Below are 111469 nucleotides of genomic sequence, written 5' to 3'. Positions count from 1 at the left end.
CCTCCCCCTGTCTGTCTGTCTGTCTGTCTGTCTGTCTGTCTGTCTGTCTGTCTGTCTGTCTGTCTGTCTGTCTGTCTCTCTGACTGTCTGTCTGTCTCTCTCTCTTTTTGTGTGTCTGTCTGTCTGTCTGTCTATCTCTCTTTCTCTCTTTTTATGTGTGTGTTTGTGTGTGTGTGTGTGTGTGTGTGTGTGTGTGTGTGTGTGTGTGTGTGTGTGTGTGTGTGTGTGTGTGTGTGTGTGTGTGTGTGTGTGTGTTTTGTTTCTGTCTGTCTGTCTGTCTGTCTGTCTGTCTGTCTGTCTGTCTGTTTGACTCCCTCCTCACACACACACACTCTCAAAATGTTTTCTCAGTTATTCAACTATTCCATTTTAAGCGGTGTAGCCACTTATATGTGTGATATGTCCATCTGTTTTGCTTATTTTCTACCATCTTTCCTTCTACCCAGGTGGATATCATGTTGCTTCCACAGTCATCATGACAAAATTCCAGTAATCAAGATTTTGAAACTTCCAAGTCAAAGACCATGCATTTGAGAACCAACTCTGCAACTTCAGTGATATCCATGGCCAGCCCTACTTTTAGTAGAACAGGTAAGGTTAGACACTTACAGAACAAGTAGACTACATAAAAATAGTTTATTTCTATAGCGCCTTTCTCCAAAGCGCTTTACAATGTTTATTGAATTCACCCATTTTCACACACCGACGGTGGAGGCAACCATGCAAGGCACCAACCTGCACGTCGGGAGCAGTTATGGGTTCAGTGGCTCAAGGACACTTCATCACAGCCAGGCAGAGCGGGGGATCGAAATAGTCATTAGTTTCCAAATAGTCATTAGTTATATTTCCTGATTAGCATTCCACATATTGATCTTGAGCTCTGTCCTGCCAGTAGTAGATTTTTTCAATGGTATAAGAAAACATGCAGAGTTGTGCAAAATTGTTTTGTCAAATTCTAACGCATGTTCCTTGTATACAGAGCACAGATGAAGCCATGCACAGAAAGGCGGTGGCACTATGAGACCTGCAGACCTGCTCTGAAGACTTGTCAGGTAAATAAACATTTCAGGCGTCAGGGAAAACACTTGTCTCTCATTGCCATTCATGGATATTTCTTAATGTTTATTTGTTAATGTGCTTCAATCTAGAGAGATGATCTGGAGACTCACACCAGTGGAGTCCATGTGGGTATGCCAGAGATAGGCCCAGATTCAGCACTGCAAAGTACAGTCATGTTGGAGGATTAAGTAGCTGTTGATGGCCTTCCAGACATCCCAACTGCATTTACAGGTTACTTTAGCCTGCTTTATGCACTATTATGCATGTTAAAATAGTTCTGCTTGAATTCAGACTCTAAGAACCAGACTGTCCATGTTCCTCATGGATGTACTGTTCTGAACTTCAAAGTGCACACCATTTCTGCCTGTATTATATAGTTTTATTTTATTTGTAAGTAAATAGGTAGGAGTGACTTAATATTGAGTCTGATTTTATTTGTATTCCTATATATTCTGTATGTTTAAAAAAAAAAATTGCACTAAGAGAAAAAATGTACATAGAAATACAAGACCTAGACAATAAAATCAATGACAGTCTGTGACTGTGACAGATGTGTAGAACTGTTTTAGCGTTTGCGATCCAACACTGACTAATGAACGGCTCAACAGGCTCGATGCTTCAGTGTTGTGTTTCAGCACTGAAAGAATTGTACACATGCTGCATGTTTGTTTTGTTGTTTTATAAAGTTTACAGCATTTCAAATGTTTTTCTTTTTTTTTAATATATTTGCACTAAGAGTTGCACTGTGTTGCACTGAACATGTTGCACTCTCAAGCATTGAAACCCCCATTTGGTGCAGAAAATAAAAGTTATTGAATCTTGATTGTTTTTGTTTCTGGATCCATATTTTCATTGTGACATAAGGTACACTGTTGCCACTAGGGTACATTAATGTTCTTTTAAAGGTACAACCAAGAAGGTACAATAATGTACCAATGTTAAAGGTACAATTCTGTACTCTGCTAGGGTACACAAATGTTCTTAAGGGGTACAACCAAGAAGGTACAATAATGTACCAATGTTAAAGGTACAATTCTGTACCTTACTAGGTACATAAATGTTCTTAAGGGGTACAACCAAGAAGGTACAATAATGTACCAATGTTAAAGGTACAATTCTGTACCCTGCTAGGGTACATAAATGTTCTTAAGGGGTACAACCAAGAAGATACAATAATGTACCAATGTTAAAGGTACAATTCTGTACCCTGCTAGGGTACCGCTGGTGCGACGAAGCCTTTGTACCTTTTAAGGTACAAAACTGCCCTTTGATTTCTCTGTGTGTGGGTACGACTCCCGCATGGGACAATATTTTTCAAACACAGCGGACTACTTTTTTTCGCCGATAAAGTATAGTTTTAGACCATGACTGAGGCGCGCCGACTCAGCAGACCTTGAGGCCGAGGAGTCGCGCCCGAGCGCCTCCAGGCGCGAGTGCCCGCGACGACCGGCCGATGGTCTGCTAGTCGACTAAGCGCCGTCCGAGTTATGTACCGATAGGCACAGAATAGTAAATGATGTTGTGGGGACTGCGTTTGCCCCAACTCGTTTCACTCAACTCGCCGGTCTCTCCCCGCACCCGCCCCGCCCCCCGCTACTGAGACCGGGGGTAAAAAGGCAGGTCGCATATCAGAGTCCTGCAACGGGCCGGATACCCGCGTTTGACGGGTGAAAACGGGTGAAAATTTTACTTTGATAAGATAACGGGGACGGGCGGTACTGAACTAATCGCGGGCGGGTATTTATTGTGAAAATGAGAGAGCACTGTTTCCGCCCAAACAACGTAACTTGTGTAACATAACACAGCACAACTGCTGGTCAGTTATCTTAACTATATCTTAACAAAAACACATTGAACATCCTGTTAAACCTTCAAATTAAAACTATGTGATGACGTAAACAACGACACATGTGTGCTGCGTAGATGCGCGTTCGCGCGTGGCTTAAGCTCGCTCCTCCGTCTTCACTTGATTTCTGTACAAGCTGACCACTGAATGTAGCGCTGTTGTTGAAGGCTGCTATCTTTTTCAACACACTTTTCAATAGGATTTACATTTTACACGGATAAACGGGCGGACAACGGGTCGTTTATTTGACGGGCGGGGCGGGTCTGGTTCGTATTTTGAAATAATCACGGGTGATGGGTCCGCCTACGGATCTGAGTATATATATATATACATACATACATATATATATATATATATACATACATACATACATACATGTATATATATATATATATATATACACACATATACATATATACATATACACATATATATATATATATATATATATATGTAAGCTAAGTACTTGAAAATAATGTAACTCAAACAGCTTATGCTTACTTTTTATATGTCTGTGTTGTGTGGGTAGACTATATATATATTCAATCTAACAATTTCTGTAATACTAAAGCCAAGAAATAATTAATTATCAGGCACACACACAAAAGCAAACCCCCAGTTTAATAATAATGGACTGGCCCTGCTCCGACTCCTGTCGACCCCCGGCCCCGGGGTACCTCCACAAAAAATAATTTAAAACATATTTAAAAAAAAAAAAATTATATATATATATATATATATTTATTTATTTTTATCGCGGTAATGAACCTGACGTGCGGTGCGGTATACCGTACCGCGGTATGGCGGTATTGCGGTTACCGCACCCAGCCCTACACACACACACACACACACACACACACACACACACACACACACACACACACACACACACACACACACACACACACGGAAACTGGTGACGCGAGGTTACACACACACACACACACAATCAAAGTCAAGCGTTCACAGCTGGTGTTAATTATTTTGCCCTGCAGGCTATAGACGCTATATGTTTTAGCTGAACTAAACAATAAAAGCCTGGAGATCGAGGCTACAAGGTCTATGAAAAGAAGGCCAAACGAAGCGCCTTCACACATATACCTTGCCTCTTGGAAAACAGCCGATCTACAAGCTCACAACGCGTCCCCACACCCACCTGCACTTTCACAACCAACGCCAAAACACACTACCACCAATATGGCCCCTAAACCGCTTACAATAGACCACCGAAGTCTGACGTCATTTACACATCCTTTGTTTGTCTACCTGGTTCGCAGTTTTCCACCCCTGTTCTGAATCCCATAGATGTATTTAATATCGCGTCCAATAAGAACTGTGTTCCAAAAATAAACAAATGACCCCGGCGGTTTGACTCTTATGGATATGAAGCATCATCTGACGGTGAGAAAACGCTAATGTTACTTCCGCCGAATTAGTTACATTTTCGCCAGAAACAGACTGTATCAAATATAAGTGACTGACTATCATAAACGATACAGAACCTCCTCCCTGACAATGGCGCCGGGACAGTTTGTTTATTTTTGGACCACAATTCTTATATGAGACGATTCTAAGATGACCCAATGTTATTCTCCATAGAGAAATTACTTCCGCAAACCTGGGGATGAACGAATGACGTCAGGACTTCGGTGGTCAATAGGCCAACATGGCAACACCAAAGCCTCCTTCCACACCATAGACCCCGCCCACTCTTGCCAGGGAGCCACATTTCATTCTGCATAGTGCAGACTTGTCAAACTCGCGGCCCGCGGCCGTTTTGCGGCCCGCGGAAAGGTCCATAGCGGCCTGCGAAATACTTATAAAAATAGTAAATTGATACTACATCTAACAGACATAGAGTCGCAGTTTGCATTGCTGTGCTTCCAAGCAGCTCGCCCCTCCCCCACTCACTGCTACTCGGCTGAGTACCTCTGATGGCCCAGGCATTGTCTCCCCAGCTGTGGAATGTTCTGGCTGATTGGCTCGTTAACAGTCTATTCAACTAGTCGAGTAGTAATGGCTATACTCTCTGATCCTCACACAGGAGTCAGCCCAGCACGGACATTCTCTCTCTCTCTCTCTCTCTCTCTCTCTCTCTCTCTCTCTCTGTCTCTCTGTCTGTCTGTCTGTCTGTCTGTCTGTCTGTCTGTCTGTCTGTCTGTCTGTCTGTCTGTCTGTCTGTCTGTCTGTCTGTCTGTCTGTCTGTCTGTCTGTCTCACACACACACACACACACACACACACACACACACACACACACACACACACACACACACACACACACACACACACACACACACACACACACACACACACACACACACACACACACACACACACACACACACACACACACACACACACACACACACACAAACGTAGTGCAGTGTTATGAAAATAACTGCTCCCTGACATTGGCAAGTTTGTTAAAGCAAATAGATGTCAGGTGTCTGGGAACAGCAAGTGATTTAGATGAAATTTCATGCTGGCTACACCATGTAAATTTGCCATTTTTGAAAATATAATAATGGTAATAGGTAGTTAGAAGCATTAATAATATATGTGTTAAAAACGTATAAATGTATCAAAGCTGCTTCTTTTATTTCTCAGGAGCTTGCCCAGTGAAATCCTCAGTATTAATTGAACTCAGAGCGTATTTAACATTCAATCTGGGAAAGCATCTGTGTCATTTTAAGATTTATTTGGCTATTCAAAAATAGCAGATATACAAGCTCATAGTGCGGCACTGAGTGCCACACTATGAGCTTGTAGATCTGCTATTTTTGTAAATGTAAATAATTAAAGTAGCTAATCTTCATAAAACATTTTTTAAAGTGATATACTTATAGCAGTGACTGAGTACTTGAGTAAATGTAATTAGTTACTTTACACCACTGTTCTATAAATGTAATTATTTAACCACCCACACACATTACCAGGTATTGTTTAACTTCAAATTATTCTACTTAAAATGGTTTATAATAATAATAATAATAATAATAATAATAATAATAATTATTATTATTATTATTGTTACAAATTGCATTGTTTGTTTTCTGAGACAAGACAACAGATTGAAAAACAATGCTGTATAACTGAATGCGTGTGAGCGCATGTGCGTCCGCAACTGGTTCCTTCCCACCTCAAGTCACCATTTGACCAATCTTGACCGGACACCAAAATGAGTGCCACTCATAGAGTTAAAAATAATAGAGAGGGCACCAGAAATCTCCTCCCATCCACTTGCATTGAGTTGCTCATAGATATATATATAAAGGCTAGATGACTCACCCGCGCTGCTGGCCAATGGAGTACGACGTTGCCGCATGGCGGCCATCTTGAAACAGTCATTCATAACATTATGTCTATGGTGCATATACTTTAAAATAACCATAGCGTGCTCAATTTTCATCTGATTTTCAAACGGTTTGGTGTTTTGTAAACACCAAAGATGTAATAAAATTATAAAATTATAAAATAAAATAAAAAATAAAAAAACATGATTATAATTATAAGTATGCAGTATCATAACTACATCTTTGGTGTTTACAACACACCAAACCGTTTGAAAATCGGATGAAAATTGAGCACGCTATGGTTATTTCAAAGTACATGCACCATAGACATAATGTTATGAATGACTGTTTCAAGATGGCCGCGGTTGAGCTACGCTTGCGCCGTCCCCTTGAGCCATCTAGCCTTTACATATATCTATGGAGTTGCTCACCCAGCGCATGGGCTCAATTGAACCCTTCTTCCGGGTTGGAAATTTGGTGGGCGCGGCCTATTTGGGGCTCCGAACGCGTCACTTCTGTGACGCGTTTTGCGTCACAGAAGCGCGCAGCCCCGTGCGCAAGCTCGTGCGCATGCTCGTGAGTCGAGCCCATTGGTCGAAACCGTTTTTGCGTTCATGTGTTGAAGCCCCAGGCCTGCACGCGCCTGCACTACCATGAATGGCCACCATGTCCATTTGGCTTCAATGAAACCACTGGGTTCTGGGGGCTTGGTGCCACTATGCCATAGTGGCTCCGTGGTGTGTGTGTGTGTGTGTGTGTGTGTTTGTTTGTGCGCGCTCGCGACGGCTCGCGCGTGTGTGTGTTGGCGACGGCCTACGGGGAACGGCTCCGCCTGTTAGATCTTTATATGCGCGGGTGTTTGTGTGTGTTCTGTTCCTCCACGACGGGATGTGCGTGTGTGTGTACACACTACACCTTTGGTTCTCAAAGTGGGGTCCGGGGACCCCCAGGGGTCCTTGAGGGAGTTCCAGGGGGTCCTTGAGGGAGTTCCAGGGGGTCCCCAGCAAAATGATAGATTAGGCACCAAATGGACCCTTATGGGTCTGTAACTCTGAGAGTGTACAAATGGAACCAAATGGACTCTAACGGGTCCATTTGGTTCCATTTGTACACTCTCAGAGTTAAATTAACATACATTTTACGATATAAACTGGGGTCCAAGGGATAGAAATGGCATTAAATGGGGGTCCGTACGTAGCCCTAATGCATGTCAAACTGGGGGTCCTTGAAATTAAAATGGTTGAGATTCACTGCTAGAGCCGTAAAAAAATCTTATCTTATGGGGGTCCCTGGCATATCTTTTCAAATGGGGGTCCACGGGCTAACAAGTGTCAATTTGGGGGTCCTTGCCATGAAAAAGTTTGAGAACCACTGCACCACACAGTACAAACTCACTTTCGATCCCTGATAAACTGTCTGTTCTCAGCGCATAAGCAAAACTGCACACTTTGGGTGCTCATATCCCCTTACGGGTATGGTCTAGTGTGAATAATTATTCTTCCTCAGCATTTCCCAGAAGGACAGACAACCAGCTATCAGGCTTACAAGCGATTCAGAATCGGAATCAATCTACTGGTAAAGAACGTTTGTCAATATGCTCACACAGTAGTCCAGTGGTGGACAAAGTTCTTCAAGCCTTCTACTCCTTTTCAAATATTAGCATCTACAAGTGAAGGTTGATCATGCTCAGTCAAATGTGTGCTTGAGAGTTACTGTAGCCTACTGGAGCACTTGCTCTTAAAATTTGTATTCAAAAGTAGGCTACATGCTTTAAAAGATACTCAAGTATTCAGCTACAAATTAAAAAGCACATTTGCTTTTTAATATCAATGCAATGCTGTAAGATTCTATCAATAATGGTGAAAAGGGCAGATCCAAGCTCACATGTTGTACTACAACGCTATTTTTCAGTATATTTGAAATAGAGCTTAAGTAAATCAATTCATAATTCATTCACCCCTCCGCCCTTCCTAGAAATTGAGTCAAAAGTACAATACAAAAATACTAAGTGCAGAAAACAGATAGGCTACTCAGACATTTTACTGATACCCTACTCAAGTAAATGTAGACTTAGGCGTATACTTCATTACTGTCCACCTGTATGTCTCGTAATGTCGCTGTGTCATTGAAATGTACAGTAGATACATTTCTGCTTCTTCTAGAAGTGGAACACGGTAAAACAGCAGCAACACAGTGACCTCTACTGGAAACACAATGTATAGGTCAAACTGTGAAGTCTGTGGAAACTGTCATACTATGACAGTCATGGACCCACTTGTTCCTGTTTTTTTTTTCATTTACAACTCTCACATGTACATAAACGTTCAGATTTCAAATATAAAGTGCTTACCCCCAAGCCACGGATGTAAAAAGTTGAGCCGGACCACCATAAGTACCCGTATCTCCCGTATTGTTCAATAAGAAGCATTTGAATCTAATCGGCAGCCATTTTCTATTAGTTTCTACTTATTTTTTTGTGATGTATCAGAGTGCAATACACCTCCCAACCGGTAGTGTCGCATAATTGAAAGCATCTGAGAAAATTCGGAGAAAATGGCCGGCTATCGGATTAAAAAGCTTTTTATTGAACAATACAGAATATACAGGTAATTAGACCTTTGCCGGCTCAACTTGTTACATCTGTGGCATGGAAGTCAGCACTTTATAGTGTAGATGTAGCACTTGTAAATGTAAAAAACTCAAAAAACAGGAACAAGTGGTTCCATGACGCTTGTGACAGACGAGCGTCATGTGAACCATGGCTAGTGGAAACTGGAAACCGAAAGTAAAATGACAAGATCTTTATTTGAAGGAGAGATCATGTCGGCTCCAAATTTTCAAGTCAGTGTTTTTACTGTGAAGTCGCCGATCTGGATTTATTTCCATATCTTCCTGGTAATATGGACCAGCTGCTACATCACATCTGTGACAGGTAACATTAACGTTACATTAATAACTTAAACGTCATTTACTGCGGAGTTACCGACGGGGAAGGGTGGGGCTGCAAAAGTTGAGTAGGCCGGAGTGGTAATAAGTTAATGATAATGATGTTTTCTTAAACGACTCATTTTCATATATTGTTTCGGTCTGCAATTGAATTAGGCTGTGTTCTGATGCTGAAAACGTGAACAATAAACTAAATTAAACGTATGTCGTCCTCATCACAGGAAAGGAAACAGCCTATACTAACTCCGACGTAGCCCTGGTTCAGAGCGTTAGTGAGTTCCCTCTAACGCAGGAATTCCACTGCCCTGCGAGTGCTCAAGAGTAGTGAAAATAAACAAAACCATTTCGCTACTTACCGAAGCAAAGGCTGTTTTGTGTTGTTGAAAGTCTATTCTCGGAGGTGGGAAGCCTCTCAGCACCCCACCTACTCTGTAAAAAACACTTTTTGGGCAGAAAATAAAATATGTCAGCGAGACGGAAATTATTTTTATTTACTCCACAGTGCCCTCTACAGATTTTGGTTAATGGCAAGTTCAAATCCTCCAGATCTGTAGAGGGCACTGTGGAGTAAATAAAAATAATTTCCGTCTCGCTAATTTAGAACTGGAATAGACCATATTCACACGGCGGCCATATTGGAATTTAACATTGAAAGTGCCGCCACCCGGGGTAGCTACTTTCATTGACTTCATAGAAACATGGCCGCCGTGTGAATATGGTCTATAGGGCAGGCCTACTATAAAATTGAAGCTGATGAATGCTGCTGCTGCATACTGCATGTGCAGGTTTTCCTGACCTGTACTAATGGGTTTTGTCTCCATATGAATTTTTCTACTTGGGGTTGAACCCAGGGCTGGTGCTAGGCAATTTGGCGCCCTAGGCAATATTTTTCCTGGCGCCCCCCCACCACCGTGCCACCGTTTTTCTGCCACAGCGCCACCTAGAGACTGCAAAAAAAAAAAAAAAAACACCCTAGTGGCGCCCTAGGCAACTGCCTACTCTGCCTAATGGGCGCGCCGGCCCTGGTTGAACCGGTGAGGTGGGAGTGGCTAGCTTTGGGAGAGCTCTTGTCTTGTTTGTCTGCATGAATGTACTTGTTGTATTGTATGCCCTGTTCACTTGTGCTGCTTAAAGGGTTAGTTCAGATTTTCAGTATTTTCTGTAGGAAATACTTACCATTAATGTAGTGGTTGCAAAGGTATTAATTGATTGGTCAGAGTTATGGTCCGGTTCTGATAAATATGAAGTAGTTCCGGTAGATTAGTAGATTTGGTGGGGGCCGCTCATTAAAAATAAATACATTTTAAAAAATAGCGTCATTTGTATTGTTGACCTATTTCTACCATATAGAGCAGGTTTCGTTCAATTTCGACCCCTCTGTCACATGGTACTATTTTCGTCATGTATTTTGAGCGTGAGTAGGCTGCCGCGGCGCAGTGATTCTGGACACAAACACAATACAAATGACGCTATTTTTTTAAATAAATTTATTTTTAATGAGCGACCCCCACCAAATCTACTAATCTACCGGAACTACTTCATATTCATCAGAACCGGACCATAACTCTGACCACGGGACTCGGGGGCAATCAATTAATACCTTTGCAACCACTACATTAATGGTAAGTATTTCCTACAGAAAATACTCAAAAAATCTGAACTAACCCTTTAAGGACCCCCTCGGAAATGAGATGGCGCATCTCAAGGGGTTTATCCCATAATAATGGGTACTCTCCCGATTGGCTGAAATTGGCAACACACCTGAAAATGTATTTCTGTTTATTCAAGAGATGGATTGACGGGGGGGGGGGCCTTGTTATTGAACAAAAACTCTATAATGATTATTATCAGAATATAGAGATTGAACTTTTTTTAATGAAAAAGTTTGTTAAAAAAAAATCACTTACACTACCTTTAAAGATTAATATTATTATACACTATACTATTATTATACACTATACTATTTAGTGTATAACTACATTATACACTAAAACTATTTTGTTTTGTTTTAAGGACAATCTCAGGTGATTGGGTCTTCTCAGGCCGTGCTGGCTAAAGTGGGGGATGATGTGGTCCTTCCTTGTCACATTGAGCCATCTGTCAACGCGGCCAGGATGACAGTGGAGTGGTCGAGAACCGACTTGAAGTTGGATTTCGTGCATCTCCGCCAAGATGGACATGAGAGGCCTGAGGATCTGAACCATTTTTACAAACGGAGGACGTCCCTGTTTCCTGATGAGCTGCCTCGTGGCAATATCTCAATGAAACTGTCCAGGGTGCAGCTCTCAGACAAGGGGACGTTCAAGTGTAATGTACCGACCCTGCGTAGCAGCAGTTTGATTCAGCTCAATGTTGGTAAGTCGTAGGAAGAAGTAAATTATTAAACCGTTTTTAAGAAGCCAATACACCTTTTAAAATGCTAAATCCCTTACACATCATTGTCATCTCTGTATGACAGGGCAGGTCTGACTTCACTATCCCATCGTAGAAGGCCTCATTGGCACATTTTCCTTTATAAACCATTATTGGGCTACTCCCTTGCTATCTAAACTGCCTTTTTAATTTAAAAGTAAAAAATCTTACAATCTCCGCTTGCTGAACCTGCCACTTCTTACCATCCCTAATCCATCAAACGGAATTTTGGAGGATGGCTTTTAGTTAATGTTCCATCGCTCTTTAATGCCTTCAGAAACCTCTGTAAACATATCATACGGTAAGACTGTATTCAGTCTAAGACTAATAGTATGGTGCATTAAAGTAGAAATATTTCCTTTTGTCAGACTAGTATCTATTATTATTAGGGGCCGTTCGTTAATTATCAAAGGGGAGGTATGGTGCTAAACAGAATTTTGTATTTAAAAAATATTTTGTTTTTCATACGTTTTAATACTCACTTATGTTGTATATCAAGTGTACCCTGGCCTGTATGGGGACTCGACTTGGTATCTCCCCCACTTCTGTTTATGTCCCACCAAACCGTTCATTCATTGGACGCAGTGAACCACAGTTAACTTCTGTACCGGACTCATATTCTTCACAGTCTGTACAGTAAAGACACCTGCCTTTCATTGCGATTTCAAGCGCACCTTGATGGGAACCAGCGGCTGCTTTCATGTTCTTTCACCCCTGGTTAAAGGCAATGGTTCAATCCAGAGTGATTTGATAGGTCGTAACCCATATAACAGTATGTCGTAGCCACAGTGGGTCGGACCAAAATCACAACAAGATAGGGGGAGAGAGAGAGAGAAAAGTTTCGGGAACCAGCAGCAACAAGGGAAAGGCAACGCTCATTGCAGAGGCATATGAACTGATTTTGCTGCCCATAAAAGATATAGCAGGAATTATGTTGAACAGTAAATAGCGGATGGCCCTTAAAAGAGCCGTTTTGGGTGTTTTTGTAACCCAGAGAGGACACAAAATGGACCCTCATGGCTGTCACTGGTACATTTGGTTACACTCCATACCGGTAAATTAACACTGAAGGGGTCCTCCATCGGCCCGATGATTTTATATCTGTTATATGTGCTTGCAAACAAAACTATTCCGTCAACACTGTGTTCATTTACACCCGAGTCCCAAGTGGAGGTGACATCTTGCCCGGGTGGTCCTGCTCAATCTCCCCAGGCAGTAAACTCAAGCTGCTGGCTGCATGGGAATGAGTTAGGAGAGAGACAGAGAGAGAGCGAGAGAGAGAGAAAAAAGCTCACGCCCGACTCAGGGTTTTTGACAGCTTGGTTGTAAACGATAATTACATTTCATGAAAAGTAGAACATAGCTCAATCTTTCTTTTGTTTGGGATGTTTTTGTAACCCAAAGAGGGCACATAATGATGGAACAAGATGGACCCCCAACGTCAAATAGGGTGCTAATTCACCCATAATCAATGTGGAAAAGAAGTTGGTGTGAATATAAAATAAATATTTTATGGAGGTCGGGGGGGGGGGGGGGGGGGTCAAGAAAAAAAAGGAAATGAAATCACATCTGCACCATAGCCCCCCCCCCTTTAAATAAATAAACAAATGGTCCCTTGCTGGTGAGTTTCTCAATGGTGAATACACAGCAACACTGTCTGACAACAGGAAGTATGTCTACTTTAATACAGCGCAATGTTACTCTTATTAGCCTCTATAACATTGTTTGAAGTTTTTGGTAGTTATTTCATGATGCAGGTTTGTGATAAGCAATGTGTCAATACTGTAGCAATACTTACATGCAACCATTTTGTTGCAGAATCAGATTCAACCTTATTTTTACATCACAGGTTTACAAGTGTAAAGAAGTGGGTGAAATTATTTTTTCTGCAAGCTCCATTGTTTGCTTGTTTTGTTTTGGGTTTTTTTTTTTCAAAAAGAGTAAAAGAATGGGAGGGGGGGGGGGGTGCAGGAAGAGCAAGGAGGAAAACAATCAAACAGTAGATAATGTCAAGGAGAGGCAAAAATCTAAGCACATTTTGCCTGCTATATTTGCACATCTGTTTTGTATTTAACATTTTACAGGTTCAGTTAGCCATATAGCATCTGTCACTGTCATCCCTTGTGGTTACTATAGTTGTACTGCAGTTATGTACCTTATCACATTTGTTCTGCACCATTTTGTCATGCCCAAAATGGAAATAATGTTTGGTCAATATACTGTAACTGTACCCATGATTTGCCAACCAGTAAACCATTTGCCAAAACTATGTGCTTTGAACCTTGGCTAAGTAGCCATCTTGTCAACACGTAAATAACATACAACTTACTAGGGCTAGGCGATGACTTCAAATCCATAATTACAATTATTTCAAATTTTGTCTTGGATTAACATTGATGAATGATTATTTTATTTACGGTTTTTCTTTTACACTGCACTCTGACAAGGTATGTACTGTAAATAGTATAAGTGCAACAGTTAATAACACTGTATTGATTTAATCGATTTTAATAAATAAACAGCAAAACTAGCAGATCTACAAGCTCACAACACATCACGATGGGACGTGTTGTTAGTTATTTTTGCTATTTTTGCACGACATCGTTGTAAAACTAAGTCCAATATAGGGCTAAAGTGGTTAATCAGACTAATTGATTTAGTCTATCATAAAAATAAAAATAAATGTTGATTCGTTGATATACAAGAAAAAAACAAACACTGCTCCTCGATTATTTGATTAACTGACATGAGCAAGAGTGAGAGGTTCTAAATGTCGGTTTCTATACATTATTGGTTAATTGCCCAGCCCTACAACTTACACAATGTCAACAACTATATCAGGTTGTCATTTCATCACATTTCACTACTCTGGACTCAGAATAAAGGAGAAGGTCTTTCTCAGGGCTCCTTCATAGGCAAAGGAAAGGTACATTTATCCAGAGTGAGTTACTGTACTGTACCATGCAGGACACATGACTGTTAATGGAGATCAGGCAGGACACAAACCTGTGGGCCACAGGACAGAGCCTAGAACCATTTTAACACCACTGTTGATTTGCTTGATTTCATTTTACTATGTTGACAACAGCTTTGTCATGTTTCACTGTCTTTCAGAGGATATCACTAAAACTGACAAGTATGACCTTAAGACAGAGGGTGGACTCACTGGAGGAGCGGGTGCAGGGATTGCGATTATAGTGACTGTCATATTGGTGGCAGCAATACTGGGAGGTTTGTATCGGAAAGGCTGTCTCTCTTGGAAAAAGCAGAATAAACCAGGTAAGTCTTGGACAGATTTCTGGACTAATACATTTTTCAAATGTATATTTGTGATATCCATCCATGTGGCTATAATGACAACAATGTGAAGATCAAAAATAAGATTAGTGTCTCCACACTGATGAATCACGTGTGTGTGTGTGTGTGTGTGTGTGTGTGTGTGTGTGTGTGTGTGTGTGTGTGTGTGTGTGTGTGTGTGTGTGTGTGTGTGTGTGTGTGTGTGTGTGTGTGTGTGCGCGCGTCTGCATGTAACTGTTGACTGTGTGTGTAATTGCATGAGTTATACACAAGCATGGTATTATAATTCAATATTCCATATTGTTTCAGGTCAAGAAGGGGAAAACCTGGGTGAGAGAGTTCGTGAGTTACTTCAATATATTGATTATATTGATCCAAAATGTGTTTATGCAGAAAAGGGTAGATTAAGAGAGTTAACATTATGTGTAATATACCTGTAACTTTCCCCCTACAGCCCTGAATGATCAGAGTGAAGGTAAGTAGAACATTCATGATCTGTGTATGTGTACTGTACACACACACACACACACACACACACACACACACACGATCAAACGCTTATCCGGGTCGGGTCACAGGGGCAACAGACTAGTATCAGCAGAGAGTTCCAGACGACCCTTTCCAAAGCAACATTAGCCACTTCCTCAGGCTGAGCCTACCCTCACTCATGAACAAGACCCCGAGATACTTAAACTCCTTCACCTGGGGCAAGTCTCGTTCCCTACTTGGAGTGCACACTCCATTGGTTTCCATCGGTGTGTGACTGTGTGTATATATGTCACAGTACGTTTGGAGAACCAGTACGATTGAAGACAGAGCGCTCGTTTTTAGGCACGGGGCTCCTTCGGGGCGAGGCGGGGCTTTTCGAGACAGGGTTTATTAGCGAGGCTCGCGAGGAGGAGAAGGAGGACGGCGCTGCGAGGCGGGGGTTTATTACGCGAGGCTCGCGAGGAAGAGGAGCCTCCTCCTCCTCCTCCTCGCGTAATAAACCGTCCCGTCCTCTCCTTCTCTCCTTCTCCTCCTCCTCCGAGGAGGAGAAGGAGAGCGCGGAGAGGCGGGGCTTTGATGCGCCGACGGAGACCTGTCTTTTGTTGTTCCCCCCCACATAGCAACCAGGAAGCTACGCTAGGGGAACCATAATATCTATGAGGGGAACGCTGAACACGCGTTCACACGCACGGCGCGCCGACTTAGTGGAGCTTGAGGCCGAGGAAGCGCGCCCTCGCGCCTCCAGGCGCGAGTGCCCGCGCTGACCGGCCGATGCTCCACTAGTCGACTCAGCGCCGTTTGATTTGTAAACCGATAGGGACAGAATAGTTCTTTTCATGGATCACTGTGTGTGTGTGTGTGTGTGTGTGTGTGTGTGTGTGTGTGTGTGTGTGTGTGTGTGTGTGTGTGTGTGTGTGTGTGTGTGTGTGTGTGTGTGTGTGTGTCAGGGAGAAAGTAAAACAAAAGCCAGAACACAATAAAAGTATCTAAACAGTCCTGCTTTCAATAAACCAAAAAAAGCATGAGCGCGTGCGTGTGTGTGTGTGTGTGTGTGTGTGTGTGTGTGTGTGTGTGTGTGTGTGTGACTGTGTGTGTGACTGTGTGTGTGTGTGTGTGTGTGTGTGTGTGTGTGGCCATATATGTTTGTGCACAAGCCTGGCTTGTGGCTCCCTCTAGTGCTGGGTGGGTGGTAAAAACGAGCGCGCTTTCTTCAATCGTACTGGTTCTCCAATCATACTGTAACATATATATATATATTGTGGGGTATCGATCAAAGCCAAGAGTCAGACAGTGGTGGTGCAAGGGTATTTATTCAGAGAATGGCACAGAGTTACTACATAACGTTCAAATCATAAGAGGTGAGTATCTAAGCATCATGAATAATTGTTTAACAGAGGTTCTTCCCAGGTTTGGGGCTCAGTCCAGGCATCAATTATTCAGGCATTGTATGATACCGTTTCAAAGAGGGGGGGGGGGGGGGGCAGCGAGGCTCCGGCTCACTCCTCTGGATTGTTTACACAGTTAGGTTATTTGTTAGGGGAGAAACCTTTCCCCAGGTCGGAGGCCCAGTCCTGTCATCACAATTGGGTCTTTTTTATACGTTCCAAACGGTTGCCTATAACATAAAAAGACACAAGTTTTAGCGGTCATTTCACTTAACAACACAGGGTTTTGGAAGGGAAATAGTGGAGTGTTTCGCTTACCGCCTGTCTGTTCACCATGGAGAGTCAGTGCTACTGAGAGAGAGAGCAGAGAGTGTTTGTAGCCAACGCCCGGTCGGTCACGCAGGTGCGCCTCGATGACGCGGCCTAGGCTGCAGCGCTGTCTCTTGGTCCTCTCTCTGCCTCTCATCCACTGTCTCCCCATGGTGCGGCGCTTACCTGACAGGCGGTCTCCTAGCGAGACTACACAATATATATATATATATATATATATATATATATATATATATAGGCTGTCAAACGATAAAAACATTTAATCAGATTAATCACAGCTTAAAAATGAATTAATCATGATTAATCACCATTCAAACTATGTCCAAAATATGCCATTTCTTTCTGTATATTGTTGTGGGAATGGAAGGTTAAGGCGGATTTATTAATTTAACATACTGTATCTATGTATGTATGTTTCAACTTCATAAAACCATCTTTGTTTTGATGAGTTGCAAAAGTCTATTTTTTATTTTATACTAAAGACGAGAGGCTGCGCAGCCTGCGCTACCGAGGGTGTGCGTGCAACGGCTGGAAAGTAACATAGCTTAAAGGAGAACTCCTTCTAGGCCGTTTCAGAAGGGGAGCAAGTGACGTGGACTAGCGGGGATGTATTGTATGTAGTGCCCGAGTCCTATACTTGAGGTACTACTGGTTGCCGAGGAAGTTCAGACGTGTGCTCAAATAACTGATGTCCAAAAGTGTCTGTTGAGTTCATAAACAAACAATATTTATTCTTTAGCCGATCTGTCACTTCAGCATTCAATAAATACATAAACAAATAAACAGTCAAAACGCACAGGATACATACCACCAGCTCTCTCAAACACAGTCAAAAACTGTTTGCCTCTACCACTGGCAACACCTGCGCCTGATTAGGGACAGGGTTAAATACCTAGGCAACCTTGGCCTTGACCAAGTCCTGCACTGACGTCATCAAATAAGAAACAACAATCATATATATAGCTCATATAGGACACCAGCCCCTAATATGCTACTGGCAGAAAACAGTGCAATTCTTAAAACATAACAAAGAGCCATGAAAACGAAACAAAATTGAAATACAAGCTATTTTCAGCTATTAGATAACTCCGACAATATATTATATTCAAAATTGCAAGACCAAATTCAAATTGAATCTGTACCTTGACAAAAGGCAGATTTTAGTTAAACGTCTTTCTTCAACCCACTTTTAATATTTGTTCTCCCTTCAGTTTCGTTTTTGTCAGTTTCACTGGCACTGTCGTTTACTAGAGAGGGGGAAGATAGTCAGAGACCTGTTTAAGCTCCTCAGGTGTCTTCTGCTTTTATCCTTTTCTTTCTTGAGCTCTGCCATCTTCCTTTCCTCCTCTTTCTTGAGCTCTGCCATCTTCCTTTCTTCCTCACCTTAAAGCTTTTAGCTGCTACCTTCTTGACAGTAGGCTTTTTGGCTTTCTTTGCTGCCACCTTCTTTGGCTTTTTAGCCACAGCGGTTTCTTTGTGCTTTTCTGCACTGAGTGGCTCTTTCACCACTCTGTTCAGTTTGGGAGAGCCAGATGCGCCAGTACCTTTGGTCTGAACCTTTTGCTACCAGGCTCTTGACGGCGGCGACCTTGTGCTTCTCTACATAGTAGCCACCGGCAGCCAAAGCTTTCTTGACCGCAGCCAGGTACACACCGCTCCGTTCCTTGGAGTCGGACACAGCCTTGACGACAAGCTCAGCGCCGCTAGGGCCGGTCTTCTTGGGTCGTGACTCGTGGAGCTGCTGCCTTCTTCTTGGCGGCCTTGGCCGGAGCTGGAGATGGTGCGACTTCAACCTGCATCTCCTGTTTCCTCCTCAGAGCCTCAGCTCTCTCCTCCAAAGCATGCACCTTTTTAAAGCGCAGCAGCACGAGCCATGAGTGTGCTTTATCCGCCTTTGCTATGATTTGTGCAGATGACCTTTTGCTTGCCTTTGAAGCAGTGGATCAACATCAGGGCAACTTTGAACATAGAGCTACCTCATTTCCTCAATAAAACCATCAAAACTTACTTTGTACCATATTAGTGATGAGCATTTTTGGCCTCATAATACACACCCATAAATTCACAAAATTTACCTTTTGCCTCATTTAAATATTGTTCATCGTTCATCAAGGCAACAATGTCTATGGGGTTAGACAGCTTATTCAATTTAGCTTTTCGCTCCCTCTCCAAACTGTCTATTTTGTCCAACAACGCTTTGGGTGTCATTTTGACCATGTGTTCTCCCACAGCCCCATCACCACCAGACTCAAGTTCAACCTCTTAATCAGTGCAAGTTTGCGCCTCCCCTTTCTCCAGAAAGAAAGAAAGAAAGAAAGAAAGTCTATGTTCCGTGTTCAACCCGCACCCACTTTTGAGCAGATTTTCTGTCTAAAATGAGTTAACTAGCAAAATTGGAGACAGACACAGCCCCAGCGCAAGTATGTCCTGCATTTTAGATCATGCACCATAAATAATATACATAAATGTTCTTCTCTCTCTCATGTACTATCAAGTGCCAGAACACCTGATTTCCAGGCTGGCCTGCTGCACTGGAAGACTTTCCCTTATGTTGGACTAGTCTCCTTATTCTAGATTATGTGGATTTACCCTGGTGCACAAAGACCTACAGTATGGGTGCCTGAGTTTGTCTTTGCATGGGGGTGCACAAGGAGAGTCACGCACGCGCACTTTTTTTATAAAAAATAAAATAACATTTTTATTCATTCTTATTTTTGCCATGATGTACGTCGGGTGTCTTTGCGCGATTTCACGTTGACCACGTTACCCACCAGCCAATTTCCAGTTGATTACATGCTATCTAAATGACATTTCAACGTCTCATAAATTCAAATTGAACTGAGCAGATAGGACCTTCCGTTCCAGAGATAATGGCCAAAACATCTTGAAAACGGCCACTTTCGGCGGTTTTCGATCGCCGATTTTCGATTGAGTTGTGGCCATTGTCGCCCGTTTTTCTTTAATAACACGAGCTAGGAAGGTCGTATGGCGACAAACTAGATACCTGTGGAAAGTTCAGCTGCATCCAACACACCCACTGCCATTTCCGTCGGCCTTACTGTTAGGCCGCTAGGGGCAGTTGAATCTTTTTTTTTTTTTTTAATTTCTTATCAGTCTGGAGAGGGCACTTTTTTTACCGAAAAGGGCAGGTGTTCAAGCCCCCTTTCATGTCTTATGTGTGCACGTGCCTCACGGTGCCTGGTGGCAGAGTACGATTAGCAAAATGTGACAAAACAAAAAAAATGATTATCTATCAATGCAATGCTTCGTGGGGTGAGTAGGCCTAACTGATAGGGGGAAAAGTCATTTTGGGGTTGAAATATTCCTTTAATATCATTATATTAAAGGAGTATTTCAACCCCAAAATGACTTTTCCCCCTATCAGTTAGGCCTATTCTGCATTTTATTCTGTGTATCCAGTCCTTTTCATTTTCTCTTAATGTGTGGCCTCACTCTGTTTATGTTTAAGATTATTTAACTGACTTTTAAAGTTTTAATTCATGTTATTTTACAGAATTGAAGAATCAGGTGTCGGAACTGGAGAAAGGGCACACAGGTGAATTCATCTCACATAAACTTAAATAAACATAAAACAAAAAGTTCATAAATGTCTCGGATTCCACTCCAACAGACTTTGGTCACTGTAACCAGTATACTGCCATGTACCGTCATGTACCCCCATGTATCACCTTTTACCCCCATTTACCTCCATGTACCCTCCATGTACCATCATGTACCCCCATGTATCACCTTTTACCCCCATTTACCGCTATATACCCTCCCCCCCATGTACCCCCATGTACCCCCTGTACCCTCCAGTATGCCTGTACCCCATGTACAATGGGGACCTGGGTTAGGAAACTCAAAACAAAAGTCAACAGCAGAATAAGCGAACACACATGTTTCATGGACACAACCCACACACTCAGCTGTGCTGCTCATTACACAAACGGGGCCATTACAAATGAGGCTCCATTTTACAGAGAAATATGATCACACCCAGTGTGAAGTGAGGTGTTATTTATAAACAACAGTGGTCATCACAGTGATGGAAGCTCAATTTAAAAAAAAAAAGTTATTTTTTAAGTGCGTGGTGCTATTTATAGGTTATTAATTTCATCATGCGTCTCGCTAGCCAATCAAAGCAAAGGGTCTGAATAGAGTCAGCCAATCACGGTACAGCGAAAGGGTGTGAATAGAGTCAGCCAATCACAGTACAGCGAAAGACAAATTTTCACGACGCAAAATTCCCAAACCCACAATTTACAATATAGACATTTAGCAGACGCTCATTTAGCAAACTCTTTCACTGCCAGACTTATTTCTGGCTGCATTTGCCCACTGCCAGCAAATTTCGTTTTTTTTATCCTTTCAACTGGTCACAGAAAATGTATATTAATTATGATCACTTGTCCGATCGTTTGTAAACACACACGGTATCCGTGTGCCTCTCCCAGAGAAAACACATTACAACCGCGATGGTCCCTTGCCTTCCAACAGCATGTGAATATACTATTTCTCGCCAAAAATGCACGCTTTTCTTACTTTTTCAACTGGCCACTGGCCACAGAAGATTTATATCCCTTATGATCGCTTGTCCGACTGTTCGTAATCACACACGGTACGTGTGTGCATCGGCCAGAGAAAAATATTCCATACGGAACATTCCCTTCTCCTGCAGCAGCATGTTGAAAATAGGATGTCTCACGAAATACGGGGGAAAAAAAGTCAACTCATGATAGAGCTATTTTAATTGTTACGGATAAGAGTGTTAGGAGTGTTAGTGTAGGGATAAACACATAACACAGATCCCTACTCTAACACTCCTAACACTCTTATCCGTAACATTAATGAAAAAGTTAAACAGGAAGTGGACGGAGGCGGAAATCTTCGGATGACGTTATTTCCAGATCCGGGTGAGTGGAAAGTGAAACTGATCACTCGGGTGACAGAGAACAGCGCAATCTTTTATAAAACGATTAAAAAACAATAAGTCGTCCTTGGCAGTGAGATGTTTTGCGGGATGTCTCGTCATAAATTGTCCTTGGCAGTAAAGGTCCTTACACACCGGGGCGATTTTTTCGGGCGAATAATACGCTTTTTTTAAAAACCTTATAAAGTCAATGCAAGCGTACATGGCGCGAAAAAGCGGAAAAGCGAAGCGAAAAAGCGTCTTTTAATTATTCGGAACGAGTCCGAATTTTGCGTATATTCGCACATTCACCGGTGTGTAAGGACCTTAAGAGTTAATCCAGAGTGATTTACAGTAAGCAAGCCAACAGTATGAAAGTTACTTCCAAGAAGCATTGTGTTACACCATAAATATTATCACCAAACTTTTTGTTTTATGTGTAGATGGTTCTGTTGAGAATAACATGATGTGTATCCAGTCCAGTGGCATCATGTCCTTTGACACTGAGGGGGCAGGTGCCCATGACCCCCTGATTTTTGAGATGCAACTTTATTTATTTACGTTTTTATTTATCTAATTTTACAGTAGGCTATATTATATATATTATTAGCAAAATGTGACAAAACAAAAAAAATATTCTCTATCAATTCAATGCTTGGTGGGGTGAGTAGGCCTAACTGATAGGTATTTTGGGGTTGAAATACTCCTTTAATACAATGATTCTGATTTTATTCTGTGTATTCAGTCTTTTTCATTTTCTCTAAATGTGTGGCCTCACTCTGTTTATGTTTTAAGATTATTTAACTGACTATTAAAGTTTTAATTCATGTGATTACAGCCTTGCAGAATGAGATGTCCAACCTGAAGACAAAGAACTCAGGTGAATTCATCTCACATTAACTTTAATAAACATTAAAAAAAAAAGTTCATAAATGTGTAGGATTCCACTCTAACAGACTTTGGTTACGGTAACCAGTGTACCGCCATGTACCGTCATGTACCCCCTGTACCCTCCAGTATGCCTGTACCCCATGTACAATGGGGACCTGGGTTAGGAAACTCAAAACAGAAGTCAACAGCAGAATAAGCGAACACACATGTTTCATGGACACAACCCACACACTCAGCTGTGCTGCTCATTCCACAAATGGGGGCCTTACAAATGAGGCTCCATTTAAAAGAGAAAAACTATTTACAATTTACAATATAGACATTTAGCAGACGCTCATTTAGCACTCTTTCACTGCCAGACTTATTTCTGGCTGCGTTTTGGGATGCAACTTTATTATTTATGAATTATGAATTCATTAATTTATTAATGTAATTTTACGGTAGGCTATATTTTATATGTAGTTATGAACATAACACCCCCCCCCCGATCCAGTCTTTATCATCTTCTTAATGTGTGGCCGTGCTCTGTTCGTTTGATTTAAATGATTATAAAAGTTTTAATTAATGTGTTTACAGACCTGCAGGATGGCACACCAGACCTGACGACAATTAACTCAGGTGAATCCATCTCACATAAACTAACTAATAGATGATTCTGCTGAGAATAACATCATGTGTATCCAATCTTTTTGTCTCTGCCAAAACGTGGCAGACAGGGGCGTGTAGAGGTATTTGGAGAGGCAGGGGCTGGAATTTCAAAAGGGCATCTAAAACCCCAAAAATCCAAAAAGGTATCATTACATGCTTAATGTCCTCAAAGTCACTCACCCAACAAGCTTTGAACTGAGCAGATTGAACCTTCTGTTCCAGAGATAATGGCCGAAACATCTTGAAAACGGAAACTTTTGCCGGTTTTCGATCGCCGATTTTTGTTTTTGAGTTTTGGCCATTGACGCCCGTTTTTCTTTAATAACACGGGCTAGGAAGGTCGTACACTAGTAGTTCACTTTGAGCTACATCCAACACAGCCATTTCCGTCAGCCTTACCATTAGGCCGCTAGGGGCAGTTGAATTTAAAAAAAAAATGTTTTAATATTTTTTTTATGTCTGGAGAGGGCAATTTTGTTTACCGACGGGTAAAAGGGCAGGTGCTCAAGCCCCCTTTCATGTCTATGTGTGCACGTGCCTGGTGCTACGTATGTCTTTATATCCCATACCAGATACCCTGCTCTAGTGAACTGCACCTGCTGCTACTTTTAATCTCACCTCATGGTGGCATGTTTATGTACACATCTGCATGACGATATTGTTTTAAACATCATGTACATGGCTGCTACTATATATGCTATTTGTATACAGTATATGTACAGTATATTGTTCGTATTTTTAGACCTGTTTCTATCCTGTTTCTATCTCTATCCTTTATTTCATCTTCTTTACACCTGTAATCCTGTGATGTGATAACATTATAAGATGGCACCATGGCAGAGCTACAGTCTCTTTACCGCAGTGGTGGAAAAAAGTACTCAAATTGTTTACCCAAGTAAAAGTATCAATACTGCAATGTAATACAGCTGTATGCTGTTTGTAGTTTGTCTGTCAAGACTGGGGCTGTCCCAGACTTGGTATTTATCTAGTCGACTCAGAGTTGGGAGTTTAATGTGACGTGTCGATGAATCGATGATTATTTTTTATATACCATTTTAATATGACCTTATTGGAGGCTACAATTGCAAGTGTTTCAGAAACTTTCATTGCTGATTTAGAGCACATTACATAGTGAAGTGCAACAGAGCCATTCTTCTGCCTACTTATACGTAATGTCCTAGTATGAGCGAATAGGCGAAGGGGATCAACGTCACGTGATGCCTTTGTTTAGCCTCAAAAAATGTCAGCCGTCCCGAAATCGGGCCAAACAAAGGTGCTTATTTGTCAAAAACCCGGATGTGTCTGAACATTTAAAAGCAATGAATCCGTTAACTACATGACGGCAGACTGCTTATTTTAATTGACAACAATCCTGTGTAGGACTACATACAGTTTGGAGCACAACGGTACTGTATCAAAGAGCTATGTTGCAGATTCAGTAGTCGCTGGTACAAGACAAAATAAATGACAGTAAAGAGAAAAGACCGAAATGTTGTGTACCTGATAATTGCACAGTCAACTTTTTATCAGAGCAGAGCTGCAGCTGTGTCTTTACCGCAGTGGTGTAAAAAGTACTCAAATAATTTACCTAAGTAAAAGTATCAATGCTGCAATGTAAAAATACTCTGTTACAAGTAAAAAGTCCGGAATTCAAAATGTACTTAAGTGAAAGTACAAAAGTATTGGTATCAAATGTTCATCCTCTCTTTTATTCCCTCACCAGTTGATGAAGAAAATGTCAACACAGCAAGTAAGTGGTGTGTGTGTGTGCGTGCGTGTGCGTGCATGTGTGGATGCTTGCGTGGTAAATTTAACTATATGATCACAATGCTCTGTGCTTTTGTGATAGAGAGTGTGGTCAATTAATTTGTGCAATTCTGTTTGCACACGTTTTTCAACAATGGAAAATCTAATATTATATTATATTATAAAACAAATGTTCAACTCTGATATAAATGCATGATCTGTGTACCTTCCGTTCATTCTATTTCCGATCTGAACAATAAACAAAATAGGAAATTGAAAATGTACATGTTTTTTTTCAATATTACGTTTCCAAAAACAAATGAAAACATGGATAATGACTCGTCTTCCCATTTCTAATATTGTGATGTGACTTAATTAATCTATCTCTATCCTCGATTTAATATTCTTTACACCTGTAATCCTGTGATGTGACAATAAAGTGACAATAAAGATTCTGCTTCTGGTGTTTCAGAGATTAAACCATCGGTGCCTAGTCCATCCACCCAGACTGCAGGGTCTTCAGGTGGGTCTTTTGTTTTATGAACAGATATTAAACTAGGAAAATTGTGAAAATAGCCATCTACAAGTTCACAACAATGTTGTGATGCAACACGCTGTGAGCTTGTAGATCGGTTATTTCCACTATTCATCGTACAAGGAAGTATAGGGCCTAAAGGAGCACTTCACCCCTTTTCAACCTATTTTCATAAATAATTGGTCCACCCATTATAAGATGGCACCAGTTCTGTTAATTCAGTCGGCTGTGGACATTTCAGAAACCTTTCTACAAATGACATCAATGGGCAGGTTTGGTAATTTCCAATCTGGGAATCTGAATCCGTTTTGAGAGATAAGGTCATTTCAAACAAGATTTCAAACTTTTTGCAAACTATTAATGCAATTGTAGTGGAAAGAGTTATAGAATGCCAAATGTGTGTATTATTTTGTATTTCATGAACCTTACTTTCAATCTTGGCCTGAAAGCATTGTCATCATTCCCAAGATAGCTCCACACCAATGTGCTAACTCTGACTTGACTGCAGCTGTCATCTTCTCTTATGTGAATGTCTTTTTGGGGTCTTAGCGACTCTCGTGCAGATGACCTTTTGCTTGCCTTTGACGCAGTGGATTGGCTATCCATGGTTTGAATGAACATTAGACACAACATTTCTGTCATGGGGTTCAACATTAACCTCACCAGCATTGTATTTGTCACAGTCATGAGCAGCAACGAAAAACTGAATATCAACCACCTCATTGTCAAAGTCAACATCTGGGCAACTTTGAACATACCACCTGTCCATTTCCTCAATAAAACCATCAAAACTCAGAATTTTTACATTGTACCATATTTGATGAGCATTTTTGTCTTCATCATACACACCCATTAATTCACAAAATGTACCTTTTGCCTCATTTAAATATTGTTCATAGTTCATCAAGGCAGCAATGTCTTTGGGGTTAGACAGCTACTCAATTTAGTTTTTCGCTCCCTCTCCCTCTTTTTGGGTGTCATTTTGACCATGCGTTTTCCCACATCCGCATCCCCACCACACTCAAGTTCAACCTCTTCATCAGCACAAGTTTGTGCCTCAAGAAAGAAAGAAAGAAAGAAAGAGAGAAAGAGAGAAAGAAAGAAAGAGTTCAACCCGCAATACAGTCTTGGGTTTTGGCACCCACACCCACTTTTGAGCAGATTTTCTGTCTAAAATGGGTTAATTAGCAAAAGTGGAGACAGACACAGCCCCAGCGCAAGTATGTCCTGCATTTTAGATCATGCACCATAAATAATATACATAAATAGGGCTCTTAAATGTTCTTCTCTCTCTCATGTACTATCAAGTGCCAGAACACCTGATTTCCAGGCTGGCCTGCTGCACTGGAATACTTTACCTTATGTTGGACTACCCTCCTTATTCTGGATTATGTGGATTTACCTATGAGAACTGTGGTTATTATATCGTATCTCATAATATGCTTACTTATGGGATATCATCGCGCCCTAGCGATGCACAGAGCACAGCACATGAACTCCCGGCTACAATAATCCTATTGGATAGGGACGTGTCACGCGACACCGGAAACCGATGGGGGTATAAATACCCTCGCGCCACTGGGTACGCCCTCTTCCTTCACTCTGCTACAGCGAAAGCGCACGAGCCTGAAGCAAGCACAACAGCAAAACGACGGAAAAACGACTTCGAATCTCAGCTACTCCCAAAGCGAGGGCACTTAGTGTTGCTCTACGGGTGATTCGTACAAGTTTTAGTTGGAAATGCTCCCGCGTTACGTTCGATTTCTTTCTTTCTTTCTTTCTTCTCTGTTTTCTGCCACGAGGCTCGAGTTAGCTAGCGCTGTTAGCTAGGCTAGGCCGGTCGCTAACAAGCTAAGCTAGGCTAGTGCTAACTAGCCTATTGTTCCTCGCCTCGTGCCAACGGAGGAGAAGATGGAGGCGCCACTGGAAGGCTGCAGTCTGCTAGTCGCCGCAGACGACCGTCATCGGCTCTTCATCTCGTGTCTGGGGCCCAACCACGCCTGGATCGCCCTGAACAGTCCAGGGGATGAGGACGCGTGCAGGCCCTGTGACGACTTCACCGTGCACCAGCTGGATCACCGCCTCAACAGGGCCAAAGGGCTAGCGGCCTCGGCTAGCAGCAGCGCTCACCTCGACGCTCCCCTCGCCATGGGGCCCACGGTGTCGTCGGTGAGCGCAGGCCCAGGGTCCATGGGCCCACCGCTGCATGCTGCTCCACGTTCCAGCGGTGCTACGAGGAAGGTCCGGCGCGAGGCTGCCCTTGGGGTGTTAACCTCGTCGCCGGTCCGAGCCACCCCTGTCGCGGCCAGAGGGCCAGTACACGACAGCGGCGCTCCTTTCTCTCCCCCCGTCTCCCTCCTCGCCTGGGGCGACACACCGACACCGGACGGCAGCGTCATCTCGGACGGCGAGGACCCAGAGGGAGAAGACGTCATGGACGAAGGGGGAGAGGAGGACGAGGAGGACGAGCTCACCTCCTACCAAGAAGGCTAGGAGGTAACGATGACCAGCCCGGGTCCTCCTACGCCTTCTCCGGCGACGGCGGAGGCTCCTAGCCAGGCAAAGGAGCCCGCCGAACCCGTATCGGCCATCCTGAAGAGGGCTATCTCCAGATGCGGCCTGGAGCAGCCCATGGAGGCCGTAAAAGTGTCCATCGGGGTCCCCATTCCGGGGTTCCAAGGTCTGTCACCCCTCGCTCCCCGACAGGTTGAATCCAAACTGCTGCCCGAGGCTGACGGCGTCCGAGGGGCCTTGCACTTCTCGTGGCAGCAGGGGAGAAAGGAACCAGAGAAGCTAGGCTTCGCGGTCAAGATCCTTTCCGGAGCGGACCTGGGGGTCGTCGGCCTTCCTCCCATGGACCCTACCCTGGCAAGCGCCATCGAGCAGGCGAAAAGCGGCTCTGTTAAGCTAGGCTTGGAGAACAGACCCGTCTTCGCTGACCGCGCCAAGAGGGAACACACCGCGGCGCGAACTGGCGCTCACTTGGCCCCGCGGGACAGAGCCGAGGGCGGCTCCCCGGGCGCACAAAGACTAAAAGAGACGCTAAAGACAATGAACGAGGTTCAGTTGCCATGTTGTCCTTTGGTCAAAGTGTGTGTAAAAAATTTGCAGCATGTGTGTGGAATAAAAGTATTGCCAATATCACAAACGCAATTTTCTTTAGTGTCAAAGATCGAGGCGGATCGCACCCCGAATCGAATGGGGTGCCCCGTCCTCAACAGTCTTTCATGAGCCCTCAGTGCTCGGTTTGTCACTTGGACGACATTCCAAACACTGCAGGGACAGATCCTGTGCATGCAATGAACATGATGAATCAAATGCAGGTAAAGAAACCAATTGCTATGAATCAAATGTCTCAAAAGTATCGCTTTCAAGGGGTAAAACAAGGGCTCTCTGTAAACGAAGAATTTCTAACAATGGAAAGCTTGCAAACCGAACCCTTGGGTGCTGCGCACTGTCAAGAAGGGCTACAGGTTGCAATTTTCCAAGAAACCTCCGCTAACAACCAAAGTTTTGTTCTCTCAAGCATCGGGCCGAGCGGCCATAACGCTGAGAGAGGAGGTTTCGTCCCTACTGAGCAAGGGTGCAATCACAGAATTATCCCCGAATCAGAGCCTGTTGGGCTTCTACTCGGAATATTTCCTGGTGAAAAAGAAGGGGGGGTTGTGTGACCTATTCTGAACCTCAAGATTTTGAACAGATTTCTGAAGGTCTTCAATTTTCGAATGCTGACAACGGCCACGTTGTTACGCTCGATACGACAGGGGGACTGGTGGACGAGCATAGATCTCAAGGATGCCTATTTTCACGTCCCAATCTACCCCCCACACCGCAAGTTCCTGCGCTTTGGCTTCGAAGGCAAAGTGTACGAATACACGGTGCTCCCGTTCGGCATGTCACTGAGCCCTCTGTTTTTTGTGAAATGCACGGACGCGGCTATAGCTCCGCTGCGACAGCAGGGTCTCCTTCTGGCAACGTACATAGACGACTGGCTGTTGGCAGCAGGATCGAGGGAGGAGGTGGCGCGGCACACGGAGTTGGCCATTACGCACCTGACATCCCTGGGATTCACGATCAACGCTCAGAAGAGCGTCTTGATCCCATCCCAACAAACCACCTTCGTGGGTATATCTCTGGATTCAACCACGATGGTGGCGCGTCTATCCCAAGACAGGATAGCCGGCTTCCTGGCATGTGTGCGCTCTTTACGCGTAGGGCGCAGAGTCACGTACAGAACATGCATGCAAGCGGCGGGTCTCATGGCCTCGGCCATACACCTGATCCAGCTGGGCAGATTCCACATGAGACCTTTCCAGAGATGGATGCGGGCTCTGAGGATCCCGCACACCATGGGCTCTCGGAAGGACGCCTGTGACCACGGTTGGAGTGCCACCACACATCGTGGTGACACTCCAACCGTGGTCACAGGCGTCCTTCCTGTCCGAAGGGGTCAGGATAGGCGCATAGTGACACGGAAGGTAATTACCACGGACGCCAGCCTCTCAGGTTGGGGGGCTGTCCACGAAGGCTACTCAGCCAGGGGGACGTGGAACTCCGCTCTGAAGGAGTGCCACATCAATTACCTGGAGCTGTTGGCGGTCTTCCTTGCTCTCAAGCGATTCGAGAGCCGCATCGTGGGGTGTCATGTCCTGGTCAGAACGGACAATACCACAACGATGTGCTATGTCAACAAACAAGGAGGCTTGGGTTCCCTTGTGTTGGACAAATTGGTACGCGAGCTGACGCTCTGGAGCGTGTCGCGCCTAGCTTCGCTACGCGCCTCCCATATGCCAGGCCTCCTGAACAGCGGGGCAGACCTGCTGTCCAGGGGCGAACTCCGGTACGGGGAATGGTCTCTCAACCCGCTGGTTGCGAACCAGATTTGGGCCCGGTTCGGCCGGGCTCAAGTCGACTTGTTTGCATCGAGAGAGAACGCGAAGTGCTCACGGTTCTTCTCGATGGGGTACAAGGACCTCTCCTTGGGGGTAGACGCTCTGGCACATGAATGGCCGAACGTACTACTGTATGCCTTCCCGCCTCTGGAACTGATTCCTCCGATGTTGGAGAAAGTCAGGCTCCAAGGCAGGACAGTGCTGCTGGTGGCTCCAGCATGGGGCGTGTGGAGGTCGGAGATAACTCCTCTCCTCTACGACGAGCCGTGGCCTCTCCCTCTGTTCAGAGACCTTCTGAGACAAGGCGGGACGAGGTGTTTCACGAGAACCCTCAGGAGCTAGACCTGTGGGTCTGGCCCGTGAGAGGGCGAACTTGAGTTCGCATGGGCTGCCCCCCATGTGGTGGCCACCATTCAGGGGGCCAGAGCAGGTTCCACGAGGTCTCAGTATGACATCAGGTGGAACATGTTTGAGTCCTGGTGCCTGGGACGGCACCAGGACTCAACCGGTGGTGGCTTTTCAGGCACCTGTGGGCAGCTTCTCCACCATCAAGGTGTACTTGGCGGCCATCTCCGCATGCCACAAGGGGTTCGATGGCAAGACGGTGGGCCTTCATCCGCTGGTGCAACGGTTTATGGCCGGTGTTAAGCGGGCAAAGCCAGTCAACAGGCCTTTGTTCCCTAAATGGCATCTGGCGGTGGTGCTGGACGCACTCTGCCTTCCCCCTTTTGAGCCTCTTGAGACAGTGGATCTGAGGATCGTCAGTCTCAAAACGGTTCTCCTGGTGGCCCTATGTACAGCTAAACGCGTTGGTGACATGCAGGCGCTCTCGGTGAGCCCGGGATGCATGTGGTTTTCAGACGACGGCAAAAGGGTTTTGTCGAAACCCGACTTGGCGTTTGTGTCTAAAACTGGCGTGATAGCTAGGGCCCCGGTGGAGTTGGGGGCCTTCATCCACCGCCGTGTGAACGGCGGAGGATAGGCGGTTGCATCGTCTCTGTCCAGTAAGGGCGCTGAAACTTTACTGTCGTGGGTCGTCTCAGCTATTCGTCTCTTATGGCCGGTCCGGTCAGAGAAAGGTGGTGGCTAGACCAACCTTGTCCAGATGGATCGTGGACGCGATTCGGTTAGCCTATGAGAGTAGTGGGGCTTTGGTCCCAGTGGGGCTCAGGGCCCACTCTACTCGGGGTGTAGCTGCATCTTGGGCCCTCTACAGGGAGGTGTCGATGCAGGAGATATGCTCTGCGGCGAACTGGTCGTCTCCTTCGACCTTTGCGGCCTTTTACAGCCTTGACGTGGCGGCATCTGAGATGGCGCACACGAGAGAGAGAGAGAGAGAGAGAGAGAGAGAGAGAGAGAGAGAGAGAGAGAGAGCGCGCCATGGAAACGAAATAGATTGAAGAGAGAGAGAGAGAGAGAGAGAGCGAGAGCGCCATGGAAACGGAATAGATTGAAGAGAGAGAGACATGGAAACGGAATAGATTGAAGAGAGAGAGAGATGGCAAGAATGGATTGATTGGACATCTCAACCTATTGCCATTATCAGGAATCAAACTCTCAACCTTCGGACTGACAGGCTGCATCACTATCTATAGTGCTATAGCTTTGACCAGGCTGATGTTGTGTGTTGAAGATCATAAACTCTTGCCTTCTGTCAGAACGAAGCCCCTGTTTCACTAACACTAAGATCACTCTTTCACAAACCATTTACCAATAGAGAAATTGTATGTCTCCTCGGAACCGAAACCAGTGAAAGCAACCGATCTACAAGCTCAGAAACACGTTGCTATCTGAAAAGTTTTGAGATTGTAGATCGGCTATATTCAGAATGAAGTATGTCATACATTGAAAAAACATACTCTCAAATAAGCATTTCAGGTTATCTTTAACAATTGCACATGTATTAATTGACACAATCATGTTTTGTGCAATGCAACTTTAATGAAGTCCTCATCAAGTGAGGCTTGAACTGGTGACTTTCAGGTTGTGAGGCACACGTTTAAGCGAGAAGCCATTGGACCAACAGACAAGAACCTGTGAAAAAGGAGATCACACAGATGATACAGTTTCACGCAAATAGCTGAAAAATCCTGGGTTTAAGTGTTTTTCAAACTGCTCAAAATTGCAGACAATCTAAGGGCGGAGCTTACTGGTCAACGTGATAGATGTGTTCCTCATGAGTCAAGCTACATTTGTATGCAGGTTTAATGGCTGTCGGCCAAACGAGGCATGACTTTTGCCTGTTTAAAGTTTGCATTTTCAAAAAATTGTTATAGCGCCCCCATTTGACCAATTGGAGTAAGATTGGTTTCAGTAATATTTGGAATGACCCTGTACATTACTGCAATTTTTCAAAGAAATGTGAGTCTGCATGTATGTGTTAGGGGCAGATGAATAATTGTCATAAAACTGCAATATTCATTGGCTCATTAAAGCTTAATTTTTTCACTTAGAAAAAATCCGCTCCCAACGTTATGTCGGCATAGGTCCAAAGTTCATGTGTAAAAAGTTTCGTGCAGATTGCTCAAAAATCGCAGGAGGAGATAGATTTTAACAGCTTTTCATGTAATTCAAAATGGTGGGAGATCTAAAGGTCAGAGGTCAAAAGTCAGAGTGTGAAAGTTGTTCTTCATGAGGAGACGCATGTGTGTGTGTTTATGGCTGTAGGTCAAACAGGGCATGAGCTGTACCTGTTCAAAGTTGGCATTTTCAATTGAGTGCTATAGCGCCACCTTTTGACGAAAGATTGTGAGATTTATTTCTTATTTCTTTCAGTTTTTCATGACCATCTATCATATGGCAGAGTTTCGTAAAAAGCGTATGCACGGTTAAGCCAGAACTGCCAAAAGTTGCAGAATCTGAAGAATACAGGCAATATTAAAACAGGGCCAGGAGCCAAATGACTAGGATTCCACTCCAACAGACTTTGGTTACTGTAACCAGTGTACTGCCATGTACCGTCATGTACCCCATGTATCACCTTTTACCCCCATTTACCACCATGTACCCCCTGTACCCTCCAGTACGCCTTGTACCCCATGTACAATGGGGACCTGGGTTAGGAAACTCAAAACAAAAGTCAACAGCAGAATAAGCAAAACACACATGTTTCGTGGACACAACCCACACACTCAGCTGTGCTGCTCATTACACAAACGGGGCCATTACAAATGAGGCTCCATTTAAAAGAGAAACACTATTTACAGTTTACAATATAGACATTTAGCAGACGCTCTTAATCCAGAGTGACTTACAGTAAGCAAGCCAACAGTATGAAAGTTACTTCCAAGAAGCATTGTGTTACACCATACATATTATCTCCCAAACCTTTTGTTTTATTATTATTACTGCCCTGAAGAAAGAGAACTCAGGTGAATTCATCTCACATAAACTTTAATAGATGATTCTGCTAAGAATAACATCATGTGTATCCAGTCTTTTTGTCTATGCCAAAACGTGGCAGAGTACGATTAGCAAAATGTGACAAAACTAAAAAACATATTCTCTATCAATTCAATGCTTTGTGGGGTGAGTAGGCCTAACTGATTGGGGAAAAACTCATTTTGGGGTTGAAATACTCCTTTAATATAATGATTCTGCATTTTATTCTGTGTATCCAGTCTTTTTCATTTTCTCTTAATGTGTGGCCTCACTCTGTTTATGTTTAAGATTATTTAACTGACTATTAAAGTTTTAATTCATGTGATTACAGCCTTGCAGAAGAATGTGTCGTTCAAAGGGATCTCAGGTGAATTCATCTCACTTAAACTTTAATAAACATAAAACAAAAAGTTCATAAATGTGTAGGATTCCACTCTAACAGACCTTGGTTACTGTAACCAGTGTACCGCCATGTACCGTCATGTACCCCCATGTATCCCCATTTACCGCCATGTACCCTCATGTACCCCATGTATCCCCTGTACCCTCCAGTACGCCTTGTACCCCATGTACAATGGGGACCTGGGTTAGGAAACTCAAAACAAAAGTCAACAACAATAAGCAAACACATGTTTCATGGACACAACCCACACACTCAGCTGTGCTGCTCATTCCACAAACGGGGCCATTACAAATGAGGCTCCATTTAAAAGAGAAAAACTATTTACAATTTACTATATAGACATTTAGCAGACGCTCGTAACTCTTTCACTGCCAGACTTATTTCTGGCTGCATTTGCCCACTGCCAGCAATTTTCTTTTTTTTTATCCTTTCAACTGGTCACAGAAAATGTATATTCATTATGATCACTTGTCCGATCGTTTGTAAACACACACTGTATCCGGGTGCCTCATCCAGAGAACACACATTGCAACCGCGATGGCCCCTTGCCTTCTAACAGCATGTGAATATACCATTTCTTTCCAAAAATGCACGCTTTTCTTACCTTTTCAACTAGCCACAGAAAATGTATATCCCTTATGATCGCTTGTCCGACTGTTTATGAATTTAATTTTACAGTAGGCCATATGTTATAGTTATGAACATAACCCCCCCCCCCCCCGATCCAGTCTTTAGACCTGATGACATCTAACTCAGGTGAATCCATCTCACATAAACTTTAATAGATGATTTTGCTGAGAATAACATCATGTGTATCCAGTCTTTTTTTTATTTTTATTTTTTTTGACCCAAAGACCAAGGAGATATGATTTTTCGAAGATCTAGACTCCTATCCACTTCCTTGTTAACTTAAAACTTAAAAATTATGTATCTCGGCTCCTGAGTACTTTTTTTTTTTCAATGAAAAATCTCTGGCACTGGCTAAAAAAATATGAAAATACCTCTGGCAGTTAATGGGTTAATGTCCTCAAAGTCACTCACCCAACAAGCTTTGAACTGAGCAGATAGGACCTTCCGTTCCAGAGATAATGGCCAAAACATCTTGAAAACGTCCACTTTCGCCGGTTTTCGATCGCCCATTTTCGATTGAGTTTTGGCCATTGTCGCGCGTTTTTCTTTAATAACACGGGCTAGGAAGGTCGTACCGCGACACACTAGATACCTGAGGAAAGTTCACTTTGAGCTGCATCCAACAATCCACTGCCATTTCCGTCTGCCTTACCGTTAGGCCGCTAGGGGCAGTTGAATTAAAAATAATTAAATAATGTAATACATTTTTTCAGTCTGGAGAGTGCACTTTTGTTTGCCGACGGGTAAAAGGGCAGGTGCTCAAGCCCCCTTTCATGTCTATGTGTGCACATGCCTGGTGCTACGTATGTCTTTATATCCCATACCAGATACACTGCTCTAGTGAACTGCACTGCTACTTTTAATCTCACCTCATGGTGGCATGTGTATGTACACATCTGCATGACGCTATTGTTTTAAACATCATGTACATGGCTGCTACTATATATCTCTGCTGTCCGGCAGAAACCAGCTTTAGCAGAAAGTTTGAGGATCCAATGGAGTTAGCTGGTTTTGTCAGAAGCGCCTTTTAATGCTTTTCATTGTTTCAATATTTTTTTTTCCACACACAGACGTAAAGGGTGTCCAATGGCCCTGATTTATGGAAAAAAATGCAAAAGCGTCAAAATGGAGTTAGCTGGTTTCTGCCTGACAGCAACAATATTTGTATGCAGTACATGTACAGTATATATCGTTTTTATTATTTGACCTGTTTCTATCCCGTTTTTCTCCTGCTCCTACTCTTAATCTATCTCTATCCTCTATTTCATCTTCTTTACACTAAATCCTGTGATGTGACACTAAAGTCACACCCAGCGTCTTCAGGTGGGTCTTTTGTTTTATGGATGAACAGATATTAAAGGAATGGAAAATTCTAATTGTTTTAAAAATAGTGAAAATAGCCATCTACAAGTTCACAACATGTTGTGATGCAACATGTTGTGAGCTTGTAGATCGGCTATTTCCACTATTCGTCGTACAAGGAAGTATATAGGGCCTAAAGGAGCACTTCACCCATTTTCAAGCTATCTTCATAAATGATTATTCCACCAGTTCAGTAAGATGGCACCAGTTATTTTTATTCAATCGGCTGTGGACAGTTCAGAAACCTGCCAATCATCAATAGGCAGGTTTGGTCATTTCCAATCTGGGAATCTGAATCTGTTTCGAGAGAGCAACAGCATTTTCCCAGCCGGCCACGGTGGCCAGTGATGTTTTTAATTAACGGACAATTAAACATTTTATCAGTCAATGGCCGGTAAATACCGGCTAACGGAAACACTGCCGCTGTCACTGCTCTCAACTGTTACAGTGTGTATCCTGTTGCATTTAGTTGCCAGTCCCTGACAACGACACCCTATGTAGCATGGAACTGACTTCTTTGAACAGGAGCAGTTCTTCTGGCTGCATTTGGCACATCGACATGAGATTGTCTTGTTCATCGACACAGGCTAGGCTGGCTGTGTAGATGGAACTGGAACTGCATTTCCATTATCCACAGACCATCCACATTCTGTGTGTAAAGGTTGACCAAGCAGCCAAGGCTCCAAAAATGAACAAGTTCAGAATTTGCAGATCGTTGAGTTTTATTTCTCCCACACCTCCGGAAAACAGTCCAATATGCAACAAGTAGATAGTGAAAAATAAAGAAGACTTGGAAAAATAGACTTACAAAAATTATAGAATTACTTAAAGCACAACTAAAGACAACAAACCATACAGTGACTGCACAACAAGGCTATCCCTTAACTAAGGGCCCTGGCAGCTCTGTCTCACGGCTGTTAACGCTTTGCTTGCCAAGTTCAACTAACTGACTGTCACTTGCAGCCTCCCTTAAATAGGGAGTGGATCCTACCACAAGCACAGAAACAATTAACCTCAAAATTAGCTTATCTACAAGCTTACAACTATCTGATGAATAAATAACCTACCACATAAATAGATGTTGTACTTTAAACTAAACACCATTTTGGGTTTACATTTACTTCAAAAAGACATAAGAAATACTTTGCTCATTAACATTGTCAAACACCCCTCCTCCTCTACAGCACATGGCACGTTCCACCCCTTCTTAAACCCAATTGACTAGCCTGCTCTGTTTCGGCAGTTACCAGTCAGATTCAGAGGGTGCCAGTAGTTTGAACCCGTGAAGTCTTTGTCATTTCTACATTGAATACAGGTAAAAATCATATGCTACAAATAGTCCCTTCCCTCTTAGTGTGTCTATGTATAGGGCACGGGCTGCCCCGTGACACTGTGCATGAAGGAATTTGTGGCTTGTGCATTCTCGTCAATGATGGGTGCCAGATCAGCCCTTTTCAGGTGCAGGAGAAATGCTTTCTCTGTTGGGGGTAGCTTTAGAGTGTTGATCTGTTCAAGAACTTGCTGTCAGTTTGCCCGGATCAGATTCCTCAAAATGATCAGCTTTCTGTGAGTAGCGAACGTATAAAGTTTATTTTGACAGTGTAGACATTGTGCACCCATTCAAATGGGAAAAATACACGTACAGTACAGTCTAGGGGTTTCACAGAATAGTTGAATATTCAAATATCAAAACCACTAATTGATGGTGTATATTTTCTTTTTTGTTTAATGAACTAGTAGCAATATATGTACAGCAGACATGCAGCTGTGAGCTCTGGTGTCGGTAGTTATCGTAATCCATTCATGGTTAATTTGTCTCTATGCTCAATGCTGACAACAGTGTGTAAATACTTTACTTTACTTACTATTGGTGAGTTTATTACTGTATTAGATTGGAGACACACATGCCGTGACGTCCAGGGTAGCCAAGTGGTACAGTAGCAGTCACTCATTCCTGTTGCCAAGTATATCCACTGTTAGTCTTGGATCAAGACTATCATAGATGTATTTTATGGAGTGTGACTTTTGCTTTCGTATCTATGATAGTCTTGGTCTCTATCCCCCCTAGTCACTGGACATCCGGTATTACACTTGATGTAAACAGGATTTTAACGAGGAAATAAAATGGTGTTCAGCAGGGCAGGAATTTCATGGCGACCACGCCGGCCATGGCCCTAGCCCTCTTTGGCCGTGTGCCCCTCGAAAGATTACATGACCTACGGCCACAGTATTTTATTATTTATGTTATTCCTGACTAATATACTGTACTTTAATTTGCACATTTTCATTTGTGTTTTGTTATTAACTTCAAAGGAAGAAACAGCTTTTTAGGTGGTGGTTACTGTTGAAAATGGACAGTGTACCTTATTTTAACCTTTTTAAATGAGACTTGACTGGCCCTGGTAAACACCTAATTCAAGAAGAGGGAGGAACACAGGGTAATATAACAGTGGAGGTAGAAGCACACGGGTGGGCTATATCCATGAAGGAGGGAGATGGCAGGGGAAAGCGTAGCAAGGTAGCACCGGCTGAGGCACGGTGGCGCAGTCGGTAGCGCTGTCGCCTCACAGCTAGAAGGTCCTGGGTTCGATTCCCGCCGGGGACGCTGTGGGCGCTGGGGGCGTGTCTTCTCCTCCGCGTCATCAGCGCCCATACCCTAGGTGGGGTTGGCGAAAGGGCCTCTCTGTGTGGAGTTTGCATGTTCTCCCCGTGTCTCCTAGGGTAGTTAATACCCTCACAAAAACATGTAGTAATCCTGGTCACTATACCGCCTCCCCCATGACAGCCGGGGCGCCTGATGGAGGGGAAGGGAACTGGTTTGAATAACGTGTTCCTTCCACGCGCTACGTCCAACCAGGGAAACTCCCCCCTGTCAGGTGACAAGAAGGTCAGTTGGCTCTCATGCATTGAAGGAAGCATGAGCTCGGCCCTGGCCTCCCTACTGTGGGGGACTGGTGTAGTGCTGGTGTAGGGCTGGTGTAGCGCCCAGGATCACTTACGAAATTGGCACCGGGTGAAAATAATGGGTTACAAAAATCGTGGGATAAAAATAAATAAATTTAAATTAAAAAAAAAAGGTAGCACCGGCTGGTGCTCTGTAGGATGACCCTGGAGTGCAAGCAGGGGAAGACAGTGAAGGCAAAGAAGAAGGTGGTAGAAATTGAAGGAGGAAGAATACTGGGTGGAGTTCACGGAGGGGTTAAGACAGGCACTGGGTGGCAGTGAAGAGCTGCCGAATGACATCGAAACTACGGCAAAAATGGTAAAGGAGACAGCTAAGAAAGTACTTGAAGTGTCTTCGGGACAAAGGAAGGAAGACAAGGAGACCTGGTGGTGGAATTAGGGAGTTCAGTAAAGCATACAGAGGAAGAGGGTGGCGAAGAAGAATTGGGATAGTCAGAGAGACGAAGAAAGTAGGAAGGAGTAAAAGGAGATGATGGGGGGTTAGTGAACCAGGAAGTGAGGGCAGCTATGAAGAGGATGAAAAATGGGAAGGCAGTTGGTCTCCAGACCAGAGGCGTATGTGCCGTAGAGGCAAGGGTGGCGGCCACCCTAAGTGCGATCTCGCCTTCCAGAAAAACAGTGAAATTTGTGCTCGGGCCTTGGGCCCAGTCAATGGAGCTCTTGCCCAGGCTAGCTGCTGAAAGACGGAGGCGAGAAAAAATAATCTGCTCCTCCGACAACAATAGATACATTGGCTGCCCCATTCGCACCTTTTACCAAGCTACAAGCTGCCGACTCGTGCATATCAATGGTCCATTGTGTGACCTGTACTATAGTCTGTAGGTAGGCATAGGCTACTGTCAGATGTCCTGACGCAGTCCAAAAGAGAATGGATTCAAGAATTCAATTACAGAGGTGACGTGACTTGCGACTATAGCTGTCGAGTCCGTCTGGCTGCGTGTGCACGTGCACGTGCATGCGTCAGCAATAGAGGGTGGAGATTAGATTAACTCTTTGACTGCCCCGGACGGGAATTCCCGTCCGATGGCTCTATGGCTATCATGGCCAATGACGGAATGACGAAAATATGAAAAAAAAAAATGTGAATTTAAAAAAGAAAAAAAATGTAATTTTTTTTTTTTGAATTTTTCTGAACTTTTTGGTCTTTTTTTTTTTTGGTTTATCTCAAAGGAACTAGGAGATAACGCTATCCATTCACTTCAATGTTAAAAAACAAACAGAGGAAAAGTGCACCTTTTTCCTGGCACTGGGACGACACAGTCTGAAATAAGTCTGGCAGTGAAAGAGTTAACAAAATGGATTCACATTACAGTGTGGTCTCTACGTCTAGTGTGTGTGTGTGTGTGTGTGTGTGTTTGTGCGTGCATGCGTGCATGTGTGGATGATTGCATGGTAAATGTAACTATACCATCACAATGCTCTGTGCTTTTGTGATAGTGTGGTCAATTAATTTGTGCAATTCTGTTTGCATAAGTTTTTCAACAATGGAAAATCTAATATTATATTATATTATAAAACAAATGTTCAACTCTGATATAAATGCATGATCTGTGTACCTTCCGTTCATTCTATTTCCGATCTGAACAATAAACAAAATAGGAAATTGAAAATGTACATGTTTTTTTCAATATTACGTTTCCAAAAACAAATGAAAACATGGATAATGACTCGTCTTCCCATTTCTAATATTGTGATGTGACTTAATTAATCTATCTCTATCCTCGATTTATCCTCCTTCTTTACACCTGTAATCCTGTGATGTGACAATAAAGTGACAATAAAGATTCTGCTTCTGGTGTTTCAGAGATTAAACCATCGGTGCCTAGTCCATCCACCCAGACTGCAGGGTCTTCAGGTGGGTCTTTTGTTTTATGAACAGATATTAAACTAGGAAAATTGTGAAAATAGCCATCTACAAGTTCACAACATGTTGTGATGCAACACACTGTGAGCTTGTAGATCGGTTATTTCCACTATTCATCGTACAAGGAAGTATATAGGGCCTAAAGGAGCACTTCACCCATTTTCAACCTATTTTCATAAATAATTGGTCCACTCATTATAAGATGGCACCAGTTCTGTTAATTCAGTTGGCTGTGGACAGTTCAGAAACTTTTCTACAAATGACATCATCAATGGGCAGGTTTGGTCATTTCCAATCTGGGAATCTGAATCCGTTTTGAGAGATAAGGTAATTTCAAACAAGATTTCAAACTTTTTACAAACTATTAATGCAATTGTAGTGGAAAGAGTTATAGAATGCCAAATGTGTGTATTATTTTGTATTTCATGAACCTTACTTTCAATCTTGGCCTGAATGCATTGTCATCATTCCCAAGATAGCTCCACACCAATGTGCTAACTCTGACTTGACTGCAGCTGTCATCTTCTCCTATGTGAATGTCTTTCGAGTCGCTAAGACCGTGCAGATGACCTTTTGCTTGCCTTTGATGCAGTGGATTGGCTATCCATGGTTTGAATGAACATTAGACACAACATTTCTGTCATGGGGTTCAACATTAACCTCACCACCATTGTATTTGTCACAGTCATGAGCAGCAACGGAAAACTGAATATCAACCACCTCATTGTCAAAGTCAACATCTGGGCAACTTTGAACATACCACCTGTCCATTTCCTCAATAAAACCATAAAAACACAGAATTTTTACTTTTTACATTTTGTACCATATTTGATGAGCATTTTTGGCTTCATCATACACACCCATTAATTCACAAAATGTACCTTTTGCCTCATTTAAATATTGTTCATAGTTCATCAAGGCAGCAATGTCTTTGGGGTTAGACAGCTACTCAATTTAGTTTTTCGCTCCCTCTCCAAACTGTTTATTTTTTTCCCGCAGCCCCATCCCCACCACACTCAAGTTCAACCTCTTCATCAGCGCAAGTTTGCGCCTCAAGAAAGAAAGAAAGAGAGAAAGAGAGAGAGAAAGAAAGAAAGAGTTCAACCCGCAATACAGTCTTGGGTTTTGGCACCCACACCCACTTTTGAGCAGATTTTCTGTCTAAAATGAGTTAATTAGCAAAATTGGAGACAGACACAGCCCCAGCGCAAGTATGTCCTGCATTTTAGATCATGCACCATAAATAATATACATAAATAGGGCTCTTAAATGTTCTTCTCTCTCTCATGTACTATCAAGTGCCAGAACACCTGATTTCCAGGCTGGCCTGCTGCACTGGAATACTTTACCTTATGTTGGACTACCCTCCTTATTCTGGATTATGTGGATTTACCCATGAGAACTGTGGATTTACCCTATGTGGATTTACCTTTCCTTCTTGCACAAAGACCTACTGTATGGGCGCCTGAGTTTGTCTTTGCATGGGGGTGCACAAAGAGAGTCACACACGCACGCCGATTTCACGTTGGCCACGTTACCCACCTCCAGCCAATGTCAGTCAGTTCTGTTCATAACCAGTGGTGGAAAAAGTACTCACATGTTTTACTTAAGTAAAAGTATCAATACTGCAATGTAGAAATACTTACAAATAAAAGTCCGGAATTAAAAATGTATTTGAGTAAAAGTACAAAAGTGTACTTAAAGTACCAAAAGTAAAAGTTCTGCATTGTGAGTACTTTTACTCACAATTTACATTGCAACGCTACGGTCATTTTCAAATGGCCGAAATGTATATAGGGCTGAAGATCTACAAGCTCACAGAGCTTGTAGATCTGCTATTTTCAAAAGATTTTTTATACATTTGAAAACTTGAAATGGGACATTCTGCATAATGAGTACTTTTAGTACGTTTTATACTTTCCAGTTGATAACATGCTATCTAAATGACATTTCAACGTCTCATAAATCCACCATTGTTTTCAACGTGAAACTAGTGTTGCCAATTATGCGAAAGGGAAACCAGTTCTATGAATACATGCGCAAATCCATTGATTAACAAGCAGACTTGGCTTATTATTCGATATTACCTGGCAACCAGTGTTGCCAGGTATGTGCGAGAGAAACAAGCAACCAGGCAGACTTGACAATACTGCAAACTTCCGCAGACAGTGACAAGGGGTGGGAGAGCCTGGCAACCCCTAGCGGTAGCGTGGGGATGCAATGGCTCCCTTGTAATACCATAGGGAGGCGCCAGTGCTACGCAGGGACGTGCAGAGGGATTTGGAGAGGAAGGGGCTGGAATTTCAAAAGGGCACCTATTGTTTTATTTCCAAAAAGGTATCATTACGTGCTTAATGTCCTCAAAGTCACTCACCCAACAAGCTTTGAACTGAGCAGATTGGACCTTCCGTTCCAGAGATAATTGCCAAAACATCTTGAAAACGGCCACTTTCGACGGTTTTCGATCGCCGGTTTTCGATCGCCGATTTTCGATTGAGTTTTGGCCATTTTCGCCCGTTTTTCTTTAATAACATGGGCTAGGAAGGTCGTACGGCAACCTGAGGAAAGTTCACTTTGAGCTGCATCCAACACATCCACTGACATTTCCGTCTGTCTTACCGTTAGGCCACTAGGGGCAGTTGAAAATGTATTTTTTATTTTACTTTTTTTTCAGTCTGGAGAGGGCACTTTTTTTTACCGACAGGTAAAAGGGCAGGTGTTCAAGCCCCCTTTCATGTCTATGTGTGCACGTGCCTGCTGGCAGAGTACGATTAGCAAAATGTGACAAAAAAAAAAAAGAAATCTCTATCAATTCAATGCTTTGTGGGGTGAGTAGGCCTAACTGATAGGGAAAAAGTCATTTTGGAGTTGAAATACTCCTTTAATATAATGGTTCTGTATTTTATTCTGTGAATCCAGTCTTTTCCATTTTCTCTTAATGTGTGGCCTCACTCTGTTTATGTTTAAGATTATTTAACTGACTATTAAAGTTTGAATTCATGTGATTACAGCCTTGCAGGAGGAGGTGTGGCGCCTGAAGAAAGAGAACTCAGGTGAATTCATCTCACATAAACTTTAATAGATGATTCTGCTGAGAATAACATCATGTGTATCCAGTCTTTTTGTCTATGCCAAAAAGTGGCAGAGTACGATTAGCAAAACTAGAACTTCGGCCGCGCTGCGCGCGGCCTCAGCTCTATCGCCCGCGCCCACATAGCACCTGCGCCCACACAGCGATCTGTGCGCCCGCCCTGCACCCCTCCTCCTCCCCCAATGTGCAGTATTGAGAGCCCTGACGTCACAACATTTGGAGTGATGGCCACTGCACTCTGGTTGATTGGAATACACCTAGGGCCCAGGTACAGCTGAGATGAGAGAGGAGATGTGTATGTTAGACACAATATGACTCTGAGCAGGCATCACAGTGTTTAAATTGCATCTGGTGAAGAAGAGACTTTATTTTCCTATGTAGGTAGTATTGTGTAAATACTGTATGTACAGTACAGTACGTACTGTACTGTACGTACTGTACTGTACTTGTACTTGTACTGTACTGTACCTGTACTGTACGTACTGTACTGTACTGTACCTGCACTGTACTGTACTGTACCTGTACTGTACCTGTACTGTACGTACTGTACTGTACGTACCGTACGTACTGTACCTGTACTGTACCTGTACCTACTGTACTGTACCTGTACTGTACGTACTGTACTGTACCTGCACTGTACTGTACGTACGTACTGTACTGTACATGCACTGTACGTACGTACGTACTGTACTGTACCTGTACTGTACTGTACCTGCACTGTACGTACTGTACTGTACCTGTACTGTACGTACTGTACTGTACCTGTACTGTACCTGTACTGTACGTACTGTACGGTACCTGTACGTACTGTTCTGTACTGTACCTGCACTGTACCGTACTGTACTGTACCTGTACTGTACCTGTACTGTACCTGTACTGTACATGTACATGTACATGTACATGTACATGTACATGTACGTACTGTACTGTACCTGTACTGTACTGTACCTGCACGTACTGTACGTACGTACTGTACTGTACTGTACTGTACCTGTACGTACCTGTACTGTACCTGCACGTACTGTACTGTACCTGTACTGTACCTGTACTGTACCTGTACTGTACCTGCACGTACTGTACTGTACCTGTACTGTACTGTACCTGCACGTACTGCACTGTACTGTACCTGTACTGTACGTACTGTACTGTACTGTACGTACTGTACCTGTACTGTACCTGTACTGTACCTGCATGTACTGCACTGTACTGCACTGTACTGTACCTGTACTGTACGTACTGTACTGTACCTGCACGTACTGTACCTGTACTGTACTGTACTGTACGTACTGTACCTGTACTGTACTGTACTGTACTGTACCTGTACTGTACTGTACGTACTGTACAGTACCTGTACAGTACCTGTACTGTACCTGTACTGTACTGTACTGTACTGTCCTGTACCTCTACCTGTACTGTACTGTACTGTACGGTCTGTACTGTACTGTACTGTCCTGTACCTCTATCTGTACCTGTACCGTACTGTACCGTACGGTCTGTACTGTACTGTACCTCTATCTGTACCTGTACCGTACTGTACCGTACGGTCTGTACTGTACTGTACCTGTACCTGTACCTGTACCTGTACCTGTACTGTACTGTACTGTACGGTCTGTACTGTACTGTACTGTCCTGTACCTGTACCTGGACTGTACTGTACTGTACTGTACTGTACTGTACGGTCTGTACTGTACTGTCCTGTACCTGTACTGTACCTGTACTGTACCTGTACTGTACTGTACTGTACTGTACTGTACTGTACTGGGGGGGAGGGGGGGGAGCTGCATAGACCAAGGCAGCGCTTGTTTCTGTGTGCTCTGCAGGGGAACGAAGGTGCTGAGGTTTTGTGGCAGATGATGATGATTGGCTGTTAAAAGAACCCTCAGGAAGTAAATTGCAGCTGGCGAAGTGATTTGCATAAGTATTGGGGCATAATGCGTTTGTTATTGATTGTACATCCTGCAAGTACAGTAGCGGTATGGGAAGCAGCTGTAAACACAGGCAGAATATTGAGGAATTTTGGGGGAAAATGTGGAGTTAGTTGGGCCATGTGTCTGCTCGGCCATGAGCCTCATACACTCGTGTACACTCCATGAGTGTGGCCGCCAATTATGGTAGCAGGATGTGACAAAATTAAAAAACATATTCTCTATCAATTCAATGCTTTGTGGGGTGAGTAGGCCTAACTGATTGGGGGGAAAGTCATTTTGGGGTTGAAATACTCTTTTAATATAATGATTCTGATTTTATTCTGTGTATTCAGTCTTTTTCATTTTCTCTTAATGTGTGGCCTCACTCTGTTTATGTTTAAAGGGTAAGACCACTTTGGTAGAGGTTTGGGTTGTGTATTTACCTTGCCATGATGTAACTCCAAAGGTGGACAATAAATCAAAAATAATTGCTCCTTTGATTAGAAATTGATAATTCTAAATTTGCTCCTCATTGACTTAAGGTCCTTACACACCGGCGAATATACGCAAAATTCGGACTCGTTCTAAATAATTAAAAGACGCTTTTTCGCTTCGCGAAACTGATGTGGACGCTTGCATTGACTTTATAAGGTTTTAAAAAAAAACATATTTATTCGCATGAAGAATTCGCCCCGGTGTGTAACCGCCTTTACATTGTACGGTAAAAAAGCTCTCAAAGTCACTCTTTTAGCACGTACACGAACAAAGCTGATTCAGACAATATAGAACATCACCAAACCCAGTACTGTTTGTTTTTTTAATAAAAATGTTAACTTCCTGCTGATTTTACTATTTGAAGATCCGGATCCGCGAATCCAGTCCGGGTTTTCTTCTTAACAAAAATAGCAAAATCAACATTTTAAAATTAACATTTTTATATAAAAAAAAAAAACAGTACTGGGTTTGGTGATGTTCTATATTGTCTGAATCAACTTTGTTTGCATTTGTTTATGTGCTAAAAGAGTGACTTTACCGTACAATGTAAGTCAATGAGGAGCATATTTTGAATGATCAATTTCTAATCAATGGAGCAATTATTCTTTATTTCTTGTCCACCTTTGGAGTTACATCATGGCAAGGTAAATGCACAACCCAAACCTCTACCAAAGTGGTCTTGCCCTTTAAGATTATTTAACTGAGTTTTAAAGTTTTAATTCATGTGATTACAGCCTTGCAGGAGGAGGTGTCGGAACTGAAGGACATGATCTCAGGTGAATTCATCTCACATAAACTTTAATAAACATAAAATAAAAAGTTCATAAATGTGTAGGATTCCACTCTAACAGACTTTGGTTACTGTAACCAGTGTACCGCCATGTACCGTCATGTACCCCCATGTATCCCCATTTACCGCCATGTACCCTCATGTACCCCATGTATCCCCTGTACCCTCCAGTATGCCTGTACCCCATGTACAATGGGGACCTGGGTTAGGAAACTCAAAACAAAAGTCAACAGCAATAAGCAAACACATGTTTCATGGACACAACCCACACACTCAGCTGTGCTGCTCATTCCACAAACGGGGCCATTACAAATGAGGCTCCATTTAAAAGAGAAAAACTATTTACAATTTACTATATAGACATTTAGCAGACGCTCGTAACTCTTTCACTGCCAGACTTATTTCTGGCTGCATTTGCCCACTGCCAGCAATTTTCTTTTTTTTTATCCTTTCAACTGGTCACAGAAAATGTATATTCATTATGATCACTTGTCCGATCGTTTGTAAACACACACGGTATCCGGGTGCCTCATCCAGAGAACACACATTGCAACCGCGATGGCCCCTTGCCTTCTAACAGCATGTGAATATACCATTTCTTTCCAAAAATGCACGCTTTTCTTACCTTTTCAACTAGCCACAGAAAATGTATATCCCTTATGATCGCTTGTCCGACTGTTTATGAATTTAATTTTGCAGTAGGCCATATGTTATATGTAGTTATGAACATAACACCCCCCCCCCCCCGATCCAGTCTTTATCATCTTCTTAATGTGTGGCCGTGCTCTGTTTGTTTGATTTAAATGATTATAAAAGTTTTAATTAATGTGTTTACAGCCTGTAATCATAACTCTAAAACAGGGGTCTTCAATGTTTTTTCAGGCCAAGGACCCCTTAGCTGAGAGAGAGAGATGAAGCAGGGACCCCCACTATGTGTTGCAAATTAAACAATTTAATAGATTTCACAGATTCATAGACTTGTTTGACAGCATTATCATCAGTTTTGTTTCAATTAATTTTTGTTTGTTTGTTTTTGTTTATACATATTTTTTCTATTAAAGGTAGGGTAAGTGATTTTGTTTGATTAAAATAAGTGTTAAATAGCTCTATATTCTGATATTACTCATTGCTATAGTGTTTGTTCAGTAACAGGAGTCTCCATGTCTCTCCAGCTCTTTATTTAACAGAAAATGCATTTTCAGGTCACGATACCAATTTTATCCAATCAGAATAAAGAACTCAGACAGGATACAGATTAAACAAGTGAAATTGGAAGTGATGACACTAAGAAATGAGCAGACAAATTGGAACTGGAACACTGATAAATGGGTACTTTCTATAGTTTGGCTGAGATTTTGTCACCTAATGTACCTGAAAATGTATTTTCTGTTTATTAAAGAGCTGGAGAGACATAGAGACTCCTGTTACTGAACAAACACTCTATATATGATTCCTATCAGAATATAGAGCTTTAACCTTTTAACAAAAAGCTTTTTGTTTTAACCCAATAATATCACTTACCCTACATTTGCACACAATGCTTAGTAAACTTGACCTTTGGCTCTGTACTTAGTCTGCTCTTTTTCCACTCTACACCAAATATCTATGCCAAAAGTAGCAGATCTACAAGGTCAGAATCAGAATCAGAATCTGATTTATTGTCACACATCACAGGTTTACAAGGTAAAAAAGTGGGTGAAATTCGTTTTTGTACTATGTACATTGTACATTGAGCTTGTAGATCAGCTATTTTTTCCAATAGCTGAAAATCATTTTCAGTCTTGGGATTTTTTTTTGGCTTTAATCCCTGAGTATAGATTAAAACAACTCTTATTTTGAAATGTATTTTTTTTTTTATGGAAACAGCTTTCTGGGGGCTCCTTGACTAACGTGCGTCTGCGTCAAGCCCAGGGGCGTCACTACCGTCACGCAGACAACGCGGTTGCGTTGGGGCCCATGACGTTAGGGGCACCTCCCCACCCAGAAAAAAAAAAAAAAAAAAATTATATATAAAAAAAAAAAAGGAATTAAAAAAAAAACCTGGGTGGGCCCTTAACATTGTAATTGTTAAGTAGTTGTTACAAAACCGTTGTTTATGTACCCGAAATCCGTCACAAACCTGCGAAAAAAGTATCAAAAACCACTAATAACCGCAACATTTTCGCGCGCACATGCAGCGTGCGCGCGTTCATGAGGGCCCGCTGTGACCACCTCGCGTCGGGGCCTACTGTTGCCTCGTTACGCGACTGGTCAAGCCTTTACGTTGACGTTCTCATAAAGTAAACAACACCGGACGGACGTGGGACATCACATTATAGAATATAAAGACTTTGGGGCGAAAGTTTATATTTACCACCATGCTCTCTGAAACCAAGACAATGTGGGTCTATGGAACAAAATGTGTTCTCTTTCGTCATCTTTGTAGAAGGTGAGTAACTTAAGTAATTAATCTAATGCTGATGGTGGTGGAAAGTAACTAAGTACATGTACTCAAGTACCTACTGTACTTGAGTATAATTTTAAGGTATTTTTTACTTGACTGGAGTATTCAAATTTGCAATACTTTTACTTCTATTCCAATACATCTCAGAGGCAAATATTATGCTTTTACTCCACGACAATTATTTGAAAACTTTAGTAACTACTAGTTGCTTTGTTGATTTGAATTATTATGACAAAACATACATAAACCACTTCAGCCCTATTTAAACTTTGGCTATTTGAAAATAGCCGATCTACAAGCTCACAAGCGATACAACGCGTTGTGAGCTTGTACATCTGCTATTTTCTAAATATTTTAATACATTTGATTTTAGCCATGGACCCCCATCTGAAAATGTTTTGTGCCAGGGACCCCCAGAAGAGAACATTTGTCTTAAAAATTCAAAAGTATAAAAACAATGTTCAAATACTGCACAAAAATAGCAGATGTACAAGCTTGCATCACGGGTGAACCGGTGACTCAACCGGTGACGCACCGGCGACTCATGCACACGCGCTGCGCAAAAGTCCATCCCCCCCACCTTCTAAGAGCCTGTGACACCCCTGCTTATACTTAATTTAGGGAAGATTTCTTTGTGTAAAATGTATAAAATGGCAGGGTCCCCACGGTCATGAAATTAGAAAAACCTTTTCCAGTCCTGGAAAAGGTTTGGAATTTATCAAGGGTCCTGGAAAAATATTTGGCTATGCATTGTTTTTGGCTAATGATTTTGTTAATAAAAATATTTTCCAAAACATGTATAACATTACACGAAATATGTAACAAATAGTTTTTCGCCGAACGGGCAGCATGAATGCAGCCTAATGTATACCGGATGTGACAAAAATAACAGATCTACAAGCTCACAACGTGCTGCTGCGTGATGATGCATAGTTAGTACATTTGGCACGAAATTTGGAATGGAATTATGCCATTCTATATTCTATGCTTTATTTTTGCTACACACATCTGGGGCAATAAGTCAGTGTTTCTCAAAGCGGGTGCCGTGACACAAGTCCAGAGGTGCCACAGAATGTTTTGATGATATTTGGAATTGACCAATTCTCTTCAGTTAATCTTAGACTGCTTGAGTTTTTCTAGAACAGTCTGTAGCCTCTGCCAGTGTTTTCTAAGCTAGTACTTTTTGGAAAATGTTATCTCCTGGTTCTTTGGGACGAACGGAAAAACGGAAAAACACAAAAAATAAAAAATAAATTTAGAATTATTTTTTGTAAAAAACGTTTTTGGCAGGCAATAGCCAAATTCTCAAAAACGTTTATAAACGTTTTTGGCAGATAATGAGTTAACTCTTTGACTGCCAGAGTTTTTCAGTAAAGTGTCAGCCCAGTGCCAGAGATTCTGAGCATTTTGCCCCATCTTTGAAGACTCACAGAATATTTTGTGTTTTGACTAAAATTACACAAAATATCTCAAAAGAGAGGTGTGGCTGTCTACTTTACTTTACTTTAAAAGTGAGTTGCTAGCATATGCCGTTCTTTACTTATCGGCAGTTGAATATAGCTTGGTTTCAGCTAAATCAGCCCTTTTCAAATGGAAACCTGAGAAAACAGGCTTTTAGTGAAAGATGCTCTCTGGAGCAGAAATCTCTCTGTAGCCTTTTATTTTTCTCCTCCGTGGTATGAAATATGTGAACCATAGTTGTTATCAAACTAATTACAAAAAAACCACCTCAGAAAGTAATTTTTTACAGAGTTTTACATTCAAAGATCAGTTGTGAAGTGTCAGCCCAGTGCCAGAGATAGAGCATTTTGCCTTATCTTTGAAGACTCACAGAATATGTTGTGTTTTGACTAAAATTACACGCAATATCTCAAAAGAGAGGTGTGGCTGTCTACTTTACCCAGGAAAAAAAAAGAAAAGGTTAGTTGCTAGCATGTGCTATTCTTTACTTATCGGCAGTTGAATATAGCTTGGTTTCAGAGTTTTATATTCAAGAGCAGTTGTGCAGTTTACATCCAAGTGCATCTTTCAGTGCACTAAATCTATTTTTTCTGTGTCACAAATACTATATATAATGTGTGTGTGTATATACACACACACACACACACACACACACACACACACACACACACACACACACACACACACACAGGCATGAAACAAAATATAAACAATATATAGTCCACAAAATAGTGTCCATGAATCCCAGAGGTAAAAAACTATGCATCACCATTTAGTTAAAGGGATAATTAGCTTGCTTCCAGTATACATATAACAAACAATACAAAGTTGTACTTTATTGCATCTTGTGTACAGGACAGGTTATTGTTATATCTTGTGTACAGGTACATAAGTGTAAAACTTTTTTACTTCACTGTTTTCAATACTTCTACTCCACTACATCTCAGAGACAAACATTGCACTTTTACTCCACAAATTATTTGAAAACTTGAAAATATTTGAAAATAGCCGATCTACAAGCTCACAACGCGTCGCCTTGAACTTGGAGAACTGCCATCTTCAGTTGTGTTGTAGTGTGCCTCTGAGTGGTACTTCCTATAACACTCCTCCGGGTGCAAGGCCACATTGCATTTTTTACAGTACCACCTCGTCTCGCTCCGATTGGGCGGTATAGAGCAAACCCTGCATCGCCTGCGTGGTCCCTTGCATCCGGTGGTGGGAGGCAACTTTGCCAGTACATGGCCTGCCAAGTTGGCCTCCAGCCTGCACTGAGGGTCGTGGACGGGTGCCCTTTCTGCCCTAGGCGCCTCTGCAGGTGGAGGGGCATTCCTCCCTTCTAGCTCACCCCCAGCATCTCTCGGGCTGGTCCAGGATTTTATCGCACATTTCATGAACTCTAGAAGACATTTGCATTTGCCCTGTGGATGCTTGGTCCTGTAAATGACAAATGCATTGTACATACAAATTTCAAACAAATAGGCTACAAATTTGTTTGTCCACTTGTTGGACTTTCTGACAAACGGGTAGTATGTAATGTTCTGGTCCAATCTATCCACCCCGTTCATGGACTTGTTGTATGCGACAGGGCGAGAGGGCTTTGGTTTATCCACTCTCTGACTCTGCTCACCCTTCTGGCCTTTCTGCCATACTGGGACGTTCTCGGTCTCGTTCTCATGGAAAGTGGAGACCATTCTCACGATGCTCTTGTCCCGCCACGGCAAGACCATCACCTTGTTGTTGTGCCTTGCAATGTTATCTCCAACTTTCAGGTCAGCAGTAGTGAGCTCTCGAATGAGTGGTGGTTCGCCTCGGTTCCGCCGCAGTGTACCGCAGACATGGGTCTGGAGGCCAAGCAGTATGTCACACATGCCAAGTTGTAGAAATTGTGCATATACAATCTGTGGCCAGAACCGGCTAAACAATCCAGAAGACCGACCACTGTGTCAACCATCAGCACAGCCACCAGTAGCCCCAGCCCCACTGGCACCAGGCAACTCCTCGTCGTCTGAAAACAGTGAGATTTTGGAAGTTTGGTAAATGTGATTTACACAAAATGAAATCAACGCTCCTCTTATCCAGAGCTACTTACAATAAGCACACATGAAAAGATACAGTAGCCTACATAGGTTACCATGCATAAGTTACCACCCTTTGATGTGAAATGACATCAAAGGTAAGTGAACATGCTTGTTGACAGAACCTCATGAAGATCTAAACATTGCTGTTTTCATGACATGACCTTTGTTGTCAGGACAGGTCTTTGATCTACAGTAGTTCAAGCAGATGCAGGGAGGGGGCCCAGAACCCCATGAAGATCTAAACATTGTTGTTTACATGACATGACCTTTGTTTTCTGGTCAGGTCTTTGATCTAAGACAGTAGTTCAAGCACATGCAGGGAGGGGGGCTGTTGGCACTTGGCCTCCACCACCCGTGCAAAAAAGCATTTTTTCCCCCTTCTTTTTTGGGCCAGTTCAACATCCATGGCCTATTCATTTTTACATGGTAATGACTATGAGAACGTATTGCATTATTTTACTGTCCAATGACATTGTGTTACTATGATTTATAATAACCACTAGATATCATCATTACCACCATATACCTTTTACCATGTGCTATATATATATATATATATATATATATATATATATATATATATATATATATATATATATATATATATATATATATATATATATATATATGGGCCAAGTTCTTGCTTTAGCATAAGACATCCAATGTACTATATTTTCAAAGGATTTTTATAAATTTGATACAGTACGACATGCACATCCATCACACGAATTTGAGCTGGAGATGAACACATTATATAATCCAGTATTTGGCCTGTAGACCTGTTCGCAATTTGGTGTTGGGGGAATTTCTCACTTGAATTGAGTCAGTGGGTCCCTAGACATGAATAATCACAGAGGTGCTTGTCCGCCATAGTGCCACGAATGGCGCAATGGCCAAATCAAATATGGCCGCCATCGGCTATGATGAAAATCCAACTTTTTTGTTTTTGAGTGTATAAACACATGTAATACCTCCATTCCGACTAATTGGGGTGTGTGGAATTTATTTCTGATATCGTCATGACCGTTTGGGGTGATTTTGACCTAGAAAGGTCATGGTCAAGGTCATTTTGCTATTCCGAAGACCTTGGCCATAACCTGGCCATTGTTCGGAGTAAAAACAGGTGCAATAAGTCTAATCTAACTAATTCTTACATTTAGAATTCATTTCTGATATTATTTTGACCATTAAGGATCATCTTGTCATTGAAATATCAATATCAATGTCATTATTCAATAACCCGATTACGATTTATTTCTTTACTGTCACTTTTTGTTCATAATCATTGGTTTTATTTATAACAAAAGACATGCACATGAGAAATATAACTATAAATATAAACACCCCCTTTAACTTTTATTTTAATTGAGTGTTGAAATTAGCAAATAAGACTATGTAGGAATAAAAGTGATATACAAATAAAATCATAACACTAAATCATTTCTCTCAAAGTGCACCATATGTGTGCTGAGTGATTTTGATCATGTTAGTATCATGGTCAGTGTCATGTCAGTTTCATGGTCAGTATCATGTAAGTTCAAAGAAAAAATAACGTACATCCTCCGTCTGAGCCAAACTGTAAGAACAGAATCATGAAAACAAAGCGGGGGCTCACAACTTACTTTTGAATGCTCCATGTTTTTTTATTTGCGACAAACAGCTGATATCTGCTGTTGCCAAATGCAGATATCGGCTGTTTGTTTGTTCATCAGTTTCATGGTCAGCATCATGTTAGTTTCATGGTCAGTAGTATCATGGTCAGTATCAGGTCAGTATCATGTTAGTATCATGGTCAGTATCATGTTAGTGTCATGTTAGTATCATGGTCAGTATAATTATGTTAGTATCCTGGTCAGTATCCTGGTCAGTATCCTGGTCAGTATCATGGTCATAATCATGGTCAGTATCATGGTCAGTATCATGGTCATTATCATGGTCATTATCATGGTCAGTATCATGGTCATTATCATGTCAGTATCGTGTTAGGCATGGCATGGCATGGCACGGCATGTGGCATGGCAATGCATGGCATGTGGCATGGCAATGCATGGCATGTGGCATGGCATGTGCCATGGCATTGCATGGCATGGCATGTGGTATGGTGTGGCATTGCATGGCATGTGGTATGGTGTGGCATGGCATGGCATGTGGCATGGCATGTGAAATAACATGGCAAGTGGCATGGCATGCCCTGGCATGTGTCATGTTAGTATCATGTTTGTATAATGTGAGTATCATGGTCAGTATCATGTTAGTATCAGTATTAGTGGTCAGTACTCAGTATCATGTTAGTATCATGTTAGTGTCATGTTAGTATTTGGCATGGCATGTGCCAGGGCATGTGGCATGTGGCCATTTCACATGCCATGCCACATGGCATATGGCATGGTATGGCACAGCATGTGGCATGGCATGCCTCATGCCATTTCATGCCATGCCCTGCCACATGCCATGCCATATCACATGCCCTGCCATGCCCTGCCATGCCCTGCCACACGCCATGCAATGCCATGCCCCTTGCTATGCCATGCTACTGACATGATACTGTTCAGTCATAGCTATTGCCTCAGTAACATGCAGCTTCTAACACCTCTCAGAATAATAACATATCAGCTTTATATAGCACTTTTACTACTCAAAGTCACTTCATGACTTTGAATACGTAGAGAAACTAATTTACAAAAGATGTGTACTAATAATAAATATTCTAAATGGTTACTTGGAACAGTTAACTGTGGTGGACATTTACAAGTTGATTTTGGGCAGGTACGATAGCTTTACTCCTTATACTATTTTTAGTTGCCATGTGTCTGATCATAGACATAATGCTTTACATGTGAATGCTCCCCCCTTATATTTGTTCTATGTTGGATCAGAACCCTAGTCCCTACCAGACCCTCTCAAGTGACTTCCTGACGCTCACGGTTATTATGCCTTATGCTCAGACTGTCAGTGCTTCATCTGCTTGGAATGAGCTCCAGAAGTCCTTAAAAGTCAGTTCACCTCCTTTTCTTGGAAAGAACATGCCCTGCCATGCCCTGCCACATGCCATGCAATGCCATGCCCCTTGCCATGCCATGATACTGACATGGCAAGGCCATGATACTACTGACCATGCTACTGACATGATACTGACTACGATACTACTGACCATGCTACTGACATGATACTTACTATGATACTACTGACCATGCTACTGACATGATACTGACCATGATACTACTGACCATGCTACTGACATGATATTGACCATGATACTACTGACCATTATACTAACATGATACTCACCATGATACTGACCATGATACTGATCATGAAACTGACCATGATACTGACATGATACTGACCATGATACTGACATGATACTGACCATGATACTGACCATGATACTGACATGATACTGACCATGATACTAACTGTTGTTGAGAGTGAAGTTGTTATGGTTTTACTTTTACTCACTTTTATTCCTACATAGTCTTATTTGCTAATTCCAAGACCCAATTAAAAATTAAAGGGGGATGTTTATAATTGTTATATTTCTCATGTACATGTCATTTGTTATAAATAAAACCAATGATAATGAAAAAAATAATAATAATCGTAATCGGGTTATTAAATTATGACATTGATATTTCAATGACAAGATGATCCTTAATGGTCAAAACAATATCAGAAATTAATTCTAAATGTCAGAATTAGTTTGATTAGACTTATTGCACCTGTTTTTATTCCGAACAATGGCCAGGTTATGGCTAAGGTCTTCGGAATAGCAAAATGACCTTGACCATGACCTTTCAAGGTCAAAATCACCCACAATGGTCATAACAATATCAGAAATGAATTCCACACACCCCAATTAGTCGGAATGGAGGTGTTTATACACTCAAAAACAAAAAAGTTGGATTTTCATCATAGCCGATGGCGGCCATATTTGATTTGGCCATTGCGCCATTCGTGGCACTATGGCGGACAAGCACCTCTGTGATTATTCATGTCTAGGGACCCACTGACTCAATTCAAGTGAGAAATTCCCCCAACACCAAATTGCGAACAGGTCTACAGGCCAGGTACTGGATTAATATAAAGCAGATCGCACACCGAGTGCTCCAACTTTGAGGTGTAATTAAAAAATTGCAGATCTACAAGCTCACAACGTCGCAAGCGACGCGTTGTGAGCTTGTAGATCTGCCATTTTCAAATGATTTTTATAGCGACACGTTGTGAGCTTGTAGATCTACTAGTCCATGAGCCAGAGCCCCAAAATTGAGCAATGATTATCGAAAGAGTGGGCAAAACCATACCTACAGTATATTAAATTGTTTATAGGGTCAATATAAGTATATAAATGTATGATAACCTTTTCACAGGAGCAGCTTTTTCATATTTATCACACATTTTGTTATTTTCCCCATACGTACATGACAGGTGACAAAATAAAAAAAAATAGTTCTCATAATGCAACTTCCCCAGTTGATTACTTACATGAAGACAATGATTTATCGTATTACAAGTTTTCTTAAATTGTATATTAAATATGCAAATTAGGCATTTAGTCCATGAGCCAGAGCCCCAAAATTGAGCCAGATATTGAATATTCCCTCGTTAAAAACCTTTGACTCCAACATCTTAACAAAATGAAATAAGGATGTTGACTCTGGCTTTGTCCAATGTTCCAATGTTGATTCTGGAAAGTTATGCAAATTCGGGCATATTTTCCTAATGCCTAATTTGCATATTTAAATATATAATTTCAGAAAACTTGTAATACGATAAATCATTGTCTTCATGTAAGTAATCAACTGGGGAAGTTTCATTATGATAGCTATTTTTTTAATTTTGAAATTTTTTCACCTGTCATGTATGCATGGGGAAAATAACAAAATGTGTGATAAATATGAAAAAGCTGCTCCTGTGGAAAGGTTATCATACATTTATTTACTTATATTGACCCTATAAACAATTTAATATAGGTATGGTTTTGCCCACTCTTTCGATAATGAAATCTTGTCTGGCTCATGGACTATGCCATTTTCTAAGGATTTTCATACATTTTATATTTTTGATCAGGCCATACACACACACAGAGTCGTTTTATCTGGAGGCTAGAATGCAGGTTGCGCAGCGGGCCTTTGACGCGCGCCGTTCGTGTTGGGTTTGAGCGATGAACAATATATAAAGCAGATGAAAGAATAGTATGAATGAATAGTTCTTCTTACCACTGTCAAGGAAAGGACGTTCCTTCCCCGTTTCGGGATCCTCTCTCATGGGTTCCCACACGTCCTCGGAATACACGTCGTCTGCGAATGAGACTGTGGAGGTCTGAGAATTGTATGGGGACTCCACGACCTCACGACGCTCTCGACACGTTTTTTGTATAGGATTTCCTCTCTAGTCAGTAAGAAAACTCTGAGGATTCTAACAGGGGCCCTCCATGGTCACTTCGATTATGCATGCACCTCATGGTACCACAACACCACTAAGGCCTTAAAAACAAGGCTCCAGACATCCCAGAACAAACTGGTAAGGCTAATCCTTGGCCTTTCATCTACATCTCATCTAGCCCCTGCTCACTTTGCTAGGGTCGGATGGCTCAGGGTAGAGGACAGAGTACAGCAACTTGCAATGGGCCTGGCCTACAAGTACTTCAAAAACATAAATTAATTCCACAATCACAACATTAGAGTTAGCTCCACTGATCACGTCCAACTCAGATTTGGCACAAACAATGGGTTGAATTAGTTCTCCTGCTATGCAATAAAAATGTGGAATGCCCTACCAAAAGTAGTGAAGGAATGTAAAACCCTACTCTCCTTCAAAACTGCCCTAAAACAGTAGGCCTACCTTCAGGTGACTGCAATTCGAAACTGGCCCCCGAAAAAAGTCACAACCCAGCCCCCCCCCATCCCATTTATTTGACCTTGTATTTTAACTGTACTTTCATGTGCCTTTTTCTGCAAACTACTGAATAAAGTATTCAATCAAACAGAAAAGATGCTGTAAAAAACACAGAAAATGTAACTTGGTCTGAAAAATATAACGTGTGCAAATATGACTGACTGTCGTATATATTATATTTTTTTATGTGTGACAAATTGTGGATGAAAAATACAGATCAGTGTGCAAGCTGCTTTAATCTGCTATGTGCATTTTGAAGCTGTGTGTGTGTGTGTGTGTGTGTGTGTGTGTGTGTGTGTGTGTGTGTGTGTGTGTGTGTGTGTGTGTGTGTGTGTGTGTGTGTGTGTGTGCATACGTGGGTGTGTTTGTGTGTGTATACATTTGCATGTGCGGGTTGAAAATCAGCAAGTGTTGATCCGTAATTTTATTTATTTATCTTTTCACCCAGATGGTCCTGACCAAATCAACATCAGCATACTGAAGGAGGTAAAAGAACATGTAAGTAAAAGTAGTGAAACATTCACAGACATTTTGAAAAGTAACAGTACTATAAAAAAAACTCCCCTGTTATACAAAGTAGTTATAACTTGTTAATTTCAATCACTGTGCATAGTAATACTGCAATGTGTTTATTAGTACTGGAGCAGACATTGTAGTGTATAACTGGGTGTTTGTTAAAACTCTAAATCTGTCTCTGATGTTTTTAGGCGGAGCAGTATGAGTTGAAGAGTGAACCTCCAAGTCTCTGTTTGGTCATGTGCAATGAAGAAATTCGCTCACGACAGGTTATACACGGAGCCGACATGGAAATTGGTATGAATGTTGTCTCGATACTATGACATACTGACTGCTAGTTGTTTGTAATGTTGGTTATCTACACATTGAATATCACTGTATGTCTGCACTTTTAATGAATACCTCACCTTTGTCAACTTGACAAATAAAATGTAAACACAAACACTATTTTATACTACGCATTGTGAAAATTGACAATCTACAAGCTCACAGCATGTTGCATATCAACGCGTTGTGAGCTATAGTAGTTCAGCTATTTTTGCATTTTTTTCTCCATGTTTTATTCACTTTTTTTGATTTTTTTAAATCGGGATGCCAGGTTGGTTGAAAGTAGGCCTAGTTAATGAATAAAGTATGTGTTTCCTCCCCTGCAGATGAAGTGGCACATACATTCAGCTCGCTGGGCTTCAGGGTGTTGAGTTGTAGAAACAAAACCAAGAGACAAATGAAGAACATACTGGAATATGTCTCTTTGAAGGTCCCCACTCTAAAGGATAAGGAGACAGTACAGGAATGGTCCAGGGAGGTCTCAGAGTTCACTGAGCTTCATGTTGAGGAGAATCCTCTACAGCACGGAGATGCCTTTGTTTGCTGTATCATTGGTCGAGGAGTGGGTTGTATTCAAGGGACCGATGGGGATCCCCTCCTCATCAATGACATAATTACGTTTTTCAATAGAGAGAACTGTCCACGCCTTGAACACAAGCCCAAAGTGTTCTTTACCGACCACGACCACCCGTCGAGGCTGGTAGATGTGACTAATCAGAAGGAGTTGGATTTCCTGGTTACCACGGCAACCAGGAAGGGTTTACATTGCCATAGAAGCAGAGAGGATGGTAGCTGGTTCATGAAGTCTGTGTGCAAACAGCTTCAAGGCTCTCCCAGGTAACTCTCAAAATAATAATTATGTAAGATATGAAACAAAAATATATTAAGGTAAATTAAGATAAACTTGGTCCACAATATTTGTTAGACCTGACCACCAAATTGCCACCATTTCTGCATGTTAGGGCTACAACTATAGATTACTCTTTCGGAGTAAGTGATATGTTTATGCAAAAGTGTTTTTTTTGGCTTCTTATGCCTTTACTTTAGAGAGGGATAGGGAAGGTAGGCTGACAGGAAATGGGGAGAGAGATGGGGGGGTGACACGCAGCAAAGGTTGTCGGGAACGGGAGTCGAACCCGCGACACGCTGTCAGGCTGGCATTGCAGCCTAGGGGGCCTGTACCGTCAGGCTACGGCCCAGGCCAGCAAAACGTTTTTATTAATACATTCTCTGGTAGACATTACATTGCATTGCTATAAAGTGTTTGTTCAGTACAAGGGCTCCCCCCGTTTCTCCAGCTCTTTAGTAAACAGAAAATACATCTTCAGGTGGGTTGCCCATTTCAGGCAATCAGGAAAGAGTACCCATTTATCAGCTTCAGTGTACCACTTCCAATTTTTATCGGCTCATTTCTTTGTGCCGTCACTTCCAATTTCTCCTGTATCCTACTGTATACGAGTTCCTTCTATTGATTGGATAAAATTGGTATCCTGTACTGACCTGAAAATGCATTTTCTGCTTACTAAAAAGTTCCAGAAATGGGGAGACCCCTGTTACTGAACAAACACTCGAAATGATTACGATCAGAATATATAGCTATTTAACACTTTTTAAAAAATATAATTTTACTTGTATTGTATTTTGTACTCCGTCGTATTGCAATGTTGTGCAAAACGCACCACAGTGCAATGCATTGTGAGCTTGTAGATCTGAAAATTGATAATCGCAATATTAAAATTTATTGTTTATAATCGATTAAATGGATTAGGCCGGCTACTACATTGTTTAATTGACTGCAATTCAATCAAGTGTCATTTTTAGTAGTGGTAACTTAATGTGTTGTGAATGTTGTGTTACAGGGGTGATGACTTCCAGAACATTTTCAATCAGGTCATCAAGGAAGTGAGCAAGAAGAAAGAACATGGTGTCCAAGGGCAGCAGATCCCTGATGTTGCGATGGACACCCTGAAGAAAAAACTGGTGTTCTCACCGATGTCACCTGAAGGTAGGCCACTCCAATCTGGCTTCAGAAAATCCCACTCCATTGACACATGCCTTCTCTATTTGAACGACCACATCAAACAAGAGGTGGACCAGGGCAAATATTGCGGCATGGTCATGCTGGACCTCCAAAAGGCTTTTGACACCGTTAATAACTATTTTGATTGGTAAGCTAAAAACATTTGGTTTTGATTGTACATCGGTGAGCTGGATGTGATCCTATCTGGAGGGGAGGGAATAGGTGGATACCTATTCCATACTGGGACCTTTACTGTTCCTAATAACTGCTAAAAAAAAGTTTGGAAACTTAACTTCGGTCAATTATATCCCCCCTTTAACTCTCTCAGTGCCACACAACGAGATATCCCGGGTTTTTTCTGAATGCCCTCAGTGCCAAAACGAGAAATCCAGAGTTAAAAAAAAAATTATATATATTATATATATATATATAAAAAAAATTAATGTTCAGAACCCAAGATATCATTATCTGAAGATTTGCAGCTCCATCCACTCTTTGTTTAACTTATAACTGAAAAAGGCTGTATCTCGCTTCCTAAGCACTTTTCTTTTACTTTTTATTTCATTGGCACTGAGAGTTAATAATACCAATTAGTATTGTGTTTTATATCATTTTTATTGTTGATTAGTCCCCTTTACAACGAGGTACAGCCTGTAAGGATCGGGCATTCGTGGAATGAGCAACACAGCTAAACGTGTGGGTAGCGCCTCCAAAAGAATTGCCAAAACCACCCAATATGCTTCTGTTGGTAATCGCTCTTGTTTTGAACAACCTGCCAGCACACACCTGCTGAGGTGTGTGCCAGTAGTAGTCACAGGTGTTTGACTGCCTCACAGGTGAGTGACTGGCACCTGAACATGGGTTCTGCAGCTTGGTTGAGTTTGTGTATGCTCCAAGCAGTAACACTGCCCCCATGGAAAGATGCCACGTTTGTCCCTTCAGGATATGGCCTGTGCAATAGGGCAAGTGAAGCTGGTGTTCCGTTACGCAGATTACGCATTATTTGATGTCAGCCCGGGTACCATTTGCAGGCAGGTGTGTGCCAGTCACAGGTGTGCGACTGGCACCTGAGCATGGGCCCTGCAACTTTGACATCTGTCTTTGGTACCGTTGTGCAAATCTTGCCTGTAAATCTATGGTTCCTCAGTGAAGCAAGGGGTCTTGGGTTGTTGTCTTCCTTGTTGACTTCACCAGTCTCACAGAACTTGGTCCTAAGTTTGGAAATGGTACCAGGGCTGACACAAAATAATGCTGTCACTCTGCATAACGGAACATCAGCTTCACTTGCCCTATTGCACGGGCCTTATCCTGAAGGGACAAACGTGGCAGTCCATGGGGGCAGTGTTGCTTCTTGGAGCATACACAAACTCAACAACGTTGCATGTTCAGGTGCCAGTCACTCACCTGTGAGGCAGTCAGGTAGTCAGCAGCAGGTTGCTCAAAACAAGGGCGATTACCAACAGAAGCATATTGGGTGATTTTGGCAATTTCTTTGGAGGCGCTACCCACACGTTTAGCTGTGTTGCTCATTCCACAAATTCCCGATCCTTACAAGCTGTACGTCGTTGTAAAGGTGACTAATCAACGATAAAAATGATATAAAACACAATACCAATTGGTATTATTAAAGGGGAGATATAATTGACCGAAGTTACGTTTCCAGACTTTTTTTTAGCAGTTTATGTAAACGACATGTCATCAGCTTGTGACTGCAACCTGTTTCTGTTCGCGGATGACTCGGCTCTGCTGGTCTCAGACAGGAACAGGCTGCAGGTTGAAAAAGCTCTCAGTTCTGAACTCGATACGATCCGTATCTGGTTCACTGGTAACAAACTATCATTACACCTGGGAAAAACTGAATCCATTTTCTTTGGGACTAGTTTTAACCTCGGCAAAGCCGATCAAAGTAGGTGATGATGTTATCACAAGAAAATAGGAAATTACCTACCTAGGTTCCATCTTAGAGGCAAACCTCTCCAGTGATAAAATGGCAACAAGAGTCATCAAAAAAGTCAACCAAAGAACACGTTTTTTGTATAGGATTTCCTCTCTAGTCAGTAAGAAAACTCCGAGGATTCTAACAGGGGCCCTCATCCAGGGTCACTTCGATTATGCATGCACCTCATGGTACCACAACACCACAAAGGCCTTAAAAACAAGGCTCCAGACATCCCAGAACAAACTGGTAAGGCTAATCCTAGGCTTTCATCTACATCTCATCTAGCCCCTGCTCACTTTGCTAGGGTCGGATGGCTCAGGGTAGAGGACAGAGTACAGCAACTTGCAATGGGCCTGGTCTACAAGATACACCATAACATTAAGATACATGTACCTGTCAAAGTACTTCAAAAACATAAATTAATTCCACAATCACAACATAGAGTTAGCTCCACTGATCACGTCCAACCCAGATTTGGCACAAACAATGGGTTGCATTCGTTCTCCTGCTATGCAACACAAATGTGGAATGCCCTACCAAAAGTAGTGAAGGAATGTAAAACCCTACTCTCATTCAAAACTGCCCTAAAACAGTAGGCCTACCTTCAGGTGACTGCAATTCGAAACTGGCCCCCGTAAAAAGTCATAACCCAGCCCCCCCCATCCTATTTATTTGACCTTTTTGTGCCTTTTTCTGCAAACTACTAAATAAAGTATTCAATCAAACAGAATAGATGCTGTAAAAAACACAGAAAATGTAACTTGGTCTGAAAAATATAACGTGTGCAAATATGACTGACTGTCGTATATATTATATTTTTTTATGTGTGACATATTGTGGATGAAAAATACAGATCAGTGTGCAAGCTGCTTTAATCTGCTATGTGCATTTTGAAGCTTGTGTGTGTGTGTGTGTGTGTGTGTGTGTGTGTGTGTGTGTGCGTGTATACGTGTGCGTGTATACGTGTGTAAGGGTGTGTGTGTGTGTGTGTGTGTGTGTGTGTGTGTGTGTGTGTGTGTTCGCGTGTATACATGTGCATGTGCGGGTTGAAAATCAGCAAGTGTTGATCCGTAATTTTATTTATTTATCTTTTCACCCAGATGGTCCTGACCAAATCAACATCGGCATACTGAAGGAGGTAAAAGAACATGTAAGTAAAAGTAGTGAAACATTCACAGACATTTTGAAAAGTAACAGTACTATAAAAAAACTCCCCTGTTATACAAAGTAGTTATAACTTGTTAATTTCAATCACTGTGCATAGTAATACTGCAATGTGTTTATTAGTACTGGAGCAGACATTGTAGTGTATAACTGGGTGTTTGTTAAAACTCTAAATCTGTCTCTGATGTTTTTAGGCGGGGGAATATGAGTTGAAGAGTGAACCTCCAAGTCTCTGTTTGGTCATGTGCAATGATGTAGTTCGCTCACAACGGGTTTTATCCGCAGCCGACGTGGAAATTGGTATGAATGTTGTCTCGATACTATGACATACTGACTGCTAGTTGTTTGTAATGTTGGTTATCTACACATTGAATATCACTGTATTTCTGCACTTTTAATGAATACTTAACGTTTGTCAACTTGACAAATAAACACAAACACTATTTTATACTACGCATTGTGAAAATTGACAATCTACAAGCTCACAGCATGTTGCATATCAACGCGTTGTGAGCTATAGTAGTTCAGCTATTTTCGCATTTTTTTATTCATGTTTTATTCACTTTTTTGGACATTTTTTTGAAAAATGTCGCTTGCCCAAAATCAGGATGCCAGGTTGGTTGAAAGTAGGCCTAGTTAATGAATAAAGTATGTGTTTCCTCCCCTGCAGATGAAGTGGTACGTACATTCAGCTCGCTGGGCTTCAGGGTGTTGAGGTGTAGAAACCAATCCAAGAAACACATGAAGAACATACTGGAATATGTCTCTTTGAAGGTCCCCACTCTACAGGATAAGGAGACAGTAGTACAGGAATGGTCCAGGGAGGTCTCAGAGTTCACTGACCTTCATGTTGAGGAGAATCCTCTACAGCACGGAGATGCCTTTGTTTGCTGTATCATTGGTCGAGGAGTGGGTTGTATTCAAGGGGCCGATGGGGATCCCCTCCTCATCAATGACATAATTACGTTTTTCAATAGAGAGAACTGTCCCGACCTTGAATCCAAGCCCAAAGTGTTCTTTACCGACTACGACGGGTGGTCGAGGCTGGTAGATGGGCCTAATCAGAATGAAGGGGATTTCCTGGTTACCACGGCAACCAGGAAGGGTTTACCTTGCTATAGAAACAGAGTGGATGGTAGCTGGTTCATGACGTCTGTGTGCAAACAGCTTCAAGGCTCTCCCAGGTAACTCTCAAAATAATAATTATGTAAGATATGAAACAAAAATATATTATTAAGGTAAATTAAGACAAACTTGGTCCACAATATTTGTTAGACCTGACTACAACTATAGATTACTCTTTCGGAGTAAGTGATATGTTTATGCAAAAGTGTTTTTTTTTTGGCTTTTTATGCCTTTATATTAGAGAGGGATAGGGAAGGTAGGCTGACAGGAAATGGGGACAGAGATGGGGGGGTGACACGCAGCAAAGGTTGTCGGGAACGGGAGTCGAACCCGCGACACGCTGTCAGGCTGGCATTGCAGCCTAGGGGGCCTGGACCGTCACGCTACGCCCAGGCCAGCAAAACGTTTTTATTAATAAATGTTCTGGTAGACATTACATTGCATTGCTATAAAGTGTTTGTTCAGTACAAGGGCTCCCCCCGTTTCTCCAGCTCTTTAGTAAACAGAAAATACATCTTCAGGTGGGTTGCCCATTTCAGGCAATCAGGAAAGAGTACCCATTTATCAGCTTCAATGTACCAGTTCCAATTTATATCGGCTCATCTCTTTGTGCCGTCACTTCCAATTTCTCCTGTATCCTATATGAGTTCCTTCTATTGATTGGATAAAATTGGTATCCTGTACTGACCTGAAAATGCATTTTCTGCTTACTAAAAAGTTCCAGAAATGGGGAGACCCCTGTTACTGAACAAACACTCGAAATGATTACGATCAGAATATATACTGTAGCTATTTAACACTTTTTTTAAAATATAATTTTACTTGTATTCTATATATCAACAAACAAACAATTATTGTTTTTTTTATCAATGTAAATCGATTAGTTCATTAACTGCTTCAGCCCTATATTGTACTCCGTCGTATTGCAATGTTGTGCAAAAATAGTGACAATAGCAAATCTACAAGCTCACAACGCACCACAGTGCAATGCATTGTGAGCTTGTAGATCTGAAAATTGATAATCGCAATATTAAAATGTATTGTTTATAATCGATTAAATGGATTAGGCCGGCTACTACATTGTTTAACTCATTCACTGCCACAATTATTGCTGGCCGCGTTTGCCCACTGCCAGAGATTTTTCATCGAAAATAAAAAGTACTCAGGAGCCGAGATACAGAATGTTTAAGTTTTAAGTTAACAAGGAAGTGGATGGGAGTCTAGATCTTCGAAAAATCATATCTCCTTGGTCTTTGGGTCAAATTTGAAAAAAATAAATAAAAATAAAAAATTAAGTTTTTTACGTCAGTGGCAGCATTGGTAAACGGGAATAATTACGTTTATTACGTCAGTGGCAGGGAATGAGTTAATTGACTGCAATTCAATCAAGTGTCATTTTTAGTAGTTGTAACTTAATGTGAATGTTGTGTTACAGGGGTGATGACTTCCAGAACATTTTCAATCGGGTCATCAAGGAAGTGAGCGAGAGGAAAGAACATGATGTCAAAGTGCAGCAGATCCCTGATGTTGCGATGGACACCCTGAAGAAAAAACTGGTGTTCTCACCGATGTCACCTGAAGGTAGGCCACTCCAATCTGGCTTCAGAAAATCCCACTCCACTGACACATGCCTTCTCTATTTGAACGACCACATCAAACAAGAGGTGGACCAGGGCAAATACTGCGGCATGGTCATGCTGGACCTCCAAAAGGCTTTTGACACTGTTAATAACTATTTTGATTGGTAAGCTAAAAACAATTGGTTTTGATTGTACATCGGTGAGCTGGATGTGATCCTATCTGGAGGGGAGGGAATAGGTGGTGGAGGTGAACGGAACCCTGCCCCCCCCCCCTCCTAGTGAGCTGTGGTGTTCCGCAAGGAAGCATACTGGGACCTTTACTGTTCCTAATAACTGCTCAAAAAAAGTTTGGAAACTTAACTTCTGTCAATGATATCCCCCCTTTAATAATACCAATTAGTATTGTGTTTTATATCATTTTTATTGTTGATTAGTCACCTTTACAACAAGGTACAGCCTGTAAGGATCGGGCATTCGTGGAATGAGCAACACAGCTAAACGTGTGGGTAGCGCCTCCAAAAGAATTGCCAAAATCACCCAATATGCTTCTGTTGGTAATCGCTCTGGTTTTGAGCAACCTGCCAGCACACACCTGCTGAGGTGTGTGCCAGTAGTCACAGGTGTGTGACTGCCTCACAGGTGTGTGACTGCCTCACAGGTGAGTGACTGGCACCTGAACATGGGTTCTGCATCTTGGTTGAGTTTGTGTATGCTCCAAGCAGCAACACTGCCCCCATGGAAAGCTGCCACGTTTGTCTCTTCAGGATATGGCCTGTGCAATAGGGCAAGTGAAGCTGGTGTTCCGTTACGCAGATTACGCATTATTTGATGTCAGCCCTGATACCATTTGCAGGCAGGTGTGTGCCAGTCACAGGTGTGCGACTGGCACCTGAGCATGGGCCCTGCAACTTTGACATCTGTCTTTGGTACCGTTGTGCAAATCTTGCCTGTAAATCTATGGTTCCTCAGTGAAGCAAGGGGTCTTGGGTTGTTGTCTTCCTTGTTGACTTCACCAGTCTCACAGAACTTGGTCCTAAGTTTGGAAATGGGACTAGTTTTAACCTCAGCAAAGCTGATCAAAGTAGGTGATGATGTTATCACAAGAAAATAGGAAATTACCTACCTAGGTTCCATCTTAGAGGCAAACCTCTCCAGTGATAAAATGGCAACAAGAGTCATCAAAAAAGTCAACCAAAGAACACGGTTTTTGTATAGGATTTCCTCTCTAGTCAGTAAGAAAACTCTGAGGATTCTAACAGGGGCCCTCATCCATGGTCACTTCGATTATGCATGCACCTCATGGTACCACAACACCACTAAGGCCTTAAAAACAAGGCTCCAGACATCCCAGAACAAACTGGTAAGGCTAATCCTAGGCCTTTCATCTACATCTCATCTAGCCCCTGCTCACTTTGCTAGGGTCGGATGGCTCAGGGTAGAGGACAGAGTACAGCAACTTGCAATGGGCCTGGTCTACAAGATACACTATAACATTAAGATACCCATGTACCTGTCAAAGTACTTCAAAAACATAAATGAAGTCCACAATCACAACATTAGAGTTAGCTCCACTGATCACGTCCAACCCAGATTTGGCACAAACAATGGGTTGAATTCGTTCTCCTGCTATGCAACAAAAATGTGGAATGCCCTACCAAAAGTAGTGAAGGAATGTAAAACCCTACTCTCCTTCAAAACTGCCCTAAAACAGTAGGCCTACCTTCAGGTGACTGCAATTCGAAACTGCCCCCCGTAAAAAGTCATAAACCAGCACCCCCCCCATCCTATTTATTTGACCTTGTATTTTAACTGTACTTTCATGTGCCTTTTTCTGCAAACTACTAAATAAAGTATTCAATCAAACAGAATAGATGCTGTAAAAAACACAGAAAATGTAACTTGGTCTGAAAAATATAACGTGTGCAAATATGACTGACTGTCGTATATATTATATTTTTTTATGTGTGACAAATTGTGGATGAAAAATACAGATCAGTGTGCAAGCTGCTTTAGTCTGCTATGTGCATTTTGAAGCGTGTGCGTGTGTGTGTGTGTGTGCGTGTGTGTGTGTGTGCGTGTGCGTGTATACGCGTGTGTGTTTGTGCGTGTATACGTGTGTGTGTGTGTGTGTGTGTGTGTGTGTGTGTGTGTGTGTGTGTGTGTGTGTGTGTGTGTCAGGGGTCGCGCTAGGATTTTAATCTGCCGTCCCAATGTCCGGAAGGATTCAAATTTATCGGACATCTGACAAAAATAACGGTCATAATTATTTTTATGCATTAATGACAAGCAGGTGCGTAAATACAGCCTAACACTTAGGCCTACAGCATTATATTTTGGATTGAGCTATTTGAACATGAACCATCATAATATACACATTTTATATAGCAGGGTCATCTTACACAAATACATTAATTACCTACATTACCATTTGCGCATGCTGCGTGCGTAATGGTTTCTCAATAATCAATTGCGTTTGAATGCATTTTCTAATCAAAGGGCACTGCACAAAATTGAGTATATCAGATTAATCCTTCATAACGTGGCTCAGCTGACCTGTTAGGGCAATCAATTATAGACCACTACTCACTCACAGGAGGTTATACTGTATAGTTAGGCAGTGGATGCCGTCCGTGCGTCTAGTTGGGACAGCCGTGGGAAAGTTGATGAGTTGTGAGAATCTTGTCGTCTCCTCATAGAGCTATTCAGTTCAAAGTGGTAACCACCTCATAGAGTTAAAAATAGGTCCACGATTATGATTAACGTCGTGTTTCACCTCGATGCCATAGTTGCAGTAGCCTATAGCTGTTGTGGAGTGTATTTACGCATCTGTGTTGGATATTTCATCTTCAACCTGCACTGTTGTTAAACTGTAGGGCAACTTGCCAACTTTACTCACAAGTGCCCTTGTAGTAGCCTAGTATCTGTGACATATTCTAACTCGTAATGATACAACTTGTGTGTGACTGACTGTTAAATACACAACTTTATATAATGTAACTTGTAACCGGACTGCAGTCTCTGTCTGACTGCCGAGACCGCAGTCTCTACGCAGCAGCAGCAACAACTCTCTTCTTCCTGTTGGACCTTCACAATAAAGTGTCTCCCATTTACCGCCCAATGGAGCACATTTTACACTGGTAATTATTAACAGGAAATAGGTGTAAATTAACAGCGTGTGACACACTCTTTCTTTCTACCTCTCTCTCTCCCAGAAACACACGCACGCTGTTAAGAGAGAGAGAGAAAGAAAGAGTGAGCGAGCGAGCGAGAGAGAGAGAGAGAGAGAGCTTGCAATTGCAAAGCAGAGGATTTGAAATGTGCCTAATTTGCAGTGATAATTAATGAACTGCCGTGTCTTTATCAACCGGTCAAGATGTCCGGAGAGATTTATTTTTTCCGGTCTTTGTCATAAAAATCGGTCAAAACCGGCAATTATCGGACTAACGCGACCTCTGGTGTGTGTGTGTGTGTGTGTGTGTGTGTGTGTGTGTGTGTGTGTGTGTGTGTGTGTGTGTGTGTGTGTGTGTGTGTGTGTGTGTGTGTGTGTGTGTGTGTGTGTGTGTGTGTGTGTGTGTGTGTGTATATACATGTGCAGGTTGATCCGTAATTTTGTTTATTTATCTTTTCACCCAGTTGGTCCTGACCAAATCAACATCGACATACTGAAGGAGGTAAAAGAACAAGTAAGTAAAAGTAGTGAAACATTCACAGAAATTTTGAAAAGTAACAGTACTATAAAAAAAACTCCCCTGGCATACAAAGTAGTTATAACTTGTTCATTTCCATCACTGCGCATAGTAATACTGAAATGTGTTTATTAGTACTGGAGCAGACATTGTAGTGTATAACTGGGTGTTTGTTAAAACTCTAAATCTGTCTCTGATGTTTTTAGGCGGAGCAGTATGAGTTGAAGAGTGAACCTCCAAGTCTCTGTTTGGTCATGTGCAATGATGAAGTTCGCTCACAACAGGTTATACACGGAGCCGACATGGAAATTGGTATGAATGTTGTCTCGATACTATGACATACTGACTGCTAGTTGTTTGTAATGTTGGTTATCTACACATTGAATATCACTGTATGTCTGCACTTTTAATGAATACCTCACGTTTGTCAACTTGACAAATAAAATGTAAACACAAACACTATTTTATACTATGCATTCACAAAATTGACAATCTACAAGCTCACAGCATGTTGCATATCAACGCGTTGTGAGCTATAGTAGTTCAGCTATTTTCGCATTTTTTAATTAACTTTTTTAGATTTTTTTCTTTTAAATGTCGTTGCCTAAAATCGGGACGCCAGGTTGGTTGAAAGTAGGCCTAGTTAATGAATAAAGTATGTGTTTCCTCCCCTGCAGATCAAGTGGCACGTACATTCAGCTCGCTGGGCTTCAGGGTGTTGAGGTGTAGAAACGAAACCAAGAAACACATGAAGAACATACTGGAATATGTCTCTTTGAAGGTCCCCACTCTACAGGATAAGGAGACAGTAGTACAGGAATGGTCCAGGGAGGACTCAGAGTTCACTGACCTTCATGTTGAGGAGAATCCTCTACAGCACGGAGATGCCTTTGTTTGCTGTATCATTGGTCGAGGAGTGGGTTGTATTCAAGGGGCCGATGGGGATCCCCTCCTCATCAATGACATAATTACGTTTTTCAATAGAGAGAACTGTCCACGCCTTGAACACAAGCCCAAAGTGTTCTTTACCAACAGCGACGGGTGGCCGAGGCTGGTAGATGGGCCTAATCAGAATAAAGAGGATTTCCTGGTTACCACGGCAACCAGGAAGGGTTTACCTAGCTATAGAAACACAGCGGATGGTAGCTGGTTCATGAAGTCTGTGTGCAAACAGCTTAAAGACTCTTCCAGGTAACTCTCAAAATAATAATTATGTAAGATATGAAACAAAAATATATTATTAAGGTAAATTAAGACAAACTTGGTCCACAATATTTGTTAGACCTGACCACCAAATTGCCACCATTTCTGCATGTTAGGGCTACAACTATAGATTACTCTTTCGGAGTAAGTGATATGTTTATGCAAAAGTGTTTTTTTTTGGCTTTTTATGCCTTTATTTTAGAGAGGGATAGGGAAGGTAGGCTGACAGGAAATGGGGACAGAGATGGGGGGGTGACACGCAGCAAAGGTTGTCGGGAACGGGAGTCGAACCCGCGACACGCTGTCAGGCTGGCATTGCAGCCTAGGGGGCCTGGACCGTCACGCTACGGCCCAGGCCAGCAAAACGTTTTTATTAATACATTCTCTGGTAGACATTACATTGCATTGCTATAAAGTGTTTGTTCAGTACAAGGGCTCCCCCCGTTTCTCCAGCTCTTTAGTAAACAGAAAATACATCTTCAGGTGGGTTGCCCATTTCAGGCAATCAGGAAAGAGTACCCATTTATCAGCTTCAATGTACCAGTTCCAATTTTTATCGGCTCATCTCTTTGTGCCGTCACTTCCAATTTCTCCTGTATCCTATATGAGTTCCTTCTATTGATTGGATAAAATTGGTATCCTGTACTGACCTGAAAATGCATTTTCTGCTTACTAAAAAGTTCCAGAAATGGGGAGACCCCTGTTACTGAACAAACACTCGAAATGATTACGATCAGAATGTATAGCTATTTAACACTTTTAAAAACATATAATTTTACTTGTATTCTATATATCAACAAACAAACAATTATTGTTTTTTTATCAATGTAAATCGATTAGTTCATTAACTGCTTCAGCCCTATTTTGTACTCCGTCGTATTGCAATGTTGTGCAAAAATAGTGACAATAGCAAATCTACAAGCTCACAACACACCACCGTGCAATGCATTGTGAGCTTGTAGATCTGAAAATTGATAATCGTAATGTTAAAATTGATTGTTTATAATCGATTAAATGGATTAGGCCGGCTACTACATTGTTTAATTGACTGCAATTCAATCAAGTGTCATTTTTAGTAGTGGTAACTTAATGTGTTGTGAATGTTGTGTTACAGGGGTGATGACTTCCAGAACATTTTCAATCAGGTCATCAAGGAAGTGAGCGAGAGGAAACCACCTGGTGGCAAAGAGCCGCAGATCCCTAATGTTGCGATGGACACCCTGAAGAAAAAACTGGTCTTCTCACCGATTTAAGATCGCTTCCAAAATACCCAAAACACACAAAGCATTCAATTTAATACAAACCCAGTTCCATGACCTCCTAGTCGAGGCTAAGGAGGCTCAATGGATTTCGGACATCGATTTTCAATTCCAGCTGGTAGATCATCATATGCTTGCTTCTTTTTACCTACTACTCACCATGGATGTTCAATCTTTATATACCAATATCGATCATAATGATAAATAAAAAAGGTAAATGGTGCGTTTATATAGCACTTTTATCCAAAGCGCTTTACATAGATTGTGCATTACATTCACCCATTCACACACACATTCATACACCGATGGCAGAGGAAACCATTGGATTGGAGCAGGGATTGTGTTATGGAGATTAATATGTAGTGTCTTGCATACAGGGGTCATCAACATGTCCGTACATGGACAAACATGTCTGTGGCAAGACTTGTCTATGTCCGTGGCACTTTTTTTCTTTTTCTTACAAAAAATATTGTCTATAATTTGTTCTATTTTTTTTATATTCACAATCTATTCTTAAAAAATGTGTATGAATAATTGTGGTGACTCATAAAGTGTCGGGATGACATGCTCATTAACCCTTGCATTGTGTTAGAAACCTGCATCCACTTGTGGTGTTAGCGGGTCAAATTTGATCCGTGATTTAACTCAGCCCTAAATACTTAAAAATGCATTCATTTTTTCATTTATTAATTTTTTTCTCCCACCTCATAGCTGACTTGTTATGCATTCATATCCATGGAAACACTTTTAAAAATATTATGTTGGGTTAGGGTTAGTGTTGGAGCCAAAATGCCTTTTTTGTTTATTTTGTTTTATTTTAACTCACTGTGCAGAGGTGTGTCATTATCAGTCACCATGGCAATCACCACAGGAGAGGTGTGGCATTGTCCGTCACCATGGGAACCACCACAGGGGGTGGTTACCCATTTATACTTCGCCTTGGGTGACGAGCCCCAGATGTGCAAGGGGAAAAAGGCCAAACAGTTTTTGACCATGTCGTGAAACGTGAACATGTCGCCACGCTGGTCGGCGTTCAGTGTTATTGGTTTGAGTGATGTATAACAAGATATGTTAAATAAATGGATTGACATATCCGACCTGATACAAACTCTCTGGACATTGAATTCATGGTGCACGCGTCTAACTAAAAAGCAACCCAGTTGCCCCTCGCAGTGTATAGCTACAGGTAAAGGCTCTACAGTTAGGGTTTCATCTTTCAATATATCTCGTTTTCAATTATATTAAAATTCACTCATTACATTTCCTATAATGAAGAAAATGGATAATGATGTTATCTAGCTATAATAGACTAACATTAGAACACACTTAAAAAAAAAAAAAAAGTTTGTTTTTTAACTTATGTGTTAAAGATGGAGTGCCATGATATTTTTCAACCCTAAAACCTGATCATAAGGTATTATTATTATGTAAGGATTTTTTTCAAAAAAAAAAAAAAGTGTACAGTAAGTGTTAAAATGTTGTTTTTATGTAGACACACCCACCAGTTCATTAAGTATACCTGGTTTCACTTAGCACCACCCATCTAATCCAGTCCCTCCGCCTCCTCCTATAAGACCACCCACCTGGGTCCTTCCCCCTTATCACTAAAGGACTGCCCATGGTTCTGCCCATTTGTTTACAAAATGGCAGGAGGACAAATTGGACAAATACAGCCATATATGTTTGAACCTGAATCTGGTTCAGATGAAGATGAGGAGGAAGAAGAAGAAGAACTACTCCATAACCGGAAAGCCTCATCAACCCTTTGCTCAAATCCCAAATGCTCATGTGTGCAACGGATAAATAAAAGGCTTAAAAGGACAACTTTGTTCTTTTACAACCAAGGTTTATATTTTAGCTTGTAATTAAAGTAAATTCTTTGATGGCCAGATGTGAGTTATTGGGGGCTAGAAGAGCTACTGTAAATAATAATAAAGAAAACGCCGGGTTATTGTGTAAAAAAAATACATATTTAGCCACCGGACAGAATGCCTCCGCCCACTGTAAAAAAGATCGCAAAAATTGCTTTAATTACAATCTAAAACATAAACCTTGGTTGTAAAAAAACTAAAGTTGTCCTTTCAACAGAACCATCAGTTGTCATACATTCTTACAGATGTGGTGATGTTCAATATCCTGTGATCCAAGTAGAACTTTATCTTACAATGACTATGGTATCCATTACATCAGTGACATTATTTATAGCATCACTGCACACATTTTACTATCATTACAATGCATTTGTATTCCTTCAACCTGACATTCCCATTTAAATGGGCTATGTATTCTTTCCATACATCCCCTTACCAGAAAATGGAAATATAAGCTACAGTATATTACAGTAGGCATATGCATATAAAACGTCTAACTAGATGCTCTCATAATGTATTCAGAGCCATTTCCACCTTGATAATACACTTCTGTTTGCAGAGGCACAGATAATTCGTCTCTTTTTTATTATATTGACAAACAATCACGCTATGTATCTAATCCAACTGAACTAGCTCTAGCGACCCTAACGTTGGCTGAGACTGTATGACTCGAGTTGGTCCCGCCCGCGTCGGTATGTTCTGCCGATTTAATGTAAATGTTTTACCTTCTGAACATCGTATGAAAAATCTAAAGCTAGTTACATTTTCCATACGATGTTCAGAAGCGATCTTATTGACGCTGAACTAAATCCCACAACTAAACGGTGGGGGAGGTCACAGACACAAGGCTATGTCAAACCGATTCATGCTCCTAAATCATTTTATTGGGGCTGGCGGATGTTTTAATTTACCGGTAACGCTCCTGAGGTGCTGATTTCTGTGTCTCCAGGATAAATCGTCGGAATATAACCTGGCTTCAGTACTTTCCTGTTTGCAAATCCCATATTGACTTGCACTAAGTTGGTGAAGCAGTCATCAACAAAATGGGAACTACACACCCGAAGCCTGGTAGAGGGGGCTGAGGGAATAAATGTCTTTATAAAGGAAATTAAGCCATTGATCACGTTTGTCCGTGTCAATGGGCAAAGTGTGAAACGACTGTTTGATAGCTGTCACACAGAAGTTAGGCACAGAACAACCTGCCATGGTCACACACGTGTGTTTGAGGCAGCTCCGCCCACAAAAGGTTGTAGTATAAATGACAATGATAATGAGGGGAGGTGCGGTGGGTGGGTATGGGCATTGTTACGTCAGTATGTCGCTGTTTTTGGATTGGCACGTTTGACTCTCAAGGTTTCAGCCTCCAGGAAAAAACTCCAAATAGTTAGAGAAGACATGAAACACCATAAAACCACCAGCGGGGGCCTTAATGAAGTTCTATCAACCTCATAGACACATGAAAAACAGAAAAAGTGCAAAAACATGGCACCACCTCTTTAATATTAATAAAAATAGTGACACTTGGTGTGTTAGGGTCATTTTTGACCCGTATACCATAGAAGGTAAAAAGTCATTTATTTTTCATAAACTCAAACTTTATTTATTCCCGATGTCCTCAATTGAGGACAAGTTTCTCTCACTCTCAAACATGTATTAATTGAATATTGACAATTTGGGGGGAATTGAGCCACACTTCTCTGCCGGGTCATTTCGGACCCTAACACCGTCCACAAGTGTCACTTTTTTTATAGAGACCATCAGAATGAATTAAAATTATGATAAATACTTTTGTTGCGTTAAAATGGCCATTTCTGAGGATATCATGAAGCCTCGTTCCAATAAAGAAATGTAAAGGGTACTTTTAACCTATTTAAACTTGAAAACGGGTAAAAATGACCCTACAATGGAAGGGTTAATATGTTGCAGGAGATTTGTGGTATTGTACATGATACCTGTGCCACGTATGTTGTACGGTATGTCAGTGGTATGAGCAAATCATGGCATGTCATCTGTTCAGAAGGAGCTATTTGCTAACCTCACTCCGTCAAATGGAAGAAGCTTGCGACACACGTTTTGTTTCACAGCGTACTTGCATCTGAGACTCCGGGCGCAGAATCGATGACAGACGGAGTTTCATTTTTTCAAGCTACTAGGCAGGTGATTGGATGATCCCGCCCCTAGCAGCCGCTGATTGGTTCGTATGCGCAGCGGTTCGGGCAGCTTTACTCTGTGAGCAATCCCAGACCCTCCTTCCTGAAACCAAATGCAAATGAGATTTCCGGAGGGAGGGGGTGTTTACCAGGCTAGCTATTTGCTACCAAGGCAAAGAAGGGCAGAACTGGACAAGTAAAGCAAATTTTCATCAGTTGAGAGAAAGTGTTCTCAAAGTGTCCAATAATAGCAATAACAACTAAAGTATAATAACACTCAACAAGCATATAAACCCTTGATCCACAAGTTAACCTCACCATCGGACCTCCTCCTCATCTCTGATCAAAGTTACGCACCTTTGCATCAAACTATTGTGACACTGCATTCTCTTAAATCCTGTCATGCCCTTCATTAATCACTCATCATGTACATAATTATCTGTTTTGACATTCAAGTCTTTTTCCTTTGTTCCATCCGCATACTTTCTCAACATACTACAGTACCTGTTTAATGGAAACCACAACTATTGAAGCTACGTTGACAAACAAAAACCTGGAAGTTTAGCTGGAAGAACTTCCTGTCACCTCCTGTCCACCTCAAGTGTCCTCTGAAAAGCCATCTCTACATACTGTAATAACCATATGAAGTATTATACGCATTACGCACCCATTCACCTTTGCAGCCAAGTGGCCCTTTTGCTCCTGCAATGTAAAATGGAAGCACTGTCTGTACTGATAAGACAATTATTGAATTATTGAAATCCCAAACATGGAATACACTTGGACGATACCACATTTAAGGCCTGTCTCAGGACTGCCACCTGCCAGTAGTTACAGTGGATAACTTCGCAGTCTCCAGGTTTTCTAAAGTATAGCTAACCACTTTAAGGGTCTGACATCCCAATTTTGGGCATGCCATTTTAGGCTAAAAATAAAAGAGAATTGCTGATCTACAAGCTCTACAAACAAAACATGTGATGTGTGATAAGATGGCTGAAAGAGTCATCAAAAAGGTCAATCAAAGAACACGTTTTCTGTATAGGATCAACTCTAGTCAGTAAGAATACCCTGAAGATTCTCGCAGGGGCCCTCATCCAAGGTCATTTCGACTATGCATGCTTCTCATGGTATCGCAACACCACTAAGGCCTTAAAAACAAGGCTCCAGACATCCCAAAACAAACTGGTAAGGCTACTTCTTAGCCTCAATCATACAACCCATCTAACCCCTGCTCATTTTGCTAGGGTTGGATGGCTCAGGGTTGAGGACAGAGTAAAGCAACTTGCTATGAGCCTGGTCTGCAAGATTCGAAACAACATTGGGATCCCCCTGTATTTGTCAAAAACACTTCCAAAACGTCCACGATCATAACACCAGAGGCAGCTCCACTGATCATGTTCAACCCAGATTTGGCACAAACAAGGGAATGAACTCTTTCTCATGCTATACAACAAAAATGTGGAATGCCCTACCTAAAGGAGTAAAGGAGTGTAAAACCCTACTCACTTTCAAAACTGCCCTAAAAAAAATCACCTTCAGGAGGCTGCAATTCCAAACTGGACCCTGTCAAAGTCTTAACCTACCCCCCCCCTACCCCTCCTCCCCTCCTCTTAAAACTGTCTATTGTACATATTTCTTGTTTTTCATACTAGTAACCTGTAAGCTGATTGTATGACGTTCTGCATAGTAGTGTATATTTGTATGTCTTCTTAAATGTCATCATGATTTGAGTGCACAGGGATCTCATTTTAAATAAGCCATTGTGCTTTTATGAGCGATCCAGTTTAGAGGACCTTGTATTGTGAATTGCACTTCCATGTACTGTTGTCTTTCTAAATAAAGTATTCAATCAATCAAAAAGCGTTGTGAGCTTGTAGATCAGCTTTTCGCCAAAAATAATTTAGATATCTTTTATTTATTTTTTTGATAAGTGGCTTGTTTTAAAATGTGCAGCGCAGTGGAATAGAGTAGTACTGTATACATTTGGGGCTAGGCTTATGCTTTTCTGGTATTATTATTGATCACTTGTTTTGCATTTCCATGGCAAAAATACAACATGGAAATGTCCATCACAAGCTGGCATGGTGATGACCCCTGCTTGCATATCAGTCACCTATTAAGTTATGTTTACATATGTGTATTCATGTTACATAATGACTGATATGTGTAGATGTATTTTAACTGCATTTAAACTTGGTCTGTATGTGTCTGTCTGTATGTGTTGTTTTGTCACAATAAAATATCTTATAAGGTTGTTGTACAACATACATGGCTGATTCTTTGAATAACAAACCACAGATTTTTTTGCAATTAGTATTGTAAATTGTATTCTGGATGCTAATTGTAAATTGTACACACGGTCAAACGGAGAATAAAATACACATATCTTGGGGGCACGGTGGCGCAGACGGTAGCGCTGTCGCCTCACAGCTAGAAAGTCCTGGGTTTGATTCCTGGGTTTGTGTCATCAGTGCCCATACCCTAGGTGGGGTTGGCGAAAGGGCCTTTCTGTGTGGACCCCTAGGGTACCTACCCTAGGGTACCTACCCTAGGGTAGGTACCCTCACAGAAACATGCAGTAATCCTGGTCTCTATACTGCCTCCCCCTGGTCAACCGGGGCGCCTGATGGAGGGGAAAGGAACTGGTTTGAATACCGCGTTCCTTCCACGCGCTACGTCCTACTGGGGAAACTCCCCCCTGTCAGGTGATAAGAAGCGGCTTGCTAGCTCCTCATGCATTGAAGGAGGCATGAGCTCAGTTCTGGGCTCTCCCCAGGTTGGCAGAGGGAGAGTAGCGCCCAGCATAACATAGGCAATTGGCACTGGGTGAAAATATGGGTTACAAAATCGTGGGATAAAAAGATAAAATCACATATCTTCAAGCCCTTAAATTTTGCTTCCGTAAAATGTTATCACTCCTACTCCTGCTTACTTACTAAACACTCATTTAGTAGTATGCAATACATTATCGTACATTAATATTACCGATAGGTCCAAGACAAATTCAATGAAAGTTTCTGGCTGAGATCAAGTGGTTTTATCAATATTTCTTAGATATATTCTCTGTCCACTAATACGTCTAGTGTCATCTAAATTCAAGGTAGAGTTGGTAGAGCGGCCGCTGACAAACCTACTGTAAGCAACCCCGGCTAATAAGGATGGATCTCAAACTGATGATTTTAGAAAGTTTATTCCTGGAACCACCGTAAGAACTGTAAGGTGGGAAAGCACATAAAAACAGTACAGACATTACCAATATGGCTAGTGACAAACATATGAAGATCATAAACCATACTGAAATATAGCCTAAAGGTATAAGAAATACTAAGTGACACAAACCAATCACTAAACATTTGACAGTATGTCCTGTGTTACAATTACTCAAATGAATTGTTTTTAAACCAAATGACAATCTCTCTTTAGTGTGCAAAACATATGAAAAGGTAAATACTGCAATTATCTTAATCACAAAGAAAATAGCTTTTATCTTATTAAACCAACAACAATGAAATGTAAGTTATTATAATAATGTATCTCCTTTTAGCACACATGAAATGTACCTTTTACTCTATGCAGTTATTATGAATTACAATCTAAACCCATATATATTTATTTAATTATTATTCACGTTACTGAGGCTTCTCAAAGGGTCTAAGAATAGATAGCAGAACTACATTCAAAGTGATTATTAACTTGGTCACTATAAATCCAAAATGGACACAAAGTAACAGAGAAGCAAACAACACAATGCAGCAACAATAAACTATACCTTGTGCCCTTAGCCAGGTGCTTAAACAAAATAAACCTTTCGGTTGGAACATGGACATGCTCCTCTGACGTTGTTTTCATTCATACTAACGTCTTTGCAAAGACGCGCTAAATGTACACAGTGCAGTGACATCCTTCCTGTTTCAGGCATTTTCAAAATAAAAGCTTTTACTATAACAGACTAGTAAAAACGAACTCAAATACAAATCTTTCAAGCAAAACAATGTAAAGGTGTCAGTTGAGGCATGAACAATAAAACATTATATATCCAAAGTAAACAATAAAAGGACCCAAATAAAGTGATAAACTATAAAACTCGGCAAAAGTCCACAGTAAAGTATCTTTCAAAGTCCAAAGGTTTGGCATGTTTAGGGTGACAATAGCGCCGCCTTCTGGCCAGGAGGTGCATCTGGTGGGCTTTTCTTATGGAAAATAATACTTACACTACAATATACTTTTTTATGCAAGGCGCAGTGCTTAAGTGGTTCGTTACACCTACGCCAACTGCTTTGAAAACCAATCCTGTCACACCCCAATATGAAGGACAACACTAATATCTTTGCAATGGTTCTGCAAAGCATTTGTTGCGTTGCAATTTTTTAAAATGTCTGAACTGTTCATCGTTTTTGCAACTACGTCACCAGACGTATCAGAATGTCAATGTGGATCGACACATCTATCAGCTTGTGTGATTGTCGTTACTCGTTGTCACTTGGTGTACTTGGAGGCCATTCTATGATGACATCAGTACTATGACGGCAGCGCTGTATGTTTCTGTGTATTTATGTATCGTACCCATTGTCTAGCATTGCAGGGGAAAAATGGGTACTTGTATGCCAGTCTATAACGTCGGTACTATGACGTCTATCAGTACCCAGTGTTGCCCAGGTTATTACGTGGCAGCTTGAGGCCAGCGTATGCCCTCAGCCATCTATGATGGCGGAACTGTGACATCAGGACTGTGACATCACAACTTCTACTTTAAAGAATAGCCCATCAACCAGACAGACGGAAACAAAACGCGGGTGAAATGATGGCATTTGCCACGGAACAATGGCAACGTGAGCTGCTGAGGCACTCTATCTTCAGCAAACTGCGAGAGAACCTTGCCTCCGAGCCCAGTGCGAGCAACAAAGGGGCCAGCACGAGGAACCTCATGTTCAGTCTGAACGGGGACTTGTTCGTGTGGGACGACACAAGATGTGTGTTTTACACCACCAACCTGAGACAACTCAACTCCGAGGAGGAGGAGAGCCAGGGAGGCAGGACTCATCACCACCAGACCCTGATGTGCATGAACCCACCCCGCTTCGCAGTTAGCCATGTTCTGCTGAGTCCGACACAGCACTATGTTGCACTCGTCGGCCAGCGGGGAGCCACCGTGCTCGAGCTCCCGCAACGATGGGGAAACAGATCAGAGTTTGAAGGCGGACGGGCCGAGATCAACTGCAAGACCGTCCCCATGGCTGAGTGCTTCACCAGCTCGGCATCTGTGAGCCTGCTGCAGGCGGCCTGGTACCCCAGTGAGACGGAGGAGCCTCATCTGGCACTGCTCACCTCGGACAACACCATCAGGTTCTACAGCCTGAAGTCACCCCAGATCCCGGCTAAGGTGCTGTCCCTCTCCCAGTCAGATGAGGACAGCGGCATCCAGACAAAGCGTTCCTACGCTGCTTCTCTTGGCGAGATAGCAGTGGCGTTCGACTTCGGGCCGGTGTCGAGTGTTCCTCGACAGCACACGGGCCAGCGCTCCAAAAATCTGCTTGTCCATCCCCTGTACATCCTCTATGAGAACGGAGAGACCTACTTGAGCTACGCCAACCTGGCAAATGGTATGAACCTCAGCAAGTTCACGGGCCCTCTGCCCATGTACCCCGCAGCTGAAGATAACTATGGCTACGATGCCTGTGCCATCCTCTGCCTGCCCTGCGTGCCCAACATCCTGGTCATCGCCACAGAAACAGGGACAATCTATCACTGTGTCGTCCTGGAGGTGGAGGAAGAGGAGAAAGAGACGAGGGCGGTAGAGTGGTGGAACACCCGGTGCTCCCAGGCAGTGCCGTCTCTCTACGTGTTTGAGTGCCTGGAGCTTGAGCTTACCCTCAAGCTGGCCACCGGGGAGGGCGAGGACCCCCAAGTGTCTGACTTCACCTGCCCCATCAGACTTCACAGAGACCCCCTGTCCCAGCACAGGTACCACTGCACCCATGAAGCCGGCGTCCACAGCGTGGGTCTCACCTGGTTCAACAAGCTCCACAAGTTCCTCCAGTCGGATGAGGAGGATAAAGACAGTCTCCAAGAGCTGGCAGCAGCAGAGCAGCGCTGCCTCGTGGAGCACATCCTCTGCACCAGGCCTCTCAGTACCAGTCCGTCCGCGCCGGTGCGTGGCTTCTTGATCGTGTCAGACCTGTCCTTGGGCGCCACCATGATCTGCATCACCAGCACGTACGAGTGTCTGCTGTTGCCCCTGCTGAACTCCATTCGTCCACCCTCGCCGCCCTTGCTGTGCTCCCGTTCGGGCGTGGGCCCGGGCAGCTCCCCCCTACACGGGCTGACCCACAACTCGACAGAGCAGCACGTCCGCAACATCCTGGCACGCAGCTCCACCAACCCCCTGATTCTGAAGGCGGGTGACAAGGACACATCGCCCCAGCCCGCCGAGTGCCTGCAGCTCCTCAGCCGCGCCACGCAAGTCTATAGGGAGGAGTACATCCTCAAGCAGGACATGGCCCGCGAGGCGCTGCAGAGGCGGGTGAAACTGTTGACGGCCCAAAAGAACAAGCAGCAGGAGGAGATGACTCTGTCCCGCGGGGAAAGGCAGAGCCTGAGAGAAGTGGCCGAGAGGCTGGCAGACAAATACAAGGAAGGCAAGCGCCGCCAGGAGGCCATCATGGGCCGCGTGAGGAGGGTGCTAGGCAGCCTGCACCGACAGCTGCCCGTGCTGTCAGACGGCGAGAAGGAGATGCGGAAGGAGCTGCAGTCCATCAGCGACCAACTGAGGCTCCTGGACAGCAGCATCAAACAGGTGCACACCAAGATGGAGTACCGGAAGAAACAGGCGGACAAGGGCGGCGCCACTGCGGCCAAGACCACCGTCTCCCTCGACGTGCAGCAGAGGAAGTGCGTCCAGGGCTTCCTCAAAGAGCAGGGGGAGCAGATCGCTGACATGATGAAGCATATCAAGGATGTCAAGAAACATATCAGTTTCTGAAGCGAGTGTTAAATGTTTAGATTATGGGTTCATTTTTTACTATCTCAGCGCTTCATTTCTTCATGTGACGTCTAATAGAATAATTTCTTGTAACTATCAGAGCTTCAGTCTCTTACAATAAATGTCTTTGGAGTAAAACAAACAAACAACGTTATACAATAGATAGTCAGTCTGGAGCTGTGTGGAATATATGGGCAAGATTTAGGTACGTAAGGCCACCCAGCCTGATGGAGATACAGTATGTGCTCCGCTAAGTACTGATTGTTCCTTGTTTTAAACTAATTTCAGTATTTTCTAATATTTGCTGGAATACATAATGCATATAATAAGTGATTGTGCCGCCCACACCATATCTGGGGCCCCTCTGCCATGGCTGGCTTCAAAGTAGTTCCATGTTACTCTTGTAAACACCTTGTAAATTCTTAAAATGTATGGTTGTCACATCCAGGCATCTCTGATGGTGTTGCCATATGGCAGGTTTTCCATTCAAACTGTATGCCAATGCAGTGCATAAGAAGATGAGGATGCAGATTTACATATAGCAAACCCCAACAGTGGAAAGCTGGTATAAATGTCCCACACTGCAATGCAGTACAGTTTCTTCTAAAAATAGTGATACCAATAAATACTTAAGTATACTGCGTTGGTTCCATTGATCCAAGCTGGAACACAAGCAATTGATTGATTGTTAAAATGAATATTTTAAGGTACAGGAAAAATTCAATGTAAGTGTCTGACTGAGATGGACTGATGTTTTTCAATATTTCTTAGATATATTCTCTGTCCACCAATACGTCTAGTGTCATCTAAATTCAAGGTAGAGTTGGTGGAACGGCCGCTGACAAACCTACGGCAACTACTTTTTAAACCAATTCAACAGAATGCACGCGGCCCACCTGTCTGACCACTTAACACTGGTCAGATGGGTGGGCCGCGAACGCTTGTGAGCTTTTCAAGTGGGCCCTGACCCAGAAAAAGGTTAGGATCCACTTGTAGTATGTTGATTTCAGACACAGCATCTTGACTTGTTAGTCTAGCGCAGGAGTCTTCAACGTTTTTCAGCCTAAGGACCCCTTAGCAGGGAGAGAGAGATGAAGCAGGGACACCCCACTACATATTGGATTCATTCATATGTGTTTTCGGACATTTAACAACTTAAACCCTCAACATTTTGAAACTTGACCTTTGGCTCTGTACTTGGTCTGCTCTTTTTCCCCCTCTACACCAAACCTCTTCGCCAAAATAGCCGATCTACAAGCTCACAGCTAATGTCCCCCGCAGAATAGGGATGCGAGGGTTCAAGTGGTTAATGTAAAAAATAAATAAAAAGTCCCTATCACACACAGATTTGGCGGCCCCCCATCTCTGAAGACCCCCTCAGGGTCCCGGACCCCCTGTTGAATATCCCTGGTCTAGCCTGTTAACCACTTAAACCCCATACGTTGTTGAGCGGAGTCCCTCAGGGCTCTACTAATGTATTTTCTGCAAAAGTTTCCCCAGAATTGTGGGAAAAAATTGAGAAAAAGTGCCCGGAGGAGATTACTCAACCGTGTTCAGACCACTTGAACAGAGAGGAGCCAGCAGTTACGTAGAAAAAGAGAAGTGCAATTAAGGACATAGAAAAAGGGAAGCAGAAAGGCAAAAATAGAAAAAGGGAAGCAGAAAGGCAAAAAGGCCTAATGACACTTTAGTAAGTAAGCTAATGACACTTACGGGGTACTTTAAACACCCTTCCAGTCAGTTCTGATCCTCCTGTCAGGTCAGAAATTGTCTAACCAAGCTGTTAATAAATAGCTTGATGAGGGCATTTCCTCAGTCTATGACGCAAGATGTCACGCACATCTTGTGTTTATGCGCTCTATGCTGCTTTTCCCCCTCTGTCCAATCGGGTGAGTGAAAGGCGGACCGTCCCAAGACTCAGGAAGCGACATGGTGCTTAGCGATAGAGCAACTGGTTGTGACTGTTTCATGGGAGGGTCCTGAAAGTGAGTGACAGGTGGGTCACTCCGTTTATTTAGAATGCGCTGGCTGCAAAAAACTGTGGCCGCGCACAACCTGAGTTTAACAGCGGCCAACCATGTTTTGGTGGGCACGGTCACACCGCACTTTTATTCTACCTATGAGGGTGGATTCTGCCAATGCATTTCAATGGGAATGGAGCGGTTTGCTGCCATTTGCGGATTTCTGAAAAGAAACCCCGATCCATTCCCTAAGGGACTATGATGTCAAAGTCAAGGGGCCAATCCCAGCACTTTTTTTAACCTAATTATTCAGAAAACCCCAAACCACAGAAAATCCACTGAATGTTCAAAGTTCAGTTTTTTTGGGGTGTAATTGAGGTCATAACCCCCCCCCCCCCCTAAAAAAAAGAATGTCATAGACTATAAAGAAATGTACTCTTACCTAAGTATTTTTAAAAGCATGTACTGTAAATACAAGACCAGGAGACCTGGTTCTGCCAAACCCAAAAAATCCTAGTATGTAACACACCTACAAACCACTTTATAACTGAAGTTCATGATGTCATGAATAGTTCGTGACGAAAGGGGACGTCACAAACTTTTTTTGGGCTGGGGCCGGAGGACAAATGGCCCCTGCCCATGTATGGACGAAACAGGTACAAAGCCATAGTACAAAGCCTCCATACATGGAGGAAACAGGTACAAAACATGCACTACGTCACGGCTAAGCCGGACTTCACATGACGTGTCAGCCTGTGTATATCCATGTATGGACGAAAGGGGGACAGACTTTTTTGGCTGGGGCCGTTGGACAAATGGCAACTGCCCATGTATGGACGAAACAGATACCCATGTATGGACGAAAGGGGGACAGACTTTTTTGGCTGGGGCCGGAGGACAAATGGCCCCTGCACATGTATGGACGAAACAGATACAAAGCCTCATGTAAGCCCGACGACCCCTTGGGTCTGGCAATAATGACATGAGTGTAACTTTTTTTTATGTATAAAATTTCATTTTGTCCAATCTGTATGGTATAGTATGTTAATACAATATAACTTATACAATTGGGGCGGTTATATTTTGTCTCCCTGCTCTTCTATTGAGACATTTAGATCATGTCAAAGGTCATGTCTCACCTAGACACAGGATCTGACATGAATTTTGACCAGATGTGTTAGTATAGGAAATCAAAAGGTTGTTTGTGTGGAGACTAAGCAAGTCGACTTGTCTCTGTGCCATCTTGTTTTGACAGGGTGAAGTTTGCCACTGTGCATGTCGGCGTCATCTTGTTTTCATAAGGTGAAGTTAACGGTTGTGCGTGTGGGTACATATGAAACTGCAGATAACAGCTTCTTCTTTGTGACCACATCCTCTGCTCTCATGAGAGTCACAAAGAAGGCTGTAGATCATGTCGAACACTGAGAAATGACAGATGTTGAAACCTTCAACCTAACCACATGCCTTGCGATTGTAACAGGGCGGTATAAATTAAGGTATAGCCAACTACTGTACGCTACCTAGGGGATTGAGCCCTAGGAAATAGTGTTTAGAATCAAATAAAATTAAACCACCTGAAGACAAGGATATCACTCCCCACAAGGTTCGTTGTACTTAAATAATAAAGGCAGATACGTGGATCAATGCAAATGGTAATAGGTTTATTCACATTATATAGGCCTACAAAAGGCAATACCAGGTCATAGCATTTCATAATGATGCATAAACAGGCTAAAACTGTGTGACAGTGGTTCAACAATAAAATACATTGCACCCCTATACTGGGTCGATGCTGAGGCTTGCCAAGGGCACCCCAAGCCACAGCACACAAAAATAAAGTTGTAAAATAATCTAATCAGAGCACAAAAGAAAAGGGGATACCACCACCACTGGAGCAGATGTCGCCTGGTCCTGATTTGGGGCCTCAGAGACTGTGCCACACTCATACATTGGATTAAAATACATTTTGAATGAAAAAAATATATATATTTATCTTTTTGTTTTTGGTTGGAACTGAAAAACGGGAGGGATTGTACCCTGACGTGACGTCACGTCAGGGTGCAAATCAGTTTGGCCTGTTTTGAGACCAATTTACAGAAAACCCCAGATTTGCTGTGAAAGCCTGAGTGTTCAAACTGGGGTATTCTTGGGGATAGAAGAGAGGTAGGGGAGACCAAAAACACACAAAAAAGAAGAAAAAGTTAAAATTCATGGTGTAGTCCCTTTAACCACTTAAACCCCATACAGGGCTCTACCAGTGTATTTTCAGTTTTCGCCCTAAATCAAATATCTTCACTAAAAATAGCCGATCGTCAAGCGATCAGCTGTTTTCTGACACAGTTTTTCCAGATTAAAGATTCTGGGGTTTAAGTGGTTAATGTTGCAACAAGTAGTCTATCCGAATGAGATTATTCAACCGTGTTCTTCAGACCACTTGAACAGAGAGGAGTCAGCAGTTACGTAGAAAAAGAGAAGTGGAAGGAAATTAAGGACATAGAAAAAGAGAAGCTGAACCGAACAAAAAAGGCTGCAGTGTGAGAGTGCAAAGAGGAAGAGGGGTAATGACACTTACGGGAAACGCAGTACATAGCTTGGCATTTCCTCTATGTCATTTGACTCAATGTTTTTTTATCTTCCTCTGCCATGGTGAATGTCAGTGACAGGGTTCTGTACATGTTCACCCATAAGTGCATAATTACTATTATTTATATATGGTGATTAAAGCCCTATTTTATACTTTGACTATTCAAAAATAGAAGATCTACAAGCTCACAACACGTTGCATCGGGACAGGTTGAGAGCTTGTAGTTATTTTTTTAAACATTTGACACATTTTGAAACATATCATATTTGTATGCCAATACTTTACTCAAGTAAAAGTTTTAATACAGGCATTTTACTAACAGAGTATTTCCATATTGTGGTATTGCTCAAATCTGAGTACTTCTTCCATCCCTGCCTGGTCCTCAGGAAACAACCTCCTGAATCGAGTTTGGAGTTTGTTTTATTTTATTTTCAACTATAGGCCTACTAGTGTCTTTGTGTGCCTGCTGTCAGGGCTCCTCGACGCTGGAACAACCTGCCCTCAGGTTTGATAAATCGCTGTTTTCTTTTAAATCACTTCTTAAAATGCATTTTTATTTAAAGGCCTTTTGAAATGTTATTGTTTGATTCTCCTGTTTTATTTCTCACTTTGTATTTTATACATGTTATTGTGTTTTGATAAGTGCTCTATGAATAGTTATTATTATAATTCAAATATAACTGGAATATTACAGTAATTATAATCTTTCGTGATTTACTTTTAGAGCTTGTAGACATGTATTTGAATTTCCTTTTTTAAGACATACTGTATACACAGGATGCAATGCACTCTAAATGATTTAAAACTCATGCAGATTCTGAATATTAGTCTTAATTGCATGCATTTCCAAACAAGTATGAGGAGAGCATAGTCAGCATACTGTGACAGGTTGACTTGTGAAACACTATTGTCTGCTCAAGAGAAGATCAGAGCGCAGGATCACAGAGTGGTGTGGAGGTCTAGAGCGACATCTAGTGGCTGAATGTTGTCTATATTTACATTGTTTTGGCAATTTTACGTTTTAGACATAATATGTCTAGACTCTATCCACCACTGACTGTACTATGGCATGGTAAATATTATTTGCCATGCCATATACATTTACTCAAGAACTGTACATGTGTAACATTTTTGGGTATTTTTACTTTACTGGAGTATTTCCAATTTTCAATAACTTTACTTCTACTCCACTACATCTCAGAGGCAAATATTGTACTTTTACTCCACTACAATTATATGAAAACCTTAGTTACTAGTTACTTTGTAGATTTTGATTATTATTAACACATTAACCACTTCAGCCCTACATATATTTTGACCATTTGAAAATAGCTGATCTACAAGCTCACAATGCGTCGCATCGATTGGCTATTTTTTTTTAAATACATTTTTAAATGATGAAATGGGACATTCTGCACAATGAGTACTTTTCCTTTTGGTACTTTAAGTATGTTTTGATGCTGATACTTTTGTACTTTTACTCAAGTACATTTTGAATTACAAGCGTTTACCCCACGGCCTATTATCTACTCACTGCTCCCGATGACCCGCCCATCTTCTCCTCCACCAATCCAGCGAGGACAGACAGCATGTAACAGATTATATCTACTTGTAACAGATTATATCTACATTGCGGTATTGATACTTTTACTTAAGTAAAAGATGTGAGTACTTATTCCATCACCGACTTTGACATCATCTTGGCACTCGACGTTTTAGGCATATTTGCCATACCTTAGTACATCTTTGCTTGATTTATATTTTTGATATCCCCCCCAGAGAAAAATGCACTGGTCAGAGGCCAAACCTCTACCACTCACAGTCACATAGGCTAATTGAAGTGACCAAGAGCCACATACATGTATATGTATACTGTACCCTGTCACAACTCACCACCTAGTATATGCATACTGTACCCTGTCACAACTCACCACCTAGTATACATATACTGCACCCTGTCACAAGTTCACAACTTCAACAACAGACACAACACACCAGACAAACTATAGTGTAGATTCACATCAGCCTTCAATTCTGAAGCCAACAATAGAATCACATTAGTACAACACAATATAGTATATGACAACTATAGAACACCAGCTTGAAACACATACACAACGATAGAACACAATTTGACAACAACACAGCAACAGCTTGAATCACATACAACACAATTAGCAGCAACAGCTTGAATCACATACACAACATGCAAAACAATCATCAGCAGCAGCAGCAAAGAAAAAAACACAGGTTCCTACCCTGAGATGTCTTCATGGCTTCATCAGCTGTGTAAGAGATGACCAGGGTCAAACTTAGGATCTCATGGACTAATATGATTTTAGACGCCCCTCTCTCCAGTCTACAGTAGGTCATTCTCAGACGAGCTCTCCAGTCTGTTGTCTCCAGTCATCTCCAGCCTCCATACATCTGGCTAGCTCGCCAGTACTTTCCTCCCCTGCATCTTTCTTTAGTACGTCCATGTAGGTATACAGTAGGTGTGGGATGCCCTCGTGATCAATGGTTGGCTCCCTGTATCGATGGCAGTGACCGGACAGTCTCATTCTCTCTTATAACTCAGCCTTGGTAGCCCTCCATACAGATGCTTGTTGGTAACGTGTTCATATTGGTTGATATTTAGTGCTGCACTGAATTCTAGTGTAGCACCAATCCAGGGACTTCTATATGGTTATTCTATAGCCGCTTTAGGGTCCAGCATTCACAGCCGTATAGGAGAACAGCTTCATTCTCCCCTCCACTGATGGTCTTCCTAATGACTTTAATCAAGAGGAAGGGGGTGTCCCCCTGCAACACCCCTGCCAGGATGTTAAACTCCTCACTGTTGACATCTGGGGTCATCACCTTGGCTCTGGTACCCTAGTGTACTTGGCTCCTATGGTCCGGAATAGGTTGGGAGAGACACCATAAGCCTTGAGTATAGATAGAAAGAAAGAAAGAAAGAAAGAAAGAAAGAAAAATTGAAGTGACCAAGAGCCACAGTAAAGTTGGTTTATATTGGACAGATATTCAACCGCAGAGCTACTTCGGGGCCATCAACAATGCACTCTGTAATATGTATTCATATAGCTATTAGTATTTAGTCATTATTATTTTCAATATCTTCTAAACCAAATGATATGACCCTGAGAAAAAGAAAACCACATTGTGCATGGGATATGTGTGCACATCCTTTAGATTTCTCAAAAATATTTTATAATATAGTATTTTACATTGTTATTACTGTAAATTATTTCATAATTACTGTCATAACGGTAGAATTGCACTTACTAAAGAAAGTTATAAACTTTTTTCAAATTAAACACTTATTTTTTTTGCTAGAGATGTAACGGTATACCTAAGTACATTGACATTAAATACAAATCAACTTGTGTTAATCAGGTTTTAAGACTTGCTCCAATATAAAGTTACCAGTGATGGTAATCTACAAGCTCCCAACCTGATGCATTATATGAGCTTGTAGATCAGCTATTTTTGTCAGAAAAGATTTGGTGCGAAATAAAGGTGTGAACCAAGTAGACCCCTGGGGGACCCCGGTCAACTAAATGATGTAGGGTGTAAGTAGATAATGAGAAATTGATCTGTTGAGCTACTGTACTTCAGTTTCCACTAGATGGCAGCAGAGTATCAGTCAGCTGATGAGATCCTCTACTTTCAGTGGTTCTCAGGTGGTTTTCAAGGGAAACCTTGACAGGTTCCAGTTTTGAACCACTTTAATATTATATACTTCAGATATTCTAAAATAGACAGCACGTTGTAATGTGACACGTTGTGAGCTTGTTGATCGGCTATTTTTGAAAAATTTGGAAATGTATATTCACAAATTACAAAAGCTTGTAGAGTGGCTATTTTTGGAAGAAAAAAAAAATAAGTGGAATAGCTAGGGCCCACGGGCAAATACATCAATATGTTGAAGTATGGCCTATATAGGACCAGAGCACCTTACTGGCCTGTTAATTTCAAAATAATAGCCTATACACATATCTGGCCTTTTACACACACACACACACACACACACACACACGCACACACTACAGTCTCTCATTGGACGACAGAAGACAAGTGCTTTAGCCCTGCATGTTGCACAACATATTCAATTGAATTCACATAACATAAAGCTAAATATTGTATCCCGACTAGTTTTAGATTTACCATCATTTCTCAAAGTAAAATAACAAAAAGTGGAATGACACAAATCAGCTCTATTGCATGGCAATGCTATAGCTAAGCGGCTAACTGTATTTAGCTCACCTGAATAATCCACCCATTTGGAAAGAAAACGACCAGCAGTTCCTTGTGAAGATAATGAACTTCTCTTTCAGCTGTCAAAGATGTTTGTTTAGTAGTTTTAACTCCCTGACACCACTGACAACTCTACTGTACTTCCATGTTGTGTAAGGTTACATTATACGTTGTTTATTTCACCGTTTCAATGACAAACATAAAAGGGGTTTGTATCAAACACCTGATTCCTCTCCTGCAGGTGTGGGGGGAGGGAAAATCTGAGGATTTAAAGAGGTTGCCTGAAGCTGCTGCTAGTCTACTCTAGGGCATTGGTTCTAAAAGTGGGGATCTGGGGGGGTACCAGGGGGTCCCCAGCAAAATGTGTTAATAATATAGCCATTATATGTACACTATCATCTAAACCACTTTAACCAAGATAATGTGTACCGATTTGTGTGAAATTTGGAGAAAATATGTGGGAGGAGGAGCTAAAAGTGTGTTTTGAAGAAAATTCAAAATGGCGGAAAATCTATCCTGACGCAAATGGGCGTGGCCTATATGGGGAGTTGCGTCATGACCCAAGGAATCTAGGGGAAAAAAAGATTTTTATTCTAGGACCTACGGTTCAAAAGTTATAGGCCAAAAACGTAAAGTGGGCTGTTATAGCGCCACCATGAGGCCGAATGGTGTGATTATTTATTTAAATAATTTCGGACTAAATTATAAACCTCCCCTCCAAATCTGGTAACTCTAGCTCTTACGGTTTCTGAGAAAAAAATACTTGAATTTGAGTTTTTTCACTTTTCCATTAAAGTGGATGGGGACATTTAATGCACTAATAATTCAATATCAATACAACTATGCAACCAATCTCTTAACAAAATACAAGCAGACGATTCCCGGTGAGGCCGGTCATTTTGACATATGGCACTAAATTGGGAAAAATAAACTGTGGGAGGAGATGCGGTTGAAAAAATTGTTTATCTAGAATAAAGTTTCTCTATAACAATAGTCTGGTTGCCCATTCGGGCAACCACACTAAATAGCAGACGTACAAGCTCATATACTGTAGCAAGTCACTTCGCGCCGCACCGGAACATTTCGATATTTTACAAATCTTCTCTTCTGGGGGTCAACATACATATCATTTTGGGGGTCCTTGACATTAAAAAGTTTGAGAAACACTGCTATTATCATTACATTTCAGAGGCAAATATTGTACGTTTTACTCCACTAAAATGTTTTACTTTTAGATATAGATTATGATTACAAAACACACTGTGCATTAGCCAATCAAGTCCTATTTTCTGTTTGGAAATAGGACTTTGGTTGGATTGCGACGCGTTGTGAGCTGTTAGATCTATTTTTGAAAAAGTTTGACTTGTATTTATGAGCTCATTGTCCAGGCTCTGTTGTTTATAGGTATAGAACACATTATAACATCGAACAGCCTATAATTGATTAGATTGAAATCTCTTAAAACCATGTCATTTTTAAGGTCCCTACTTAGAGCTAAGTTACCCAAGTGACACAATTTAACTTCAACAGATTCTAACCTGACCTGAAAACAGAAGGTCAGATGTTCTTTGTGAATCATACGTAAGCAGTTGTTCTTAATTCAAAATAAGTATTTTTTTTTATTATAAAAAACATCATGAGATTATGGCAAGTTTGTTATTCAACTCCAATATGACATTTTAACATCAACAACATATAAACAATGGATGGGTTGTCAGTAACTTAACGACAGGAAGTCATTGTGGTTCAACCACAGGTAAATATTACCAATGCAGCTTCTATAGAACGATCCACCTCTGGTACATTTAAAGGTGGATGTCAAATATGTTGTCATGGAAAGAAGCAAAACAAACAAAACAAAACAAAGTCCAGGCCAACATTAATTCTCACATGAGACCCAGGATGTCAGACATATGAAGACAGAACCTTGTATGTTTTCAACACAGATAACTGGACATGTCAACTATATACAATTTAACAGCAGAACAGTGAATTGGTCCTAATAATTGGATTAGCGTTGTTTGTCCCTGCAGGACAGGACAGTGTTGTTTGTCTCTGCAGGACACACAGTTAGCGTTGTTGTCTCAGTAGGACGGGCAGGCAGTGTTTTGCCTTTGCAGGACAGTGTTTGTAAACGTTTAGATGTGAGCGCGCTTGTCCCTTAGTCACACACACACACACACACACACACACACACACACACACACACACACACACACACACACACACACACACACACACACACACACACACACACACACACACACACACACACACACAAGATTTCTATTGGCTGATAACACAAACACAGACATAAGGGTGTGTGTCATACGGAGGTGGGTTTGGGGGGAACAGAGTAAATAAGGCATTCCTTGGTTTCCTATTGGTCAAAAGCAGAAGTAAGGCACTCTTAATTGGCTGACATATGACCACTTTAACAGTTGACTATTCTCGTCCTTTCTCTTCCGTCCACAACTTTTCATCCCGTTCATTCATACTCATCCCTCCCTAACATCCCTCACAGAGGAAATGACACCACCTCTCTTCTTTCTACATCTATCAGTCGTCAGTCCCAGACCTCCGTCTCAAATGCCTAATTTATGCTCTGTCGTACAATGCTGCCATGCTTTATGAACTTATAGATCGTTTATTTTCGCAGTGTGAAGCCGTCGTACGACCAAGAATAAAATCAGGCTTACGGAAGCCGGGTTTGGACGGAATCAAAAAGTACCCAAATAATGTCTTTGTTCTCCTCCCTCTCTCCACTATCCTAGCTTACAGTGTACAGGAGTTTTTTTTACAGGAGGTAGCTAGGTTAGTGGCTGGATCGAGGACAGGCACTGTTTCGGTCGCCCTCTCCCTCTCTCTCCAATCCCTCCCTCCCTCGCTTATATTGCGTATCCAGAGGATTGGAGATTTCCGCCTACCAAAACAACTGGGGACATCTAAACTCAATGTAGGGTCTCTAGAACAACAGAGACACACTGAAACTGAATTGAATTTTAAATAGATGAATTATGTACAGCATTATTATTTAGATATTTTACTAGGATGTATTTTCTGTCTTGCCTCTTTTTTTGTACCTTTTTAAGTTTTTAAGAGTCAGGGAGCTATGCTCAAGAATTCCAATGCACTCATGTAAAGGGCACATAAATTGAATCTTGAAACCTATGCCCACTGTTTTGAAAACCATCATATAACTATCCCAGTATGAAGGACCGCCATATGGTCTTCCCAATGGTTCAGCAAATAAGTGTTTTTTTAAACCTCTTAATTGCTTCCACCCAATGAATTTGGACGTCACTAAAGGGTTGGGCGGAGATCTCCGATCATCCAGCTGCTACAGCGTTATTTATTGTGCAACAGCGTTTATTGTGCAACAGCATCGCAAACAGCAGGTCCGCAAGCTCACAACACGTTGTGGACAGCAACGCCTTCTGAGCTTGTAGATCTGCGATTTCTACGATCTTTCGGCTAGCGACACCCCCCCTCATGCGACGGAGCATAATTTGGCCACGCCCCTTCCTCCCTTCTTAACGTGCCGTCATTCGTCTCTGCCTCCCTCCACCATGCTGTATCTCTGCGTACAGCAGTGAGGCAGTGACACGGGCCAGGAGAACACCACGGGAACGCTCGTCTGGACGTTCCTCTCCAGGAAGTTGAACACAGGGTTCCACCAGGTCCTCGACAGGTAGTTGTTAGGTGCCTGTCGCAGTGCCTGAACGAAACAAAACAAAACGAGAAAAAAAGGGAATTAGATACGACAAGATAAAAGGTTATGCGTTTCATAAAGTATAAAACATTATGTGAAAAGCAGTTTGTGAGATTTGCTTCGGACACAAACAGACAGACAAACAAACAGACCCTCTGTATGCAGATATGCAGATATGCAGGAGGATGGTTAGTCTCCTGCATATCTACGCTGTAGTAAATGTACGGTACAGATAATATATTGTCGCTGTCGGGTGGAAACCTTGTATGTCCAAAACCATAAAGAAAAAAAGAATTCCAATGGATCCAATGTAGTTAATATTTAGTCACAAACTCTTGTTAATACTTTTCATTGGTTACATTTTTATAAAACCCACAGACACACTTAACTTTTTTTAAATAAAATAGTGAAAATAGCCGATGCAACGTGATATGAGCTTGTAGATCTGCTATTTTCACCACTTTTGTATGATGAAGTATAGGGCATTACCTGTAATTTTTTTAATATTGAGGTTTCTGGCCGACAGCAACGATATGTATATGACTAAAACAACAACTACAATCATAATCATCTTCATCATAACATTACGTTTTGGGTGTAAAATAGCTTCCATACCACAGCCATTTGTTTCGGCCGGTTTACCCTCTATTGTTTATGCCTGTTTATTATTTTATTCTGTCATTTAAATTGTATTTATGTGTGGTATTAGTTTGTATTCATCAGAGAACAAAAGAGTTTAATATCATCACACACAATGATAAACACACACAACACAGTCTGATGGTTTATGTTCAATGACATGTTTCATCCACTAGAGAGCAGCATACGTACATCTGATAATACTACTGTATTGTTTTGTATAGTTTGACAGAGAAAAAGATTGTGTGACAGACATATAATAGAGATAGTGTGAGTGTGTGAGTGTGTGTGTGTGTGTGTGTGTGTGTGTGTGTGTGTGTGTGTGTGTGTGTGTGTGTGTGTGTGTGTGTGTGTGTGTGTGTGTGTGTGTGTGTGTGTGTGTGTGTGTGTGTGTGGGGGGTGTAGGAGGGTAAATCCATGCCTCTGCTTGGGGATATGATTTATTTAAATACATGCATTTCCTTTTGCGAAATGTGGTCTGATATGTTTGATATTTATGTTTGATATCACAATTTAGAAATGCATGTTTTAACCCTTGCGTCCCTACTTTGAGAAAATGTTCAAAATGTGTCAACATTTGTCAACGTTTTTCAAATTATAAATTGTTTTATTTAGAAATAGCAACAGAGCAGATCTAGCTCACAGCGTGCCGTGCCGTGATGCGACGCGTTGCAAGCTTCTATATCTGCTATTTGCGTGTGTGCGTGCGTGTACCCACATGTGAGTTTGCCATCGTGTGGTACCACCAGAATATCCTGGTGGTGACAAAGTAGCCAATGATGACGTCGATGCTGTAGTGCTCGTGACCAATCAGGATACAGACGACTCCCGTGGCGCTTAGCAACCAACACAGCCAGTGGTACCAACGCATCCATGGTGGGGAGTCTGCAGGATAAAACACAATAATTCATAAAAACTATATTCATAACAGTCCTACTGTACACTAGACCAGATCATTTCTACACTGGTACAATAGTCCCATACTAAACATTTATTAATTGATTTGACAGAAATGTTTGAATTTGGATAATCTGTCTAGTATATTGTCGCAAACGGGCAGAAAACTTGTATCTCCATATTTCAAATAATATAATTTCAATAATATAAAATATTTCAAACTTTTTTTTCATAAATGAATGCACGCACGCACGCACGCACGCACGCACACACGCACACACGCACGCACGCACGCACGCACACGGCATTGATCCATTGTGGATCACAGACTTCATGTAACCAGCCTGTGGCGTCAGTCATCTAAATTATGACGTAGGTAAAGGGTTGAGCCTGATCCTAACCCCTTTGATGTCATTTATACAATTAAAATTAACGTATTTCCAAATTATAACACATTATGTGAAAATGTGGAGGTACCTCTGTGGCCTAGCCTGACACTCAGCCTGAATTTTCATTTCGTTTCACTCCATTATTCAGTCTGAAAGCCCTCTCAATGCAGCGGAGTTCTGAGATGGGGGCGTGGCCAAAGTGGGACTCCACTATGAACCAACACGATTGGTTCATACTGGATTGTCCCGATCCCGATTCGTCACCAGACCCTGAATGCTAGGCAAAGGATTCAGGGGGTGGAGCCAGGCTATCTGTGGCCTACTGCGTGCACAAGAGATTTGGTGCTGATCAGTCCAGCGGTTGTGTGTGTGTGGTTGTGTGTGGTTGTGTGGTTGTGTGTGTGTGTGTGTGTGTGTGTGTGTACTCACACTCTTTGATGAATAGGTAGGAGAGGGTCAACATGACAGTGTGTCCACTGTAGAGAAAATCCCCACACATCAGATGAGTCCCTGTCAGAGACAAACCTGAGACACACACAGACAGACAGACAGACAGACAGACAGACAGATGTGGGTTAGATTGTGTTGGTTGTTGAGGGTACATTGCAGCTCATGGATGCACAAAGTCAAACTGTACATATTTGGGTAATTTGGGGCATTTATGGTAATGTTGACCTCACCTCCTCCTGAGATCAGCTTCAATATCCTCCAGATCTTGCCTGTAGAATCATTGTACAACTACACACACACAGAGACAAAGACAGACAAAGAGAAATTGGTTACATTTTTATAATAACCCACTGACTTCATCACTAACCTGTTGCCCCTATTTTTGGCACGTTGTTATTGGCAGAAATCAAAAATAGAAACGACAAAAAAGACGATCTGCAAGCTCACAACGTGTCACATCATCCACAAAGCGGAGCTTGTATAAGAGCTATTTTCACTACTTTTGAGTGACACCGTCATATGATATGAAATAGGGCATTAATTTATGAAAAAAAAACAAAGAAGCTTAAATATGGGGATATTACATCACGTTATACTTGGTTCGGCATCATGTCTCCCACCAAAAAAGCTGATCTACAAGCTCACAAGGTGTTGCAGCATGACATACTGCAAGCTTGTAGATTGGCTGTTTTCGGTGAGAGACACCTGCGTGCAACAAAGTATATATATCAGGTGTGAGAAAGACACCAGAGAACACAGATCTTCATTGATATTATTTACACAAGACTGGTCTTGTTCTGCAGCTTTGTGAATTGATTAAACAACCTAAAAGTGTGTGTGTATGTGTATGTGTATGTGTGTGTGTGTGTGTGTGTGTGTGTGTGTGTGTGTGTGTGTGTGTGTGTGTGTGTGTGTGTGTGTGTGTGTGTGTGTGCGTGCGTGCGCGTGTGCGTGTGCGTGTGCGTGTGCGTGTACCTTGGGAGCGCAGACCATGTGTTTTCCAGGCACAGGCAGAGTTGTGACGTACATGGTCACAATACGATACATGTACAGAGAACCAATCAGGAAGAAGCATCTACGACCTACTATAGACCTGAGAGAGAGAGAGAGAGAGAGAGAGAGAGAGAGAGAGAGAGACAGACAGACAGACAGACAAAAAAGGGCTTGTTAATCAGACTAATCCGTTTCGTTGATAAAAAAAAAATCAGTATGAATTTTTCATGTGGATTTGTTGATAGGCCTTTATAAATTATTTTTAATATTAAAAAACACTGAAAATAATGAATAGTTGCAGCATTATTGCAGACATACCACTACTGTTACAACTATCACTTCTAATACTGAGCTACTCCTCATCCTACTATAATAACATCAGAGGTGGAAAAAGTACTCACATTTTTTACTTAAGTAAAAGTATCAATACTGCTATGTAGAAATACTCTGTTACAAGTCAAAGTACGGAATGAAAAAAATTACATGAGTAACAGTACAAAAGTATTGGTAGCAAAATGTACTTATCAAAGTAGAATGCACTCATTATGCAGAATGTCCCATTTCTTATGCATTAAATGTATACACACACAGCTTCCTAAATCCTGACCTAAGTTTTCTGAAAAACTTGTATGTTACTATATACTGTACATAGCAACAGGAACCCCAAAAGGGGTACCCGTCTTGAAAGGTATAGTTACAAATATAGTCAGGGGATATTAGCAGAAAGATTTCCAATCTTGGAATAAATTCCTTACCAAAAAAAATCTTCACCAATGTGTTTGTAAAGGTGTCTAGTAACACATCTCACAAAGACTGAAATTCAGTTTCCCTAGGAGAATTTTTGACAGCTGCTGAAAGTTGGGGTACCATGCAGGGCAAAAAAATCTAATTTTAATTCTGTTTTAAGTAGCATGTGAGGGGTCAAACTAGGGTGTTTTTATGATTCTGAATCCATTGCAAGCATTTGTTTTGCACCAAAACCACTCCTTGGGCTAAAAACAGCCCAATCTCAATGGGCTTTTTACACAAAAAGTATACCTGGACAAGGATGGCTATGGCCGTTTTTAGCCCAATTTTTAGCCCAATTTATTCCAAGATTGGAAATATTTCTGCTAATATCCCCTGACTAATAGGGGTTCCCGCCCCGCCTAAATGGGTTAAGTACAGTACTTGAGTAAATGCAGTTAGTTACTTTACACCACTGAATGACATCAATCCCATGATCTTACTTGTGTTTGAGGAACAGCCACTGGATGGTCCACAGCCCCACCAGGATCAGCCCGTTGATCTCTGTGACGGTGAAGGCCCAGGGGACCCTGTCCACGTAGTCAAAGAACTTGTCGGGGAGCGGCGGGCTGACCGACTTGTCGGGCACCCTCTCGTGCACCACGGTGATGATGACCGTGGTGAAGAACAGGTTGAACAGCGCGTACAGGAAGGCCACGCCCGTCTTCCACCACTCGTTGGGCAGGCGGTCGCCGCGGCCCTCGGGCACAATGATCTTGACGTAGTCGCGGTGGCGGCTGAGCTGGTGGTGCAGCGAGCGAATCAGGCGGTTCTGCTTGAGGCGGTCGCCGCGGCTACCCTTCTTCCCGCTGCCGTCCTTGTCGCCATCGCCGCCCGGAGACGTAGCGGCGGTGGGGGTGGCGGGGGAGGAGGAGGAGGAGGAGGCAGGGCGTGCCGGGGTGCCGTTGGCGACCTGCCGAGGCGAAGGGGGCTCGGCCGTCGTCACGGTGATTTCCAGGTGGGTGGGGACGTCGTCCTCGTCGTCGTTGTCGCGGATCAGTTGTGACGCGGCCATGGAGGAAGGTGATTGGTCAATAAGTCCGGAGGACTCACTAATTCAACCAGTTAGGACGATAATTGTTGATAATTGCTTAACCAATTATTAAGTTGTCTGTTAAATGTTACAAAGTGTTGACTCTTAAACAAATCACAGCCTCAGTAAGATACGAGTCCGGCCAATCAGAGGAACAGTGTACCGTGTTTCAGTCGGGTATCGATTGGATCTGATTGGATCCAGCTGTAACCAATGCTCCGGTATCAGCGATCAATATGTGAGGCTATCTGGTTACAAACACTTGTCCTGTATAAGTAATTGATCGCTCTGGCCTGATTTCAAGATGAATCCAATATTCCAGGTTTTAGCGTTCGATTGCAATGTTCTGGTCAGGCAGCGATCACTGGTCCATTGATCCTGACCTGGATGAGTTACCTACTGATAGTCCAATATCAGGCCTGGCAGGAGGTGGTGGAGTTTGACCTAGCAGGTCTGGGGGGGGAAAAAGCTGAAAACAAGAGAAACAAACAAATGATTTATCAATCTGTGCTCAAATTAAATATATATTAGTGTTTTGATGCACACAGCATGTTAACGTAACTCTGAGAGTGTACAAATAGATCTAAATGGACACCGTTCCATTTGTACTCTTAGTCACTTTGAAAGGGGTGTAACATATTGTTAAAATAAGTGTTAAATACATTTTCAGGTCAGGAGAGAGAACTCTTACAGGCGACAATAAACAAGTGAAATTGGAACTGATGAAACAAAGAAAAGTATAAGTGTATAACACAAAAATGAAATTGGAACACTAATTGAAGCTGATAAATCATCTTTGTGGGGTTCTCTCTCGTGACTGGATGAAATTGTTATCCTGACGTAACAATATATGTTGTGTTTACTAAAGAGCTGCTGAGAGGGGAGACCTGTTACAGAACAAATACTCAATATATAACTGTTTAACAAAAACCTTCCCCCCCCCTTTTTCTTTACACAATGACATATCACTTACGCCCCATTTAACACAGGATTTTACGGTGTAAAGACACTGACAGACAAGCAGCCTGGTGACCTGGTTTGAATCCCTGGACTGTGGGAAAACTGAACTCCCACAAAGTCAGTTCACCTGCCATCGGCTCATAAAACAGTGGAGTGAGGCTGACTGACACAGAATATAGAGATCAATGGTAACAGAAAGTGTATTGATTGATTGATTATTCATGACTGTGTGTCTTCTTCTGTGAACACAGAATGAGGACGGCCCGTTTCCCCCTGCAGACAAAACCCTGTTTCTATTGTATTGTGTGAGATCCTAATGTCATCATCTAGATCAGATAAGATTCTTTTACACAGGAGGAGACGTCAGGTTCAGCAGAGTTACACCAACCTGTTCTGCATGCACGCACACGCACGCATACGTACGCGCATACACAGACACACACACTTTGTGTAAACAGCACAGAACAGGATACAGCGAAGCGAGGAGGAAGAAAGAAAGTTTGACTCATAGTAACCTGAGACACACACACACACACAGGTTTGTACTTCCTTGTGGTAATCCACGTAGGGATGTAAACAGCATGTATTTTGTTAAAACATTTTGCCCCTTCATTTGTCATTTTAAATCACTAAACCTTTAAACCTAACCCCTACATGCCTAATCAAAACTCTGACCCCAACCATTCCAGAATGTGTTTTACCAATTGTAACTTTAGCTTCTTGGCTATGACATTTTGACAGGTTTTGCCTAACCTATCCATTGGATTTTCAGTCCCCACATTGTTGGTAAAAGAAATACACAAACGATACATACACAGACATACTGTACATACACGCCATCTTCCAACTTTTAACCCTCATCTCTCTCTCTCTCTCTCTCCCTCCCCCTCTCTCATGTAAATATGTAAACATGATGTAAACATTTGCAAAGTGCACAGTCTCTCTGTCTCTCTCTCTGTCTCACATGCACTAGCACAAGCACTTGCACACATGAGTGCGCGCGCACACACACACACACACACGCACACAACCTTCTAGTCATACAAAATTAGCCAGAATGACCACGCACGGCACGTAGAGGGAGAAAGAGACAAAGAGATCAGTCATGTTGTAAAGTTGATGGAATGATAGTGATGTGTTAATATAACAAGCTCTTCATTCTGAAACTTGTTTACATCACTTTATTTTAGCAGACATTATTTCCAAAACCTTCAGCTCTGTTTGCCACATTCTTTGTTCAGTTTGACTCATCATGGCATCAGGTCCACACACACACACACACACACACACACACACACACACACACACACACACACACACACACACACACACACACACACACACACACACACACACACACACACACACACACACACACACACACACACACACACACACACACACACAGCAACAGTTTAGCTATAGCACATGTTCATGAAAACTGCCCAACCCAACCTAAAAGCTTTGTTAACCAGGGAAACATTTTGTAAATGTTTTCAATTCAACTTTATTATTTTTGCAACGCTGGCGAGGAAACCTTCCCTTAAACTGGAAGAAACCTCAGGCAGAACCAGGCTCTAGGGTGGACAGTAGGCCTGTCACAATTACTACATAATCCCCAGATTGCAATTATTTGAGACTAGAGGTTCGGGCCGCTAGAAGGGCCCCCACACCTACCACAGTATCTCGTCTACTTCTTAGACCAATCAATAGTCTGATTAAACGTGGGTAGGTCAGTATCTCGCCTACTTAGACAAATCGTCTGATTAAACGTAATAATGTCCCATTCAGTGCATTGACACCATCCGAAATGGGTGGTTGTGTGCGTGCCACTTTATTGCAACCACTTACAACCATTCAATGTCTGCTCCTCCTAACCTCATTCCTCCCTGTTATAAAAAGGTACAGATCACACACACACACACACACACACACACACACACACACACACACACACACACACACACACACACACACACACACACACACACACACACACACACACACACACACACACACACACACACACACACACACACACACACACACACACACACACACTCTTAAGGTCTCATTGACAGGAGCAATTAAGTGATAAACTCCAACATGTGATTGGTTAACTTGGTCATGTGAGCTATAGCGACTCGGGAAGGAATGCAACGACACAAGCTGGCTGCCTCTGCATCCACTCCAAGGAAATGCACATTTGTATCAGAGCAGAGAAATTCTAAGTGCTTTCACAGAAACAAACTGGCTTTTCTAAAATAGCCAATCTACAAGTAGGGCTGTCACGATTGTTACGTAATCGTCTAATCGCAATTATTTGAGATAATGATGTACGTCAAGTTGTCGTACGGAAGTCGGAAGTCCCATCCACTCCCATGTTAAGTTAAAAACCGGAAGTACCGTTCCGGTTTTTAACTTAACATGGGAGTGGATGGGACTTCCGACTTCCGTACGACAACTTGACGTACATGTGTGGATGCACCCATACCTGATCAAATCGACAGGAAGTGATGCCCATAATGCCCTAGGAAACTTGTGGATATATCTCTCTCTTAATTATTATTAATAAGCGTTTGTTCCAACTATGTGTTGCATAATAACTAAATGCTACCTCGCCATGTATTATTTATTTTTTATAAGATAAGATAAGATATTTTTGGGGGCTGTTATTTATAGATTATGCAGTAGAGACAGACAGGAAACGGGAAGAGAGATGGGGAGAGACAACATGCAGCAAAGATCGTCTGGAACGGGACTCGAACCCGCGATGCGCTGTCAGGCTGGAGCCTAGGTGTAGGTGCGCCCATGTTTTGTTTTTACTCAGGGAACAGTTTGCAGACCCATCCCACCACCCCGGAGCAGCACCTGAGACTTCTTGATAATGCACAGAGAGCAAATCAGAGATGTGTTTTTTGGTCCTAAACGGTTGAGTGATTTATCAATGACAATCGTCAACGTTTTAAAATCAGTTCTATGACTCACTGGAAGGCAGCCAGTGCAGAGATCTGAGAATTGGTGTCATCATCATGCTGCCTGCATTCCAAATGAAACCTGAGAGAAGAACACTACAGTAGTCTGTCTAACCTGAGAGAACTGTAATAGCCAAATATGAAACTACCAACATGTATTAACACATTCAATCCGGGAATGCATCTCTGTCATTTTAGGATTTCTTTGGCTATTCAAAAATAGCAGATATACAAGCTACGTTATGAGCTTGTAGATCTGCCATTTTTGAAAAATCTTGAAACGTTGTGCAAATCTATGAATGTATAACATTTGTAAAATATTTTGTTCCAGGGACCCCCAAAAGCAAAGAATTGAGTTACAAATGTTCGCTTTAAAAAAATATGTATTCAAAGATTTGCACAACTTTTCACGATTAAATAGCAGATCTACAAGCTCATAGCGCGGGAAGCGTTTCCGGATTGAATGGGTTAATATAGTATTTCATTCTTCCATTCACTCCGAGCTCCATTCTACTGTAACACATTGTCCTGAAAAGGCCTGTCTTTGATCCAAGTAGCCTGAGGGTAAGGAAGGTGTTACTAGGATTGTGTGTTAGGGAGATAAAGGGTGGGTCCCAAATCAACTGTCTCTGCGGGTGTGGTTTTGAAAGGTGAAATATTCCTGAAAAGGAGGAGTTTGAGAGTGGTTTGGGAGAGTCTGGACGGAAGAGGAGCTCAGGGTTCATGGGGAGAGGACAGCGAAGAGAAATGTTTGTTTTTCTTGCTGTTGCACAATAAACTTTGTTCTCGTTTGGAAATGAATCCTCAAATTCTTGCATTTTGATCTAGCTTAGCCTTTAAACCGACAGAGACAGGGAGTCCAGACTCACAATACGTATTACAACACACAACCACAAACGCACACCATCTCATGCACTACAACACATCCACAACATTACAATACAACCATCGTGCAATCCTGACACACAAGCACAGTAAGCTACAGCGCCATATTCCTTTATTGGCAAACACATGTGGTCTTATTGTGTGTGTGTGTGTGTGTGTGTGTGTGTGTGTGTGTGTGTGTGTGTGTGTGTGTGTGTGTGTGTGTGTGTGTGTGTGTGTGTGTGTGTGTGAGAGAGAGAACTCAGGTGAACATGGGAGGCATAGGCATAATACCAACAAGCACACACACACAACCACACGCACACAGACAGTCTCTCTCACCCAGGTGTGATATAGCAGAAGTGCGGTATTAAGCAAAGGTATTTGCCACCAATAAGTGTGTGTGTGTGTGTGTGTGTGTGTGTGTGTGTGTGTGTGTGTGTGTGTGTGTGTGTGTGTGTGTGTGTGTGTGTGTGTGTGTGTGTGTGTGTGTGTGTGTGTGTGTGTGTGTGTGTGCTAGGCAGCTGTTAGTGGCCAACAGTAAAAGCCTGAGGTTGAATTTGTACTGGGCAGAACCCACTGTCAGAACTGTGTGGTGGCACTGGGCAGCTCCCCAGGCGCTGCGTGTGCGCATGCCTGAAATACTTCCCTATGTTTCCCTATATTTGTGCAAAGATTCTATTCATTCCACAATCCTGATAAACGGCGAGGAATGTGTCTTATTGACTTTATCACATACTGACACAAAATTGGTACGGAGAGACAACCCACCTCACCTACAGTGAACTAATACAGTAACACAATACATACCGACACAGATGACACCATAACACACCTCACATACAGTAACAAGTTGGACCCTGTACAGTTGGTCGTAGGGTTTCGTGCTGAAGGAAATAAACTTAGTCTAGGTAGTGCACTGGAGGGGGGGTGCACTGGAGCTACACAATATGGACAAAATGTCATAACCTCAATAGTTATGCCACATATCTAAATAGCGATACAATATGACTATGGCTCCATTGTCACCCCCGGCCTCCACCCAAGTCCGCAAACTTGGTGTCATCTTGGACCCCACCCCTCTCCTTCCATGCAGTCACAGATCACTAATTTCATTGATTGAATACTTTACCAGTCAGAAATGTAAACACAACGAGGTACAGTCATTTAGGCTAAAAGGAAAACACAAAAAAGTCCTGGGGACTTGATTCCATTGTGGTCCTATTGTCCTAAAACCGCCTTTTTCCACCTTCGTAAGATTGCCGCTTTCGTCCCAGCCTATCACACACTGCTGCTGAGACATTCATTCATGCCTTCCTCACCTCCAGTCCAGACTCCACTACTGCAATAGCCTCCTATACGGTGTCACCACCAAGGTTCTCAAGAAACTACAGCCGCCCGAAAACTCTGCCGCCCGCCTGCTCACCAGAACCGGATAAGGATCACATCACACCAGTTCTCCGTGACCCCCACTGGCTCCCAGTCAAACACAGAATAGATTTCAAGATACTGATCACCACCTACAAGGCCCTCAACAACCAGGCTCCCCGCTACCTCTCTGAACGCCACGCCCCCTCCCGCAGGTCTGGCGATGCCAACCTCCTGGACATGCCCAAGACAAAGAAACAAACTTGGGGTGACAAGGCTTTCTCAGTTACCGCCCCCTCCCTCTGGAACTCACTCCCAGCTCACATCCAAGCCACGTTTAAAACCACACTCAAATCCCACCTTTTCAGACTTGCATTCCCTACCTAATTCTAAAACCCCTTTTCAACCTTACATTTCTATAGTTTTTAACCTTTTAACTAGTTTTTCCTTAACAAAGTTTACATTTTATTTTGTATCTGAAAAGCGACTTTGAGTTTACTTACTTACTACATAAATTGCATGTTGTATTATTATTATGGGTTCACAATTATACTATATTAAGTGTAGCAACAGTGAAAAAATAGATAAACATTCTTCAAAAGCAGCATATTACAGGTCAATTACACTCTTATTTTTAAAGTTTGGTCTGACATTTAGTCTTGGTGCCGAGTGCTGACCAATTCATTTGGAGGCAGGTCTGATCAACTTTTAAGAAAATCAAATCACTATATTTATTACTCTTATTTTACACTTATTTTTCCAATGTCATTTAGGAACTAATGAAGGACTTCCCTGCTCAACTTGACAACAGCTGAATTTATGCTCACTCTAAAACTCAGCAGAGCAAGAGAGTGCGCGAGTGAATAATAAAGATTAGGGGCTAGGGGGTGCTCGGGTGGTACAGGGGCTAAGTACCTGCCCCCCACTACCGCGGACTCTAGGAGTTCAAATCCAACACAATGCTAACAGTTTGGCAGAACCATCTATTCTATACAAACATAATTGGCCGTGTTCAGGAGGGTGCTCTTTGTCGATCTTTGCACTAGCGACCCCTACGGGCTGGGGCTGCGCCCGTCAACGGGGGGTGTTGGGCGGGAGGAGTAGGACGGAGGCACTACGTCCTCCCGGTGGGGGCTCCTCGCTGGCAGGAGAGCCAGTAGGGTACAACATCAGTGACAACACAGAAATGTGTGGGGAGGAATTAATTGACATAACGACTAAATTGGGATGGAAAAAAGGGGTACAAATAAATGGCTACTCTAAATAAAAAAGGAAGGGGAAAAAAAGAGAGAAATCAAATCCCCAAATCAGTCCAGACTCAAGAGTCCTGTCTCTGGTTTTGTCTGTTATAAAAAGCAACAACTTTCTGTCCTGTTACTTGATGAGTCATTTGATTTGTTTAACCCATTTAGACCTGAGGCCGATTCTAAAAACACCTTCAATTTTTTTTTCGAAAGGAAAAGTTTTCTGAAAAACTTCAAATATTTATTCAAAATGTACAGGAAATGTATGTTGCTATATACTGTACATACAAGAACCCCAAAAGCGGTTCCCGTCCTGAAAGGGATAAACTAAGCCAGTAAAATGTGAAATTCACCAGAGCTCTCTAGGATGATGGAGAAAGCAAGCATGTTTCCACAATGAGGAGTCAGTCAGGAGTCAACATTGACCATTAAAGGCCTGCCTGTCTAAAGAACGGTAAAAAAGAAATAGTTGAAGTACGTCAACTAGCCTACACAGTACAATAGTAGACAATACTAATAGATGACACACCCTTTAGTTGGTGTATTGGCCGAGTAGATTTGCACATACCTGTGCAATTTGTCTGCACCTAAGAACAGCATTCAGGGAGAAGTTGTGGTTCAGTGTCTTGCTCAAGGACACTAAGCCGGATTTAAATACTTTATCGTATGATGGTGTCGTATGCGGAATATTGCCGATCTACAAGCTCACAAACGCGCCTCAGATAGATCTGCTCATTTCCGCTCTGTGACGCACACCATCATATTATGAGCCACTGCCATCCCACTATGTAGGCCTACAGTATACAGTACGGACTGAAAACAATGCAAAAATAGATCAGAAAGTTAACTACAGAAGTCACCCAGTGACATTCCATGAACCATGTAAGGTTTCCCTATCAGGTACTGTATCAGTTCCCTATCAGGTACTGTATCCGTTCTGCAGTCTTGTATAGCCCTGAAATATAGACCAGCATTTCACTGAAAGAGTTCAAAACCCTTGAAAATAAATGTTTTTTAAAAACACATACACATGAATAAAAAGGGTTTAAAGGAGTAGTTCACCCACAAAATGACTTATTTTCTATCAATTG

The 111469-nt window shown here is 42.1% G+C and overlaps 3 protein-coding genes across 5 annotated transcripts in view; 2 read left to right on the top strand and 1 right to left on the bottom strand.

Moving 5' to 3' along the window:
- The first annotated feature begins 9006 nt into the window (after window positions 1-9006).
- LOC308101178 (uncharacterized protein) lies at window positions 9007-75362 on the top strand. Of its 2 annotated transcripts, none has more exons than XM_080450552.1 (26): window positions 9007-9132; window positions 11160-11501; window positions 14673-14837; window positions 15165-15185; window positions 15310-15330; window positions 20574-20615; window positions 22810-22851; window positions 23439-23480; window positions 25234-25260; window positions 25729-25779; window positions 34396-34431; window positions 41228-41278; window positions 44299-44340; window positions 47515-47556; window positions 59896-59945; window positions 60155-60260; window positions 60617-61127; window positions 62150-62295; window positions 65350-65399; window positions 65608-65713; window positions 66084-66597; window positions 67974-68119; window positions 71752-71801; window positions 72011-72116; window positions 72482-72995; window positions 74122-75362. In XM_080450552.1, exons 1-26 carry the CDS (start codon window positions 9021-9023, stop codon window positions 74258-74260), a joined length of 3474 nt encoding a protein of 1157 aa, XP_080306678.1. In that variant the 5' UTR covers window positions 9007-9020; the 3' UTR covers window positions 74261-75362. The 2 variants fall into 2 exon arrangements, with proteins under 2 accessions (XP_080306678.1, XP_080306677.1); XM_080450551.1 differs by having other exon boundaries at window positions 15165-15197.
- A 7726-nt stretch (window positions 75363-83088) lies between these two features.
- Window positions 83089-85304, top strand: LOC308101523 (nucleoporin 88-like; the record flags this gene model as incomplete). Its single annotated transcript, XM_080450942.1, has 1 exon — window positions 83089-85304. The coding sequence occupies one exon, from the start codon at window positions 83089-83091 to the stop codon at window positions 85264-85266; it is 2178 nt and encodes a 725-aa protein (XP_080307068.1). The 3' UTR covers window positions 85267-85304.
- Window positions 85305-95639: 10335 nt separating this feature from the next.
- Window positions 95640-111469, bottom strand: part of LOC308101190 (phosphatidylcholine:ceramide cholinephosphotransferase 2-like) — a 17596-nt gene continuing 1766 nt past the window's right edge. Inside the window, exons 2-8 of one of the 2 annotated variants that reach the window (XR_013934502.1) lie at window positions 102378-103436; window positions 101131-101248; window positions 100386-100443; window positions 100135-100230; window positions 99138-99304; window positions 97020-97786; window positions 95640-96922 (exon numbers count right to left, since the gene is read on the bottom strand). Coding sequence is in view for 1 of the 2 variants with exons in the window: in XM_080450575.1 (XP_080306701.1) it covers window positions 97613-97786; window positions 99138-99304; window positions 100135-100230; window positions 100386-100443; window positions 101131-101248; window positions 102378-102949 (1185 nt within the window). In the remaining variant the exon portion in view is untranslated. Of the gene's footprint in view, window positions 97787-99137; window positions 99305-100134; window positions 100231-100385; window positions 100444-101130; window positions 101249-102377; window positions 103437-111469 lie in introns of both variants that reach the window. The other variant, XM_080450575.1, reaches the window with a different exon arrangement.

The sequence above is a fragment of the Gymnoscopelus braueri genome (genome assembly GCF_963280865.1).
Source record: "Gymnoscopelus braueri genome assembly, chromosome: 15".
NCBI lineage: Eukaryota > Metazoa > Chordata > Actinopteri > Myctophiformes > Myctophidae > Gymnoscopelus > Gymnoscopelus braueri.
The sequence above is the reverse complement of the archived record's forward strand: the minus strand, read 5'-3'. Positions and strand labels throughout refer to the sequence as shown.

Bases quoted from the DNA above. Each gene is read 5' to 3' on its own strand.
- LOC308101178 (XM_080450551.1), top strand. From the start codon at position 9,021: ATGTCGGCTCCAAATTTTCAAGTCAGTGTTTTTACTGTGAAGTCGCCG. The intron at 47,557-59,895 runs GTGAATTCATCT...CTTTTCACCCAG, and splicing joins ACTGAAGGACATGATCTCAG to ATGGTCCTGACCAAATCAAC. The intron at 66,598-67,973 runs GTAACTCTCAAA...GTTGTGTTACAG, and splicing joins CAGCTTCAAGGCTCTCCCAG to GGGTGATGACTTCCAGAACA.